This window comes from Barbus barbus (assembly GCF_936440315.1).
Source record: "Barbus barbus genome assembly, chromosome: 21".
In the NCBI taxonomy this organism is placed as follows: Eukaryota; Metazoa; Chordata; class Actinopteri; order Cypriniformes; family Cyprinidae; genus Barbus; species Barbus barbus.
The window spans coordinates 28,630,184-28,755,629 of NC_136749.1; the positions used below are offsets into that span (position 1 = coordinate 28,630,184).

Genomic DNA, 125,446 nt, shown 5'->3' on the forward strand with positions numbered 1-125,446 from the left:
GGCAGGGCAGTGAAAATTGAGACGTTGAAACCGTGAGATTTTTTTTTTAAGGCCGTACAGACAAACGTGGTCGCAACTGTGCCCTTGGTTGACTAAATGAGGTGCGCTTGTTCCGCTTCTGGCCTCCCAACATCATGCATTTCTAGCAGGCACTTGTTAACACAATACAGTCAATCGTCAGGAAACGCTGCTGTACTTTCACCAAACATAAACTATAAAAGTGCCAAACATGCACACCTCCATCTTAAAAAACCAACCGCAATGTCCATCGCGCGCTTTCGGATGCCTCCCCCCCCCCCCCCAATCGCACACAGAGTCTTTGCACAGGAGGTATTCTCATCCTGCTAATGGATTATTGCACTAAACTATGTATGATCTGTCACATAACACGGACTATGCATTATAAATCGAGACAAAGTGCAGGAGGGAAGCAAACAAGACAAATCTGCTAGGAGCTGCGTTTGATCGAGGCAAATAAATATTGGAGGGAATTCGGGTGTTAAAAACAAGAAAAAGCATCAAAACAATCACTTTGCGTTGTAGTACATGAAAGCTAGAGCATAATTTTGCTTAAAAAAAATCCAACGGTCAGCCTTCTGCCCCCCGGCGGGGTACGTCATAAAGGACTTTACGCTCGGCAATGGCACTTCTCTAACAATAAAAGCTTGTTTTTCTGTTTTAAACACTAACGCACAATTGGTTCTTCACGACTGACACTTTAACACGTAGTTAAGTCACCATTGGCTACAAAAATAATTGAGAACGGGAGTAAAGTACATTGCTAGTGTGAGCGCCTCAATCCGCAGGCGCTCCCCAAAACTTCCTTTCTTCCGGACTCAGTCTTTCCATCCGCTTCCATTCCAATCTCATTTTGGGGGAATGGGGGGGGCAAAAGTGCTGTTAGAAAACGTTGAGGTACAAAGTGTGACAGGCAGGGAAAGTAATTAAACGTTACGTCTACAGACAGGAAGAGGAGTGGGGACATAGATGGGCTTCCCTTTTGGTTTGGGTTTTGGAGGGGATATGACAGAACGGCCTCAGTTGGCTGGTTTAATATTGCATAATAGTGCTGAGGTCCACGTGTGGAATTAAAGCAGGCCTTCCTCATCCTGCTGCACAGTGTCGGGGCGGGCCGCGCTTCCATCACCACAGGGATCGACCCACAGGGACGCACAGGCTTTTGGGAGGTGTGGCGGCGTGTGTATGCGGTTGTTGTGTTCGTGACTAGTCGAACGTGGGATGGATGTGAGCTGGCTTAGGCAAAGTACATGGTCCTCAGGGTGTCGTGGTGAATCTGCACAGCTTTGGCCAGAGCCTGGGGATCCCGGCCGTTACTCTGTCCGGAGACGTGGCTTCCCTCGGCACTGAGAGAGACAAGAGCGAGCAGGGTTATTAGAGTTTCCTACAACCATAAAATACATTTCCCTTGCTTAATCAAATTATATAAAAAAAAAAAAAATTATATATATATATATATAATTATTATTTTTTTATTTATTTATTTTTTTTAACTTTTTTTTTGTAAGTTACCAAGGCAACATTTCTCATTTTTATTTAGTTAAACTTGATGAACTATAATAACTGAAATAAAAATTATAGACAAGACATTTTTAAAAACAACTAATAAAAATGACAAAACACACAAAGTTACTAAAACTTTGAAGTAAATTTAAAATCACAATGAGAAATATAAAAATAAAAACTAATTCAAATTTGTGAAAGCTATAATAGTATCTCAATGATTCTAAAATAACACTGCAAGGAGATTGTGTTACAGAAACCTTAATCGATCACAGAACACAACACAAAATCATCAAAATGTTTTTTTTTTTCCCGATCTGGCATAATTTGCAATTTAGGACAAAAACAATTGCAAATTTTATTATACTGAAAAAACGGCTTTTTGATTTTACTAAATGTTTTAAGGCAAGTGGTTACATATAATTAAAGTTATCTTAATTTTAAACTAGGGTTATTAGAATGAACTAAAACTGAAATTAAAATTAAAACCATAAAAAACTATTTCATTACTTGAAGAAAAATCAACATTAACTGAAAATCGTTATTTCAGCTAGTTGACAAGGCATGCAACGTTTCTCATTTTAATTTAGTTTAGCTTGACATACTAAAATGACTAATACTGAAATACAAATTAATAAAAACAATAGACATAAAAACACTAAACTAAACTACTAAAACTTCAAAATTGAAAACAGAAAATATAAAAAAGTAAACATTCAAAATATTATCTCGATTCTAAAATTTCTTTTTAAGAATTTAGTTATTAGATTCTAGTCTTAATAACAAATGTTATTTCATCTCAACTATATTGAGTAGATTCAATTCAATTAACAATGGTAACCACAAAACGTGAACATAACTCTTTTCAAACATAACTGAACATTAAACATTAACAGGTTTTTTTCTTCACCCATAAAATAACACTTAATTTCAACATTTACTCTCCTGATCCAGCCGTATATGCAAGGCATGCTGGGAGTTAACAACTTGTGGTCTAATTCACCTAACAATACATAACTTTTTTTTAGCTATATCCCCAGTAACAGTGCTATTCTAGGACAATGCCCCAGATTTGGGTCTTGGCACACACACCTGTCGTGTTCTTTGTCCACCAAGTGGTATCGCGCACGGAAGGCCACCAGGTGGGCGTAGTAGGCTGGCGCAGGGATGGAGACGGAGCGGGTACAGCGCACATACGTGTGGCACAACTGGTAAGTTAGCAGCTGGAACTCATCAGCAGTGAAGCAGTTGTCGTCCCACAGGACATGGTAGTGGGAAGGTCGGCTAGTGCCCTAGACAAAGAAAGAAGACAAAAAAAAAAAAAAAAAAAAGAGGAAGGGGAGTCAAAAAGGTACGCTTTCAAAAACATCTTGTACAATACTGTAGCTTGATCAGACTGACGGGGCCGTTGCATTAAGATGTTCACAAAAACAAGACATTTATAAAGAAATTATACTTTCATAAAGGTGTTAAATATATATTTTTAATAAAAGACGTAAAAAAGAAATTATATTTATCCAAAAAAAAAAGTTTTTTTTATTTTTGCATTGTAACATTCTCACAATTCTGATTTTTTTTCCTTGCAATTGAGTTTATATCGATTCTAAGAAAACCTGTGAGATATAAACTCATAATTCTGAAAATAAAAATCCCAGCAGTCAGACATTAACTCTCAATTGCGAGAAAAAGAAAGGTAAGTGTCACAGAAAGGTAACTGCGACTTTTTTCCTCAGTTCTGAGAACAATTCTGAGAACAAAGTCTGAAATGTGAAATAAAAATTATGAGAAAAAAAGCTTCCATTCATTTAAACACTTTTTTTTTCTCTCAAGAGTTTTTTGGAGTAATTTTGTGCCATATGTACTCCAGACTGGATGCCTGTACTGGATTACATAACGGTTCATGCTGCTAAATCCAAATCTGCATACAAAATCATTTGTCGAGTGAACAAGGAGGCATTTTACACACAACGCCGGACCAGCAGGCAGCTTAAAAGGCAGGAGGAAGTGACATTTCGGGCCATGAAAATGTGTTTGTCTGTACCTGTATTCCAGCATGACTGCAGAGGTAAAAGTCAAACTCGTAGGGGTGTGTGATATCCGTGTCGACTGTCGTACCAGCAGGAATGTTTCCGCTGCGACCCACCTGTGGAGGAAATAAAAGTCATTTAAAGAATGCAATCAATGCCAAAATGATGTTTTCAAAAAAGGTGCAGTTTTTAATAAACTCTCCTTAATCTGACCTTGGTATTCTGTTTCCTTCAATTTATAACTATTAACTCGGAATGGGCATTTTAGATTGAGTACCTTGAGTACTCGACAGATAAACTGCAACAGGTGTTGATAAAACCACTATCAAAATTAAAGTTTTAAAATTGCTTTTAAAAAGCATTTTCAGACACTACTATATGCTCTTCTACTTATATAAAACAAGTAGTGTTATGATTAACTAATAGTTTTTGTTAACTGAAATAGTGTTGAAATATAACAGAAAATATTACACTGACAACCTAACTGAAATAAAATAAGTAATAAAATGACTAAAATAATAAAGAAAAACACATTTAAAAAATATATAGTTAACTAAAATAAAACCTTAAAAATGTTAACCATACAAATAATAACATTAACAAATAAAATATCAACTTCAGCTTGTTTTATTTGAGCTAATTGGTAATTGAAAATTAAAAAGGAACATGTAAAAAAATTAAAACTGATTCAAAATATTAATAAATACTATAATAGTGTCTCAATGATACTAAAAAAACCTGAAAAAAATAAAATAGTAAAAATGACAAAAGCACACAAAATAACTATGACTAAAGTTAATGAAAACTGAACAAATAAAAATAAATGCTAATTCAAAGTATTAATAAATACTACATAATACTAAAATATCACTGGTAAGTAGAAATCCTGTGTGTCAGCACTTATTGAGGTCCCTTTTTGGCACACTTGTGTATACAGCAGCTGTTAGGGGCTTTAGCATTCAGTGTCACGCATCCTTATTTGTCTTCACGACTGATCCTTCCTGTCACTTCTGTGAACTCAAGTGCACTATGCATCTGAAGTCTCACAATCATAAGCCTTCTTTCATCATAATTTTAGATTAATCTGACTCCCCAGAGGCCCTTGAACAGGCCGCAGGAGCGTCAGGTGGCACACTCACCCTCTCGTTGCGATCGGCACAGAAGAGGCGCGTGTGGTGGCGTTTCTGCACCACTATGTATGTGATGCCGGGCTGGTAATCCTTCTCCAGACTGATACAGGCCTCTCGAATGGCCAGCAGCTCATAATACAACACCTATGAGCAGAAACAGGATCATGTTTTATTTTTAAATTAACCGGAAATTATTCTCTTTGTGATGAGCTAGTTGAAGCACCTGTCTAAACTGTCCCTCAGACACGCCGTCCCTGTAGAAGATGATTCTGGTGGGTTTGTAGCGAGTGGACTTGTAGAACTGAATGAGCAACTCTCGCACCATAGAGGCCAAGTCCTGAATCACTTCCTGTCTGGGCCGCTGGACGCGCACAGTAGCGCAGTACCTGCTGGGATGAGCGTCCATACTGCCCACCACCTATACACACATGCAGGAAGGTACATTTTATAGTCATGATGTTACTTAATGTTATAATATATCTGGCCCGAGCATTTAGCAACTCTTAATTATGGTTTATTCTCATTATGTCTTATTGTTTGCTTTCTTTTTTTTTTTTTTTATCTTGTATCTTAGTTTTATACTCTGTAAAGCACAGTGGTCAATTCCTGTTGTGTTTATTTGTGCTATATAAATAATTTTTTTTTTTAATATTTGATATTTACTAGTGGGTGCAGGACACTATAGTTCATTTATGTAAGTGAGGATAGCAAAATAAAGTAAACTGTGACATATTATACCCAAAAATTCTTCATACAGTGGACTACCAGTAAAATTGATAAAAATTTGGGACCAAAATTATTCAGACACTTTGACCTGACTATGTTTTGCTTAAGTGTTTTTTCTTTAATTGCTAATGCGACCTTTTTGCACCACAGACTGAACAAAATGAAGTATTGCTTGGTAACTGGTTGACCTAAATTGGTATTATCTAATGGTGTACTTAAATTTAACCGCTGACAGCTATTCAACCGAATTCATTACATACCTTTCTATCAAAGTTATCTGACATTATCAAGATCAATTTGTTCTGACACAGTTTATCTCTGAGGTCTTGTCATATTTTATTACCATTTTCTAAACAATAGCTAATAAACTGTGAAAAATGTGAGAAATGTTGAAGGTGTTGAAATTTTGGTTTGACTGTACATAATGTATCTGTTATATCATTCAGCTCTAAGCGACACTGACCGCTGCAATGGAGGGTTTCTTCCCGTCTCCTGCAGGTGGATGCGTCACATCCGCCCCCAGAAAGATGACTGGCTGCTGAAACACTGACGGCCTGAGAAACAGCACACACACACACAAACACACTACATTAGTTAAGAGTTCATGAGCCATATTTAACACCATCACAAACCAGCCATTAGCAATGCTGTATAATACTGCGTTGGATAGTGTCTATGAATTAGCTTTGTCTGTAAATAATAAATAATAAATCAGGGTTTCCCAAAAGAAGGGTTTAGGAGTGAACTGCAAGGGTTTCGGGATTTGATGAAAAGCAAATAATTAATTAAATAGAATGTAAAATTAAACTAGTGCTACACCAAAAATAAAAGCTTGAGATTTTGAATATTTGAAAGTTAACTTGTAGTCTAAAATTTAATTATAATTATCAAATGTTCAACAGTAATAGGCTACATTCTTTATTTTTAAAGAGTTAAACTATACTATAATATACTACTACTACTAATAATAATAATAACCAGTATTCTGTCAAAATAAAAGCTAAATGATTTGTAATGTTAAGATTGAGGGTTTTAGTATTTGAAAGTTAAGCATTTAAGACAAATAGTAGCATTGTAACTTGTCAAAATCATCATCACCAAATAATTGTTATTTTATTTTTAACAGAAACAGCTTACATTCCTTTACAGAGATAAAGCTACAACAATAATGATTCCGCTAAATACATAAATGTATATAAATATATATATAAAAATAGATGATTTAAAATGTTAAAAGCTGAAGTTTTAACATTTCAAAGTTAAGAATTTGTAAGACATAAATACTAGTATTTTAACTTGTATTAAAATACCAATATAGCAAAATAAAATACGATTTTTTTACTTTAGTAGCCTATATTTCTGTCTTTGTTTTTATAATTAAAGATACTATATAACAACAATAACCAGTATTCCACCAAAATAAAAGTTAGAGGATTTGAAAGGTGTAGTCTGAAATATTATGATTATCAAATAATTTTTTTATTTTATAGTAAAAACTGTAATTTCCAACAGTAATCACTTATACTTTTGTCTTAATTTTTATAGTTAAAACTACTATTTAATAATAATAATAATAAACAACTTCTTCTGGCCAAGTCATTCATCCCTATACATAAATAATATTAAAACAGAAACAATCTAAACTTAGTTAAAATGCATTTAATCTGTCATTTAATCATTAACTGACAGAGAGACGTGAACGGTCATGCAAATGTGATAAATTATTGAAATATTTACTTGAAGTCCCACTGAGGTTTTATATCAAAAAAGTTTGAGAATCCATGCAATAAATGATAATGATCATTGTTATCAGCTGCCTGTTTAAAAACGAGCAGATCCGTTTATTCAATCAAAATAAGGCTGAAAAAGCAGTTACAAACCGTTGATGCGGCACCAGGATGTTGTTGATGCCGCCGAGTTTGACGTTGATTTTGAGGCAGAGGTTGGAGAGCGTCTGAGGCGAGGTTTTCACCACGTTCTTCACCTGAACACACTGAGTGGCCATTCCTAGAAGAGTGTCTCCCACACGCTTCACCTCCGCTGCACAGATCAAACGCGTGTTCATTAGTCTCGGGGCGTTTGGCAGGAGGCCGGCTCTGTGTGGGCCGTTCTTACCGTAGACGGGTGTTTTTCCAGGCAGGATGACGATGATGAGCTGCAGTCCGGAGTAGGTGTTCTTCAGGTGTCTGAACATGGGCTCCACGCTGTCGGCTCCCTGTGCGTACTTACAGAAACACGGCTGACCCTGGATCGGCATCCCAGCGTCCTTTGAGATCTTACGCAGCTGGTCCGTGAAACCCCTGTGAGGAGAAATGTAATTAAGAAACATCTAAGTGTTGACTGTACTGCACTGGTGATAAAACCAAAACCACAATACTGCTTAGCGCAATTATCAAATCATAAAGGCTGCGATTTGATTAATAAGTATATGCACCGTGTGTTTTAGAGTGAAAACACCGCCGGTTCCCACCTCCTACATCTACAAACTGTGTTACATTTTTATTATTTTTCTTAAATACTCAACTTATTTATTGCACAGTGAAATATTACAGTAGTAACATTTATTTGTTTTCTATTTAGTAATTTATATAAATATATATTATTATATTATATATATAAATAAAATTCACAATGTCAATAACAAAAAAAAAAAAAAAAAAAAAGATTAGCAAGTAGGGATGTCCATTTCGGTTCATTTTCTCAATCGACAACATGATAAGTAAAATAATATATATTTTACTTAGTATAATTTTAAATACATTTTCATATTGTCTTATATATTATAATAATAATATATTTACAGTATTATTATTATTATATTATAACATTATATTATTATCCTTGTTTTAATTCTTGATTTATTTTACAGTGAAACAGAGTATTACAATAGTAAAATTTCTTATTTTTAGTAATTTCTATTATTTATTCAGTAAATTTTAAAATAATTTTATTATTATTATATTTTCTTAAATAGTAAAATTTTAATTTTACAGTGAATTATTACAATAGTAACATTTCCTATTTTGTTTTAATTTAATTAATTTAGTAATTTTATTACAAAAGTGATGTGTTTTTATTTAGTATTTTCTTTCTTTTTTTATTATTTTGCTATTACTACTACTAATAATAGAATTATTATTTTATAGACATGCTGATATTTATTTATTTATTTTATTAAATTTTGGCCAAATTATGCAGCCCTGCAAACAAACATACAAAGCAAACCTGGATTTTTTAAAATCATATTTCTTCGAAAAATTGCAATCAGATTTCCGCCCCAAATCCTGCAGCACTAATGCTTTTATCCAGGAAGCAAGCCAGTATTGACAGTCAGTATGCTGTGGCGTCTTACTTGAGGATCTCTTCTCTGCACTGTCTCTGTGTGGCGAAGCAGGCGATGGCCCACATCTTGATCTCCACGCCGGTGTGGAACTGTTTCCCTCTCATGTCCCAAACTCCATGGCTGGGTGTGGCTACAGTGCGGTTCTGTAACGACAGCTCACGGTTGATCTGCTGCACAGGACGTGTGAGAGCACAAACACAACAGCATACATCTAAAACTGCCTCTGACACTGAACATGAGAGGAACTCATGAAACTGCCTAGTGATTGAACTCAAAGAACTGTACAAGTACATTTCACAAAATAAGCCTGCATATAGGGAAGATCTGACATAAAAATCATAATCATAAGCTAGCATGATTACAAGATTTCTACATGTTTTTTTTTTAAATCAAATACTTGTGCTCACAATTACGTAAACATCAACATTTTTATATTATATGCACGGCATATTTAGGCAATAAGGGCTGCCCGATGGCCCGGGGCCAGCGTGAAGGACGCTCGGGACAGTAGACGGATTTGTCACTGGCCCGATCGGGCCACTGCTGCATCGACACCGAAGTTTATCTTTTGAATATTTTTTAAGCCTTGTTAATTTAAAAGTTCAAGCGATTAAAAAGCAGTCAGGCACGAAAGACAGCTGCATTCACTCACACTACTGTGTGAACAGCGCACGCACAGACAGCCGCGTGTGTTACACGCACGAGCCGCCTGAATGGGTAAATACATACAAAAGTAGCCTGTGTCAAAATACCCGTTTTGCCAAGCAACTTTGTAGATTTAACAATGATTAATCTATATTTAATTTATACAGTGGAGTACAGATGCTCCGATCCACCGGGCATTTTTGTTTTATTTCAGACATCTGTTCAGTGCTTGCTCACAAATTGCACTGAAATCATTTTCCAAAATGCCATTTGTGTGGAAATATTACATTGTTATTATTATAATTAGTCTGTAAACGGCCACTAACAGAGGTCAGAGACGTTGAAGACAGACGCAAAGTGGAGAAAATAATGTATGCAGAACAAGATCACTGTTCACAATGCGTGAAATATAGGAAGAAAATCCAAATATTTAATTTATATGAATGTGTTTCTGAGGGGAATTGGTTGTTTTCAGAAAAGATTACACCGTTTACTTTTCATCTTTCCTCCTTATAACACATTTAAATGAGTGTTAATAGGAGCAGCGCTGCTGTGTTTAACAGTGGTAACCAAGGAAAAGCTGTATTATTGCTGTTAAGCGCCACCTGCTGTCAGAGAGTGACATTGCGTCTCACTCAGCCCGTCTGCTGTTTGTTTCGTGCAGCATAATTTTCCAAAGCTAAAGTCAGACCATTCTGTTTTTGCTTTAGATTTTGAAATTATACAGTCTAATATAAATCAAAGATTGCACATTTTTGTTTTGATCGATTCATGATTATAATGAAGTGCTTCTGATCTCAAATGGCTATGAAAAATAAAGGTGCAGAGTGAAGAATATGCAAATGTTATTTTGTGATTTTTCCATTTCTGTACCTGAACATCTAAAAGCATAACTTAAAGTGACATTTCATTTCTATCTTTGTGCTATAGGCCTATATTTAATTGTGCCATTACTTGTAATTTGTTCATGCGTTCTTATTTACTGGTGGTTCACTTGTCTTTAATAATGTTTGAACTTTATATTTATTTATAGCTAGTGGTTTTTGCTGTGGTATCAAAATTGAAATTGAGAATTGTAAAATTGAATTTGTATCTAAAATATTGGTGTCATATAAGCTTATTTATTGGAATACAAAATAACAGATCAAAAACAATGATAACAGCAACTATTACATTTTTTTGTGGCAGGGCCAGTGAAAATGTTGGCAGGGCAAGTAGACATTTTAACCACTGGCTCAACCAGCCCAGTAGAAAAAAATCATTAACGTTGAGCAATATTTATAACAATTTTGTGAAGATCACTCAAAGACATATATTGCACCTAAAGATTTGTAGACTGTTACTAAAATATAATAAAATTGTAAATTCTAAAAAATTACATTTGTAGCTCAGGAAAGACAAAATTGCTCTGTTGGCTGTGGAGTCAAGACATTTGCAAATATGATTAAAAGATGAATATTATTGTTATCATTTTCATTTAACATTACTTGATGTACTAAAATAGCCAAAAACTATATAGGCATAAATAAAAAAACAAAAGCACAAAACAAATTAATAAAACTAACTAAAATTAAAAAAAAAAAAAAAAAAAAAAAAAATGTTACAATATATGTTACTATAGATAACTATTATGAGAATATAAATAATATATTTATAAATATAATAACTAAAATAACACTGGTGTCTATAATATAGAATAAATTAATTAGAACAACATACTTTCATATAAAATTGTTCAGTAAAAGATAAATAACAATAAAATAAATTACGTTGTCGTGATATTCGCCTTTATCTGATAGAGTAGTTGGTGCTTGCAACACCAACATCATGGGTTTGATTCCAATGATCTCGGTTTTTATGTGTAAGCAACACAAACCTATAAAATGTATACCTTTGATGCAATACTTTGAATAAAAGTGTATGCTAAACGCATAACTTTAAATATAACATGAAATTGTTACAACTGCCTCTACCCACTGTTACACCATAGCCTCCAATATCCTGTAATTTAAAAGCATGTAAATAATATTTTAAAAAAACTACAATCACACAAAACCACAATTCAATCTCAGACTATATAGAAAGCCTTACTCTAAGAAAATATACATTCATATAAGTAACTAGACAAAAATCGCTGCAAGCTGGTTTATTTAGGGAGTTATTTCACACACAGCAGCGGTTAGGAGCTGTTAGTTCCTCTTGGAGAGGGCCGTTCATTCATTCAGACAGACAGACACAGAGAGATGTGGGTGATTGAAAGGAAGGGTACCATAAAGTGCTCTGTGCTCACCCTGCCCCCGTACTGCAGCATGGGCGCAGGCAACACACGCCCCGTCACGTGGGCCATCTCGTCTCGCACCTTAAACTGGAACTCCTGCACAAACGGGTCTGCTTCATAGTTAGCACTGCGCACCTGCAAACACACACAAACACCTGCTGACAAATTCTGCAAGAACAGGAGACAGTGGTAGAGCTGACTATCAATGAAAATGAGATTTCTCTAGCTAACATGACTTCACTTGCTCTAAATATTTAGTTTTAATACGCAGCTTATTCTTGTTTAATGCGCCTAAATAAAACAAAACAGCATGCAACTTGTTTTGAAATTCATCATTCACTGTTTACAGTAATTAGTTCAAATTCCTAAACCAATTTCTAAAGTAGTAACAACAGTAAAACACATGCTTACCTTTCCAGGTACCAATAAATAGGTTTAGAATTAGTTAAATAGTTAACTAAAACGAATTAAAAATCAACTAATAAAATTGTTTGATTTAAATGAAGCTGATATTTAAAAAAAATATATATAAATATTAGATTAAAAACTTAAAATAAATGTTATCTTGGCAACTAACTAAAACAAAACAAGTTAATGAGTACTAAAATTACTAAAACAAAGAAAAAACTAATTGTAAATACAAATAATAAAATGACAAAAGGACGTACTAAAACTTTCACAATATAGCTAAAGAGCTATATTAGAAAGCTAAAAAGAAACTAAAACATAATAAAAATCACAAAAATCAAACATAATTTTAAATAATCACAAACATAACTAAAATGAAAGCTGAAAATATAAAAATAAAAGCTAATTAAAATTTTATAAATACTATAAGTTGAAGTACTACATATTTGTTTAGCTGGAATTCATTTATTTTATATATATATATACACACACACACACGAAAGACAGTAAAAAATTACAAAAAAACAAACTAAAACTAAAATGAAAACAGAAAAAATAAAAAAGCCTGATTAAAAATATGATATACTATAACATTATCTGGCTTTTATTAGCCAGAATTCAGATGATATGAGACTGAAATGAAGAAGCTCTCCTGAGACTGACTGAAGATGCAGGATATTTGTCAGAAATGTTTCATGCTACGAGCTGAAGATATCCCAGCTCAGATCCTGCTGTACTTCACAGTGTAAAAATACTCTCACCGTGGTATTTTTAGCTCCGTTTCAAAGCGAGACTTTTTCATTTTGGTACATTTCATTGGCCTCGTCAGATGCTTTCCACCCCCACTGCCTCTCCACTTCTGTTTGGAGATTCTACATCTAAATGAAAAACCAGCCACGGCAACACCGATTCAGCACATGATTGGCTGTCATTTTAATAAGGTATAAAGAGCAGCAGGTCTTCAGTCACAAGTTATCAGCTCAGAACTGACGGCTGGAAGAGTGTAAATCTGCAGGGAACGGGGTATAGTGTTCACAAAGTGCCCTCGTGGAGAGATTGCAGCTAATCAGCTCACAATAAAGTCACGGCTGACCTCCATTAACACAGAGAGCAACCTCAACTCATTCAGATGGACAGCAGGAACATGAGAGGAGAGGTTCAAACACATAGATGGTGTGGATATGAATAATTATGCAACTGAATTACGTGCGTACGATTATAGATATGAATCCCACTCACCAGTCTGCTGATCTCCTCCTGTCTGTCTGGTGCTGATCGAGCTGTGGCTTTGATCATGGTGGAGGTTTGATTATCTGTCAGTTTCTTGATGCACCGCTGCCCTGCTACAATATTGCACACCTACGAGAACAGCAGCAAGTATTAAACAAAACAAATAAAAATGATGAATAGAAATACATACAACTAAATTACTAAAACTAAATACTGAAAATATACATACAAAATCTAACATTAACAAAATCTATTGACATTAGCTAAAACTAAGGCCATTAAATTATTATTTGAAATAATTTTTTAAAAATTAATTATTATTTTATTTCAGCTAGTTGCAAGGCAACATTCTCATTTTCATTTAGTTTAACTTGAAGTACTAAAATAACTCAAAGTAATAAAACATACAAATGACAAAAAACAAACAACACTACTAAAACCTTAATTAAAAATAAAAACTAAAATCGAATTCAAAACATTAACAAAAATTACAAAAGTCGTGTAAACGCTTCTTATTTCCATTTACCATAACTTTAAATACTAAAAGAACTAAAAGTAAATAAACTAAAACTAATAAAAAAATAAACCTATAAAAATGACAAACAGAAATACACACGAAAATTACTAAAACATTAACTAAAATTAAAGTAAAAACGGTAAATAAAAAAAAAATGACTTGGAAAAAAATAAACATTAACTGAAATAATGCATAACTTATTTTATTTCAGCTAGTTACAAAGGTAACACTTCTCATTTTGATCATTCAAAATATTAACAAAAACTATAAAAGTATATGAAAGGCACTAAAATAAGTCTGGTCACAACAAGAGAGGATGTGTGGATGGCAGCACTGACCTCCAGGGGCAGGTAGGTGTGTTTCTGCTCCTGGCCCACCTGTAGGCAGGGCAGGTGGGGGTATTTGAGCTGCAGACTGTACTTCTCTCTGAAATACTGAGCTACTGTTCGTTCTACAGTTTGGCCGTTCTCCAACTGCAATGGGAACCTGGAAGGAATCAAGAAACATGACTGAACTACAAACCACCACTAGAGGCCATCAAAGAGCAGACTTAAACTGCTTCCCTCTGTATGGAATGCATACTAGCACACTCCTCTTACTATTTCTGCAGTATGTAGTATGCATAGTACGCAAATATCCTGCATGCAACACAACGAGGTCATGTGATAATGCAACATACTACAGCTACAGTACATAATGCATTGGTTTCACATACTACCTTTTTATAGTAATGATAAAATTATTGTACTACAGTACTAAGCAGCTTTATTTTAAATAATAACAGTAAAAATTTTATTTTTAATAAAACAGATTTAATTTTTATTCAAATAAATAGTATTCTGAATATACCATTCAGAATGTACATAGTATACTATTCAGAACATTGTTTTATAGGTGCATTTTAATTATTAACCCAAACACAAAAATTTCAGGTTAAAGCCATTGCAGAAACACATATTCATAAAACATATATTTATGATAATAGGTCGGTCATGTGAGGAGCAACCTGCTCCATGTAAAATTAAATGGCTTTTATTAGGCCACTAATATGACTAATATTGTCTCACGAGAGCACAAAATCTAAAACATTTGATTTATATATATATATATATATATATATATATATATATATATATATATATATATATATATATATATATATATATATATAAAACTTTTTAATCTGAAAACAAATAGCCGAGTGCACCTTTAAATCAAGCCAAAAATCATATTCAAGCAATGTGACTTTGCCCTTTGCAATTAATATGATGTATCGTCATAGCACGCTTCACTTCCTCTGACGGTTTGACTCACGTTTGGTGGCTGGCGGGGCGGCGGGTCACATTGCAGACCCGGTACTTCCTCCGCATGGTTCCGCAGTGTGTCACCTCCACCTTCAGACCTGCACACAAACCAGAACAGGATGAACATGCATGCATAAACACAGATGAACACAGACGAGCACACAATCACACGTACCTTTGATTTCTTTGGTGAATTTGACTCGGTGGGAGTCTGTGAGGGGGCGAGGCTGCTCATCGATGTTGTGGATGTCCAGTACCTCACACATGAACTGAATAACTGGCTGTGCTTTGTAGAAAGCCGTGGCTGACACTGCAAGCCAGAAGAGATGAAAACTGATTAAAACAGTCAAAATTATCATTGAAAATATACTGACTTTTAAAACCTCCTCTGCAGTAAGAAAAAAAAAACATTTATTAGTGGTGTAGCATCGTGATTTGGCATAGGCAAGAACTACACACATTTTCTTTCAGGATATCTGCAGTTTTTAAAATTTAAGACCTTTTTTAGGACTTCAAAACGGTTTAAATTGCCCAAAAATAGATTTCATTTTATTCAAATAAATAGACCATTCAGAAAGTATTTAGAATTTTTTTAAAGTCAAATGTAAATACTTAAGACATTTTTCAATTGGTTTATGTGCTAATATATCGATATATATAGAAATTAGAGGTTGACCGATATTGGATATTGCTGATATTATGATAATATGTTTAAAGAAAGGCAATGAAAACATTGTGGTGATATTAATAAACTCATTGAACTTTAATACAACGTTAAATCATGTTTTTAGTCTTTCCTTCCGGTGATGGGCAGCCCAGAGAAAAGCTACAAAATTTGATGTTAAATTCAATGCCTGATCCAGTATATTGTGTAACCAAAATACCAAAAACGCCCAGCCACAATTAAATAAAAAATAAAAAAAGAATTTATGCATAAGGACTTTTAATTATAAACAAGCTTAAAATGACTGGGACTCTTTCATTTGAAAGGTCTACGCATCAATAATGCCAAAAAAATCAGGGAGATAAAATTTCTTCAATATATTACAATATAAAAACCATAACGTAAACATTGTCATAATCAGGGCTTGACGTTTTTTCTTCCCCCAAGGAGCACATATGCTCTTACATTTAAAAAGTTGCATAGAAAAACTTTAGGGGCGCAATGAAAACTCATTAAATTATTTTATTAGACTGCAAACAGTATACTAGGTTTTTAAATATTTATGCTTCAAACTGTAATGGTGCGTTCACACCGGACGCGACTTGCGCGAATAAATCGCGCTATTCGCGCGTAGTTGGACGCGTGAACATTTTGGGTTTACTCGCTTCATTCGCGCGTGAAATTCGCTTCATTCACGCGTGAAATTCGCTTCATTCGCGCGTGAAATTCACTGCACAACAGACGCGAATTCGCATCATGGGCGGGGCTTCTGCCAGGCGTACAGGTATGACTGCCACAGAGAGCATATGTATAGAATTTGGCAAATAAAATCACCTTTATGTGCTATGGAAACACTGGACGTGTGTATTTCAGCCGAGAATGTAGTCGTTTAAAACTCAAATCTGCGGTTTATTTATAAAAACAGCCCCTATTTGAAAATGTGCTTCGCCGATTTCGGAGCCGTGAGCTCCAGGCGATCACCGGACGCTCGTGCTCATGTATGCCGAAGAGAGGAGCATAACCTCGGCTAGTCCTTCTGACATTTGCCGCTGGCTCTGATGTCTCTGTAGTGGATAAACATAAGATGTCCTTTATTGTTGTTTTGATTTCTGCCTCCGCTCTTAATCACGTCACTACTAGAGCAAGCTCCTGATTGGTTGGCGCGGCGCGAAATATCCGCCAAAGTTCAGATTTTTCAACTTGCGCGATTCGCGCGAATCTCGCCTCCGAATCTCGCGCGTCAAACGCTCGAAACGCTCAATTCGCGCGAATCGCACCGCAGGATGTCTAATCGCGTCTTTGCATTGACTTAACATGTAAATCACTCGCGCTTAACGCTTCATTCGCGTCTGGTGTGAACGCACCATTAGTAAAAAAATAATGTAATTATAAGCCTAAATTAAACTGTATAAACTACATAGACTTTTTGTTATACCATGTAAAACTTATGACCTTACATTTTACTGAAAATTATATTTCAAGACTTTAAGTACCTGTAATATGAAATGTAAAAATCAACATAAAACAAAGATGCAATGTGGCTTGTATTCCACAGGCGAGTGGATCAACACACGACTGTCCACTCTTACAAGTTATTGTTGCTTGCTGGGTGTAATACAGCTGTAGGTTATATTTATCTTTTACTCCCATTTTCTAATTGAACTTTACAAAACTTTTATCATGCTGAAATATCAGGAGCAATCTAGATGTTGCTCTTTATTAGTCCTGTGAGAAAACATCTACATAAATGTTGACGTGAACTCAAAGCCAATGTGTTCGCGCTCTTCCTGAGCCCCATTCACTCCATTATAAGTGTTACAATGAGCCAGTGAAAGGAGAGACTATTTCAGACGGTTGGACTTTTCCCTGCTCTTTAGTGCGGAGGGGAAGGAGCAGCCGGCGCAACCAATTGAATTGTGGGAGTCTGAGAGAGCGGGAAAACACACAGACAGAGGGACACACAACTGGTGAACTTGGTCAGAGAGAAAGAGACTCATTTAACGCCCCCCTTCAATCAAACAAACCCCCACCCACCACCTTTCAGCCCTTCATCTCCCCAGCAACAGCGTGAGCGGTTCCCACACTCTGTGCTAACACGCATGCTAAACTCAAACAGTGCACACCATCAATGTTGAGCATCATCTTCCACATGGCCGGCCGAACAGACTGGTGGAAGCCGAACCAGACCTCTCTGCCTCCACCCAGAGGATGGTCGTAGCCCTCCGGGGCAGAGAAGAACGAGCGGCCCACGGGTGTGTACCTGGGAGAAACAACACAGACAGCAAAATGGGGTTTAAAATGATGTATTTTACAAGGGATTCAGTATCACCTTCAAGTATCACTCAAGTATGCAGGTTTTTGTTGCAGTGAAGCCGTTTCACTCAGAAATACATTACTTCAAAAGAAAGCTATATTGCTGCCCAAGGCTGCATTTATTTGATCAAAAATACAATGACGTCAAGCAACCACTAAAACAACCAATCGAAAAGCTATTTCTAAGAAAACTCAACAGTTGGCATTAAATCAAAACTGAAAACTAAAATAAAAAATTACTGGAAAAAAACAACAACAAATAAAAATGAAAAGCTAAATCTAAAAGAAAAGAAAAACACTTATTTTCTTTATGCGTGTTACTATGAAAGGATTGCTGGTGCATTTATTTTTTTTCGTAATCTTTAATCAAAATTTGCTCTTCTTGTGATATGTTCACTTGACGTCTATGAAGTATGCAGGTTTTTGCTGTAGTTCAACATTATTAACAGACAGCCATTTCACTCAGAAATACTGTACTTCAAAAGAAGGCTCTTATGCAGCCCAAAACTGCATTTGATCAAAAATACAGTAAAATTGTGAATTATCATCACAGTTTAAAACAACTGTTTTCTATGTGAATATATAGTAAAATGTAATTTATTTCGTGATGCAAAGCTGAATTTTCAGAATCATTACTCTAGTCTTCAGTGTCTCAGAAATATTCTAATATGCTGATTTGCTGCTAAAGAAACATTTCTGGTTACTAACGTTGAAAACAGTTGTGCGGCTTCATAATTTTGTGGAAACTGTGATACATTTCATTTTTTAGGATTCTTTGATGAATAGAAAGTTTATTAAAAGAACAGCATTCATCTGAAGTAGAATCTTTTGTGACATTATAAGTGTCACTACTGACCAATTTTATGCTGAAAATAACTATTAGGCTAATCTCATAAAAAAATAATGCCATTTCCTCCACTTCATGCCGACTTTAAGCATCATTTGTTTCAACAAGCCACTTGCTTGCATATTTTGATTAAATAGTTCTGGGGTCCCTGTATATATATTTATTTAATCCCATGTCAGCAACTTAGGCTATTTTCATGGCAAAAACAATTAAAAAAATACAAGTGTAACAAATACAATAAAACCCAGCAAACAAACAAACAAAAAGTTAGGGGTCCCTGTATAACTATAAAAATATATTATTTGAGCTATAAATGCAGGAGAGTCAGGGTCACCAGCTGATGTTTATCTGGGACTCACTTCATGGAGGGTAGATGGCGTAGCACCACGTCCACAGCGTGAACTGGGTTGGTGCTGATTGGCTTGTCCAGCTCCAGCGGCTCTGGCATACTGCGACCGGTTAGTACCTCGTGCAACAGGTGCCAGCTCACCAGGGACACAAATTTAATACTGACTTTAAAGGGTCGGTCTTTACCCCCCTCCCCTGGCAGCGTAACGTCCAGATCCACCTGTGGACACACAACAAGGAGTAGTGCAACAATACACCATGCTCATTTGCAAAACAGGCCTGATATTACCTAATTTGAGTTCAGTTATATATTATATACATGTCCCAGTTTTAATACCCTTTTAAAACATCAAAGCAGTCAAATATCATATATATATATATATATATAGTGCATACGTCAACATTTGAAGTGGATTTTGGTTTTAGGACAACTTTGATGAACATACTAAATTAACTAAAACTAAATATACTAAAAACTTAAACAATGCAGACATATTAAAAAACCTAATAAAAATTATACTAAAACAACACTATCAATCATTTTAACTAATATATATGCAATTTTGGTGGCAATATACAATTGAGGAACTTTGTGGATATGTTTTATTGTGCAATTTTTCTACAGAATGTGTCACTGGATAACAATTTGCGCACCTACAATGTATCCTAGGTGGGTGTCTCACTATGTTTGAGTTCGCTTACCCCCGCAGGCGCCACAGGCAATGGGTTGGCGGTGTAGAGGCTTTTCTTCCCATCATAAACTGGCCTTCGATCCCCAAAGATGGTGACTTTAAAGTGCTGCACCATGGAGTCCACAACCTCCCTGCAGAGACAGTGCTCATCAGGAGGAGTCTAAAGACTCATCAGCTTTGAGCAATTCTCCCACACAGCCTACCTGTTCACACGGCGTGGACACTTCTCAGGCTTGATGTCCACCTCATACAGGTAGACGTCCATCTTGGGGATCTCCACCTGGAAGCAGTTGGCCAGCAGCTTGATGGGTTTCCCCACGGTGCCATAGCCGGGCCTCCGTGGCACGGAGAACAGGGCCTGGGCCCCAACGGCTCCTGAAAGGGACAGAGCAACAAAATGTTACATACTCTTGCATTTGCACCAAACAGTAACATCACTGGCGAGGCGAGGTTCAAAACAACAACAGCGCAAAATGAAACTAGATGGTTCAAAGCCAAATCACTCCCACTACATAATGAATGAGTGCCTGATGCAACACACATTCAGCTGACGGACATCCCGTTTCTATTTTTGTTGCACTGCTACTTCAACCTGCCTTTTATTTATAAATATCAGTGTGTGTGAATTGACTAATGCTATTTTTTATATTAGATATTTAAATATTAAAATAATTGTATTACATATTTAAAGAAAAATTAATTTAATAATGTAATAATTTAAATAATAATAATTATTATTATTATATAAATGTATATAATATTACATAAATAAATTAAAAATAATTAAGTAATAACTGACTAGGTTTGAAAGGGATTGTGGTTTTTCTTGTAAAACTGATAGTGATTTACTTTTAGTTTTAGTTACTTTTTCTTATTTGTAAGTCACTTTGGATAAAAGCGTCTGCTAAATGACTAAAAGTTAACACTCTGTAAATACTCTATACACACCCATTTAAGAAAATACAGAAATTAAATAAAATTGACAAATGCATACAACAACTACATTTCAATAGTAAACGTATAAAGGAAAAAAATAAATAAAATAAAAATAAAAAGCGATACTTATATCCTTTGCCGGTGTCCTAGCCCGGTGGAGTCGCACGGTAGAGTCGATGGTCTTTACACTCTTTACTTTTTACATTTAAATCGCAATAAAAAAAAATCAGGTTTGATGTTATTGTAAGGCTGCACAATTTGTCCAAAAGTTTGTAATTACATATTATTATTATTATTATTATTATATAATCATAATAATAAGTTGTTTTTATTATTTACTATCAGACAAAATAAGAAATATAACTTGTAATATTTCACTGTAAAATAAAAAAAATGACTGTTTAACTGTTGATTCTCTTTTCATTACAATAATAATAATTTATAACAAATACAATTATTTTAAATTAATATATAAAAAAAATATATATAAAACCACTTTCAAATATAGAAAAATATTTTCAAAACTATGGCATAAAATGGCAAAAAAAAAAAAAAAAAGTCAGTGTCAGTTCTCAAGTCAGTGCCAGCTGGCCAGTTCTGAGATCCAGCAGAAAACAGTAAAGAGATGAGGTCTGAAGAGGCTGTGTGCATATGGCAAAGACGAAGCCATTGCTCTGAACAGACTGCTGGTGCCTACAGAGAGATGCTGAACATTTAATACCAACTTCATGACTAAGTTTGACAGTGATTGCAGTTAATGATTCCCTGACTGTGAGACGCCCAGGGCACACTAGCAGATTCACCGCAGACAACTTGCACTCGTGGGCCTTGTGAGAAGAAAAACATTAGAGTTCAGCAACTTTGGGGAGGAGGACGGGGAAAGAAAACACAATAAACAGAAGTGATGGTGATGCTCAATGAATTAAATGTTGCCTCCCTCAGAAATGGGATTTCTTAACCACGAGTCACTTCAGTTCATGTACAAGAGTTGCATTAAAGTGAACCTCACGTCTCACACAGTTACATCTGGCCACACATGCCACTGTTTTTGTGGACATGTCTAATCTCTCACATTCAGTAATGGGCTGAGGCTCGATTGGCCTGGGATTTCAATATTAAATCAATACCTTGATACAAACAGACTAATGAACATGCATGACATGAATATGCATACATCATTGGTCATGGCATTAAATGTAGCATTCAATCACTTGCTCAGCAATGGATGCTCTGCAGTGAATGGGTGCCGTCACCAAACCACTGATAAAAACATTACAATAATCCACAAGTAATCCACACCTCTCCAGATCTAATTTTAAACCATCACTTCTGGCTAAAATATAGTCCATAACCCACAATATTTCTTTATGATGTCATGCTAAATTTCTCCAAATCTGTTTAGATGAAGAAAGAAACTCATCTACATCTTGGACAGCCTAAATTTTCATTTCTGGGTGAATTATTCCTTTAGTTAGAATGCATTTCCAACTCATTCTCAAAATTACAGAACATAAACATGTATTGTAAAGCAAGAGAATAATGATGATAGATAGGCAGATGGATAGATGGTAGGGTGCAACGCTTCTCGGTAAAAAAAAACAAAAAACGAACCGTACAAGCCTCCACACACGGTTCGGCACACACTAGGACCGCGGTTCAACTTAAACCTGACGACGCATCTGTAATATGGTTTGTTATAAATAACAACACATAAAACAAACAGGGTTCACACAAAAATGTCAAAATGCCCGTCTTGGTAAGTATCCTAGCAGACATAGCTGGCTGAACATACTGTATCAGTGCATTCTCTTAAAATGACAGCACTTTATTAATATTAATCATACAGCAACAAGGAAATCACTCACTGCTCTTGAATGAATAGCTTTTGTAACTTTAATAAAAAAAAGATTGATCTTTAATTTATACATAAAATATGCAATGCTATTTTACATTTGATTACTTTATTCAATTTCTGTACCTAAAAACTAATGTTAGACCTACCTAAAAAAAAAATCACTCTTTATTTTATTTGTATCTTTATTGTATTTATTTGTGCTGTTGCTTGTAGTTAGATAGCTTATTCTTATTTTCTTTATTTTATTTGACAGTATAGTTTTTTACCGTGACTCTAAAACCCTGATACAAACCGAACCGTGAGTAAGTTGAACCGTTCCACCCCTAATAGATGGATAGATAGAAAAGATTCATTAACTGATAGAAAAATAATTCATAAAATTTTACAATTGAAAAAATATACATAAAATGTCAAAAGAAAACTTTGGCTTTATATACACAGAATATTATAAAATAAATAAATATATATATATATATATATATATATATATATATATATATATATATATATATATATATATACATACATACATACATACACACACATATATATACACATATATATACATATGTAATAAAGGCTACAAAATAAAAACAACAATAAAAAGCAATATAATACGCCTCTATTTACACTGTGTTTGCTTAAACGGTCCAACATGTTCTGGTTCAACCACTGGTGTAAGTTTGGAGTAGAACCACCTTTTTGTCCAAACAATGGCAGTTTTTGGTAAATCATCATTCATTTTGCAATTGCATTTAATACTAGCAGAAATGAAATGCTTCGCCTTTAAGATGACAGCCCAATGTGTCAAAACACAAGCTGTCTGGCTCCTGCAGCACCGTCTCGTAACGAGATATCAGAAGTTTACTGAAGGTTCAGTCCAGCGTTACCCAGCAAACGGCCAGAGATCTGTCTGAGCTAAACGAATGTCAGGCTGAGAGTGATTCATCCCGTTTGACTCATAACCGCTGATGAAGAGGCCAGTTTTTCAAAGCCGAAGAGAGCAGAGTCACGGTTAAAAAAAAAAAAAAAGAATCATTCAGAGAACCTGGCGAGGGTCAGACTGAATCATTAGCTGCGGTGTTTAATAGAGCGCAACCGCCGGCTTCCAGGAGTAAAAACCTAGCAGAGAAATTGATTTTTAGCGAAAACGTATAAACCCTTCAAGACAAACCTAACGTGAAGAGGCTGCGCTACAAAATAATCATTATTCATCTGGCTTTATGATCTGTCATTTTTATTCTCATCAAAACTAAATATATATTATACAGAACTGTTTTTTTTTTGGTGTTTGTTTTTTAGAAATTAATGTTTATTCAGCAAGGACATATTATATTGATCAAAAGTGACAGTAAAGACATTTATAACGTTAAAAAATATTATATTATATTAATATTATATATTCTTTTGAACTTTTTATTCTTAAGAAAGAATCCTGAAAAAGCTATCATGGTTTCCACAAAAATACGAAGCAGTAATTATTTACTTAATAAAGAATCAGAATAAAAATGGATTTAAAATGTTAAGAATAAAAGAGGAAGATTGAGTGCAAATTAAATATATTTTAATTTATATATTATGTTTTTTGAGCAGCAAATAAGCATTTTAAAATGATTTCAAGGATCATAAATTAAATGACAAATAATCAAATTACAACCAGAATATATATAATTATAATTAACAAATGCTAAATTATTTTAAATTGTAATAATATTTCACAATATAACTATTTTTAATCAAATAAATCTTGGTGAGAAGTGACTTCTTTAAATGTTACCCCAAAGTTCAATATGCCAACACAATAATTAATAACTAAAAACTGATGTATTCCAAAAACATTTGATTTGAAAAGTCCAAAGTTTTTAAATATACAGTGACATTGTATATGTAATATTTGCAATCAGTTAAAATCATATAGCGAAGGCTTATATTAAATTTCCTAATTGTCTAATAAACCTGAATTGTGCATTACAACTATTGCTGGTTCTTTGATAAATTGCTTTGTTCCTTTTTTGTAAGTTGCTTTGGATCATTCTAAATACTAAAACGTAAATAACTGAAAATGCTTTGATTTAGACTATAGAAAAATACTTCCGGAAGCAAGTCAGCTGCAAAAGTGAGCGCTTGCTGTTGCATGGCTGCTCTGTCAGGAAGTTGAATCTCTTTTTTTACCTGGTGGGCCTCTTACAGCAGACACAGGTCAGTCTGAGAGACCCCAGCCTTTCACACGCAGCCAGACGAACAGGGGGGTCTGAAACCCCAGACGACTGCGTCTTTGTCATGGAAATCTCCCTGCCTCACGCAGACCGATAACGATTGGATTTTACGCCGAACGCAGACCCGCGGATGTCTGCGCACGCTCTGCCGGACACATTTGGATTCAGACCCAGGCTTGAGGGAGTGACGGGGATCTTGGGAAATTTGTGAGCCGCGCACGGAGGGGGGTGGAAGAGGGGGCAGCGAGGCCAGAGGACGCCGCTTTTCATCCTCCGCACATGCAACCACACACTGTACTCTACAAATGAGTCATTACGCCACACTTCCTTGACTCTGGTCTCAGGGCAGAGCTTACTTTCCCACCGCCGCCCACTCGCAAGCATACGTGCAGTGCGCACTCGCTCACTCACTACAGCGTCATCTCTGTTGAGAGGGAAACGTAGCCAAGCGCCAAGGCCACGCAGATAAAGGAGGGAGAGAAAGCAAGAATGAAATGCGCAGAGATCAGAACAGGCCTGTTGTAAGAAATCGTCACTCATATCAGCTTTTGTGCACACTGGACGTCAAACGCAGCAGTATTCTGATACGAAAAACACACCAGTCTAGAATGAGTAGAACCGACTGTTTCTTATGAACTATTAACTTGATAATACTACATTCAAAATATTTTACACTTTTCATAATAACAAAAGATCAATATTTAATGCAATATTTATATTACAAAATAATTTATATGATTATAAAATTCTTAATTTTACAGTGCAAGGGTATTATAGTAGTAATATTTCTTCATGTTAACAACAATAATAAAAATACACTTGTACTGTAAAATAAATTAATTTCATAATTATATAAATTCATTTTAATATTAATGTTATATTAATTCTAATAATTGTTAAATATAATTAGCAACACAGATTTTTAAAATTAATAATAATAATAATAATAATCATCATGAATTTGTTAATAAGACCAGCAATTTGAATAATTAATTCTTTATTTTTGCTATTTTTATTATTGCATTCAAATTGTTTGGCTTGGTCACTGAAATGGGGTTGAAAAAGTGCACTTTTTCTCTGAAAGTGCACCTGATTGATGCATTTAACTTTAAAATGTACAAAATGTTAAACATTTATGTTACATTTATTTTTATTTACAGGTTTACTTGAGCACTTGATACATACTCAGATCTCCAATAACACAATATCAGCCTAACCTATGCATTTACCTACATATCACTAGTCACGGTTAGCGGTCACCATGTTCTGAAAACATCAGTTCATCGGAAATTGCTTTGTAATTTCAACATCCTGTCATCAAAATGCCTGTAAAATTTGGGCAGAGACAGTCTGCTTTTGGCATGCTACGAACCCAAAAAGCTTGATTTATTTGTATGCCTACAAAGAAGACAAAAACACCTGATATAAAAATAAAAAGCCCAAAACATCATAAGTGTGGAGAAAGCTGCCTGGGAGAGGTGGGCCGTGGAGTGATTAGATTACTCCAATCTCTGCTCCTTACTGCTGCCAAAAGCATCGCTGTCCTCAGGTGACCCATAAACAGGGACTAAAGTGGGCAAGAAGCGAGCACGTGGTGACCATGGAGACACTCATTATGGCATCAGATGCAGCCTGTAATTTTAGAAGGACAACGATAAACCAAGATATAAACGAAAAAATATTAATATTCCTAAAAGGTGAGTGTGATTAAGAGCAAGTCATCATTCAGCTGAGCTGCTCTGGTGCAGGCGGTTCCTCTGAATCATTAATGCAAGAGCTCATTCACACTGAGCTGAAAGCTGCAAGCTCCTACAGCAACAGCAGCGTCTGGCTGTTTGCACAGTAACACCGAAAGATCTGTTAACTAAAACTAGGAAAAATTGCTTTTGGGAATTTAAATAAATATATTAAATATAAATTAAATTACAATAAAAATAAAGCTATATAAAAATATTTTAAAAACAAAAAAAAAGTCAAACTAAATTACTAAAACGAAAACCGAAAATATATATAAAAAAAAAATTAATTTGAAAAATGAAGTAAGTTTGAAGTACTAAAATTACTAAAAGCTAAAATAAAGAGTTATATGGTTATATAGTTATACAATACAAAAATCACATAACAAAATTACTAAACTGTAAACATTCAAATGAAAACTGAAAATATTAAAAAGAAAGAAAGAGAGCAACTACCTGAAATAAGTTTAAGTACTAAAAGTAGAAGTGAAATTAAAAATGAACACTGAAAAAAAAACAGCACATAAAATTAGTAAAACTCAAATTAAAATACAAATCTGAAAATATACTTAAACAAATGAAAATTTAAATGTTGCCTATAACTAACTGAACTAAACTAATTTCAGTGCTAAAATTGCTAAAAGTAAAACTATAAAAATACTAAAACACACCCTAAGCATGAGAAATTTTGCTTTGATTAAAAAACAAAAACACACGTTGAAAAGATTGCCAGGAGAAATTCACAACTAACTACACTAACTGCTGACCAGCCAATCTGGTCAGTTTCCAGACATCCAGCGACAAATGCAGTACTGTATTCTGAGCTCTCTACCTCTCTAGCACACTACAGCAAACACACACACACACACACACACACACACAATACAGCTGTTGTGAGTCTAATCCACAGAGGCTTGGGTTGTGGGAACGGGCCGAGGGCTCGGCGGTACGACACAATGGCGTCAGTCATGGCAACGGGTTAAGATGCACTGAGTGACAGAACAGCATGGGAAGTTGGAGCGTGTGTGTCAATGCGTGTGTACAGTTGGCAAACCGGCCGACACAGTAACTCAGGTTGCAGCCATCAAACAGCTCTTGCTAAGGTAAAGATGTAGCCTTTGAAAGATACAGTAATCCGGAGATTACATGGAGATAAGAGCGAAAGCAAAGGCCAGATTTCTGTCTGAACTGCACAGCTGTAGGGTTGGGCACTATAACTAAAAAATATGAAATATTATTCTCATTATCTGCTCTGAAAAGGCTTAAATGTTGATTTATGTGATCAACATTTTGACCAATTCTAGTTCATTCAGATTCTAATCTTCTTTTTAAGATGGAAGATTCTTTTAGTACAGCTGGAAAAAATGCTATTCTTACTGCATTACCAAATAATCAGATCATTTAAGATTTCAACAAACAGATACAACAAAATACAATCCCTCAGATTCAAAAAGACTTTCACTCTCTCTTATAGGTGACATAAAAACATCAAGTTAAATGTGTTATACATTTCAAACAGTTGTATAAAATACCTCCGATTACTCAAAATGTGCATCTTTAACTACACATTGTTATGGATCTATGGTTTCTGTGAGGTAGAAAATGCAGACACAGTCCTGTCATAAAAAATGGATTTTACAGTGAAATGTTACAGAATTTGGCAAATTTTGGAATTAAAAAAAAAAAAAAAAAAAAACTTTTACTAGGTTTTATTTATTGATATTTTCATTTCATCATTACAAAATATTGATTAAACTGGTAAAGTTCTATAAATTCGTTTGATTTCTAGCTCCATCATAACATAAAATACGGAATTCAGAAAAATTACAAAAAAAAAAAAAAAAAAAAAAAAAAAAAAAAAAAAAGGTAAACTGCAACTTTCTCCTCACAATTCTGCCTTTTTTTTTTTTTTTTTTTTACAATTTTGAAAATAAATTCCTCAAATAAACAGATATTAACGTATTTTAGGAGAAAAAAAGAGACAATTTAAAATAAAGATATAAATTGAGATATAAACTCACAATTGCAAGGAAGTAAGTCAGTTCATACATCTCACAATTCTGGCAAAGTCAAGGGGGGAAAAAAAACTAATTGTACCATATAAACTTGCAAGAAAACAAGAATTGTGAGAAAGTGACAATTTATAAACCTTCAAACAAGCTTCAATAAATTGTTTCTTTTTATTATTAAAATTAATTCAATTCCAAATTTAACACTGAGCATCAAGTAATATAAAGCAGTAACAGCAAATCATTTTAAAAACAAATATGATGAAGGCAATAACCTGAAGTTTAGTAAGTCAAATTAATTCAGTAACTGCTTCAACTACTTTAAAATTGTTTTTGATTCACTAAAAATAACTAACTCAATAGAATCAGCAGCTACGATAAGGACACCGTGGACGCTGGCAAAGCAGGGGTGTTGGGGTTCTGCAGGGACAGACGCTGGCCAATATTTGCCAAGGTACATGGCAGAGGAAAACAGCCTGAACACTGACCACACCAAGAGAGTTTCTGATGAATAAGATCCATTCTGGCTAGAGATTCCACCAGAGCGAGGTGAAAGGCACCCTGTGTAGTTAACAGGCTTAGTTTGCTACAAGCACAGCGAGAAACAGACAAATTATCAAGCAGAAAAGAATCAATTAAGCAAAGGTATCTGAAAAGTCATCTGAACCAGATAGGAGACTCAGAGGTCTAGTCTAGGTCAAGCTTCGTCCCTTTCTCTCCTCTTATGGTATAAACTCCCTCCTCAGAGCCTCTTTGCCTTCCCCCAACTAACCTTCGAAGAAAAAAAGGCCCTAAAGGCCATAGAGGGCCCCATGCACACAGAGAGATCGCTACGCCTCCATACGTAACTGCCATGCAAATATTCCCCAGGCCGACAACACACTCCAGAGGGCCCTAAAACCTCTTCTTCATCCATCTTTTTCTACTTAATTTACAGCCTGCACACTTTCAAGCTGCATATCCACCCGTGATGCTGAACACAATGCATTGCAGTGTCTCAGCAGTGAAAATGAAAGGCATCACATTCTTGGGCTATGATGGGTCATAGTGACTGTGCAGTGCACGTGGTGAACAGGCCTGGCCAATATAAAACAATGCACTATCATGAGCATTCAACGATTGCTTTTTAATTGACTATAGGCCTCTTAAAAATTAGAGATGCACGGATTATTATAAGGGCACAATAATATGCAGCAATATTTAAAATCATAAGCAAAACAATACATTTGGTAATTCATCGTTTTATTTATGCTTTTTCACACAATTAAAACAAAATCATTTAGATTAAGATTAACCACAATCTTGACTACATGAAAGTTCAGTTGAAATTGTGGTTAAAAAAAAAAATTATAATAATAAATATATTTTAATAATTAACCAATATCATTAATCAATAAGCTCTGAAGCTTGCTTTACAAAACTATAATAATGCATTTAAAAAAAAAAAAAAAAAAAAAAAAAAAAAAAAAAAGGGGAATATGAATATAAAAGCTGAACTGATAACTAATGTTTAATTTAGGGAAAAACTGTTTAAAAAGCAAATATATTGACATTGACAGACAGCGCTGGCAGCCCCCAAACTATTTCACCATCACACTGGGCCCCCCAAAAAAACCTTCACTATATTGGCTATCCACAATGCCGGTTTAAGGCAAACTGCACTCACCATAGAAACCACACATAGAATGTCATCAGATTATGGGCAACGGGAGGAGATCGAGGGACTTTTGTTGAAACAAAGGATGTAACTCTTCCTCTGCTTTGGCACTGCCATCAAACAAACAGCGGCAATCAAAAGTCAATGCAGCACGCTGTGGCACAACAGCACAACTACTGGGAAAAGCTGGGCACTTTGATCATTAAGTGACTTCATGCTCTCTCGAAAGGTTCGAAAAACAGTTTATACAATCTGCGCTGGAAAAGAACATCATTTTGGCTTGTACCCACCCACCTGTAGTATTACCGTGAAATGAGACACGACGGGGGCTTCCCCTCAACAGGGGCCCTTCTTAGATTGGTGACAGGAAACATCTGGTGTTATTAAACACCTCGAGCCATACCATATTTAACATCAAACCTAATAAAACCGCACAGGTTAGGTCTCTTCGCGGTCACTGGCCACTTCCCACAGCACAGATGTACAGACTCACAGGGACAGAATCACAGAATCCAGTCAGAAAAATGGAATTTACAATATAGCACGGAATGTCATGTAATTTGTCAGATTTTGGATAGATAAATGTCTTAAACTGTCAGAAATAAAAGTTTGGTTTAACTTGATGAGACAGAAATATATTATTGTAGAGTAGGATGTACAAACAGACAAACAAACATGGAATTTGGGAAAAAAATAAATCAGATTTCAAAGGGCCCTAAAAATGCAATTGTTGTTAAACTTTTAATTAATTGTTAAATTGTATAAGTTTCAAGATTTTAATTAGACATGTTTTTTCATCAATAAACTTAAATTAAGCATTAAAACAGAATCCAGATTTTAAGCAGAAGAAAATTGAATCCAGAACAAAATCTAAAATGGAAAAAAATAAATACCACCTTAATAAATTGTTGTTAAATTGTATCATTTTTATGATTTCAATTCATTAGACATGCTTTTTGAGTGATACAATTTTATCTAACCATTAAAACAGAATCCAGAAAAATCCAAATGGGAAAAAAATTAAAAATTAGATTTAATTTTTTCTCTGAATTCATTCAATGGAATTTGTGGAAAAAAAACTAAAACAAATTTCATAGGGCCCTAAAATTAATATTTTGTTACTTTTTAATAAATTATAGTTAAATTGTACACATTTCATGATTTCATTAGACATGCTTTTTGGTGAATACTATTTAATTGATCTATTAAAGTGAATCCAGAAAATAGAAAAACATAATTTGGGAAGAATAAATCAGATTTCATAGGGCCCTTTAGGCTGCCAATTACGTTGAAAACTACTCAGGGGCCAAACCAAACAAACAAAACAACAACAACAACATATCAATCAACCACTGTACCCCAAAGGCACATTATTTTATACAATCTTGAAAAAGCCTTATTACAGCACAGAACCACTGAACATGTTCTAAGGGAAAATCCAATGCGCAAGATAGCCTCTCTTCACAAAGCCCCTTCAGGTGGGGGTATTCCATAGGTGACACACAATGCAGACCCCTGAAATATCACCTTATTAGTCAACACAGAACAAGTATCAGTCAAGAAAACAGCCACAAGCAAAAAGGATTACACAACTTTGGGGAAGTGCACTTAAAAATGGGAAATTTGCCAGTGATGAACTTCTGATCTTGATGTCAGTGAGGTTACGAGGGGTCACTCGTCTGACCTGATCCTAACCCACTTACTGCAAACCACCCCCATCATGTCTGACCAGTGCTTCATCACATCACAAAATGACTCATAGTCAGCCATTAAAAATGCCCACGATGAGGCACAATAAGATAATTGCTCTGATCTAAACCACACTCCAAGACATGTAGGAAGAACAGTACAAACATGAACTCAGTATTTCACAGAAACGCTTGACTATGGTACAGTCAAGCAGTCCTAATGGAAAAGATTGAGAGACACTTAAAAGCAGAAATGGACCCATCCTGGCTTTTCACGACCAACAGGATAATGTTAGTGTCTGATGACCTTCAGTTTTTGACACAATAATGGCTAAATAATCGTTAGGACATAATTGAAACATCTAAACATTTAAATCACAATTAAAACACAAAACATGAATTCTCATTTTATAAAAGGTGAAGTTATTATCCAAATAACACATTAAATACATTTCTGAAAAATAGTTTTAAGTCAAAGGTAAAAATACTGGTCAAACCGATTATTGTTCTAACCGTGGTAAATGGATTTCCACATATTAAACAACAAATACCCATCAAAGTCAAATTCACACTGAATTACTAATGAATCATTCAGACCAATTTGTGGATAGTTTTGACAAAGCAAGAGACACAAAATAGCATAATTAGACCTCACTATGGCTTGCCATCTATACCGAGACATTAAATAATTTAAAGTAATCATAAATAGAAAAAATATTCACAATCACTACAAAAAGTCCAAGATTTGATCCATTTTCATGATATTTCCAGGCCTGTGAAACAGTGTTAAATTTCCCAGATATTTCTAGGCTTTCCATGAGGACTCAATAATACTTCAAACATAAATAATTTTGAAAGGTTTTATATAAACAAGATGTTCACAACGAAGACAAAGTTGTGAGAGTTTGTGGTTGTCATTGCTTATAGATGTCAAATACAGATGCTGGTTTAATAGTTCAATTAAGTTTGCAGCACAAACACCTGCTCAGCAGCATACATACATGTTTTAAAATTATATGTATATAATATTATATACTGTAACATTTAATACATGTCAAGATAGTACAAATGTGGCTCTGAAACACAAAACCAGTCATAAGTACTGTATATTTGTAGCAACAGCCAACAATATATGCAAAAATTATTAAGTGAATATCATGAAGATATTTAGTAAATTTCATACCATAAATATATCAAAACTTAGTTGTTAATTAGTTTATAATTAGCAATACGCATGGCTAAGAACTTCATTTGGACAACTTTAAAGGCAATTTTCTCAATATTTTGCACTCTCAGATTCCAGATTTTCAAATAGTTGTATCTCGATCAAATATTGTCCTATCATAACAAACCATACATCGATTATTTATTCAGCTTTCATATGATGTATAAATCTCAATTTCGAACAAATTGACCCTTATGACTGGTTTTGTGGTCCAGGGTCACAAATATGCATCCATTCAATCCCTCGCCATGACTTTGCAAACAGCCAGATGTGCTCAAAAGACCCAAAACCACACACACCTGTAGTTCCGATTTCCATTCATGAGGTCTCTGTCCGGTTCCGTCCCCGGCTCGCAGTACACGAACTTCAGAAACTCTACGGTTCCGTTAACCCAATGCGAGCGTCTCCTCCCGGTTTCAGGGCTCCTAATCCAGCGTCCCAGCAGCTCGTATATCAGAGGAGAGGGAGGTTCGGTGGCTCCAACTATCCGGTCTGGATTTTCTGGTTCGGTTGACAGATTGACGTGACGGCCAGCTAGCCAGCCAGCTAAGACAAGAAGTTCCCCTGAATACAGTCCCGAATCGTTGTTTCTGTGACGGCGACGCCTTCAGAAACGCGTCTTTGGAAAGACCGAGGCGGTTTATTGAGGTGTTATGACGTTATAGCGAGTAAAAGTCAACTTATGTCGCCTCCGCTCTTCGACACAGCTAGCCTGCTACTGCTAGTGGCCAGGCTAACCAGCTAAGCTACATTCCCATCTCTGAGGGAAAAAATCCGCGAAAGTCCCCGATCCTCCATGAATTCCGTCCTCGGAGCTCGAGGCTTTTCGATGGCGCGTACTCCTTTCGTTTTACGCCGGCGGTGACACGAAATAAGTTGGGAGTTGAACTCTCTCGCAGGGTTTCTCTGACACTCGGAGCCTCTGCGAGACTCGCTTCAGCTAAATATGGAGCGTCTGATCCTCCGCGAGCGCGACGCACTGACCTGCCGCGAGAGCCGCGCGCTGATTGGCTGCGAGAGGAAACTCAAGCACGCGAGGGAAGGGACGGGGTTTGAGGCAGCCTCATGACCATCATCACCATCAACTTATTAGGCCTCATTCATCTTCGTAAAATCATTCTTAACTAAACTGTAGCATTCAATTCAGTGCAATAACTCACGCAAGAATGAATACTGATATGGTATGGTATGAATTATGGTATCCATTTAATAAAACAGAATAGATAAGAGTGATTTTACAAAGGATGCATGAAAACGTCATTGATTAAAGTCAACATGAAATCAAAATTAACCACAATCCTTTTCCTGGTCTAATGAAGCATGCATTAATCGGTGCATGTTATTCCAAAGAAAAACATGGGCATCATTTATCAACATTTAAAAATGTGCTTTTTCAATTGAAATCTGGTTTCTGTTCGAAATGTTGCATTTTGGAAGTAAATGGGTTGTAAATGCATGCTACATCAATAGAATTAGATGTATGAATAACAAATGATGCCCAGGATTCATCCAATGATGGACAAAAGACTGTCACTGCAAAAAGCAGTAAATAATGAAATACAGTTGTATATTTTAACCCCAGACCCCCTCACATCTGAAAACAGGACTCAACACAGTATTTAATAAAAAACAACTTTTATTTTCTTTAAAAAATAATCGTCCCGAACAAAGTCCTCTCACTATTACATACAGAGCCAAAATGACTTGCTTATGTGTTCATTCATTGAATCTACTGGGAAGTGCTATGATACAGACTGTTCTTTATCAGTGGCTTAATATTGCTTAAACATTGAGGTCGGGTGAAGTTCACTCTCCAATTACTCCATCACACACCTCCATCTTCTTCATCACCCATGAGGTGCTGTGGCTTCTGAGAGTCAAGTACTGCATCAGAATATTTAGTCTAGGACAGACCGGATCAATATTGTACAGTGGGCATCAATAAAAATCACCTTGTTGGCTTGGTAAAACCTAATATATAAAGGCATGTCTTTGTATACATTTCATAAATGCGAGTTAAAATAACACATGGTCAACCGTTACATTAAAATCCCTTTGAATTTCAACAAACCGTTTTAGGTGCTTTGAGGAGAGTCTTTCAACAACACCACCTTGTGGAGCCTCTTAGCCACTTTTTATAGCAGTAAAAGGTTTCCTTAAAGGGTAAGTTCACCAAAAAATGAAAACTCTGTCATTATTTATTCACCCTATGAAGTGTTATTTGTATGCAGCTGTGGAAACAAAAAAATCCAGATTCGTAATGACAGCTTTTTCATTTTAAGGCAAACGGGTGAGAAAGTATGGCATCAAATGTTAGTACGGGGGCTCAGTCTTAATATGATTACTAAGAGGCTCCAGTTACAACACCAACTCAGTTTAAACATGCATTTCATACATCGACCATATGACATGACTGCATGGCATAATGCTCCCCTAACCTGCGGAAAAGGCGTTTTCCGGCATGCCCACATGCTCGCTGCACCGACGGGCGTCAGGCGAGGGTAAAAGGTGCAATGATACTGGCAAGTGTTAAATGTGCTTGTTGTTGGGAAGGGAATGTGGCAGTGTTACCAACTGCACGTTTGCAAACAATGCAGAACCACTATGACGTGTGGTGATGCGACCCAACGGCCTTCAGGAGCCTGTGTGGGAGAGAGGACAGGCTCACTATATACAAACAGCTATTCCTGCATTGTTCGAGCTCCCGGCATCTCATTCTCTTCCATCATCTTAAACATGACGTGCGCTTTTCTTAATGACTGCTCTCAGTGACCTTGTATTGCTTCGTGTACTGAGGCCAGTGGAAGAAACAGTTTAAAAGGAAAAGTTCACCCAAAAATGAAATAAAAAAATAATTATATATATATAAATTAAGTGATTATTAACTGATTCTGGTCTCCATTGAAGCTCTCAATCTTATTTATAACACAAAAAGCAAATTTTTTTTTTTTTTTTTTAAGTGAATAACTCAAATTTGGGTCTTTTTCTTACAGAAATCTAAAATATAACTTCCAAATTAATGCGGGCTAGTTTTATGACACTTACATGGAGCTTTACAGTATAAATCACCATCTATTTAGTGCTGCGTTGAAAACAGCTCATTCTGTTTAATGGGAGAAAAAAAAAATCTAGGGTTTGCAAAGACACAAGAGTGAATAAATGATTTTAAAAATCATCATTCTTGGGTGAACTATTCCTGTAAGTTCAGGAAGATTTATGTGCACTGAAAGTTAAAAAAAAAGTGAGCAAAATCACGTTTCACAGATGAGGGCCCTTTTTCAGCGGTTGGTATGGCGTTTGGCTGGTGCATAATGCTGGTTTCGGTGTTATGCTGATGTGAGAGTGCAAATGCAGCGATGCACTCAGTGGTCCATCTATCGTTACGCTAATACGGCCACTCTCTTAACTAACGGCGAGTCTAAAATCGATCCGAGACACCTGCGTCTGCGGCTTCTGCTACAGTCGATCACTGCCTGCGCTTCTTCTGGGCTCGCGGTGCCTTTTGACTAAAACTAAGTGCTAATGTACCATGTCATTCACAAAAATAAAACATTTAAAAAGAAACTTTCACAACAATAAAAATAATGCCAAAGGAAGTACCAACGATTCCTCCACTTCGGGCGTTTGAACTCTGGCGTCAGGTTAAGAGGCAGCTTTGTGGTGGCATACAAAACGACAGGTTCGTCTGCGTTCCTTCCCTCCGTATTGCATACATACGTACATGTGGGAGTGCGAAAGTAGCATACAATAATACACAATTAAATAAAACATTTAAAAAAGAGCATAGTTCAGCCAGATTCAACAAAACTCAAAGTGTGAGACTCCATGTTGGGTACAGTGGGTTTTGTGGGACTGGTAGCACCCGGTGAACTGGCTCGAGGGGTGTGTGGCAAAGGTTTGCTTAGGCAAAGTACATGGTCCTCAGGGTGTCGTGGTGAATCTGCACCGCTTTGGCCAGAGCCTGAGGATCCCGCCCGTTACTCTGTCCGGAGACGTGACTGCCCTCCCCGCTATAAACACAGAGACCAGATAAAGAATGACTTCAAAACTGATATTGCATGCATTAGAGTATCAAAAATGGCAGTAGAGTCACTTATAATGTCAAATATTTCAAATAAATGCTGTTCTTTTGAACTTTCTATTAAAATATATCAAGGTTTCCACAAAAATATTGAGCAGCACAACTGTTTTCAACATTGATAATAATCAGAAATGTTTCTTGAGCAGCAAATCAGCATATCAGACTGATTTCTGAAGGATCATGTGACTGAAATCTGGAGTAATGATGCTGAAAACAGTCATTTTAAATTTTACTGTATTTTTGATCAAATAAATACAAAGCAAAAAAGATCAAGAAAGATTAAAACCTCTGTTCTAAAACCTAATGAGCTGACTACCTAAATAGCATTTTTTGGCGTCCTACTGATTGCATTGTTTCATCTTATTTATGCATTCTTGTCTGCACATAGTTTGGATTAAATCTATTTTCTATTTTTTATTTCTTGCTTATTACTGTTCTTTTTTGTTTTTTACATTCTCATGCATCTTTTACGGTTATTTTTTAAAATAGCTTTCATGTAAAGCTATATTACTATATTAATACATTTGTAAGCATGTACTCTTGCCTTGCTTAGGCTTTGTGGGTGTGTTCTAGATACAAGACATATATTTTTTTTATCTCAATGAAAACTATAAGAATTGCATGTATCCTTTCAGAAAAGGCAATCCCAGAATGCACTGCAAAAAGATCAATAAATAAATAAAATTTCCACAACAAAAGTCCCAATATATCAATATATCTCAATCAGTATTATAATATTAGTATTGCAAATTGCAGTGTAAAATAAAATAATTATTTTACAGGACAATTGTAATTTACAATTTATAAAAATTGAAATTTAAACAACAATAAATAATATTATATATAATAATCATAATAATAAGCCCTATATATGTGCATGCCTATATATAAATAATTAAAAAAATATATAAAATCAGATAAAAATGTATTTGAATAATTTATGTTCATTTGCATGTCATGGACCATTAACCAAAATCAGAGAAGCATAAACATGCAACAGTGTCGTTAAATTATTGAAATATCAACCTACAATTTTAGAGGACACTTCAAATAAATATTTTATGTCTAAAGGGTTTGGCTGACAAAACAAATGTTGGGAACCCCTGATGTAGAGATAGATATGGAGAAGCAGGTCAGTGGAAAGGAACAGCCCTTTAGAATGTAGTTTTCTATGTAGGCAGCAAGGCAACTTGCTAGGTTTTGGAACAGAGCTACAGTATTCTGTTATATAGCTAATGCATTTTAGTCACATTTAAACTACAGATGCTCGTGATCTTGGCCTCACCTGTCATGCTCTTTATCTACCAGATGGTATCGTGCACGGAAAGCCACGAGTCTGGCGTAGTACGCAGGCGCTGGGATGGAGACGGAGCGGGTGCAGCGCACATATGTGTGGCACAGCTGGTAGGTGAGGATCTGCAGCTCGTCAGCCGTAAAGCGATTGTCGTCCCACAGGACGTAGTAGTGTGAGGGTCGGCTGGTGCCCTAAGACGAGGACCACAGAACGTCACATCACAATCACAGGCACACGGCCATTAATGAATGTTGCTGAGTCTGAGCTCACCTGAATACCTGCGTGACTGCACAGGTAGAAATCAAACTCGAACGGATGCGTGATGCTGGTGTCGACCGTAGTTCCTGCGGGAATGTTCCCACTCTTCCCGATCTGAGCAAAACCACACGGATTAGAATCAAGATTGCTAAATTAACCTAAACATATACATATATATATATATATATATATATATATACAGTATATAAACTCTTTACTTGAAATAAAAAAAAACCTTAACTGAAAATAAATATATAAGTTTTATTTCAGCTAATTGCCAAGGCAATATTTCTCATTTTCATTTAAAGATGAAGTACTAAAATAACTCTAAATGAACAAAAACTAAAACCCTGAGATAAAATAAATTAACTAAAATAAAATTAAATTTATAAAAAAAACATGAAAAAATCCCCAGATAATTGAATTGGACATTTATTTCAGCTATTGAATTACATGTACATTTTTTGTTAAAATAATTTTTATTTAAAATATTAATTTAAACTATTTTTACTTTTTAATTTATTTTAAATTGAGCATTTATTTAAGCTATTTTAACTAAAAATTTCTCATTTTGTTTACAATAAGCTGAAGTACTAAAATACCTCAAAACTAAATAAACTAAAACCATAAAAAACATTATAAAATAAAATATAATAAACAAACTAAAAGTAGTTTATTTCTATTTTAGTTAGTTGTAGAGGCAACAATTCTCATCTTTGTTTAGTTTAAGTTGAAAACTTTAAAACTTAATAAATACTATGTAGACATACAAAAGGAATAAAATGGCAAAACACAACAAAAATACTAAAACTAAAATTCAAATAAAAACAAACCTAAAATTAAATTCAATATATTAACAAAATATAGTGCTGTCAAATGATTAATCGCATCCAAAATAAAAGTTTTTGTTTACATACTATATGTATGGGTACTGTATTTATTTATTATGTATATATAACACACACACACATACTGTATATATTTAGAAAATATTTACATGTATATAAATTTATATTATTATATTTTATATTATATATAAATATATTTAATATATAAACAGCATATTTTTCTTAAATATATACATGTATGTTTTTGTATTTATCTATACGTAATAAATATACACAGTACAAAAACATTACGTAAACACAAATGTATTTTGTGATTAATCGTTTGACAGCACATAATAATATATCAATGATACTAAAATAACTACAAAAAGTGAAAAAACACTTCTAATGTCAGCTTTAAAATGCTGTTTTGTGGAAACTCACTCTTTCAGATTTATCAGCGCAGAAAAGGCGGGTGTGATGGCGCTTCTGCACTACTACGTAGGTGATGCCCGGCTGGTAGTCCTTCTCCAGCTTGATGCAGGCGTCTCTGATGGCCAACAGCTCGTAGTGCAGGATCTACACAAGGACGCCACATTTATGATGCTACAAAAGATTTCTATTTCAAATAAATGCTGTCCTTTTCAACTTTATATTCATCAAAGAATCATGAAAAGTCCAATTTGATATGAAGCAGCACAAGTGTTTTCAACACTGATAATAATCATAAATGCTTCTTGAGCAGCAAATCAGAATATTGCAATGATTTCTGAAAAATCATGTAACACTGAAGACTGGAGTAATGATGCTGAAAATACAGCTTTGATCACAGAAATAAATTACATTTTAACAGATATTCAAACAGAAAAAAGGTTATTTTAAATTGCAATAATATTTCACAATTTTACAGTATTTTTGATCAAATAAATACAGCCTTGGTGAGCAGAAGAGACTTCTGAATGAACCATAATAGTGCTTACTTGTGGTAACTGTCCTTCTGGTACGCCGTCCCTGTAGAAGATGATTCTGGTGGGTTTGAAGCGGGTTGACTTGTAGAACTGGATGAGTAACTCTCGCACCATGTACGACAGGTCTTCAATAATCTCCTGTCTGGGTCGCTGTACTCGTACTGTAGCGCAGTACCTGCTGGGATGAGCGTCCATACTGCCCACCACCTGCACAGATGAGTCATGTCAGAGCACGTTACATCACTGCATTAAAAATGAGTTTCAATGAAAATCAAGAAAAATCCAAATTAATTAAAAAATTAGATGCTGATCAGATATAATGCTACACCATTCAAATGGGGTGATTTTTGAATTTTTGAAAAAGTCTTAAGCATTATTTGATCAAAAATACAGTAAAATTGTGAAATATTATTACAATTTAAAATAAGTGTTCTGTATTGTAATATATTGTAAAATGTAATTTATTCCTGTGATCAAAGCTGTATTTTCAGCATCATTACTCCAGTCTTCAGTGTCACATGATCCTTCAGAAATCATACTAATATACTGATTTACTGCTCAAGAAACATTTCTGATTATTATACATGTTGAAAACAGTTAAGCTACTTCATGTTTTTGTGGAAACTGTGATACATTTTATTTTTCATGATTCTTTGATGAATAGAATGTTCAAAAGAACAGTATTTATTTGAAATAGAAATATTTTGTAACATTATAAATGTCAAGTTAATGCATTTTTGCTGAATAAAAATAGTAATTAATCAAAATCTTACTGACCCCAAATTTTTGAATGGCAGTGTATGTATCAGACTAAAAATGTAAATGTCAATTATAAATCAAGAAATTTAAGTGGACACCAAAAAAAGTGTTTTTGCTGTTCACACACAAGCAACAAGATCCAACCCATGAGAAAAACAAACAAAGGGTTGCCAAATGTGGACTTTTGGGATGGATTTTTACCTAGCAACCAACCAGAATACTTAAAATGACAAAAAATAAGCTACAAAACAATAACAAGGAAGAACATGACACAGCTGTTTTGAATGTAAACTAAGTAAAAACATCAGGGCCATGCATGTTAGAATCAGTGAAAAATCCAAACAATGCAAAACAAATGTGAACGGCTGCAGAGAAGGTACAGAAATCTGCTGCCCCCTAGTTGCAGAAAAGAGAACAATCATCATCCGGCTGTCGTCAGCAGTTCACCTCGCGTTCCCTACAGAAATCAGCATCACCCAGCCTCTGTAAATGTTCTCGACGTCCGCCTGCGTGACTCAGCCCTTTGTCACCATCGCTTGGCAACCGGCAAAAGAGTACAAGCTTACAAGTGGTTGCATGTGCAGGGCGGGAGGTGACATCATTTCCTTTGCATCTGTGAGTCACCGGCGAGCCATTTTCCCTTTTCATAGCTCCCATCCTGTCCTGCCCACCTCCGGCTCGTCCTCCCTTTCACTCCGCCCGTGCTCCGAGCCACTTCTGGAGCCGTCAGCGGTGTTAAGCACAGCAAACTGGGTGGCCCTCGGCCACAAAGAGCAGCAGGCTGGTAATTACAGCCTTCGGTTTGAGACTCAAATGAAGTGGCTTTCGGCTCAGGTTGGGTTTACAGAGAGCTGAGTTACATTTATATAACTTCATTATGTCCTGGCTCAATAATAGCTGCTCTTGTTATATAACACATCTGATGACTGGTCCATTCAAGAAAGCTGCTTGAGTACATTATCATTCAGTTTTGTTTAGATTTTGTACGTCTAGCTTTAAAAAGAATGTAATTTGAATTAAGCAGTGTATAATCATAAATATGCCATGAATCAAAATTAAGTATGTAAAAATAGACACGTTGCTTTTAAAGGAACAACTTAAGTGCCATCAACAACAGCTACAGCAGGCGGTCGACAAGGAGACACCTTTTGACTAATGCATTTCCATAATGTTTCTAATTGTTTGAAATGTATGATTATTATTAAAAAAAAAATCTTTTATAGAGTTTGCACCCACAAAAAGTTATTTCTAGCTGATAAAATAAATAAAATAGAAAATGCAAAAAACTAAAAAAATAATATATTTAAATTAAATAAAATATTTGACATTTTCCAGCCTTTTCCAGGTCTTTAAGATTTTTTTCTTTAAATGTTTTTGAAAGAAGTCTCTTCTGCTCACCAAGGCTGCATTTATTTGATCAAAAATACAGTAAATAGTGTGAAATATTATTACAATTTTAAATAAATGTTTTATATTTGAATATATTTTAAAATGCAATTTATTCTTGAGATGCAAAGCTGTATTTTCAGCATCATTACTCTACATCATGATCCTTCAGAAATCATTCTAATATACTGATTTGCAGCTCAATAAACATTTATGATTATTATCAATGTTGAAAACAGTCGTGCTGCTGAATATTTTTGTGGAAACTGTGATACATTTTAGTTTTCAGGATACTTTAATTCATAGAAAGTTCAAAAGAACAGCATTTATTTGAAATTGAAATCTTCTGTAAAATTATAAATGTCTTTACTGTCATCCTTGCCAAATAAAAGTATTAATTTCTTTTAATAAATCTTACTGACCACAAAATTTGAACAGTGGTGTTTTTTTTCTACATTTATTTGCTATTATCTGCATTCTCTCTTTTTGATGCCAGACTATTATTGTTGTAAAAAATGATATTTTTTTAATAATTTATCTCTGTAAAATTAAAACTGTAAAGTTATGTAATGTAAAGTATGATACTATACTATATTATAAATATGAAAGTATATAAAAAATACTAAAATAACACTGAAGTGATTTTACATATCAAATATATTTTTTTTTATTTATTTATTTTATCTATCTATCTATATATATATATTTATTTATTTTTTAAATCCATATAAAACTGAACAAATTGTGTGATATTGAGAACTGAATTTAGATTTCAACTACCGGATTTCTGCCTCTAAACAGCACTTAAAAATAGCACAAACTGTTTGGTTGCCTTCCAGCCTCCTGTCTACATGACTATGGTTTCAAGACAGTGCAATAGTGGCTTATAATGCGCCAGTTATTCATGTGCGGTCCACTGATTTTAGGGTAAACAGCTTCTCAGCCCAACTTGAATTTAAAAATGTCACTCAAAATGCACACGTGAGTTCATGAGAACAGCTGAAAGTGTTAAAATGCAGAGTGTGTGTGTGTGACGTGCTCACAGCAGTAATAGATGGCTTCTTCCCATCACCAGCCGGCGGGTGAGTGACATCTGCTCCGAGGAAGATCACCGGCTGCTGGAACACTGCCGACCTGCGAAGAGGTTCAAATAAAGCGTTAACGCTCAAGCTACACTATCAGTCAAAAGCTTTTGAACAGTAAGATTTTTAATGTCTTTAAAGAATTCTCTTCTGCTCACAAAGACTGCATTTATTTGATCCAAAATTCAGCAAAAGCAGTAATTTTGGGAAATATTTTTACTATTTAAAATAACTGCTTTCTATTTGAATAGATTTTAAAATATATTTTATTTCTGTGATCAAAGCTGAATTTTCATCATCAGTCTTCAGTGTCACATGATGCTTGAGAAATCATTCTAAAATGTGATTTGCTGCTCAAGAAACATTTCTGATTATTATTATTATCAATATTTAAAACAGTTGAGTACATTTTTGTCAGGATTCTTTGATGAATAGAAATATCCAAAGATCAGCATTTATCTGAAATAACAACATTATACACTATACCATTCAAAAGCTTGGAGTCAGTATCATTTTATTTGGGGGGGGGGGGGGGGGGGGGGTTAAAGAAATTAATACATTTATTTAACAAATTGATCAAAAGTAATGATAAAGACATTTATAATGTTACAAAAGATTTCTATTTCAGATAAATGCTGTTCTTCTGAACTTTCCATTCATCAAAGAAACTATAAAAAAAAAATCTACTCAGCTGTTTTCTAAACAACAATAATAATAATAATAGTAAATATTTTTTGAGCGGCAAATCAGAATATTAGAATGATTTCTGAACAATCATGTGACTGGAGTAATGATGCTAAAAATTCAGCAATTCAAATATAAAAGAGTTATTTTAAAATGGTACTGTTTTTGCTGTACTTTGGATCAAATAAATGCATGCTTAGTGAGCAAAAGAGAACTTTAAAAAAAAAAATAAACTTAAAAATCTTACTGTTCAAACACTTTTGACTGGTAGTGAAAATCTAAACACATTCAGGGAGACTTCAGTCACGCTCTCACCGTTGATGCGGCACCAGGATGTTGTTGATGCCGCCGAGTTTGACGTTGATTTTGAGGCAGAGGTTGGAGAGCGTCTGCGGCGAGGTTTTCACCACGTTCTTCACCTGAACACACTGAGTGGCCATTCCTAGAAGAGTGTCTCCCACACGCTTCACCTCCGCTGCACAGATCAAACGCGTGTTCATTAGTCTCGGGGCGTTTGGCAGGAGGCCGGCTCTGTGTGGGCCGTTCTTACCGTACACGGGTGTTTTTCCAGGCAGGATGACGATGATGAGCTGCAGTCCGGTGTAGGTGTTCTTCAGGTGTCTGAACATGGGCTCCACGCTGTCGGCTCCCTGTGCGTACTTACAGAAACACGGCTGACCCTGGATCGGCATCCCAGCGTCCTTTGAGATCTTACGCAGCTGGTCCGTGAAGTTCCTGAGGAAGAGATCAACACATTAACACCAAAGTATTCGTAGCTGATTTATTTGCATGAAATATTTCTAATAATAAACAAGGTTGAAAACAGTTGTGATGCTTAATAGTTTTTTTTTTACGTTTTTTTTATGTATTTTTTTTATATTTCTTTTGAACAGAAATTTCAAAAGAACAGCTTTTGAATTTATTAGAAGATTTATCTTCAGAGTTTGTTTTTTTTCCCCCAGAGTTTCAAAAAAATCTCATTCCACTTGAATTTTCACAGGTCACATTCCCATGATTTTGACCGATTCAATATTACAATAAAATGATAATTGCCATGATTTATTGTGATTATTGATTACTGTATTGAGATTATGGTCATATTGTGAAATGCAAATATCGAACAAAATAATAAACAGGGTTATGATAGTTCACTAAAACTGAAACTGAATTCATAAAAAGTATTTTGTTGCTTAAAATAAAATAAACATTAACTGAAATAAAGCAACCTTTTACTTCAGCTAGTTGCCAAAATTTCAGATTTTAATTTAGTCATGCTTTAAAAACTTAATTTTTTTTTAAACTACAGACATACAGTATATATATATATATATATATATATATATATATATATATATATATATATATAAAAAACTACAGAAACAAACTTAAATTAAAATGAAAATAGAACATAAAAATAAAACTGATTCAAAATTATTATTATAAAAATTATTAATTAAGAAAAACTATAACAGTATCTCAATGATAGATATTAAAATAACACTAAAAAGAAACTGATGGTAAGTATACTGTAAAATAAATACTTAGAAAAATCAAGTAATAAAAATAATTAGAATTTACTGTAAAATATCAATATAAGTATTTATGTCTAAATTTCATCATTTGTAAACAGTAATCCATTGAGCTTTTATTTTGATAAAAAATATGCTCTGCAAGTTTCAGAGTGAAGGTCCTTGCACACTGAGTCCGAAATTTTTGTATGCGTTCTTCCGGTTTTTTTCGTATTCGTCATCCTTTCCTATCAAAATGCTTGCTACAGATGCGAAAACGCAGAAAATCGAACCTGATCCGAGTTTTTTTATGACGGATGAAAGGTTCGGAGGCAGTGTGTAAATGTGATTGACACAACATGAGGTCGTATTTATTTTTTAACGTGCAAAAATTTTGGACTCTGTGTGCAATGACCTTGAGTCTATGCAGCTACACATATCTATCATGAACTACGCATGTGTCGATGCTTCTCTTGAAACCAGTAAAGTATTTACTTAGTTAAATATAATTAAAATGTTAAAAATCTTTCTGACCCCAAACCTTTGAATGGTAGAGTATGTAGTAGATTAAAAACTGTTTTTCAAAGTGGCATAAATCAAACGCCAAATAAGTATTTTTGCCATTTATACACGTGCAACAAGCTCCGATATATGGGGAAAAAATTGGCGAAAAATCCAAATGTGGACTTTTAGGATGGCTTTTGTCATCCATCACCTAACAACCAACCAGAATGCTAAAAATGACAAAAGAAAATCTATCAAACAATAGCAAGGAACATAAACAGTAGTTTTGAATGAAAACAAAGTGAAAACACTAGAACAATGCAAGTCAGCATCAGTGAAAAAATGCATATAATGCAAAACAGATGCGAGTGCCTGCAGGGAAAGTACAGAAATCAGTTTTATTGTGTACTATACGTGGGTTTCCTTACTTGAGCACCTCTTCCCGACACTGTTTCTGCGGGGCGAAGCAAGCGATGGCCCAGACTTTGATCTCAATGCCGTTGTAGAACTGCTTTCCCCTCATATCCCACACACCTTGGTTGGGAGTCGCAATGGCACGATTCTGTTCAGCGGCAGAAAGAGAGAGGATTTAGAAATCTCACACTGGAGGGGATGATGATGAGGCACTGCATGTGTCAAAGCGGCACGTCAACATTTATGCATTTGCCTGACACTTTTATCTAAAGTGACTTATACACAATATTACTATATTTTTGATTAAATAAATGCAGCCTTTGTGAGCAGAAGAGACTTCTTTTAAAAATATTTTTAAATATTCCAAACTTTTGACCAGTAGTGCATTCCCTGGGAATTGAACCCATTACCTTGGTGTTACAATAGGGCTGAACGATAAATCGAATGCGATTATCATGCTCATCTCGTCAGTAAAGCCAGTTCTGTGATTAGTCGTAAATCTCCATCACGTGCTTTCAGATGGAGCAGCATTTACTACACAGAGCATTCGATTTATCATGCAGCCCTACGTTACAAGAATTATGATCTACTTTTTGAGCAACAAGAACAGGAAGTAGAGCAGGACCTGTTCGAGCTTCAGATTCAGTAAAACAGATCTTACCCGACCGCCGTACTGCAGGATGGGAGCGGGAAGGACTCTCCCAGTCACCTCGGCCATGTCGTCCTTCACCTTGATTCCAAACTCTTGAATGTAGGGATCCAGATTAAAGTCAGCGTTCTTCATCTGAACAGAGAGAAAAATGCACAAGATAGTGAAGATTATGAAAATGCCCCTCAAACATGAAACTGCATTCACAACCCATTTTACTTCCATAATCTGCGTCTTTACTGATTGATAGTTGAGAATAAGGGAAACAAAATCTTCATTTTATAGGAACTGATTTGAAAATTGGGCATTATATATCAGAACGGTTGAGAAGTAAGATGGCATGATTATGTTTGAAAAGGAAAGTAATGTCAGGGGGAGAGTCATTTATTGGATTTTCAGAAAAGATTACAAAAACTGTTTTATTTGGAATTACCTACGCTGATGAACTGTACAAAGCAAGACCAAAAATGTGCAATAAAAAGTAAACGATTTCTTAATTTACTTGCTACGTTTGAAAGTATATCTTGCAATATATCATAAAATACAAAGTAAATGATTTTCAATGGTCAATGCTGACAGTATGTAGAGAGCTGATATAATGCAAATATACAATACAATGTTTGAAATTAAATCAGATTTTAACCGTTTGAGGGGGTTTTTGACTTGTGCGTAAAAAGGCTAATGCAAATAATGGCAGATGGAAATGCATTTTGCGAATAATTTCCTCCAAGTGCATCAAAGAAGTCATGTGACTTTGCGGTATGGGATGGCAAATCCTGACTAACCAGCAGATGGATCTTGTTCCACAGCATCTGAAATGTTGTTATGGCCATTCGGAAATGCCCAAGCAAAGTCTGTTATCAAAGTATTTCTGTATAATTGCCTCCCTTACACGACTGCTCTCCCAAACAGCAGGAATCCACCTCCGAAAGCAATGACTGCATTCATTGTGTTTCGTCTGCTCATTTTGAGGTGCAAGTAATTTATTATATAAGAAAATGATTATATTCAGTAGCTTCTCCTATTTTTCTTAGTGATGCATAGTGGCAGTTTATCAGGAAGTGACGATTTTGTTCTGTTTGACTCGTTGGATGGAAACGGTGCTTGTTCGCAAATGTTTTATGCAATATTCCGTTAAATTCGCAGCTTTGGATGGAAACCCGGCTAATGAGTAACATTCATTTATCGTATTCTGCGAGGAAATTGTTCAGAAACACAGTGTAAAACATGACAAATGAATCAGCGTCACAACAACTTGGTGGTCTCAAGGTGACTCCAGACAACTCTACTGATGATCACAGATCACATGATGATCAAAATGGGCACAAACCTTTATATTAGGATGATTCTGGATTTAATGCAAGTTATCGCAGAAAATGACATGTATAAACAAACCAAAAATGTGGAAAAGTGTCATGTTTTTGTCAATGTATAAATGAGCAAGCACTGACTCTCATCAAAAGTGCATTTCTGTCAGCAGGGGTTTTATTTTATATTTACTAGAGATGAGAAACAGAAGGAATTTAGTGCATTTGATTCTGGTTTGATTCTTTTAACGCTTCATTTAGGAATTCGGGAGAACGAAATGGTTTTAAGAAGTGAAATCATTCGGAATAAGAAACAGTTTTCAAATCCCAGGTCTAGTTTTTACTGAGGTACAGATCAAATTAATATCTGTGATAGGAATTGGACAGCCTGCCACAGATGCTGAGCTGCACTTATTAGATTGAAGTAATTTACTATATATTAACACCATTTCAGTTCATGATTTTTTACGGCAAAATTCTGGCAACTCTTTCACCGCCAGCGTTTTTGAAAAAAGTTGCAAGCCACCACCAGCATTTTTGCTGATTTTCACTAAAATTTCATGGCCCCCAGAATATTTTGTTATGAATATCTGAACATGCAATACATCAAAATAAAGATCAGACCCTCTAAAATCCTATCTTATTTATTCTAGCTTCAAACATTGTTTTTTAATCAACACTTGAATGTAGGCAGGTTTCATAAAAAAAGCTAAATTTTGAGCAAAAACCTGAGCAAATCACTCTGTAACATTAGCCAGTTAGTGTTGATGATCGCATTATTTTTCATATGCATATGCTTACATATGAGATTGCTCGTTTCTGTGTCTTCCTCGTCTGTGTTTTTGATCGCCACTTTCTAGACTCATTCAGGAGATGCGTAATAGCATAGAGTTAACCATAAAGCTTACTGAATCATTCTGAGTGCAAACAGCAATAAAAGTATAAATATATATATATATATATATAGATATGTGTATATATAAAAGTATTATAGAATTTGTTAGTGCATTTAAGATACAGATAAATTAATCCAGAATATTCTTTTAAAAGATGCAGTTTTATATCATTTACAAATACTGTGATTTTTCAAATGCTACCATATTTTCAAATGTTGTGAATATGTATCTTGTTGATCTTATTTAGTTATAATTATGGTTCCTTTGAAAAATTTAATAGCAAGCCATTTAATAGCAAATGCTGATGTTTTTTGAATACATGCATAAATATTGAGAAGTTTTTGCTAGATTTTCCAGAATATTCTTTTAAAGGATGCTGTTTTCTGTACTTTAGAAATGTTGTGATTTTTCAAATGTAACAAATCACTAATACTGTGAATATATATGTTGTTGATCTATTCAGAATCAGACTCAGAATGAGCTTTATTTGCCAGGTATGTTTACACATACAAGGAATTTGTTTTAATGACAGGAGCTCCAAAGTGCAACAAAGACAGCAACAGGACAGGACACGGATAATAAAATAATAATACACAAATATCCAAATAGGCAATGTACAAAACAGCAAAAACACAATATATAATATAGACAACTATGTATGTACAGGTCAAGTATGTGCAAATTAGAAATGAGAAAATAAAAATAAAATAAGTGAGTGTGGTGAATGGATAATGTATTAGAGTTGTGTGTTCCACGTTTATTGTTGAGTGTTCATGAGATGGATTGCCTGAGGGAAGAAACTGTTCCTGTGTCTGGTCGTTCTGGTTCTCAGAGCTCTGTAATGTCGACCAGATGGTAACAGTTCAAAGAGGGAGTATGCTGGATGTGAAAGGTCCAGAGTGATTTTACCAGCCCTTTTGCTCACTCTGCATAAGTACAGCTCTTGGAGGGTGGGAAGGGTTGTACCAATGATTCGCTCAGCAGTCCGGACTACTCTCTACTCTTCTGAGGTCAGATTTGGTAGCTGAGCTGAACCAGACAGTTATTGAAGTGCAGATGATGGATTCAATGATGGCAGAGTAGAACTGTTTCAGCAGCTCCTGTGGCAGGTTGAACTTCCTCAGCTGGCGAAGAAAGTACAACCTCTGCTGGGCCTTTCTGACAATGGAGTCTATGTGAATATCCCACTTCAGGTCCTGGGAGATGGTGGTGCCCAGGAATCTGAATGACTCCATTGCAGTCACAGTGCTGTTCATGATGGTGAGTTGGGGGAGAGCAGGGGGGTTTCTCCTGAAGTCCATGATCATCTCCACAGTTTTGAGCGTGTTAAGCTCCAGGTTGTTAAGACTGCACCAGACAGCCAGCTCCTTAACCTCCTGTCTGTAAGCAGACTCGTCACCGTCCTGGATGAGGCCGATCAGTGTGGTGTCGTCTGCAAACTTCAGGAGCTTGACAGAGGGGTCTTTAGATGTGCAGTCATTGGTGTAGAAGGAGAAGAGCAGTGGGGAGAGAACGCAGCCCTGAGGAGCTCCAGTGCTGATGGTACGAGTGCTGGATGTGAATTTACCAAGCTTTACTAACTGCTGTCTGTCTGTCAGGAAGCTATTGATCCACTGACAGACGGAGGTGGGGACGGAGAGCTGGGTTAGTTTATTCTGAAGGGTTTCCGTGATGATGGTGTTAAAAGCAGAGCTGAAGTCCACAAACAGGATCCTCACATAAGTCACTGGTCTGTCCAGATGCTGCAGGGTGAAGTGCAGTCCCATGTTGACTGCATCATCCACAAACCTGTTTGCTCTGTAGGCAAACTGCAGGGGGTCCAGTAAGGGACCAGTGATGTCCTTCAGATAAGCCAAAACCAGTCTTTCAAATGATTTCATGGCTACAGACGTTAGGGCCACAGGTCTGTATTCATTAAGTCCAGTAATTTTGGGTTTCTTTGGGACGGGGATGATGGTGGAGCGTTTGAAGCATGAGGGGACTTCACAGCTCCAGTGATCAGTTGAAGATCTGTTGAAGATGGGGGCCAGCTGGACAGCACAGGTTTTTAGGCAGGCTGGTGACACACCGTCTGGGCCAGGTGCTTTCCTTCTTTTGTTCTTTCTGAAGACCTGGCACACATCATCTTCGCTGATTTGAATTGTAGGTGTGGGGGAGAGGGGGGTTGCTGGAGGTGTTAATGGTTGTGTGGAGAGGTGTTCAGGGCGGGTGTGGGGTGATTTTTCAAACCAACAATAAAACTCGTTCAAGTCGTCTGTCAGGTGTTGATTCTCCAGAGTGCTGGGGGATGGTGTTTTGTAACTGGTGATATCCTTCATTCCACACTGAAGCAGGATCACTGGAAGAGAATTTGTTCATTAGCTTGTCAGAATAATTCCTCTTTGCCACTCTGATCTCCTTTTCCAGTGTGTATTTGGCCTGTTTGTACAAGACTTTATCCCCCTTTCTGTAAGCATCTTCTTTGGCCTGACGGAGCTGTATGAGTTTTGCAGTGAACCATGGTTTGTCATTGTTGTAGATTAGATTCACATATCCTCACAGAAACTGATATATGATGTTACAATCTCTGTGAGCTCGTCCAGATCGGTGGCAGCAGCTTCAAAAACAGACCAATCAGTGAGAGAGAAACAGGCTTGTAGATCCCGCTTTGTTTCATTAGTCCATCTTTTAACAGATCTTAATACAGGTTTTGCAGATTTAAGTTTCTGCCTGTAGGTCGGAATAAGATGAACCAAACAGTGATCAGAGAGTCCTAAAGCTGCTCGTGGAACTGTGTGATATGCGTCCTTTATTGTTGTGTAACAGTGATCCAATATATTACTGTCTCTGGTGGGACATGTGATGTGCTGTCTGTATTTTGGCAGTTCACGGGAGAGATTTGCTTTATTAAAGTCCCCGAGAATGATTAAAACTGTGTCTGTGATCAGATCAGCGAGTTTCTGTAAAGCTGTGCTCACGTGCGCTTGCGGTGGAATGTAGACACTCACGATAATGAACAAGCAGAACTCCCGCGGCGAGTAGAACGGCTTGCAGTTAATGAAGAGCGTTTCTAGATCTAAACAGCACATCTTCTTTAACAGTTACATCTGTACACCACCTCTCATTGATGTAAAAGCACGTCCCGTCGCCGCGCGATTTCCCCGTTGATTCCGCGTCGCGATCTGCTCTGATCAGCTAGTAATTAGGCAGATGAATCGCGCTGTCCGGTATGTTGCCATTTAGCCAGGTTTCCGTGAAACACAGGGCAGCAGAGATAGAAAAATCCTTGTTTGTCCGAGAGAGCCGAAAGAGTTTGTCCGTTTTGTTGGGTAGAGAGCGGAGATTCGCCAGATGGATGCTAGGCAATGCCGTTCGAAATCCACGCTGACGAAGCTTCACGAGCACTCCGGCTCTCTTCCCCCGCCTCGCCTCCTGTAGCGTTTGACCAGAGCTACGGCTCCGCCAACTATAATGTCCAGCAAAACGTCCAAAAAATCAAAATCCGGTAAAAGATTTTGTGGTGTGTTCTGCCGAATGTTCAGCAGGTCATCCCTGGTAAAACTGATCGTATTTGAAAAACAAAAAAACAGGAAAAACAAACAAAAACAGTACAAACACTGGAGAACAACGCACAATAGCTGCCATCAGCGGCGCCATCTTGGTTATCAGTATTTGGCATCAATTATTAAAATAAGGTTTTCTTTGATTGCGAAACTTTATGCGTAACTGTTAAGATGCATCATCAAAAGGCTGAAAAACATGCATTTCTTTCTTTTTGCTGTATTTGTTTCAGCTCTATATTATCCTATGGGTAAAAAATTGCCATTGTAACCATGGCAACAATGCACTAGCCAGTGCCCACTGTATGTAAAGCTGGCGCGTTTCCCGCGTGCACACTAGAGGTCAGCACTCACCAGTCTGCTGATCTCCTCCTGTCTGTCTGGTGCTGATCGCGCTGTGGCTTTAATCATGGTGGAGGTTTGATTATCTGTCAGTTTCTTGATGCACCGCTGCCCTGCTACAATATTGCACACCTATGAGAACAGCAAACCACATCAGAACAGAGAAGGTCGTTTATGGCCGTTCTAACTATACGGATGACAGCACTGACCTCCAGGGGCAGGTAGGTGTGTTTCTGCTCCTGGCCCACCTGTAGGCAGGGCAGGTGGGGGTATTTGAGCTGCAGGTTGTACTTCTGTTTGAAGTATTGAGCCACGGTACACTCCACCGTCTGTCCGCTCTCAAGCTGCAGGGGAAACCTGGAGACACGAGTGACAGGATCTTCATTCGCTGATCGCATTTCAAGATTTAAATCACAGTTTAGACAGATTAGCAATTATTAGACTATTTGACTGCAGAAAACAAAGATGCATTTCACACAGACACAGAAGTAACTGTTAAGTAACAGGGTTAACTAAAACTAAAATCACAAAAAAAACAAAATCATTTTTGTTACCCGAATTAAAATAAATGTTAACTGAAAAAACTAAAAAAATTATACATATATATACACATTAAAAAAAAGTAATAGTTTTAACTCAAATTAACATGAAAGCAGTTTTTATAAAGTTTTTAAAAATGTATTAATTTTATATATTATATAATTTATTATATAATGATATCATTATTTTACTATTTGAATTCGTAGTTGAAATATAAACATTTAAATGGTGCCTGTAATAATAATGCTTTCCTGAGAGATTTATTAATTAATGAAGACAACACAATAAGTAAAAATATAATGAATATGTAAAATGGATACATTTAGCAAATCGTTTATTTGCACCAAAAGTCACCATCGTAGAAGTGCTAATTAAATGTCATCGTTTTCAATCCTCCAAAACAGTTTCAGACGAAACTGAAAATTCATTGAATATTTTCAGCTGCTGAAATTCTCACTATTAAATTTAAATCAGAATTTGATGACTCCGGATTAATTACTAACTCAAAGCATGACCATTATGAAAAATGGAATAAGTGTGTAATCCCACATGAAAATGGTAGTAGAAAGTTTCGAAGCACAATACTCACGTTTGGTGACTAGCAGGGCGACGTGTGACGTTACAGACGCGGTACTTTCTTTTCATTTGACCACAGTGCGTAACCTCCACCTTCAGACCTGACCAACAAAACACGCAAAAACAACGAGTTAAGCAGCGTTATGAATGCTTGTTTTCAAAACAACAATTCAAACCACAAAAAAATAAAAAAATTGAATGCATTATAAATTAACTGTATATATTTCCAGTGTCCCGTTTAATTGACAGACAATACATCTGTGAAATGTTTTTTTCATGCAGGCACTTTAATTATCAGTTTTCTGCAACAGATCCCACACCATTTCAGCAGCGTTAAGTAAATAAACTAAGCGCCACTTCCAGCCACAGCAGTAATTACAGTCTTCAGCGTAAGAATAAAATGAACGGCCGGATTCACAATAATTCCTCTTGGAATGCATGAAGATGGTTAGAGGATTGCATCATTAGATTTATAAATCGATGTCTGTGTAAAAGCATGGTATCAAAATGACTCATCCAATCCACTTCAACAAATAAATGACAAGACAAAGCCATGCCAGGACGCTGAGATCATCCACTGACTTCACCTGATACCTCATCTCAAACTATTAGGGGTGTAATGGAACACATATTCCTAATGAAATTGTCAGTACAGGTCTTTCTGTTCGCTACGCATGTGTAGTGAGCGAATGCAGTGTTGTTTTAACCACTGCATGTGTGTGGAAAGTAATATGAAATGTACACATCCAAATAGGGCTGGGTGATATCAGCAAAAATATGATCACGATATCCCATATCACACTATATCGATATTAATCACAATTTTCATGCATTGATTGTGACGTGATTTATACATGTCTTGTAGAATGAATGTAAACATGACTTAACTGCTCACAATTAAAAAGTTGCTATAAAACCCCACAAAACTCGTTTTATTTTCCCCCTAAATTCTGTTTTGTGTTTTTTTTTTTTTTCTGGATTCAATTTTTATGATTTAATAGACATTTATCAACAAAAATGGTGTCTAATGAATTAATAAAACTTGAATTTTTATTATTTTATTATTTAAATCAATCTTAAAATGTATTCCAGTTTAAAAATAACAATAAATCTACAACAAAACTTCGCATTTTTTTTTTTTTGTCAAATAAGATGCTGCACAACAGAACTATAAAAAAATGACAACATAAATGAAAAAATATTATAAATATATATTTTGACTAAAATATTTGGTATCCAAAGGTGGCAGAATTTCAAATCTATTCCCCATTTACAACAGAACCATAAACTAATAAGTAAAATAAGTGTACTGCAGCCGGTAGAAACAATATTGACAGACTTTATTTAAAGTCAGAATCGCAGTTTGTCCAGTAAACCACTATTCAATAAAAAAGAAGCAATTTTATGTCTTGTTTTTCTCTGCTGTGCCGAAATCATATCAAAGCATGACTGCAAAACTTGGTTTGAAAACACTAAAACACTTTACACTTTCTAATGGTTGTCAGGCTGTTACTATGCAATTCCTAAAAGTGGTTGCCAGGGTATTTTGTTTTGATTGTTAGAATGTTGCTAAGGCATTCAGAAACCCACCTTTGATCTCCTTGGTGAAACGGACCCTTTGCGAGTCGGTAAGCGTCTTCGGCTGCTCGTCGATGTTGCGGATGTCCAGAACTTCACACATGAACTCAATGACAGGCTGAGCTTTATAAAAGGCTGTTGCAGATACTGAGAACAGCGGAAATGGAGAGTTTCAATGTACACAGCATGCATTTAAGCACAATGAGCAATTAAGAGATAAAAGACATCTGTCGTACCATCAATGTTGAGCATCATCTTCCACATGGCCGGCCGGACAGACTGATGGAAGCCGAACCACACCTCTCTGCCTCCACCCAGAGGATGATAGTAGCCTTCAGGAGGGGAAAAGAAGGAACGTCCCACTGGGGTGTACCTGCAGACGGGACGGTCACAATAGTTAAGACAGTAAAGCATAAAACCAGGGAAAAAAAGAGAGCATTTTTAGACAAAATTCCAATTTGACTGAGTCCTGTAAACCAATGCATGCTTAAAAGGAGTTGAATTTGTTCAGCTTCAGCAACAATTTTGAGAAGCACCCGGCTGCAGCCTGCAGATTGAGGCGGGGCTGCACCTGGGGCGGGGCTGCACGTGTCGCCCCGCCCACAATGCTTCTCATTGGTTAGTGGCAAAGTAATGACGTAGATCGAGGCGGAGCTGCAACTGGGGCGGGGCTGCACATCTCGTCCCACCTACAAGGGTTCTCATTGGTTAGTGGCGTCAAGTCATTACGTCGATTCTAGCGGTTTTTCATTTACGTTCTTCTTGGCTGCATGGTGAGTACAGGCGAGCTACGTCTCTTGTCTAATTTGTTTAATTACAATTTTTAATTCTGAAGTGCCGTTTAGTGTGTTGTTAAAAGGAAATGTAAAGTAGTTTCAAAATAAAATCGCATAACTTTACTCACTCAGCCATGTCACGCAAGGTATAAAGGTCTGCTTTTAAATAACCAGGTCTGCGTTTCCCAAAAGCATGGCATAATGCTGCCTTCACGTTCTATCGGAAATTTTATAATTCTCACTATTGAAGTTGTAATTACGAGCTCATCCCATTAAGGTTTTGGAATGGGAGGGCGTTCATGTGCAATATTTACGAGAGCACTTGAAGGCAGCATTAGAAAGTTAGTGTGTGGTTTTAGTGGGATTATGAATTTGATATAGTGTTCCCAAAATAAGCCCCTTAAAAATAAATACAGTGGCAAAACTGAACCAGCAGAAGTAATATAGGACAAGTTCAAATTAACAATGGCTATACAAATTTATTGTTTTTCTGTGAATAAAATGATTAAATGTTAATTATTTAGATATTATTATAATAATATCTAAATAATATCTAATACTGATTCTCTGTATTTCCTTCTGTTTGCAGATCCTTGTCATTGTCATCCCCACCCCTCCATCTCTCCTCTTTTTTTGTTGTTCCTCAATTTATAACCCAAAGGCTCTTTTAAGATCCATTACCCCTTGCAAAAATGCACAAAACGGTGTTAAGCAAGGGGGAATGTGAGCAGTATTTAAAAAGCTGCACTAGTGAGTGCCCATTCTGCAGTTACTCCAGTATGCCAGAACTGATGTATTATCACATCAAAAATCACTTTCAGTGGGCAGTTCAACATCATGGTGAGTTTAACTGTCTTTTGCTTATCTCACTTTATTTAAAGTATAATATGGTGCTGAACCAGCCAGCAATGCACTGTGCATGCTTCGGATTTAATTGCTTGTGAATTTGTAGAAGAATATTTAATTTTAAGGTTCAGGTAAACTTAATTTTCTGCATTGCGCGCATTGACCATGGGTCTTTGTTGCTGAAATCACAAATAAATGTGCTTGCACATGGATGGTGCTGATGAAAATTCTGTCTTGCGACTGTCCACTGTCCAGAGCAAAATGCAAACAAGTGAAGGTTAAATTTAGGCAATTTTCAACAAACTTATTTTCTTTTGTTTGCCCTTTCAGATTTCACCATTTTAAAATGTCGGGCAAAGTCCCACTTTCACTGCTGCTATTGTTCAGCGACTGTAATAACTCGGGCAAATTTGCTGAAGCACATTGCCACCCATGCTTCACCACCAACCCAGCCTCGGTCTTCCTCGGCCCAGCAGACGCCGCCTCAGTCCTCCTCGGTCCAGCAGACGCAGCCTCAGTCCTCCTCGGTCCAGCAGATGCCGCAGACGCAGCCTCAGTCCTCCTCGGTCCAGCAGAGGCCGCCTCAGTCCTCCTCGGTCCAGCAGAGGCCGCCTCAGTCCTCCTCGGTCCAGCAGATGCCGCAGACGCAGCCTCAGTCTTCCTCGGTCCAGCAGACGCAGCCCCAGTCTTCCTCGGTCCAGCAGACGCAGCCCCAGTCTTCCTCGGTCCATAAGGCCTCATGAGTATAAGGTTGACTTTAAGTAATCTTGCTTCTTGCTTTTTCTAAAGCACTGGCATGGCTAACATAATCTTAGATGTGCATATGAAAGAGTTCTGTTTTGTGTGTGTTTTTGGATACAGGTGTTGTGAACTGGGGAAAATGGAGTGAAACATCAAAGGCTGAATTGCGGGTGCCTTTTGAAAATAAAGAGTGTAACACCTGTAAAACCTTGTTCAAATCCTGCTCAGGTTTTAAAGGTAATGGGAAGCGTGGTTACCTGAGAGGATGCTACGACAGCATAGAGGACCCAGACTGCTGTTTCATGTGCCAGTAAAGTGTATAAAGAAGGAAGGTTTAATGATTAAAGGAGATTAAGTAATAAAGGAAGAAAGTGTGTAAAGGATGTTCATGTTTAACCAGACATTTATATGTACAAAAAGATGTGTTATATACAAATGTACAAATTTCACCTTTCTTTATCAGAATTAAACCGTTTCATACCTAAATAAATAATTGTCTTGGCATGTTATTCATATACAAACAATGCTGATATTTTTACCATAAGATTTTCATTATCAAGTAAATCCATAAATTATTAATTTGGTAACAATATGGTTCATTAGTTAACATGAACTAATAATGAACTGCACTTATACAGTTAACTAACATGAACAAACAATAAACAACAGTATTTTCAATAACTAATGTAAACAAAGATTAGTAAATACAATAACAATTGTATTGCTCATGGTTGTAGTTCATGTTAGTTAATACATTACTGTTTAATGAACCTTTTTGTAAAGTGTTACCATTAATTTTAATAACATCTTAAGGCATGACACTTGCTGAGAATATTTAACTTTTATTTAAATGTTAATAATACATGTAACAGTAAAGCATATACTGAAATTAAAATAAAAAACGACCATAAATAACTTGTAAGTGGTAAATGACCAATACACATGAATAGAAATAACTTAAACTTAAGTTGTAAATAAACTATATTTGTTGGCATTGCGACTGCAATGAAGTCAAAAGCAGTAATTGGATTCTTGCTTGGAAATGTACATAAAATAAAATGTTTTCCAAAGATTAACAAATTTACAATGTATTGTTTAATACTATATAAATTTACCAGGTATAAGTAATTAACGGGTTCACAGGTTTGTTTTATATAATTATGTATTGCTACCAATTATGTTTCAACCGCATTTCCTGTTTACCGCGGCGTCGACGTCATTACTTTGCCACTAACCAATGAGAAGCATTGTGGGCGGGGCGACACGTGCAGCCCCGCCCCAGGTGCAGCCCCGCCTCGATCTGCAGGCTGCAGCCGGGTGTACTTGACAATTTTTGCAAATTGTAAAAATACACATGCTCAGTTTGCAATTATGTTGTTGTGTATATTTAAGTGCATTTGTATGATTATGTGAATGGTTCTCCTAATGTGTCTTAGGTTATAAAAGACCTTATTGCACCAAAGAACTAAAGTTAACATATTAAATGTTTAAAGTAAGCTTTAAATACAGGCTACTTGGAATATAACAAAGAGTGCAATGTGCCAATAAAAAAAAAAAACATATACATATATATATATATATATAAATATATTTTTTTAATGTTTTATTTATTTCCGAGTTTTCTTGGTCTACAAATAACAATAATAAAATTCAGGTTTTCCATGACTGTTAATTTAATGCATTTATAGTATTTATTTAAAAAAATGAATTATACTTTTCCAACTTATGATCATTATGATGTAAAATATTTTCTTGACAGAAACAAATAATTCACATTATGGTCAACAAAAACGAAAACCTTTAAAAATAATAATTTTGATATTTGAAATAAAATATAATTTTTTTTATTACTTTTTTTACTTCGGTTAGCCAGGCAACATTACTCATTTTCATTTAGTTTAACTTATACTGAAATAAACTAAAACTAAAAAAAGGTATTAGTAGTTTTATTTTTTATTACTCGTAAAACTAATAAAAAAAATGTTTTTTTTAAATGACAAATACAAATAATTTACAGTCTCTCAACTATACTAAAATTACACTAAAATTACATACATTACATTACATCACATACTACAATTCAAGATTGACACAAACCGTATGCATCGACAGAATTGCTGGCACTGAGTAAACGAGTGAATCGATAAAGCCCTAATGTTTGTCTGTGACCTGTCAGTCCGTGACCGGCGTACCTCATGGAGGCCAGGTGTCTCATGGCCACGTCGAGGGCTTGGACAGAGTCCAGCGGGACCTGCAGACGTCCGCTGACCAGCGTCTCCTGCAGCAGCCGCCACGACACCTTGGCCAGCCAGCGAATGGACACTTTAAAGATGCGATCCTTCCCCTCGCCGGGGATGGTCACCTCGAAATCAACCTACATCAGACGAGAGGCCCAGAATGAGAACAGCATCAAAGTAGATTAATTACATTCCATAAACTACAATCAAGGCTAGGGATGGAAATTATGGAAAAATAATAATAAATCATGTTGCTCTGAAACGAATGATTAAATCAGAGTTTTAGAACTGAATCACTGAAACAGACAGATTGAACTGATTCACAAAAATCAATCAAAACTAACTGAAATGGAACCTTAAACGACAGGAACGTGTAGGAAACTTAATAGCCAAACAATCTCACATAATATAATCAAGATTTTCACAATGCTTAACCCTGTAAAACCTAACATATAAAATAAAAGTCCAAAAAATCTTAGTGTATTGAATCTTTAGACAAAATCTAAAACAAAGTTTGCATGCATGTTTGTTGTTGAGCATCATATTTCATACACACATCAGGCTATTATGGCTCATATAATCTGATATAGTCTGACTGTGGAGGAAAAAAAGAGCTCAATTTTATTCAGAGGCCCAAACTGAGTAAATATTTACAATTTGTTGCAGATGCTAATATTTATATGAACAAAACGTGATGAAATTCTGATGCTTACAATGTAAATGAATGAGATCTTTATAACAGCAGAGCAGATACATACATTAATTGATATAAATATCAGTCGTCACTCTTTATCTCCAATAATACAGTATGTCTTAGTAAGATGATATTTAAATGATCCAAACATATAATGCAATACAATCCAATGATTGAGAGACTAACAAATATTAGATTTTTTTCAAGACTCACTGATTTTTCAAAAAAAAAAAAATGATGTGGGGATAATCAAGTAAACTTAAGCTGCTTCAGTCCAGCTTTATATGGTTAAAATTGTCCCGATGAATATATTGGCAAACCAATATCTTATCAAGCAGCTCTTTTACGTACCTTTTCGCTGCCTATAGGTAACGCTAAAACAGTGTAGATATTCTTCTTCCCATCATACACTGGCTTTCGGTCACCAAAGAGCTGTGGTTTGAAATGTTGGACCATGTACTCCACAACCTCCCTGTGAAGAGTCACATTTAGGAGACGACAGTGACTGACATATTCAGCAAACCTCATCTGATTCTGAACATTATTTTGTGACACTGTATGACCTGACTATACATCATTCCACACCAAGGTTGCAATTTTGTAATGAAAAATACAGTAAAAACAGAAATATTGGGAGATATTATTACAATTTAAAATAACTCTTTACTATTTTAATATATACTTTATTCCTGTGATGCAACGCTGAATTTTCAGCATCATTGATCCTTCAGAAATCATTCTAATATGCTGATTTCAAAAGAACAGCATTTATTTGAGAGCGATATCTTTTGTAAATTATTATAAATGTATTTACTGTCACTTTTGAACAATTTAATGTGTCAATCCTAAATAAAAGTATTAATAAAAAAAAATCTATAAATGAATTAATAAAAATCTACCTGACTGCAAAATTTTGACTGGTTATGTAAAATACTGATTTGAATAATAATAATAATAATAATAATAATAATAATAATGCATTATATAGTTTTAAAAATTACTTTAATAATTGTATTTTTTTCTTATGAATTTGTTAAACCTACACTGTAAAAAATGATCGTGATTTTAACGGTAAAAAACTGTGAAAATGCTACGGTAAAAACCTGTTACATGGTTAACGGAAAGTTCCTGTAAAATTTACAGGGAAAAAACGTAAACTTACGTTCCCAGAATTCCCTGCGTTCCATTTCAAATTCTGTTTGAATTTGATGTTTTTTCTTTGAAATAACTATGTTTCTTCTTAGTTTTTTCTTATCAGTTATGTTTATTAGGGTTGTATGTTACATCTAATGTTGTTAAATTAATGTTTATAGCATATTTCAGTTTAATGAGTCTCACCATGATGGTGTTTAGTGCTTGTGTAAATGACACTGTGCACCTTCTATATATATGCAATTGTTTAAAATTTTCTTGTGATGGACTTTGGCTCATCATGTGATTTTCTCATCATCACCTGCATTTGGTGGATATCAGTGTATTTCAAAGGAACAAAGCAGATTTCAGTACTTTAATAGGTTGGTATATTAAGATTATATCAGTTAAAGAAATTACGGTATTTAACTGTAAATTTAAGTTAAAACCGTAAAACCTAAAACGTTGCTACCGTATTTTTACGGTAGAATTCTGGCAACCACAGCTGCCAGTTTTTTACCGTAAATTTTACGATTTTTTTTTTACAGTGTACATTTTACACCTGCATTTAATTACTGGTGAAAGAAAATATGTGAACAAAAGTCAATGAAAAAAAGTGTATGTACTTCCATACACCGAATATATACTGTACTTATTTGTATATATAAGAACAGCTGATGAGCTGTAACGGATAACTTCACTAAGTAAAAAAAGACTGTGCTTTTTACATTATTAGCATCCTTTTCTGCCTCAGAAAGTGTTTGATATTTAAGGGTCTGATGGGATTGTGGTGCACAGAATTTGGCTCAAACGTGCCCATGATGTCACTTTCACACTCATCCTCACGCTTGTGCAGACTCGTCGAGAATAAACCAGGCTTAAGTTGTATTTAACTCAGAAGGCAGACAGCTTAGTTGAACTGAAAATACAGTTAGAGGATGAACAGAATTCAAGCGTTGCCTGTGCACGTCTACAGGAACATTTTCTCCTAAAACCTTTTCAGGGAAGAACAGCATGAGGAGGTTTCTTTCTAGGTCATGCTTTATGTAATTGAGGTAACTGAAATATTTTGGCCTTTGTCACCGACCCATGCAAATCTGCAGCGTTTGATTCTACGGACCCCAGTGATTTCAGAGAAATAGCTAATAGGGGAAACTTTATCTCAATTCATACTGAGCAAAGACTAATCCAAGGACTAAGCCTGTCAAGATTATTACATAATCAAAAGCTAAACCTGATGTTTATTCATCTTCTGTAAATATTTTTATGGCAAAAAAAATAACTTGCCAAATTCAGTCTGAATTTCAAGTTACTCAATATTAATATTTTGTTTTATTGATAGTGTGAATGCAAAGTAGACTAACAGTAAAGTGGAACAAACATAATATTTTTCATGTCAATCTACCTCTGATTCCAAATTCAGTGCGATAACATGTGACCCTGGAGCACAAAAGCAGTCTTAAGTCGCTGGGGTATATTTATAGCAATAGCCAAAAATACATTGTATGGGACAAAATTATCCATTTTTCTTTTATGCCAAAAATCATTAGGATATTAAGATCATGTTCCATGAAGATATTTTGTAAATTTCCTACTGTAAATATATCAAAACTTCATTTTTGATTAGTAATATGCATTGCTCAGAACTTCATTTGAACAACTTTAAAGGAGATTTTCTCAATATTTAGATTTTTTTTGCACCCTCAGATTCCAGATTTTCAAATAGTTGTATCTCAGCCTAATATTGTCCTATCATAACATCAAAGGAGAGCTCATTTATTCAGCTCTCAGATGGTGTATTAATCTCAATTTCGAAAAAAAAAAAAGACCCTTATGACTGGTTTTGTGGTCCAGGGGTTTTCATTTTAATTCGAGTAATTTTGCTTTAGCTTTAATTTATATTATTTTCAGTTTTAGTAATTTTAGTACATCAAATTTTTTTTTGATTTCATTTAGTTACTAAAGTATTATTTCTAAATTGTGTTTTAAACATACATTTTGTATTTTCATGTATTTTTTCACCTTCGTTTCGATAAACAAAAACAAGACAGACAGACAATTATAACAGAATACTAAATAAATATTATTATGTAATTCTACCTCTGATTCCAAATAGAATGTGGGGAAAAATGAATTAGCTTTTTATATTTTCGTATTTTAAAAATGTTTTAAGTTTTAGTAGTTTTGTAATGTGCTTTTGTCATTTTTTTATATTTTTATTTAGCTTATTTGTTTGTATATCTTATTTTTATATTTATATTTATTTCAGTTAGTAGTTTTAGCTTAGTACTTCAACATGTTTATTTCACTTAACATTTCTAATTTTAATTAAATATTTTATTTCAGTAAACAAAATCTTTATTCTATCCCAATCTGATAAGAAGAGACAGACAATTATAACTAAGTCTATAGACTAAAGTGGAACAAGAAAATCATTTTACATGTGATTCTACCTCTGATTCCAAATTCAATGTGGAAAAATAACTTTATGTGACAAATAATTTGTATGACAATTAATTTAAGCATTTATTAGAACATATATACACACACACACACACACGTTGGTTTTTGAGGTTTATGGGGACTCTCCATAGGCGTAATGGTTTTTATACTGAACAAACTGTGTGTGCTATTGCCCTACACCAACCCTACACCTAAACTTAGCCCTCACAGGAGACTTTGTGCATTTTTAGATTTTCAAAAAAACACCATTTAGTATGTTTTTTAAGCCTTTTGAATTACGGGGACATAGGCAGTGTCCTCATAAACCACCTTCATATTGTAATACCTCTGTCATACCCATGTCATTATACAAATTTGTGTCCTCATAAACCACATAAACATGCACACACACACACACACACGTATTTGTGCGTGTCATATAAATAGGTGACAGCCCTAGGAATGATGTTTGAGATGAAGGGGCATTTACCTGTTGACCCGTCGAGGACACTTATCAGGTTTGATGTCCACTTCATAGTGGTACACATCCATTTTTGGGATTTCCACCTCAAAGTAGTTGGCAAGCAGCTTTATGGGTTTGCCGACGGTGCCCAAGCCCGGCCTGCGGGGCGCCTGGAACACCTGCTGCAGGGGTGGGGGGTACGGCCCGACGGGCACTGTGGACGAGAGACAGACAGACAGACAGACAGAGAGAGAGAGAAAGGTCATTAAGCAGATAGGAGGTTATAAGAGCGAGACACAGTGAAAGGAGGAGTTCAGGGGGAGTTTGGGGGATTATGGGACTAGAGATATGGTGACAGGAGTGTGTATGGAAACAGGACAAAAGCAGGGGAAAGGAACAAAGAGGATGGCGACTAAAACGGGAAGGGGGTGGGAAGGCAAAAAACTGAAAAAGAAAGAGGTATCAGGGTAAAAGTATACTTAAGAGTGAACTCAAATCTAGTGTGCAATCGACAGCCATTCTGACCATCATTCAATAATCAGAGCAAGTAGCTCAGTTGATTTCCAACACTTTTCCAGCGTTTTTGTGATGTGGAAGATGCTGACTTGTACAATATATTTCAAATATAAATAAATAAACAAACAAACAGACAAAAATGAAATATAATATAGTAATAATGTGCTTTGATATATCAGAATTTGGTCAGTTTTAAAATATTACATTGGTTTTTGTGGTTTCACAGCGTTTCAAATTTAAGGCTATAAAGCAAATGTAAACATATGCATAAGCTATGACCACAATCTGTTTGCATGAGTGATTTTATATCATAATATAATTATGCTGTGAGTTGAATAATAATACACGCATATAATAATCACCTGATCTATATGGATTCGAACCAAAAGATTGAACCATTGAAAACAAATAAATGATGACATCCTCCAAACCGTCAACCTGATGTTTTAAAACAGACTCCTAAGTTCTGACTGGATGACATTGATGAACTTCAGATTAATACTATATTAATGTAGTAAGTTGTTATTGGCAACCATAACCTCTTAATAAAAAGCTTCTGCTTTAGTTTCAAGCCCCAAAGTTCTGCATTGTCTTGCATTGTTTGGGACACGTCCTGCTCTGTGTGTCTTTGACTCCCTCCAGCAGTGATGTTGAGTAATAAACAATAACATACAAATAACCATATAATCATTTACAGATAGGATATTAACATAAACAGACTTATCAACATTTAAAATGGAGGTGAAAACACCTTCCATATGTGTTGCTGTTGAAGTTAAAGGTCATGCGTCCAATCAAACTCTACTTTGTTTTGCCGGAAATTCATTTGCCACTTTGCTAGTCAAATTAGACAGATGTCAACAGCTGTGTGACAGGCCCTCCCCCTCAAAACCATCTACTAATACACAGAAATACACTAGCAATGAAGCAAAACATGGTTCGCGCAGACAGTGATTCACTGGCTGCAAGAAATTAGAAACAATTATAAAGCCTGTATCATGGTAGTAATTTAATATTCTTGTGTCCAGTGTAAGTATATGATATTGAATCATACTCAAATATTACACTATTTATTACTTTTTATTCATTTTTGTTTTGTTAGCTTTTTTCTCATTTATTTGTATTTCAGTTTCAATTATAGTTAGCTAAAACCATAAACTTTCGTTACTTTAAATAGAATCAACTTTAAGTTAAATAATATTTTTAAAAAAGCTTAAATCATCTCATTTTCATTTAGTTTAGGTAGATGTACTAGAAAAGTAAAAATTAATAAAAACAGACATTTCAAAAACAAAAACTAATAACAAAAGCACAACAAAATTACTTCAACCAACTAATTCAAATAAAACATTTAAAACATTAATAAATCTATAATATCTCAATGATACGACACTGTTCTGTTTTAGTTTGTAATTTTAGTGCTCCATTTGACTTATATTGCAAAGGTAAAAATTTTTTCCCATGTTTATATTTTATTTCAGCTTTATTTCAATAAACAACAATTATTTGAATAGCTTTAGTTTACAATAACAATACTTGAGTCTGGGCAGATCGTGGTCATTTGAATGCATTTCAGTGTTTGATTTTGAAATTGATGTTGGTCATTTTTCATGTTCAAATATTTCATTTTATTCCAAGTTGATACATAGAGAGAGACAGACATTTATTACTAAGACTATAGACTAAAGTGGAACAAAACATTATTTCATGTCATTCTACGATTCCAAATTCAAAGTGCAAAAATGATATAGCTTTTATTTTTATATTCTTTAGTTTAGTTTAAGTTTATGCAATTTTGTTACGTGCATTTTCATTCTTTTTTTTTTGTTTTTTTTTACTGAATATTTCTATTTAGTTTAAATTTATATTTGTTATAGTTTTAGTTTGACTAATTTTAGTATTTCAACAAACTATTTTTTTCATTTTCGTTTAAGTTTTTTTCATCTAGGCCTAATTGTTTTTTTTGTTTTTTTTCAGCTTTACTTTCATAAACAAAACTATTTGAATAGCTTTAGTTTACAATAAGAACACTATAGTTGGGTCTGTGTAGATAATGGTACCTTCAACACTTTTCCGTGCTCTTTTTTTAATTGATATAGGATAACCCCCCCCCCCCATGTTACTTTATTCTATCCCAATAGATCTATCCCAACAGATAGTTATAAGTAAATCACTCTTAAGTTGACACAGTTTCAAACCAGATTTGTTTGAGTATATCAACCAGCCCAACACAACAACATTCCACCAATGGGAGACGTGTTTGAAAACAGAAATCACACACGCCAACATTTTAATAACCAGTTTTGTTGCTCAAAGTAAAATCTGCATCCCGAACCAAAACTAGTTGTGAAGGAAGCACTAGTCTAAAGTATTGACGCCTTTAACCTCTCTGCCCATGAAGAACACTCCCTCCATCATAACAAAGACCCCAGCTGCCCTCCTTCCCGAACAGGGGGAGCCAGATCAGAGGAGCCCCCCTCGCCTCCACATCAGCACACACAAATACAGGGGCCCCAAAACATTCCCAGCCTCTCCATAGCAACCGCACAGCAACACACATTGTCATGGAGATCAGGAGACCAGGGATACGTGGGGGTTTTGGGAAAGCTGGACCTTGGCCTTATTCATCGTATAGTGTCAACGAGTACCTCGACATTACGCCGAGACAAGGTCATCAATCTTATCCTACACGGCCCGCTTTACAGCTCGCCTATGATTTAAGAGAAGTGCTTCGGAGAACTCTTGTACGCTTTTTTCTGCAGGATATATACTCTGCTAAGTCTTGATCAATGGCAAACTCTATGTTCCTACAGCAGAGCGAATGCAGGCAGTGGCAGATGGCTAGAAATGGAGCCAGATCTCAAGAAACCAGTAAACAATGGCGGCTCTCTGTTAGGGCTGGCTGATAGATATACATACATATAGATCGATAGCTATTTATAGATGTGTACATAACATATTTGCCCATTACATTTACTAAAGGCTGTAGTCCAGCTCTATATCTGATTCTTCTGCCAAATAAATTCAACATTTACAATATATGTGCAATTATTTTGATAGGGATATCAAGTTATTGTAAAACTCACAACTATTTTAATGCAATTTAAACTTGTTAGAACTTGATTTATTTCTTTGCATTAGTTCATACTGTTCATTTCAATGAATCAATTCAAAACTCTGACTTTTGCATTAATGCTCAAAGATTTAAATGGATGTTTCTACATGGAATTTCACATTTATTCGTTTAAAAATCTGTAGCACTTTACAATAATGTGTCATTTGTTAACATAAGCTAACTACATTAGTCAACATTGAACTAAAAAAATATCTCTACAGCATTTATTAATCTAGTTAATCTTAGTAACATTTTTAAGATCAAAGTTATATCAGTTAACATTCATAATGTGAACTAACAAACATTTTTATACTTATTTTGTATATTACATATATAATATATTAACATTTAACAAAGTTAATAAATGCTGTAAAATATATTGATTGTTGTTAGTTAATGCATTAACTAATAAGACCTTATTGTAAACTGCTACTGAAAAAATTTACAACATGTGGACAGATTTATTATTTAATATCAAATGATGCAATATCTACTGTCAAGCAGAGGAAACATTGATTTTTAACAAAATTCCAATTCTTCTCGCCTCTCTTTAAGCCATTTCAGAACAAATGCATAAATATAAGGATATATTAAATGTCATCAAAAGGCTGCAAAACCCATTTTGTTATATATCAGCCCTGCTGTCCATAAGGAAAGCAGGAGTGGGCAGAACTGTGACAGAGGAACAGAACCAATATTTTGGTCTGGAGTCCCAGATGTCCTGCTATTGAGGGCTCAAGAGCATAACGCACTGAAGTGTGCAAGATCCACAGAGACGCCACCTGGCCGGTGCACAGCCCCCGTGACCCTTCCCTTGCCACTCATTAATAAAGGCCACCCTCAGAGTCACACAAACAACTACATCAACACGTTTTGCTCGAGCAATGTGGGCTTTTCATGGCCAGGGTGTCTGAGATACATACTGTACGCAACCAAAACTACTGACAGTAAGTAACTAAAAGAGAGCTATCAAAATGACAAAAGTGCCTCAGAAAACATTTGTTTGTAAAAAAGCGAAAGTCTGCAAAAATAATAATGGTTTCAAACAGGTTTCTCAAACAATCTTGCCCATCCGCCATTGGTCAGAGCAACAGATAGTCCCGCCCCAAACTCACAGCACTGGTTGAGTCAATGCTTCAGTGTTGTGATGCTCAAACAAACAATTCAATGTAAAAAAAAAAGTTAATTTGTAAATGTTGTCGAGCTCAGATTTACATCTGAAGGTCTGATCTACAAGTAAACACTTTAACATCAAAAATTGTGAAATGGAACAAAAACAATGAGCATGATTATTTTTTTTTACAAGACTTTTACATGTTTTCTTATTTTCCATGATCAGAAATTATTTTAACCATGCAACTTTAGGTCAAACTGACACTTTTCTTTATCTGCTTTATAGGCATCCTTTGAAACAGTTCATAATTTATCCACTAAATGTTTGTAAAATTAAATCAAATCATATTCCCAAAACCCACAGCAGCAGGCAGGCAGCTTTTATCTCTCCTAATATAAATCATTTATCTGGTCGTATGCCGCAGTCTCGTGCATTTATACTGTTAATGGAAGTGAAATTGGTAACATTGGACTGAACCCCATTTTAACAGGATCAATAAAGACCCCTGGGGGTCACTTTCCCCTGCTGCATCTGCTGAAGGGGGGCTTCAACCTCATGTCTTCCCACGACCCCTGACCTGGGACAATCTCCCTGATTCCCTGCATTATTTTCCCCTTAAGCACATATAAACTATCGTACACCTTTACATTAACTTCCAGGTCTCACCTAGTAGTGAACATTCTAAAAGACTGTTACAATGGTTCTTGTGGAATGTTACAATGTATCCTTATGAAATGATACAATGTGTAGCAATAACATCCCGCGGAAACATTCGAACATTCGAAACAACTTATAAGATCCCGAACCCACCAGCGCCAGATGGTCCCGGCTCCATCCCATCCACTGAGCCCCAAAGGGTTCACCAAATTCCGGATGCTCAATCGCCACGGCGCCCGGCCCTGCAGGCTGGAAGCGTCCCCGACTTCCAGCCTCCTTCCCTGGGCGAGCGGGATCGTCTCCGCCGCCGCTGCTGGAGCCCCCAAACCCGCAGGAGCTGAGAGAGAAACAAAAGCGCCTTAGTTCCGATCCGTAACGACCCGCTCCTCCAGGCTCTTTCCGAGTCGGGCTGCTCTGGTTTGGGTTGTTGTGCCTCCTGCTCACCGTTTAAGCAGGATCCACCAGCGGAACAAAAACGCTCGACCCCTCCGTCACCCCCCACAGACCGAGAACCCTTCTTCTTCTTCTTCTCCTCCTCCTCCTCCCACTGCTGAGATTCTTGACTGTAGCTCGTCTGTTTTGTGCTCGCCCTCTAGTGTGCGCTTGAAAATCCCAATTCATTCATTTAGACTACAAGCATACTGCATACTACGCGCTATATACTAGGCTACATGCTGGACTCCTTTTTATTTCAGTCTAGCGGCGCGTGCGAAACTGAACTTATTTAATGCACTACATGGATTGCGTGAGATATATCAGAATTAGTATTGGCTTGAATATGATTTATACTTTTAATTTTTGCGAACATATTAAATGTATAGTTATTATATGCGTAATTATAAATACAATTTTAGATTTAAAACAAACTGTTTATTCTGTGCAATTAAAATGTGTAATGCTCATATATTTAGTATGGAGGGCCAACTTACTCAAAATTAAATCATTAAATAAATGTTGAAATATGTAAATAAAATTTTAAATACATAATTGTATCATTAAATACACATTTAAATAATTATATACATAAATGCATAAAAAAATCAATAATTAATTAATTCATTTATTTCCTTCACATTTCATTTTCAGGATTACGGTTGTCGGCACATAACCCTGAAAATAAAATTAAATGAAAATAAATTATTTAAACAAACAAACAAATGATTGAAAGAAAGAAAGAATTAATGAATATTTATTTATTTATGTATTTAGTCATTTAATTATGTATTTAACGATTTATTTATATATTTCAGCATTTATTTAATTTTGAGTAATTTGGCCCTCCATAATATTTAGACTTCAGTACAGACAAGTAAAATACTAAGACTTATAACATGTATTTATTTATTGGACGATTTAGTTCAAAATGCATTCAGAAAGAAAAAAAAAAAAAAAAAAACGTTAACCAGCCACTATTTATAATAATATAAACATTAAAAAGTTAATTTCCCATCTTTTTTGTAACCTTGGTCTTGCAACAAATCACACGATTGTATGCTAAATAGAATAAAAGAACTATAGTAAATTGTTACCATATCTATTGTTAAAATATCTCAAATGTAAACACACTAAGACAACATTGTATGATCATTTTAAAAAAAATCTAGTTGAATTGTCCCTACTAAATTATTTTAAACAAACAAACGTGTTTTCATATACAAATGTACATTTCTTTATGTTTAGCCCTTTTTTGTTTATATGAATTTTTTATCAAAAAAAAAAAAAGCAAAGCACACCCCTCACAGTTTTTTGCATTTAAAAATAAAAATAAAATAACACAACATATTTTTTATTCATATTACTAGTTTAAACACGGTTTAAATTTCAGGGAGGTTTTGCATTGGTCGAATAACTATTTTATTTTGGCGTTTGCCGTCGCGTGTCGTCATTTCCTGTCAGAGGAAGAAGAAGGCGTCATCCTACAGAGAGGCAGTGAGTTGGAGCTTTATTATGATTTATTAAAAAGCAGCGTATTAACGCTTTAAATCAAACTTTGAATGAAAGCCTCCTTTTAATGAATGACATTACAGTGACAGTCTATTTTAAGATCGTAATGATGTGATATTTAGGATAGTATGCGCGCTCTCGTGCCTCCTTCCAATCATGTCTTTATTAAAATATTCAGATTTAATATGTTTATTTACTGATGTGGTTACAGCTGGCTGTGTGTTTAGGTCGGTAAGGTTTAATATAATAATATTAATATATTTTTTCCTATTCATGTTATCAAAAGAGATTGAGATTTATGATATTTTAATACATAATTAATCTCATGAGGACAATTTCAGGTAAACTGTCATTATACATTTTGTTTCTGTCAGTTATTAAAAATCTATCAACTTGCATTGAAGCAGACTTCAATTTGACCTGGGTAATTTAAATTGAGGAAATAAATATGTATATATTTGTAAGTGTTCATTTAGATCCAGCAATTCTACTTTTATTTAACTTTATTATATACATTTTTAATTAGCTGTCTACCACCCTGCTCTATAGACATCGTTTAATCATTACTGTAATTCTATTCATCTCTTCCATCTCTAACTCTAGTACTCTCTATTCTAGTTTTATCTTCTTTTTATTAAAAAAAACAACAACAACACACATTTGACCCTCTATCAATTGCATATTTATTCTCTAACTGCTAGCTTTTCTTGTAAAACTAACACTAGCTTTCTTTTTTTCTATTTTATCTACTTGTTTGTTATAAAACACACACACACTATATAGGTGTCTTTTTTCTATATTCTATCGTTTTCTGCGTTAGGCTAACCCAGACTTGTCATATCGTTGCTCTTTTGTTGGTTTTGATCGCTTCTAAGTCGCTTTGGATAAATCTGCTAAATGACTAAATAATATAAATAGTTGAAGATTACTACAATTGCAATGAATAAATAATTGATTAAAATAAGTGCCTCTTTATGGTTCAAGATGTGTTTTAACCATTTCTCAAAAATCCTTGCCATTACTATGCATTTTGTAGCAGTAACTCTTTTTTTTTTCTTCACAGAAAGTCATGTCGTGGATTCGAGAGCGCCAACTATCCTTTTTAGAAAGGCTCTCTGCCAACATCCTAAAGGTGCTTTTCAGAGGATCTGTAAATTGAACTGAAACAATGATCTAACACCTTAATGACTTTCTTAAACTCTTTTCTTTTTCTATCCCAGGCAGGGCCTATGCCCAAACATGTGGCCTTTATCATGGATGGTAACAGGCGTTTCGCCCAAAAGGCACATGTGGAGAGGCAGGAGGGTCACTCGCAGGGTTTTGAGAAACTGGCAGAGGTGAGTATGCAGATAATAACAGACTGATATACCAGCCAGATGGATTAATTGAACAATATTTTACCAATTTGACTGCTTGACTGATCAACAGAAGTGTTAAGTGTTCCCTTTTCTGTCAGTTATATCAATGGATAAACTGTTTTCAAATATTTTAATGAATTTTGTGTTTTCTCATTGGTCTTTAAATTGTATTGCATTACTATTCAAAAGTTTGGGGTCTGTAAAATGTTTGTAATGTTTTTGAAAGAAGTCTCTTTTGCTCACCAAGGCTGTGTTTATTTGATCAAAAATACAGTTAAAAACAGTAATATTGTGAAAAAAATATTGCAATTTTAAAAAATAATTTTCTGTGTGAATATATTGCAAAATGTAATTTATTCCTGTGATCTGCAGCTGTATTTTCAGCATCATTACTCCAGTCTTCAGTGTCACATGATCTTCAGAAATAATTCTAATATGCTGATTTGCTGCTCAAGAAACATTTCTGATTATTATCAGAACAGTTGTGCTGCTTCATATTTTTATGGAAACCATGATATATTTTATTTTTCAGGATTCTTTGATGAATAGAAAGTTCAAAAGAACAGCTTTCATTTGGAAAATAAATCTTTTGTAACAATATAAATGTCTGGACTGACACTTTTGATCAAATTAATGCATCCTTGCTGAATAAAACTAGTAATTTTTTCCCTCCAAAAAAAACGTACAGACCTCAAACTTTTGAACAGTGTATATGTACGCTCAATCTATTAATATACAATGTTTAAACTCACATAGACGCTCCGTTGGTGCCTAAACCTGGGCATTCACGAGGTGACTGTATATGCATTCAGCATTGAGAACTTCAAGCGCTCCAAGGAGGAAGTGGATGGCCTGATGGAGCTGGCCAAACAGAAGTTCAGCCGCCTCCTGACAGAGCAGTAAGCCGCTCCTGCACAAGATCTGTTTACCTATTTGATGGCTAAATATCTATACAATCTATATGTGAAGTTGTCCTGATTCCTAGGGAGAATCTGGAGAAGCATGGTGTGTGTATTCGTGTGCTGGGAGACCTGACTCTACTGCCTACAGAACTGCAGCAGCTTATTGCCAAATCTGTGGTGGCAACTAAAGCACACAACAAGTAAGCACTGCATGATGCTATTTTATTAGTTTGACCTTCTTCTATCTAGAAATTCCAAATTAATATAATTTTTGGTAATATTGCCTAGCCCTACTCTATAAACAAGTACACTTTGCACTCTATTCTTTACAACACTGTTCAAAAGTTTGAGGTCTGCAAGATTTTTTTCAAAGAAGTTTTTGAAATAAGTCTCTTCTGCTCACCAAGGCTGCATTTATTTGATCAAAAATACAGTAAAAACAGTAATAATGGGATATATTATTACAATTAAAAATTTCTTTTTTAGATTTGAATATATTGTAAAATGTAATTTATTTCTGGGGTGCAAAGCTGAATTTTCAGCATCATTACTCCTGTCTGCAGTCACATGATCCTTCAGAAAAGAACAGCATTTATTTGAAGTAAAAAAACGTTGGTAACATTATAAATGTCTTCACTGTTACTTTTGGTCAATTTAATGCATCCTTATGAATTTCTTTCAAAAAAAAAAAAAAAAAAAAGACTGATCCCAAATGTTTGAAGTGCAGTTTATAATAAAAAAAAACATTCTTTCTGTTTTAGAGAATGATGTATATCTGATGCATTTGCTGAAGTTCATCCTTCTCTTATGTTGTTGGCCGGTTCTCTTGTTTGATTATGCAGGTGTTTTCTGAATGTGTGCTTTGCATATACCTCAAGATATGAAATTGCAAATGCAGTGAAGGAAATGGCATGGGGAGTAGAGCAGGGCCTGATAAAATCCAGGTAAACTGTGCTTTTCACATAGTGTGAGAAACATTTTATTGGATTGTCCAGCTTTTAATGCATGTAGAAAACTCTTTAATGAAGTGAACTCACTTCAAAATTGAATTTTTATCATGTAAAAATCTTGTGTAATATAACTTGTTTGTTTGCTGGTTTTTATTGTATTTGTTATACTTTTTATTTTTTTGCCATGAAAATGACATGGCATTAAATAAAAACATACTACTACTACACATAGTGTGAGAAAACAAAGGATTTGCTCCTAATTACAGCTGTTTTATTATCTGTAATGTATTATTCTCTGTGTGATGTGTCAGTGATGTGTCTGAAGTGCTCCTCGGTGAGTGTCTCTATAGCAGTAATTCTCCAAACCCCGATCTGCTCATCCGTACGTCTGGAGAAGTGCGTCTTAGTGATTTCCTACTGTGGCAGGTAATGGAGACTTTCTTAAGTCAATATCTTGCCATACAAATACAGCACTTACACAAGCATACAGAATTTTAGTTTAGATGGCATTCATAGTTTGATTCACTGTGGAACAATGTGTAATTGCATGTAATTACAATTAGTCTTTCTTGACGAATATGATAAAGTCAGACCAATAAATGAATGGTTCACCCAAAAGTGAAAATTGCTGAAAATGTACTCCTTCTCAGGCCATCCAAGATGTAGATGAGTTTGTTTGTTTCTTCATCAGATTTGGAGAAATGTAGCATTGCATCACTTGCTCAGCAATGGATGCTCTGCAGTGAATGGGTGCCGTCAGAATGAGAGTCCAAACAGCTGATAAAAACATCACACTAATCCACACCACTCCAGTCCATCAGTTAACATCATTTGAAGAGAAAAACTGCATATCTGTAATAAACAATTCCATCAAGACGTTTTTAACTTTAAGCTTCCAGTATCCAGCTATTATACGATTCTTCCATAATATTGCTTCCTCCAGAGAAAAAGTCATTTAGTCTGAATCAGGAGAGAAATCTGCACTGATCAAGCATCGTTTACAAGCCAAAACAGCTCTAAACAAACATTTGTGTGGATTTTGATGTGAGAGACAACGGGAGATAGACTTTTTTTTACTGGAGGAAGCGTAATTATGTCTTATGGACGCATAGTTTGGCTAGAAACAATGGTTTAAACACCTTAACGAGGGATTTGTTTCTTATAAACACGTAGCTTCCCAGGATGTTGACTGATGGACTGGAGTGGTGTGGATTACTTGTGGATTGTGATGTTTTTAGCAGCTGTTTGAACTCTCATTCTGACGGCACCCATTCACTGCAGTGGATTCATTGATGAACAAGTGAAGGAATGCTACATTTCTCCAAATCGAACTCATCTACATCTTGGATGGCCTGAGGGTGAGTACATTTTTCAGCAAATTTTCATTTTTGGGTGAACTATTGCTTTAAGAGCTGTAATAATTCCCATCACTGCCTTTTTCAATGAGATTTCCCATCAAATCAACACTAGCGGCGAGCTGAAAATCTGGCAGCAGTCCTATGGATATATATCTGCCTTGTCCATTGTGCATTAAGCTCACATTGCTCTTAATATTTACGTTCCCCTGCAGCTTTGAGATGAATGTTTTTCATATTCCTTCATTATCTTATACTCCACAGACCTCATATTCCTGTCTAGTGTTCCAGTCGGTCCTGTGGCCGGAATATTCATTCTGGAATCTATGTGAAGCGGTTTTGCAGTACCAGCTGAGTTATCGATCTCTCCAGGTATGCCATAACTCTTTTGTCATCCTGTTTTATGGTGATTTACAACTTATTTAGGTAACTGCTGCATTGTTACCTGGAAACACTGGGTCTAAACTAAACTAAATCATACAAAAATGTTTTTGCTTATTTAGGGTCTGCATTTATTTAATCAAAGATACAGTAAATTAGTAACACAGTGAAATATTATCATTTAAAAAAAAAAATTTCTATGTGAATATATTTTAAAATGAATTAAAATGACAATTTGAAATAACTGTTTTAATATATTGTAAAATATAATTTATTCCTGTCATGCAAAGCTGTATTTTCAGCATCATTACTCCAGACTTCAGTGTCACATCATGATCCTTCAGAAATCATTCTAATATACTGATTTACTGCTCAAGAAACATTTCTTATTATCAATTTTAAAAACACTGATAATCATTTACAATATGGCAAATTTATTAACATTAAAACAAATTGCAGACTTGGATTTATTTTTTCGTCATGAGAAGTTCTTCTGTTCATATCAATACGAAATATACCATGCAATTATAAGTGAATGAGACCCATTGACGTTGTAATATTTTTTGGACCATTCATGGTCATATATGCTTCTTAGATTAGTATGACCTTATTATAAAAAAAAAATGCAACATGCTAATTCAGAACATTTCAACACGAACACACAGGATATTGGATTACAGCATGTACCGTTGTTGCTTAATGCACGTTTTTGTAAATGTTACTACTATTGTTTCCTTAAATGATTTCCTGAAAACAATTTTTAGGAAGTTCCAAACTTTATTTAAAGTTTAGTAAAGATGCAAAAGCACAAACATGAATTTTATTCCGTTCACAAGTGCCGTTTCATTCATATTTCCATGAGCGCACATGTTGTGTGTTGCAGAAAGCTCAAGATCTGCACAGAGAAGGCCAAGCGCTCCAGCAGATGGAAGCGGATCGCACCTCTGTGGCTGAGCTCCTGCAGTATCGTGGGAATGGAAAGCCCATGGATGCCCAGAGTCGACAGAAAGAACTGCTGAACTACACCGCCAGCCGAGAGGAGAGGGTTCGCTGCTTTCTCAACGCCCTTCAGCACAAGAGAGACACTTTCTTCAGTGATTTAAGCAGCCAGGCTGTTATGGCTTAGCATTGAACTTTTTTATTTACTGATCTGTAAATACTTTAAATCTGGAAGGATGTTTACCCCGTTTTATGGGGCAGTGGATATGTATGCTTGATATTGAAATAGAAATGATCTTAAATCTTCAAATAAATTCAGTTTGATTGATTGACCCCATGGGTTCTTTTCTAGATGCTGCGAAATACAATAGGTTGAATCTGATTGATCTCATTTGAATTTCAGTCATTTTATTTTTCTGGTTAAAAATAAAATAATTAAAAACTCAGATTTGTGGACTGGTTTGACCAATTCATTGAAGCCTCAAAAACAATTACTTTACTTACTTTTAGTCATTTAGCTGATGCTTTTATCCAAAGCGACTATATAAATGTATAAATCTCAATTTCGAAAAATGGGCCTTTATGACTGGTTTTGTGGTCCAGGGTCACACACACACACATATATATATGCATATACGATATATACATACAGGGTTTCTGTGGTTCTTAAAAGGGTATTAATTCAGCCTTTCACAAACTAAGGCCTAAAAATGTCTTAAATCAGAGCATAAAGTCTTAAATTCATAAACACACACACACAAATAAATAAAACAATCTTCCTCTGTGTGTTTGCTTTTTCCCCTATAAAATATCTAAACATTCTTAAATTAAGATGCATTTACTTGGAGGCAAAATAAAGATATTAAGTCTTTTCTGAGAAATTGAACAAAAGTTAATTTATGCTTAAAAAAGACAAATATCTGTCAATGAAGAATGAAAATGTGTCTTCCTGTTTGCAGATAAACACTTCATTTTGATCTATTCCTCATAAAACAAGACTTACCTAATGTCATTTTCTTCTCAAGTAAATTCAATCATCTTTAGACATTTGCACTAGAAGACTTTTTCTGCAGTGTGCTCACAGGGTGCAGTAAATGCGTTTCCATATTATAGTGTTTGGGAGCAGCAATGCATTAACCTGTAAATTAATTAACCAGTAATGGAGATCTGTTTAAAGTTGTATTTTCACACTTTGAAGCATTGAGATATTTGCATTTGGAGACGCTATTGTGTTCTATTCAATTTATTCTGTAATGTACTTTAGGCTACTTGTTTTTTTAAAGGTGTACACACACACACCTGTAAAGCTATGTAAATAATGCGTATGTGTGTCTTAACCGATGTCTACCACGTTTTGTCTGTAATCGTTTTTTATTAGTATTAAATTACCGGTGTGACTGCACTGTGTCCAGCAGAGGCGCCGTTCTTACCAAGACAAGCAGCAGCTATCACTACATGGGCTTCTGTCTGAGCTCTGAAAGCTGAGCGGGGAATTCGGTCACTGTTGCTTTAAGAGATAAGCGACGCCCAGCGATACGTCACCACTCTCGCAGCCAATCGCTGCACGGAATATGCTAAATCTGGTTTAAACCGGTTTCTATCTTAAATTTCAATATAAAAACTTATTAAAACATATACAGCCGTTATTGTATTTTACGCGAGACGCTGTGAGGCGTGCAGGTTGTCGTTGCTCAGGAGCACAATATTTACACAAATATTCCGATTTTTTGACATTTTTCGGGTTTTTCTGCAGTCAAGATGCCCAAAAGAAAGGTAAGGATGCACTGCGATTTTTTATATTTCTGAAATTAATCATTTATTTAGGTATCTGCACATATGTGTTTGTATTTTTGACATGTTTCGTTGCTGTGGTCGTCTGGTTGTTTTATATAATGGCGGACAGTCGATTTTTACACATTCACCGCGCTGTGACGGAAACAGCAGCCAAAAACACGACTTTTAACCGAAAATAAAATCACACTGGCGTTTTAAAAGCGACAAATACTGTAAGCTATAAATGTGCATTAATATTTCCATAATTACTCGCGCAAAACACATCCTGTAAGACCCTCTGAACACTAGATAATGTAAAAGGAGGGAACTTACGATGCGAGTTTAGCTCCTGCGGTTAACTATCGCTAATATAAACATAAGCCTTCAAATCTAATGAGATGTGATCATTTAACACCGCGGATGAGAAGCTCGCTGTTAATCATTTAGCTTGATATGCGTGTGTATTATCGGTTTGATGAAGTATAATTTGTGTTATATTGTTTTAGCTGCTCTTGTTGACGTGCGTTACTCCACACTGCCATCTTTACAGCACCTGTGTCTTATAAAGACGGTGCTTTCCTACTTATTCGCGGTTGGACTGTGTGTAAATGTTATTTTTTACATCTTGTTTCACCGCTCAAACGTGCTTTTGTGCGATTTACAGTGGTTTCGTGGGGAAAACAAAGGAAGTATACACTGAGAATCGCCCCTTAGTCGTTTAAAAGGCGCGTAGTGTGATGCTGGCAAACAAAAGGAAGCCGTCTTGCCCGCGCGCACTGACAGCCCGGATTTGAATTTGAATATGCGCGGGAAGACTGCAGAAATAAAGTCATCCGTTATGAAAACTGCGGCTTGTCGTCTATGACGTAACGCGCGCAAATGTTACAGAGAACGTTCTATTTTTTATTTTCGACGAATGTGTTATGTTTGCTTTACATATATATAACTATATATATATTTCGATTTCTAACGCATACTTGTTTTGATTTGATTTGTTTTTTTACAGATTGATGGTGAGAAGGCCGCCAAAGGCAAGGAGGAGGTTTGTCCATTTGTGTATTTTTTATATTTATATTATTGTATTTATATATTTTTATTGTCTTGTATAGCATTTGTTGGCTTATATCAGGCTGCAAGCCTTATGAAACTAAAGCAGAACATATTTCTGTGTAAATCACTTCTTTATAAGTTAAATTGACACATTAATTTTCCCTGCTTGTGCTTGATTAATAATGACCTGACCTTTTTTATGCTTACATTAATTTACATCAGCCATTCACTATAATTTTTCTTTTTAACTATCACTTTTTTTTCAGTGAAATATAATAATATAAATTTTATATTGGTTACTCAGTCTTGATTATTTGGGTACATCATATTATTATTATTGTTTGCAGCCAACAAGACGCTCCGCAAGGTTGTCTGCTGTAAGTATCATCTTTAGGATCCATTTAATAAATAAATAATTTATGCTAAAGTTGTCTTTGTCTAACTCATCTCTGAATTGATTTACAGAAACCAGCTCCTCCTAAAGCAGAACCAAAGGCCAAAAAAGCCGCCCCCAAGGTAAAGATGTACTTATAATAGTAATTTAGTTCCACTGATGACCGATGCCTTGTTAAGCATCAAACCGCTAAGGTTGGTGTCTGTTATTATTTCTGCAATCATATTTATTGTCGTTGGCTACACAGAAGCCAGCCAAGGGGAAGAAGGGCAGCAACCCTGCTGAAAACGGAGATGCCAAGGCAGACCAGGTCGGTCTGAAAAGCGCTTAAAAGAGATATAAGTAAACAAATAAATAAATATACACTTCTGCTTTTTGTTGACTATATCTGTTCTAGCCCAGCAACTAATTAGTGATGCGTGTAAAGCTTGATAATCACTTTGGAACTGACTTTTCATTTCTTTTTAATCTCTTTCTTCTAGGCACAGAAGGTTGATGCTACTGGCGATGCCAAATGAGAAGCTAATGAGTGTCTGATCCTTCTATGTACTTGGTGACTGTACAGTTTGAAATAACTATTTTTTACCAAGTTTTATATTAAGAATTACATTTATAGTTGACTTGCTTTTTATGTACCGATTGATTTGACAGGAGTTACTATATTTCATTCATATCCATTTGTATCCCATTTTTTAATCAAGCCGTCTATATCTTGCCAAAACAGTAAATCTGTTGGCGAAAAGCAAGAATCTTGTCCTAAACCGTTATTTTGCTTTATCTTTCTTTCTTGGTTTATCTTTGGATTTTAAGCACCAAACATTCTCAAAAGGCAGCTTAAGAGTGTTTGTAAAATGTTTCAGAAGGGTTTTCACCATGTTCTTAGCATTTAAACATACAAATACTGTGTTTTTATTATTTTTTTTTAAAACGAAGTTACAATGAAATTGTCACTAGGAAAAAAAAAAAAAGTAAATAAGGCAAAAATGTTGAATAAATTTACAATGTGAACCTTCGATTTCTTTAGAGCTGTGTTCTGAGCTTGTCTTGTTTTTTAAGTTATGTTCTGCAATCTTGGAAGGATATTCATTTGCTCTTAAAATGCTTTGATTTAAATGGTTTTGAATAAAAAAAAAATAAACAGTCCAGAAAAAAATATTAATCTTTGTTGTTTGTGTGTATATATGTATAGTATTAATAATATATTCACTCTATTTTAACATGTCATCTCATAGCAATTTACAGATGCCCTCTAATATAAGCAAATTGCTCTTCCGTAGCAATTACCATTATAGTAAATAAAAATGTATTAATAGTGTTTAAAAGCTAAGCATGCAGGTTGTTGTAGTTACATTTGTTTCTCGCTAGATGTCGCTGCAGTGTAAGAATCGAGCGAAATTGATTCAAGCTGTAATTCACTGTTTGTCCAGCAGGTGGCTCTAACTAAAACGGCCGCGTGGTTTTTCAGCAACAGCAAATCAAATAAACATTTCAATCTCAGCAACACCTGAATTCGGTCTAAATCTCGTTTTATATCCTTTGTGATGATATTTTTCACGAGAGTGGTAAAACGCCTTAGCAGTGCATTACTAGAAAGGCCTACAGATTCCCTGAGCTCATTAAAAAAATGTTTAATAAATGTTCAGGTGATAAGGTGCCATTTCAGTTATGCATGTATATGGTGCAACACAAAACTAACCTAAAAGTAGCATTTGCAAACGCCGGTAAGAACTGGGCTCGGATTTTTTGTATAAATAGAGATGACCCTTCTAAATATAATCCTTAAAAGTTGCAAGACAAGTATTTCTTGTTAAGACTAGAAAGCACAAAGACCCTGAAGTGAATAACACAGCGATCCTACCTATTTGTATCCTTGATATTGTAAGAGGCAAACATCGTTTATGAATGGGGTTTTCAACAGAACATACATTTCTCATCTTAAACTGTTTTGAAACATTGTAGCTGTTTCCGACTGACTCGCCAATTTGTTACAAATAATAAGAGTTGGCGGGAATGACCAACATATATAGCTAGCCTGTAACTGGTTGCTTAATTTATACCTGAAATGATAAAAATGGGTAATTCCATTGTTTATGGACTAAAAAATCTAGATTAGATCTGTAAAAAGAGGTACATCGATTATTTTACACCATAAACACTGAAGCGAAATCGTCTTTGCTGAGAAGAACCAGTGCAATGATAAAAACAAACAATCTAGAAACTAAATTTGCACGTAAATGCCAAGTATTTTTGACAGTTTATTGACAAAACCATGATCTTTTCCAACATAGCTGTTAATTATTGAAAGAAAATCAAACTGGACCGGTCAACAATGTCCCAAAATAAATAAATAATAAAAAACACAACTCTTGAGACGAGGGAAACGTGCAGGTTGTGTTCTAATAAACACAAAATCATCACTCAACAGTGAAGGTCTGCACATGGTGTTCAGCCTGAGCCCCACCCCCTGCTCAATCTACATATATAACACAGAGGAACAGCGTGTGCTTTCAGGTTTCTGGCACTTTCACCTCACACCGGCCCGAGTCCTCAGGTGAGTAACACAGACATAAACACAAGAAGAAGAGGGTTTCATGATTGCCATGACTGCATCACCGCAAACTGGGATTTATATAGCTACAAAACTACTTCTGATTCAATCACTAAATCTTCAATATACGGTGCTACTGGTTATAAATGCAACAATAAAGTAGGTGAGTGAATACACTGATGCACTGAATTCATTTGATACATGTGTCAAATCAAATTTCAGATCATCTTACAACCTGCTTTAAAAGTCTGTTTATTATACATCGCCTAGTATTGTTTGTTTATTCTTAAAATAGTTTCATGCACTTATGGATCTTCATTCAATACTGTTATAGTCCCAATTCCTTCAGGTTTTGCCTAAATCAGAAATCTTAATTAACAGTGTGCGTCTGAGTAATTACAAATGCCAATTAAAAATGAAAAAGGAAAATTGATTGATATGAAGACCTTGTATTGAATGTAGAAAAAGTGATTACTGTAATATTTCTTGTTTGTTTACTATTGTAAAGCTACATAATATTGTTGGAAATTAAGTTTTGATGGACTTTAAGCATATTTTTAATTAGGTCTTTGTTTCTAGACAAAATAAGTGGAGATGTCTTGAATTGAAAGATGTTTTGGATTAGTGTTGCCATATGAAACTGACTTCCAACATTTGTATGAACACGTTTTCCCTTTCTCGTCGATCTGAACGTGGATTTTGTGTTTCAGTTGCTTATGCAGAAATTCTTGCATGACATGAGCCACTGATTGGATTAATGCAACTATTACTTTATGAATGCAGGTCAGTGGCACAAACTAGGGCCATTTCAATAGATCGAGTGTCAGCTTATAGATCAGACGTCTCCTGTATATTTAATTGTATCTTCGTTCCTCTCTTGTCATTAATGTAGATGTGTGAATGTTAGCAGTTTGGTCAAGACTATTGATATTCATGTGCGGGAGGCTGAATATTCACACTCTTCCATGTGTTTTGAGTGATCTGATCACAGTTGGTCCGCAAACCATCTTTACACCTTGTATTTAAATAAATGCTGGATGTAAATGTCTCTTTTCACAACTTATGATGTCTAGTAGAGCATTTCTGATTTAATAATTGCAAGTTAATATTTTGACATTTTGCTGCATGTTGATAAAGTGCAAAAGAACTAAATTTTCTGTGATAAATGTAATGATTCAAGCTAAATGCTCAGTTATTTTCGTCGGGTTTAACTAAAAGGATGTGCTTCACATGATCTTGTCTGTTCATATCATGCACATCAAAGATGTTCATGTGTATGTTTTCTGCTTTCATGCGGTTATATTTGCGTTTTGTCATGTTAAATGCCTTTGCACAGTGGATGATTGATGGGTAAACTCTTGAATCTGTATGTGTATCAAGATCATGAGCATGTTAGGTGATGCAAAATCACTGCCGAGAGCTGCTGCAGCCATGTGCATTGTTAAAGAAACTAGAAACCGTGCACATGCCACAAACATGAGTGGTTGGGATGTAGGCGGAGCTTAAGCTTCAGGAGGAGTCATCTGATTGGGCCTTGATTGAATTGATGTTCAGCATCCCTGATACTCAAGTCTGTGTTGGTGCCATTGTTTGAGAATAGAGGGAAGCCCCCAGACTCCTTTCAGATGTGAGGGCGGAGTTAAAGATGGGGGGGGGGGGGGGTTCCAACGAGGAGCTTTGTTGAAAACTGAAAGAGGGGGCTACGATTGCTCTCCAAAATCAAGGTCAATCCAGGAATCCAATGGGTTTTACTCGGAGATTCATAGCTCTGGATTTGTAATAGTCATGTATCACTTTGTAGTCATTATATTTTGTGGAGGATTTGTCTTTTTCTGATCCGCTTATCACCGAGCAGATCTGGCTCACAAAAAGCGTGATGAGTTTTCATTCACTCTGTTTTTACATATAGGCCAACATTAAAAATAAATGATTAAATAAATAACCCATTTTAGGAATTCAAAAAGAAAATGAGCCCTATGTTACGTCCAAGGACGTGTTTTGTTTCTCTCTCTCTCCCCCTTCGTGTGTGTGATTTTTGTGATATTTTCTCTTCGTACCTAACCTTTGAAGGTTGAAAACATTTTCTTTTGTTATTGTTGTTTATGAAGTTTCTTCATTTATGGGGAATATGTTAGTAGAGAGGTGGGTGTCATTTTCTTTATATCTTGATTTTGTCCTGTTTATGTTAGTTAGGGTAGTTAGTGTATTATTTTTGTTTCCTTTTCTTTGTTTTAGCTTTGTTTCTCCCTAAAAGTTAGAGGTTTTATGTTTGTTATTTTGGCCTTGCCCCCTCTTGAAGCTTCAACATCCTCCCATAACTTTAAAATAAAAGAACTGGTTTCTTGATATTGAGTTGATTGTTGCATTTGTAAAAGCACCGGGGCTGGGAATTGAACCTTGCTGCCTCCACACATCACCTTTTTATTGTTACTTGTTCCCCTAACCCTAGACTAACTGGGAACGTAACCCCTATTTTAGGGTTCATGGCATACCCTTTTTTTTTTTGCATTGGTCATAAATTTTTTTTTTTTTTTTTTTACAATTAAGAATTCCATCTAAATACTCATTCTGAATGTTTTAGTTTTGTGGTTGAAAGTTCTTTTTTTTTTTTTTTTTTTTTTTTTTTTTTTTTATTATTCGTATTTTCAATGATTTCTTAATACTCTCATAATATACATAATTCATGAAAATATCTTGGTGCAAAATCTTATTGGCCCTAAAATATGATTCCTTGTTTTTTCTCTTTGGGTTTTTTAATGAAATGTTCTGGATGAGATTTACCCCCCTCAAGATAGTACTCAAGATCAAAAGTTAAAAGATCTCGTTCTAGATAGGAGTTAAGAGCACTGTTTTACCATGCATTTTATAGGTTCTAATGTTTTTTTTACAGGTGTTTTTCTCTTTTTGCTGTAGGTAGATGTAGGTATGGCTGGATTTTAATGGCAAGTGTCAACAAGACCGGCCTCAGGGATTCAGATCATTTTAACTGTGCACTTATAAACTGGATTTAAAATCCCTTGGAAAAATAATCTGGGAAAACGTTCAAGTATGACTCTAAAAAGGCTAAAGTGAAGTGATGGTAATTGATGTTCCTTGTGGTTATTAAAACGGTCTTTATGGTCAAGTTTTGAGGTCTTTTCAGATTTTCAAGTGAGTTTTAATGTTTTGCGACGCTTTTCACATTTTTAATCCTAACAATGACAAACATTTGTTCCCTTCACCAAACCATGCTCCAAAAAAAAAAAAAAAGGCAATTACAGAAACCATGAATCAGGTCAGTGATTCTCAACTTTGTAACTGCAAGGCCCCCCTACACAGGCTTTGGTATTTCCTATTTCCGCTGACTGAAATCTTGAAAGTTCTTATTTTTAATTGTGAGAAACTAGGGCTCTCAAGTTTTACATGCATTGTTACTTTGTTACCTATTTTATCTTTCCCTAACACTGTTTTCTTGGCTCTTTTTTCAAATGAGCACAATTGGACATTTACTGAAGACACGTACCAAATTAGGTCATCCCTACGTAATGCAATGACATTTGTTACATCACTCTTTGGAAAATCTGCAGTGATTCATTTGGTAATTCAGACCAGTGAAGTGGAATAGCCTTACGTAACGAAAACATGGTGCACGGCCGTGTGGTTTGACATGAAGTATAATGCTGGGTGGATGCGGTCACTCCATCCTAATTTGGAAGCAGGATCATTGGAGAACAAGCTTGAAAACATGTTGCATCTTTTTGGAAGTATGTTTTTATAAAATGCAAATTGTATGCTTATTTTCACATGCACACTCACTTCATTCTTGTTTCTCCAGATTTGTGTGGTTAAGTGAGAATTTTATCTGACAAGTTCATAGTGTTTCAATACCATAATATTGTGGTGGTTGGCCAAGTGGGTATGTGTGCAAGCTAGTGAGTGCATGATGCATTCTGACAGCTCTGCATGGTAAAGAGAGGGAGAGAGAGCAAGACAATCCGCCAATCTGATCGCGAGAGGTTAGGTTGTATAAAAGGGCGGAGCTCCAGAGAAAACTTCCTCTTCGAGCTGCTTCTTCATTCGCTGAGCGCTCATTCTGTTTGCAGTCTGGCTGGCAGTCAGTACTCTGCGTTTAAAGACCAACTTTGGCTGCTAGAAATGCGACATTTTCTCTTCATACCTAACCTTTGAAGGTCCCGCTGGTTTTTCCTTTCCAGCTGTTTTTGTGCTTTGCCTTGGAGCAACTTTGACGGCGTCGTCTTTCCTTTTTACGAACAAGTGTGCAATTTGCAACAAGGTTGGTAGATGCATCCCAAACATGTGTCTACCATTTGCCTTCTTACTGCTTCCCAAATTCCAAGTGGTTAGGGTAGATTTTGTTTCTTTTATCTTATCAATCCTACTTGTAAATGACCAAATTTGCAGTTCGGACTCTTCAACAAACTACAGCATCATTAGAATTGTTAAAGAGTCCGATGAGTTTGGATCATTGTTTAATGGATCTTTTCTAAATAATGGTGCCTTGCAGGCTTTGGATCATTTCATGTTTCGTATTTGGGGCTGAGTAGGTCCGGTTTAAACTAGCACAGTATGTGTTTTCAGACAACAGATTACCGTGACACAGACGTGACTCCCTGAAACCAAAGGCAAATGGACTTGCATTTGTTTAGGATTGTGCCTACGGCTAGAAGTGTTCCCTTTCTCTTGCATCAGCCATATTTTGGTCCGTGGCAAAACAAACTGTTATTGTGTTTTCTTTTAACCCTCCTTTTGAACATTGCGGCGGCTATTTCAAGGTGAAGTGGTATCATTCATCTAATGCACAATTTTAAGTCAGAATGACAGAATAAGTCATTCCTCGGTGCACTGATTATGTTCACAATCTGCATTCTGGATGGTTATTTAATGGACTCTTCCTCTCTGGTCTACAGGTTTACTCTTTGGCATTTCACAACCCTTGGGAAGTTCATTTCAGCCTCGTCGTGCACAAAGACAGCAGCGATGATCATCAGGCTCGGCAGACTGACTCCTGGATACTTCCGTCTCCTGCAGGTGTGTATTTGTTCAAACTTGGTTCAGTCTGTGAAAAGTTTTCAGATTGCTTATTTAAATGGGTCATATCATGAGGAACCGAAATTTCCTCAGTCTTTTGTGATAAAAGACTTTATTGTGCTATGGATACTGTAGCTTTCAAAACTCCACTTTCTTTCAAGTGGAAAACGCCATTTGTTCGGCGTCACCTATTCGGTATCAAAATAAAATGATAAAGCATGATATGACTCCCTTAAAATGCATGCATTGTGACACTTGCATAATGGCTTTCGCTAGGAGAAAGTAATGTTAGTTTGGGACGTGTAAATCTGTCCATTGGAAAGATCAGACTGGTGCCGGTCTGGCTTTTACCCAAAGCCAGATCTCGGCTGCCCACTGCATTCCTCCTGGCTAAAAGCAACTGAACTCTAATTATATGAACAATGACCGTGAAGGGCTGAATGAAGGCTGTGTACACATGAGAAATACCAGTTTAGATTCATCCCTCAGGAGCTGGATGTAATTCTCAAGACTTGGAATATAAAAATAGCATGAAAGCAGCAGGGGGGAATGGTTGTAAACAAGCAAGTGTCTTGATTGATTTGTTCTGACTGACATTTGTTTCAAAGTTTTAACATTTAAAACATCCAAAATCGTCTGCCTTGAATCACAGATTTAGTACTTGTACATTGGGGTGCATCAACACTACTGTAAAAATGTGTAAATAAAGCGAGCATGTTTTACAAGAAATGCTTTTCAGTCCTCAATTTCACATTTATTTCAATGTGTTACTTTGTAATTTCTTTGTGAAACTTACTAGCAATTTGAGTTTTACTTTTAAAATTTTTCGGTGTATTATACACAATTTTTATAGCATCACAACTCAAAGTACTGCATTATTTTATCAGTATCAGGCTGCATTTTCCAAGTATCTACATCATTCTTTGTGTAGAACATTGCAAATCATTCTTGCAGTTTCAACAAATCGTGAATAACCTTTGCTTGGTTTCCAAATCGAAGACGATTTTCATAGAAATCTAAATCTTTAAGTTTGTACTGTGTAAAAATGTGTACATTTCTGTGAACAGGTCCCAAAAAAAACATCAGGAATCCTTCTTGTTAAGCCCTGCCTAATGATTGCATACTTAATCGTTTTAATCTTAAGAAGATTTATCATCTTACTATTCTTAGACCCGTCTAAACCTACTTGCTTTAATTGCAGAGTGACTTGTTAAACCGTCTTAATGTCACCTTTTTGAGATTGGCTTAAACCTGTGTGTGGCGTCACTCTATTGACCGTTTCATCTACCTATCCTAACAAATGCGGTCATAATCTGGTTCTGATTTAAAAAAAAAAAAAAAAAGTCATGGTATAATTGACTCCCTTTTTGCTTTTGTATGCTTTTGATTACAAACAGTTCCTCTCCTGCTGTCTGAACGTGACGTTATTGGCAGTAAATATTTCATGATTTCATTCCACCCTCGTGACTGAGCAGAACATTGGTCCTCATGAGGAAGTCCGATGAGCGCACAAAATTTCAGTGCATGTGCAAGAGGCTGGCCTTGTTAACCATAATGTTTTCCATTATTTTTGCAGAGGCAGGTTGCAGGTGAGGTTCAGGCCCCGACGCACGATCGCTCTGTCAACCAGATCGCCATGATGCTGGCCATCATGGGCCTCAGCCTGTCGTATTACAGTGCCAAACAGATGACAGAGAAGGTTCGCCACGAACCCGCCCCGTGAAGATATGCAAATTTGTGTGGCGTCCGGAAAAGACTAAGCCAAACTGAAGATGTTCAAGATGTTGAAGATTCAGACTCTACCCTTTTATAACCTCTAAGGATCACTCACCATGGGACTTCCGCTAAGGGGTTCTCTAGCTTTAGTTTATCTCTCAATGGATCTGGAAGGGGTTGTGGCCTGAGTTTTAATAGTTGACTTGATACATGCATCAGAGAGTCAGTTCTGCTGTAGGTTCAAAACCTGAGCTCCACTCAGAGCCATAATGTGTCTTAAAAATGGAAGGACCTCTGTGTTTGAGATGTACCAAGCAACTATTGAAAGCAGGTCCAATGCACAAGAGTGAAATGCTCAGATTTTTCCCCAAAAGATGCTATTGAAGAACATCAGAGCCTTGAGGACGTATAGTGGAGGTTAGGGTTAGGCTAACACATTTTTAAACGTCAAACCCTAACTTGGTGTTCGACACTTTAGGAAATGTACTACACAGAGTGTTTGAGGACCTTATGTTAAAGTGTCTTGTTCTTTTCATTATAACTTAAGAAAATATCTTCTCATTCAGCACTCGTTAATGCCGACTCTGTGTGCAATTGAAGCAGTTTTTTTTAGTGAAACCAATCTGTAATGTTGTTTCTAATACTTTTTTTATGATATTGTGATTGATTGAATGTACTGTGTTATATTTTTAAGACACAACAATCAAATAAAGCTGTGAATATTTTGAACACGATCAAGTAATGGAAAGCAAGTCGTGACTCAAGAAGATTTAGAAGAATGTTATGAAATTTGCACAACTCATCGCTGTTGATCAAATGTCATTCCTGCTGAGTCGAGTTTTACACGAAACCATATGAAAGGTTTTCCTGTCGGCAGAAGCATGCCGTTGAACAGGAAGTGGGCACAGCCTCAGGCAGCAGCTTCCTCTATCTGCACGCAATATTTGTCTACCAGTGTGCTGCAGCTGGCTTGATGTTTGACCCACTTACCAAATTCAATAGACATCAATTAAACATTTGCACACCTAGTAACTTGAGGTGTGTCTGCTGTGTCGCTCCCCTGATATGCTAAGCAATTTAGGTAAGTTTACTCTTACAAGTACAAGAATGCAAATGCTTCAAGCTTTTTTTTTTTTTTTTTTTGTATGTCATTGTGCTTTAAATTGTGATTGAGTGCAATTTATATCGCATTGCGTTCTCAGCATTTCCAAAAGGGTGCTATGGGGGTGTTAATATTTCCTTTTTGAAGAGAAAGTTGCTAAATAAGTTAAATTAACCCTCTTGTTGCATTCTGGCCATTTTAACCTGGAGAAGTTGTTCTTTTTCCTGAAAATGTTAGGTAATGTTATCGCACTGGACTAAAATTGACTGACTTCCCAAAACAACTTTTTTTTTTCTGCCATCTCGTTACACTTGTGGTACTTTCCAGTTAAAAATAACCATCCTGCAAAAAACGCATACACATTTCTTGTTATGCTCTATTATTACCAAATTTTGGATTCAATATTTTTATTTATTTGCTTTTTTTCCAATTAGCACTTTTTTTTTTTTTTTACTGATTGCTCGTAGGCCTCAATGGTCTGAGCTCATGCCCCTCAGTTTTTGAGCGAAAATGGACAAACTGTTACACAATGATTTTTATTTTATTTTTTTTCACTTAAAAACTGTGAGGCCTATGATCTTTTTGACCGGGTTTTCAGCACAGGGGTTAATGTGGTTGTTTAATGACACAGACGTTTAAAAAAATTTCACTGCATGAGTCTTGAGTTTCATTACCACCACAGTGATGCAAAAATGGGACGGTGTGCTAAAAATGTGTTAGCCAAGCATTTGTGTACTTGCAAAAAGTATGTTTCCGGCCTTTCATTCCACTAATAATCTGCATATTATCATTGTGAGCTATCATTTTTATCAGACAGACTTGGCAGCAGTGCAGCGTGTTGATGCACATGTTAACATGGTGTTCTGTGAATCAAAACCTTATTATAGTCTTCCTTAAACTCAGAATTGTTTCAGAAACTCAAATCTTGAGCGTGTGAAGGACATGAGGAAGTTGGAAGTGTCAGGCAGTTTGCTTGCTTGCATGCTGGTTACTGCTGATTAGTTTAGGAAGATGTTGATTACCTTTTTGACAGTCAAAGACTGAACGAAGCGTGCAGTTGTTTTGTTAAAATACTTTTGTTGTATCTCAGCTAAACAGTTTTCTTCCACAAACCTTTCAAAATATTGCTCTGTTTGAGCATGCAGAGCGGTCTGACACTACAACTTTGACTCAGCCAACCTGTTTGGAAACATTTGCATTTCCGTTGCAACTTCACTTCAACTTGCCTGCTTTATTTGAGTTAAAACCCAATGGTGAAATGCATTTTAACGGCCACCAAACGAGTCTGTATTGTCTTTGTTTCCTTCGACTGCTATGATTTTCCCTTTACAAAGCAGTTAATGTGGCATTGCAGTCTGTATGTGTTCACAAGTGTTCGCATGGATGCTCGGGGCAGATGTGATGTCCTGTGACAGGCCGAGGCCGCATTGCGTGACATGTGTTATTCTGCACCTTTAGCTCCTCCCTTTCCCGCTCTGCTGTCTGATCACTGGGCAAATTTTCCCCAAAAATACTGCTGGGAGAGTTTTAACATGCTAGTTTAAGACATGAGCCGCAACACGCTCGTCCCATTGGCTGTCTGGGGATGCATCATGGTGTCGTTGCAGTTGCAAGCTGCAGAAACAAAGCGAGGGGATCACGTTGGCGACAGAGTATTGCATATGGTTGCTTTATAAAAACAGAGAAGGGATGACTAAAGAGAAGAAATAGACCTTAATATGTGGTCTTTTCTGTTTGTTTTGATGGTGGTTCATGGATGTAAAATTGGAAGGAACACTTTTGAATAATGTGTGACTGATATTGTACGTATATATGAATGTTTTGTATTAACAATTGAGATTCTAAAATATGAAGGACTGAAATGTTTTGTCGCTTATCTAATGTTTCATCAAATTTCAATCATACGTCTCATTTCCATTGTTGTTTTCATTACCTCACACATTTGTCCTAAATAACTGGTTCTCAACTGGGTCAGTTGGTTTTTAAAGAAATTAATACTTTTATTCAGTAATGATGCATTAAATTGCTTGAAAATGACTGTAAAAAGATTTATAATATTGCAAAAGCAAGAAATCAAATATATCGCAGTTTACACAAAAAGATTCGGCAACACAACTGTTTTCAACATTATTAATAATCAGAAATGTTTCTTGAGCAGCAAATCAGCATATTAGAATGATTTCTGATTATGTGATCATGTGACACTGAAGAAATTCAGATTTGATCACAGAAATAAATTATATTTTACAATATTTAAATTAAAAAAAGGTTATTTAAAATTGTAATAATATTGCATAGTTTTCATGCATCTAATCAGTATTTGTACAGGTCCAGACAGCATTGAAGGCAGGTTCAGTAGCTGTGGAATAAATACTGTTGGTGCCGAATTGTTAATTTAATATCCTGAAGCTAAACCAGCTGAGGACCAGTGATTCTTAAAACATGGTCTTAAACTGTGTATATCTAGACAGAAATGAACGTTTACCTCTGATTTTATTTCACAAGCACACACACACACATTCAGAGGGGTTTCATATGAAGCGGAGTCATCTATGTGCTTGATTCATGTGCCGGTCTGCCACGTGCCAGTCGCTGATGCCCGCGGGCGGCAGTGTAATGACTGCAATCTGATGCTCTGTCTGGACCGTCATAAAGCTCGCTGTGTGTCCGCAGCATCCCTGCGCTCTCAGGATCTGCCCTGTCAGCCGCTCAGTGCAAGTAGGCCATCATGTTCCTCTCTAATCTGCTATCCATGTGTTTCTCCTTCTCTCTTATTCATCAGGGTTTGTAGGTGCTTTATCACTGCAGCAAGGCTGTAGATTTCTGCCTATAAAACTTGGTCACTTCCTATGACCTTGATTTGACATATTTGACAAAAAAGTAGAAGACTGAAAACTTAATTCACAATGCACATTAATAGAAGCATAAGACTAGGGGCATATCCACAACATAAATAAAAAATCATGCTATAGCAAAACCTGAATTATGAGATAAAAAAAAAATCACAATCATGACATACTAAGTTGTAACTTTCACAATTGACTTTATATCTATGACTTAATATCTCAATTTCAACTTCTTATCTCAAGAAGAGATATTATTATGACTTAGTATGTTAGTAGACTTTTATCTCATAATTGTTTCTTGTCCATTTAGTCCATTTTGATTTGGTATATCATAATTTTGAGTTTTCATCTCATAATTATGCCTTTTAGACAAAAGTCCAAATAATATACTGTAGAAAAAGTCAAATGAAAAAAAAATACCAAATCATAATTATGAGATAAGAAATGTCAAAATTATAACATACTAAGTCATAAGTATGAAATAAAAAGTCAGAATTAGGTTAAACATTTTGACTTTTAATGCGTAATTGACTTTTTATCTCATAATTTTAGTTTTTGTCTTAATTGAGTTTTCCCTCTGTTTCACATACAGGGATTGAGCCGCATGTAAAAATGTAAGTTTTAGCTGTTTCAACTGAAATAAACTTGCACTGATCTTAAAATATATCAGTGCCTTTGTTTTGTCTCAAGATGCACACCAGTAATGTTTTTTTTCTTCTAAGCATGTTTATAAAAATGATTTAAATGTCCTAATTGAACTATGGCCTAAGTCTAAGCCCTATCTGTGAGACCAGGCCTATATGTCATAAATTCGATTTATCTCATAATTATGAGTATGTATTTTGACTTTTTATGTTAAGTTTGACCCTTTTCTGATAATTTTTACCTTTTATTCTCATAATTTTGATTTATGCCATAAATCAACATATTGACTTTGACTTTTTATTAATAACAACTTTTGGTAAAAATAGTCTTTCAGTGTTATATGAGGAAATTAAAAATGAAACTGTAGTCTTGGTTCTAAGATGTTTCTCCACAGATGAGATTCGATGTTATCAGATTTGTCAATCCGGACTCAAAAGTTAAACACATTTCAAGAACATTTCTCATTCATTTTTTTAACTCTGCTCTCTGAATTCTTTGAAGTTCATGCTTAATTAAAACAGTGAATCACGTGTGTATGAATGAACGTTGGTGTGTTTGGTGCAGTAAAAGCGTCCCTCTCTGTGTGTTTGCAGTAGTTGCTATGGTAAAACATCATCCCCTGGTTTCACAGACCAGGCTTAAGCTAGTCCCAGACTAAAATGCATGTTTGAGCGGTCTCAGCTGAAAATACCTTGCTCTGACATATCTTAAAATGTGTCAGAGTCATTGTTCTGTCAAGACGGTCGGGTGGTGATGGCGCAGTGGATAAGACACATGCCTTTGGTGTGAGAGACCCGGGTTCGAATCCACTGTGAGACACCAATGTGTCCCTGAGCAAGACACTTAACCCCTAGTTGCTCCAGAGGCGTGCGACCTCTGACATATGTAGCAATTGTAAGTCGCTTTGGATAAAAGCGTCAGCTAAATAAATAAATGTAAAATGTAAATGTAAGACGCACACCTTAATGTTTGTAAAAGTTGCTTAAATATCTTAATTTAACTAAGGCCTAGTCCTGTCTTAAGCGAAGCCCCATTTGTGAAACCGGACCCATGTATTTCAGTCAAAAGTCTTTCCTGTCTGATGTGTGGCCAGACTGCAGATTTCTGCAGAAAAAAAGAAAAACATTCTTAGACGTGGCCATTTTGGGGAATGCAGCTTTGTAAAGATTATGTAGGCTATAGCATTAGAGAAGTTAAAATGATGAGTCAGGAAAATAAGAATGAAGACCATCACATAATCATCTTATCATTATGGATTCATTATCTTCATCTTAATTTAATCTGAAGATAATTGTAAATTACACTCTGCCATCTGTTAGCACATTTTGTTGTGCTCTGCGAACATGCTGATTGGATTTTAACCTAATGCAATGAGAAGGAAATGAAAATATTAAATATCTGATTTGAGAAATCTTCAATAAAATAAAATTGCATTGTTTTCCCCCCTCAAAAATAATACATTAGGTCCACACTATAGTATATATGACGTAAAGTATGCCTTTTAAGTGACATTTAAGTGCACTTTTTACACATTTTTTTTTTCAAGAGCTTGATTAATTTTTAAATGAGAGCATCTTTGCCCTGGAGCAACATGAGATCAGCGTGTGTTTAACCACACAAAGCATGTTTGAGCAAAAGACTGAAAGCTTCATTCAGTGCAAATTCATAAACACCCAAGACTACGGAAGGACTAAGTATGTCATCATTTCTGATTCTGGTTAAATGTGTCATAAGTAAGACTTTTTAATGTCATAATTATTACACAGCATGTAGTTGTTTATACTTTTTTATCTCATAATTGTGACTTATTTTGACTTTATATCGAATAATAATGATATAAAAAGTTTTTGATATAAAAAGTCAGAATTATTTTAAATATTTTAACATGAAATATATATATAACATGAATATTAAATTCGACTTATCTCATAATTATGACTTTATATGTTAAGTTTGACCTTTGAATTTTTTATTCTCATACTTTTTTATTCTCACAATTGATTGACTTTGACGTTTTATTAATAACAACTTTTTTCTGAAATTTTATATAACTTTATTATTATTTACCAATACATTTTTTTATTATTATTATTATTTTTGTATGTTTTATTATTATTATTTACCAAAGCATCATGATTTGTTTCTTATTTGGTGGAAATGGGCTTCCATATGGTCCTGAGTGTTATATGAGGAAATTAAGATAAAAAGCTAATTAAGTGTGAACATATTTTTCATTACTATCATGATCTAGAAATAGTATATAACATTTTATTACATTGTTTAGAAGATTTGATTCTGAATGTGGCATTACGCAGCCAGATATTTTTATGATGCTAAACTGTATAATTGATTGAAGATTTTCTTTGTCTTTTATATCATACTTTCTTTCTTCTCACATAATAAAATTATTCCAGCTCAGTGGAAACAATTGTGCTCAAGTTTGAAAGCTCAAGAAGAGCATCCAGATCCCTGCACTGAACCTTGAATGCAGTTGTTTTGCTCAAAGGCAATTGCTGACAGCCTCATAATTATTGCAACGATCAAACTATTGCGCTATTGAAAGACATGCAAAGATCATCCCATCAAAACACTGACTGACGTGAGCGCTGGATCATTTCAGGGAACAGGTGCTGGGAGACATTCGAGTTGTTCAGGTGGAAACATACAGGCCTGGCATGTGGAGAGACAGCCAGAGTGTGTTTGACACGGGAGGACGGCCAAATCTCACACAGATTCCCAAAAACGACCTCTCTGCAGTCAGCTGCATTTTGCCCTGTTGGTCAGCAGATGTGTCCGTCACAAATGCTGCTCTCAATAGGATGGGAAGAGGATTTTGTGTGAGATTCATCATAGAGACAACAGTTGAATGTGGCAAGGGCCGTGTGATGAGTTACGTAAAATGGACATGAATCTGTCCTACATTCTGATGTAAACAAACTTCTTCTCTCATTATTTTCATCCAAAACTACTTACAATGCATTTATATGGTTTACATTCATAAAAAATTTATAAAAATCCAAGACAAAAAGCACCACCACTAAAAATAAAAATAATACTAAAATTAAAATTATTATAAATATCAGTTTTTAAAACAATATCACAAATTGTATTAACACATTTTAGTGTGTTTTAGTATTTTATTGTTTTTTATTAAAATTAATATCAGTATTATAATAAATTTAAAATGTCACAACTTTTACTAAAACGTTTTAGTGTGTTTATTATGAAAAGTTTCTAAATTAATTCCAGATGACACAAATAATACTAAAATTAATATAAATATCGGTATTCATATAATATCAATATTATAATAAAATGAACATTTCTAAACTATTATTAAAAATATTTTAGCATACTGACTTTGAAAAGTTGCTAAAATCATCTCTGCCACCACAATAAATAATAATAATAATAATAAAAAATAAATAAAATTAATATCAATATTAATATGAATTTCAACATCAATTAAAATTTTACTTTAAAATTAATGTTTAATTTGCTAAATTCATCCTATTGCTGCCACAAAAATACTACAATGAAAATGTATATTAATATCAACATCAATATTATTCTAAAATTAAAATGACTATTAGCTAAATTCATCCCTGCCGCCACCAATAAATAAATAAAAGGTAAATTTATAGCAATATCAGTATTCATATTAATATCAATATTTGATTAGAAAAAAGTGTAGTGTGTTAACTTTGAGAAGTCGCTACATTCATCCCTGCCATCAGGAAAAAATAAACTAAAAATGAATATTTAATTTGTATAGCAAGACACTTGATTCTTCATTAAAAAAGTTTCAGTGTGTTGACTTGAGCATGTTGTCTCTTTTTGTTTGTTTTATTGGCTGTTGGCAAAGACCTCAGTAAATGCTTTCTTTTACATTTATTTTCTCTCAGCCATTGTTTCTGTGTAGGAAAGGGAACATTTTAGCATGTTGTCTTATGTCACAGGATCTGTTATGTAATGTGTGTGTGTGGTGTCACATTCTTCCAACACAACTCTATGAAACTAAAGGGGCCAGTTTAGTTGCAGTTCGGTGCCACATGATATTTTGGTAACTTATTCTGTGCACATGTGTCCCAGGGTCCCGTTTCAACAGGATACAGCTATAGTTGTGCCAGATATGTAAGAATGAATATGTGTGTGTGTTCCGCAGGACACATGGAGCTGCCAGCTCATCTCACTGGAGGCCTTCGAGTAAGAAGTGAGCTCAAACACGCAGGAAAACCTGCCGAGTTACTGCGCTGCAGCCAGTTTGAACCAGTTACCATGAGCGGCACAGACGGGTGGAGGGAATGCAAACAGAAACACCTCTCAAACGGAGAAACTCAACGCTGGAAGTTCAGAAATGTTTCTTCGGGAAGGTTTAACAGCAGTACTCAGTGTCAAAATGAGTCGAGCTCATGTGCTTTACTTCACCTTTAAGAAAAGTGGTTTCCCAGTGTGCTGTGCTGTTGAGCTCAGGTTAAGAATGTGATGTTCTATGATAAGAAGCAAGCAGTAAAGAGAGATGCTTGTACTTCACACAGTTGTTAGTCTGAAGTTATTACAGTGCTAACAACTGTAAGGTCATGGGGTTGATGGCCAGGTAATAAAATATACACATCAAATGCATTCCTTGAATGTACCGTGGATAAATATATATGCCCACAATGTAAGTGGAAAATGCACTAAAGAATTTTTTTCTTCAGCAAGGATGCATTAAATTGTTTAAAAATGAGAGTAAATACATTTATTATGTTACAAAAGATTCTGTTTCAAATACATTTTTTATTCATCAAAGAATCCTGAAAAATGCAATGCATCACAGTTTCCATTAAAATATTGGGCAGCACACCTGTTTTCAACATTACAATAATCAGAAATATTTCTTGAGGTGCAAATTTGCATATTAGAATGATTTCTGAAGGATCATGTGACACTGAAGACTGGAGTTGTTGGAAATTCAGCTTTGATCACAGCAATCAATGACATTTTACATGTATTAAAATAGAAAGCAGTTATTTCACATGGTAAACATATTTCAGAATTTGACTTGTACAGTATTTTTATTCACATAAATGCAGGTTTGGTGAGCAGAAGAGACAAAATAAGAACCAAAATAAGTCGAACTAAAATACAGGTCCTTTTCAAAAAATTAGCATATTGTGATAAAGTTCATTATTTTCTGTAATGTACTGATAAACATTAGACTTTCATATATTTTAGATTCATTACAACACAACTGAAGTAGTTCAAGCCTTTTATTGTTTTAATATTGATGATTTTGGCATGCAGCTCAAAAAATTAGCATATTTCATCCGACCAATAAAAGAAAAGTGTTTTTAATACAAAAAAAGTCAACCTTCAAATAATTATGTTCAGTTATGCACTCAATTCTTGGTCGGGAATCCTTTTGCAGAAATGACTGCTTCAATGCGGCGTGGCATGGAGGCAATCAGCCTGTGGCACTGCTGAGGTGTTATGGAGGCCCAGGATGCTTCGATAGCGGCCTTAAGCTCATCCAGAGTGTTGGGTCTTGCGTCTCTCAACTTTCTCTTCACAATATCCCACAGATTCTCTATGGGGTTCAGGTCAGGAGAGTTGGCAGGCCAATTGACCACAGTAATACCATGGTCAGTAAACCATTTACCAGTGGTTTTGGCACTGTGAGCAGGTGCCAGGTCGTGCTGAAAAATGAAATCTTCATCTCCATAAAGCTTCTCAGCAGATGGAAGCATGAAGTGCTCCAAAATCTCCTGATAGCTAGCTGCATTGACCCTGCCCTTGATAAAACACAGTGGACCAACACCAGCATCACTGACTGTGGGTACTTGACACTGGACTTCAGGCATTTTGGCATTTCCCTCTCCCCAGTCTTCCTCCAGACTCTGGCACCTTGATTTCCGAATGACATGCAAAATTTGCTTTCATCCGAAAAAAGTACTTTGGACCACTGAGGAACAGTCCAGTGCTGCTTCTCTGTAGCCCAGGTCAGGCGCTTCTGCCGCTGTTTCTGGTTCAAAAGTGGCTTGACCTGGGGAATGCGGCACCTGTAGCCAATTTCCTGCACACGCCTGTACACGGTGGCTCTGGATGTTTCTACTCCAGACTCAGTCCACTGCTTCCGCAGGTCCCCCAAGGTCTGGAATCGGTCCTTCTCCACAATCTTCCTGAGGGTCCGGTCACCTCTTCTTGTTGTGCTGCGTTTTCTGCCACACTTTTTCCTTCCCACAGACTTCCCACTGAGGTGGCTTGATACAGCACTCTGGGAACAGCCTATTCGTTCAGAAATTTCTTTCTGTGTCTTACCCTCTTGCTTGAGGGTGTCAATGATGGCCTTCTGGACAGCAGTCAGGTCGGCAGTCTTACCCATGATTGCGGTTTTGAGTAATGAACCAGGCTGGGAGTTTATAAAAGCCTCAGGAATCTTTTGCAGGTGTTTAGAGTTAATTAGTTGATTCAGATGATTAGGTTAATAGCTCGTTTAGAGAACCTTTTCATGATATGCTAATTTTTTGAGATAGGAATTTTGGGTTTTCATGAGCTGTATGCCAAAATCATCAATATTAAAACAATAAAAGGCTTGAACTACTTCAGTTGTGTTGTAATGAATCTAAAATATATGAAAGTCTAATGTTTATCAGTACATTACAGAAAATAATGAACTTTATCACAATATGCTAATTCTTTGAAAAGGACCTGTATATACAGTGTATACCTGGCAGTGCATTCAGGATATAATATACATATCATTGTATATTATAAGTTGCACACAGTCAAAGTATATTTTACCACTTGCATTGTTCTTCACTGTCATTGCTCTGAAAATACATTAATCTCGCTTAAAGAAAAGTAAGATTTTCTTAAAGTTGTGTAAAATTCCTGTTTTTTTTCGGTTTCACCGCACGTGCTTTTATACCAGCTCGTCATTACGTCACCTCGCACGTGATGTCCCTCCCATCCTTTGGACAGATTTCATTGGTATTCAGAGCCGGTTACGCTGTAGGCATTCCCCAAAGCGTCTCCTGACGCAGTGTCTCGTTCCTCGAGGAACTGGGGTTACATACGTAACCTAAGACGTTCTCCACTGACAGCCATTCAAAAGATATGGAAGCTTGTTTCCACCACAGGATAAAAAATAGTGATGGTAATTGTGAATTTTTATAAGTGTAAGTTTTATAAGTTCTTATAAATGTGACATGTTCTATAAATGCAAGATATAATAAATTCAAAATTCTGATGAATTGTGATACATAAATGCGGAATTATGACTTAAAATTCAGAATTCTTAGTTTTCATCATATAATTATGACAGAATTATAGGAAAAAGATTTAACTGGGAGATCTATCTATCTATCTATCTGTCTGTCTGTCTGTCTGTCTGTCTGTCTGTCTGTCTGTCCGTCCGTCCGTCCGTCCGTCCGTCCGTCCATCCATCCATCCATCCATCCATCTATCTATCTAATGGGCTTCCATAAAAAGAAGACAGGCACAATAGATTTTTTTTCTGAATCCATGAACAGCAGCAGAAATATGATTCATCAGACACTGCACACACAGCCTTTGACATCAACAACAAAAGAGTGTTTTCTCCTCCCTTTTTAAAAATCGACACACCTATTTTTTCCTTTCCCAAAAATTAAATGCTTATTACGTAAGCATAGATTTTTCCCTGCTGCCAGAACACAGACATATTTGCCAGTTGACCACTCTGTTAAAAATGATGTATTTTTAACAGTAAAAACTGTAAGAATGCTATGGTAAGTTGACTTAATACGGTGAATAACTGTAATAGATCTAATGTGACATTTCATGTAAAATACTGTTAAAAACTACTTGTGATGAACTTGATCATGTGACTTTGTATTTATCACCTGTGTTTTCATAGTTATTGTCAGTATATTCTAAATGTAAGAAACTAATTTTAGTGAACTGCTGTGTTAGCATTACAGTTAATGAAATACACACTTTTTACTGTAAATATAAGGTCATTCTGTAAAACTTTAAATGTTGCTACCATATTTTTATGTCATAAGGTTCTGGCAACCACAGCATTACAGAGCAGCTGCCAGCTGGACACTTTTGGATGGAGGTGAGAGAGCCTGAGGTTAAAGGTCACAGTTGCGGTACATGTATGCTGGTGTGTGTCATGCTCATGTCTATACACACACACACACACACACACGCTTATGTGGCTTAATAACTCACAGATCTGCATGTGTCATCTGTGTTTGACAACAAACTGCAGAAGACTTTTCTTTCCAGCTGCCGAGTTACAATGTTAATGAACAGACATCCTGGTGTGAAGTCAATCTGGGACAGTGATGTCATGATGGGTGGAACACAAAGTAGAAGCAAATATATGTTCTTCATGTAATTATAATTGAAAAAAACATCACATTTAAAAAAAATTCAGTTACAGCCTAATCTTTACTCTTATTTAGGCATGCAAACATTTTCAACTCAGTTATATGCAAATGTGATGGGCTACGAATAAAACTAAAAACAATCTGGTTCTGGTTATATGTGAGATTTTAATGATACCTGATGCCTTAAAGGAATCGTTCACCCAAAAATGAAAATGTGCTGAAAATGTACACACCATCCAAGATGTAGATGAGTTGTGTCTTCATCAGATGTTAATTGATGGACTCATCTACATCTGGGATGACCTGAGGGTGAAGGCATTTTCAGTAAATTTTAATTTTTTGTCTTGTGGGTCTTTCTGCAAATTCTTTTAATGTAACTGAAATTTATTTATACATTTAAATTGATATACAATCTAATTAATAATTATTTTTAAATTTTTAAAATATGAATGTCATCGCTCTGTAATGCAACTCAGAAAATACAAATTGCAGTTGTCGCTCATAATGTCAGTTGTGTTTGAACAACATAAAAATACTAAAGGGACTTTTATGACAAAGAAGTTCTTCTTCGGGTTAAAGTTCATGCAGAGAGTTACCACCGAACAGTGAGTTTTTACATTTACATTCATGCAACTTATTGCATTCAAAGTGTATGTTCATATCGTACATTTGCTGGGAATTGAACCCACATGCTTGTTGGTACTTTTATTCATTTTTTTTTTTAAATTGACACACCAATGTTTTTGTTATTTGTTTGTTTTTGCATGCGTGATTGCATGCTATGTTGCATTGAATTACTTGCTGTATGCTCTTGTGTTTAAGTTTGAGTTCAGCTGTAGTTTGTCTATTAACTGCTTTTGTGAAAAATATCAGAATTACTGAAGGCATTTTTTTAATTAGTTATGATGGATTGTTTATCTTTGAAACTTTTGAAAATGCTGAAATCAAGTCATATTTAGTAATATTAAGATCAATGGAAGCATTTTGCAATACTTTTTATCTTGAAAATCAACCATGCAGTTCATCAGCCGTGTTATTCACTCACATTTACTTGTGCTGTGCTTGACATCTTTTACCTATTTTGCTGTTATGGTCTTTTAAAAAATTGTTTGTAAATCTCTCATTATGCCATATCATCACCAAATATTGGATTTAATAGTTTTCTTAACTTGTTTTCTTTCAGTTAGCACAGGTTCTGTATTTTATTTAGGAACAGATTGTCATAGGCCTCATTGATTTGAGCAAAAGTGAAAAAATTGTGTGAATAATTTTGGAAATGTTCACCCAAAAACTGATTATTAAATTATTTTAAAGGGAAATACATTTAATTGTGTAATTTTGAGGGTCAAAGATAAGTTTTAAGGGATAAAATTAGTGACTACAGGGTGACTAACTTTTTTTTTTTTTGAGAAATATCAGACTTTTTGAAGGTATTTTTATCAAGTCAAATTAATTGATATTAAAATCACTGGAAGCATGTTGCTTTTACAATGCCATTTATCGTGAAAATGATCTATCTCTATGATTTTAATGCAGGATTGATGAGTTTCATTGCTGAATATTGTTCAGATATGAATGCCGCTGCATTTATAGAGATGCATGTATGGCCGTTCAATCAGATTCATTTAATTTCAGGGAGGGTCAGAGTGTTTGAATTCTCTTAGAGTCATATTGTTCTTGCTATTTTGAGTGGGAACATGCTGTACCGCTGACACACTGATGCACATGACATGTGTATACGTATATACATATATATATATCAAGCTCATGAACCCTACACCAGTTCAGTGCTGGGTGCTCGGCCTTATCACAGCGGGATGCATGCGGTGTCAGATAGACATTAGGGATGGATAGAGAGGATGGGTCTGTTAAATATATCAGCAGAGCAGAGATATATGACATAACACTCAGCACATACATTATAGGCCATGAGAAACGATATTATATTATATATATTAGACCATAAAAATTCATAAACAACATCTGTTGCAAACACTGCGCTTTCTGCTAAATGCATTGTGGGTGAGCATCTGTGTTGCCGATCAAGATGCTTAATTTTTTTGCATTTTTTTTTATTTAATTTTTTTAGCTCAGCTAGTTATGAAAGCATAATTTCCCACTTTTAATTAGGCTAAGTACTAAAAATCTATAGACAAAAGCAAAATGCATGGGAAATAGTAATGAAACTGTATCTATAGCTTACACTATGTGCGTCTCTGGCTCTGTAGTGTTTACACATTACACAAGACAGGAGTTCTTGTTGTACAACTGCATATAGGGTGTGTAGCCTATACACTAACAGGATTGCATTAGCCGTGCTTTAATAATTAATAACCCTTCATCAATGATCTCTTGTCCTACTGTCTGTCACCCATCACTGCTGGATATTAAAGCCCAGCAGAATCAGAATGGCTCTTTCTCAACAGAGATACTAAAACGCACATACATGCAGACAAAGGCTCATTATGTGGCACGTGGGTCCTTCACAAGAACACTGTGTTCTGTACATTATGTTCTACATGTCACGTTGCGAGAAGCGCGGACCGCGGCGGACGTGCGCGTTCACGAAGCGCTCTGACGCCATCTGGCGCTGAAGACGCGTCATTGAACGCAACACCATATTAATGTTATTAATGTTCTGAACATCAGTCTATAACTTCAGCTAGGAAGTATACGGCACATTTGGAATATAACGCACACGTGTGGTGAGGAATCATTGTTCATTTTATGGTGAGCTGTTAGCCAATCATAACAACCTTAAAGAACTCGCCCCTTAAAACTGATCATTTATAGACAGAGGTTCAGAATGAGGGTTGAAAATAATAATTTACACACATACACACACACACTCACACACACACACTCATGTTGGGTTTCCATGTTTTATGGGGACATCCCATAGGCGTAATGGTTTTTATACTGTACAATCTGTATGTGCTATTGCCCTACACCAACCCTACACCTAAACTTAGCCCTCACAGGAAACATGCTGCATTTTTAGATTTTCAAAAAACTTTATGCTGTATGATTTATAAGCTTGTTTCCTCATGGGGACCAAAAAATGTCCCCACAAGATTAAGATTTACTGGTATTACTATCCTTGTGGGGACATTTGGTCCCCAGGACGTGATGAATACCAGGTGCACACACACACACACACACACACACACACACACACACTCACAGGGGATACATACAACAGAAATATTGTTTAAAAGAACAATGTGACTCAGGCTGATGCAAATAAATAAAATACACACATAACCATAATACAAAGCACAGTAAATACCTAAATAATAAATAAAAAGATATATAAACAGAAAAACAAGTAGATTAAAACTTAACATCTAAAAGAAAATTAACTAAAATAAATAATTACACATGAAAATGTCAACTTCAAAGAATATAATATAATCAGGAGGTAACCCTTACATCGAAGTCATTATTATTTTTTTTTCATCAAAACAGTTGTTTTAGCAGCTTTCTTATTAAGTGATGAGCAGTGAGATTTATAAAATAGTTTCAGATCAATAAAAAATTGGGAATCAGTATCTTTACATTTGTGAAGATGATGATTCTTAGTTCTATCACACTATAAATAAAGCTATAAAAAAGCTGTTAAGTTGTTCTTATATACTTTTCACATATTGAATATTGTTTTATAAATTGGTCATTAACTAGCACAACTATTCTTAAAAGTATTGAATCTTTATTTAAGAAAGCCATAAAAACTTTTGATAAAAAGCCATTGTCATTCCATCATTGTGATATCTTAGAGAGACATAATTTTTAAGCTTTGACAATTTCAAACGTCTCAAGTATGCTTGTTTGGTATATAAAGTGTTACATAATCTTGCTCCCCCTCCGCTGCATGGCTTTTTCCAAAGACTTGAAAGCAGAGGTAGTACACGGGCCTCTGTAAATGGAGACTGTGTGATACCATTTAGACGTACCACTTTTGGACAAAACGTATTGTCGATAATAGGTGGTAAACTCTCCCAATAAGAGAGTGTCCTACTCCCAACACCTTTAAAACTCACTTAAAACAGTGGCTTCTAGAAAATCAGAGATGTATTCATTTTTAACTGTCACACATTTATATACACTTTCACTGTTAAATTGAATGCAGTATAGAGGTGGATGAATAATGTCTTTTCCATTATGTATTTTTGTTTTGCTTGTTGTTAATGTATATGCTATCATTATGTGTATTTTTTCATTTATAATGAATGAATGTTGTATTATTGTTGGCTGTTTTTATGTTACCTGCCTAGGGACTGCAGATGTTACTAATTCTGGCATATTTACATGGTGTATTTTTATACAACAATGTTCATGAATATTCATGGTCCCTATTAAATAAACGAAAAAAAAAATAAAAAAAAAAATAAAACATACTTCAAACAATCAAATGAAAGAAAAAGAGAAGTGAAATAAAAGCGTTACCTAGAGTATTCAGCAGAAGTGTCCCGGGTGTCAATGAATTCTCTTCTGTGTCCTTTTAATAATGTCCTTTTTTTCTTATCTCTTTTAATTGGCTAAGAAATCAAATACTCTGCTAGACAATAACTAATAATTTGTATTCTATAATATTTTTTCCTGTATTTTCCTAATGACAATTTCATGATTGTTTATATGCTACAAACACTTTTCTAAATATATTTTATAGTTTCTATAAGCTAAAGTCTCTGCAAGTGTTGTTATTGACTGCATTAAGTTAAATGTGAGAACATGAAATAGTACAAATGTAACAAATAACATTAACTTTAGCCAATAAAAAGTATACTTGATCAATTGTGTATATGTATATGTACATGTACAGTGCCCTCTGAAACTTAACATAAACATCTAAAAGAAAATTAACTAAAATAATTATTTTCTCATTGATGTGAGCATAAGTATTGGGACAGTTGAACATAAGGCAGATATAAAAGATTAAAAGCTATTATTTAGTTGCAGATCCCTTGCACACAATCACAGCAGTGAGTCTGTGACCCATAGACATCACCAGACTCTTGCTCTCATCCTTTGAAATGCTTTTCCCAGCCTTTAATGCAGCCAATTCTAATTGTTGCTTGTTTTGGGGAGTTTCTGCCTTTACTCTCCTCTTCAGCTGGTGAAATTCATGTTCAATCAGATTTAAATCTGGAGACTTGGGCAATCTAAGACTTTCCATTTCTTTGCTCTTATAAATTCCTTGACTGAACTGCAGGGTGTTTTGGGTCATTGTCCTGATGCAATATGAAGCACTTCCCAATGAATCTGGTGGCATTTTCTTGAATATTGGTAGGCAAGATGGTTTTGTACCCTTCCAAATTCATTCTGCTACTGTCATCATACATTAAGTCATCAGTAAAGTTGAGAGGGCCTGTTCCAGAGACAGCCATGCATGCCCATGCCATGACACCACCTCCACCATGATTTACAGATGAGGCTGTATGCTTGGGATCATTGCAGTTCCCTTTTTTTCTCCACATTTTTGCTTTCCCATCACTTAGATAAAGGTTCATCTTTGTCTCATCGGTCCATAAACACAGTTCCAAAACTCTTCTGGCTCACCTTTGTGCTTTTTTGCAAACTCTAATCTTGCCTTTCTATTTTTGGTGCAGGTCAGAGGTTTGCATCTTGCTGTGTAGCATCTGTAATTCTGTGTCAAAGTCTCCTGAGGACAGTAGATTGTCAGAGCATCACCCCAGCTTTCTGGAAGTTGTTGGTGATTTTACAGACACGTCTTTTAGGGTTCATTTTCACAGCTTTTATGATTTGTCTGTCATCAACTACTGTTGTTTTCTCAGCCGATCAGGTCGTTGTTGGTTGCTGGTGTCGCTGGTGGTTTCCAAACTCTTGATTTCTCATGCCCTTTGTTTTTGCTAGAGCTCTAACTGACTTCCTCTTTTCTTTTAGCATCCAAATTGTTTGCTTTTCTCTCAAAATCAGCTCCCTCATCTTCATCCTGGTTTGTGTGCGTCATCATCGAATGCAGAAGTAATGGATATAACTGATACGACACATTCCCTGCTTTTAATATCTGAAGAATTAATGCAACAGGACACAGCTGATCACTTAGAAAGACCTGTGAGGCATCTGTTCCAATACTTATGCTCACATCAGATAGAGGGATCAAACTCTAAAAGTGCTGAACTTCTTAGCTGCTAAAACATCTATGTGTTGAATCACCCAATAATAAAATGTGACATTCTGTAGTTTTGTCTCATATTCATCTTTTAATCATATTTGTAAATGTCTTGACTCCACAGCCAACAGAGACATTTTGTCTTTACTGTTCCAATACTTTTGGAGGGCACTGTATTTATATATATATATATATATATATATATATATATATATTAGTGCTGTCAAATGATTAATCGCATCCAAAATAAAAGTTCTCTCTCTCTCTCTCTCTCTCTCTCTATATATATATATATATATATTTATATATTATTTTTATCTTGTGTGTGCTCTCTATGGAACATTTTCCTGTTAGATTGTGTCATAAAGTTTAGTTCATATTTGTTCATATTCATTTACAGTAAGGCTGACGCTGTTGTGAAATCACTTACCTGCTTTAAACTAAAAGGTAAAGTAACTCAGAATTGTGAGTAGTCTGCAGTGACGGTATGAGGTTTGTGAATACATGATCTCACCCTCAAGCGCTGGTGAAATCAGACTGCTGCAATACCAAATATTGTTTTAAATTGAAGCCAACTTGTTCTGGTAAAATATTTCAGATTCTGTTTCCAACACAGTTGACTAATGAATTTACAGTTGTTTTGCAATTGTCTGTGGTTATCCGTTAAAAAAAAACACTGTACCCACATGTAGGCAATTGAATACACTGCCTGGTCAGAAAAGTCGCTGATTTAAATAAGCAAATACTTAAGAAAGGATTGAAATGCAAGGTCGAGATGCAGTGTCACAGCATTTATTTTCATCAAGAGTTGCATTAATTAAGAAAAGAAAGGTTTAGAGACAGATTTTTGTTCATATATGTGAAATTTAGCTAGAAGGAAACAAATTAATTTAGTTATATTGACCTATATACTTTTTTGAGTAGTCAAACAATCCAAAGAGTCACTTACAGAATGAGATCGAATGAACATTAAAAAATGTGACCTGTGCAAACCAATTATCATCAATAGGCGAGACCAGGACAACTGTAATGCATTTAATATCTTCAATTATAAATACATCAAGAGTCATAACATTTATGATGTTCATTGTGAAGTCTTCAAGTCAAGCTGAGAAAAATGTCTGTACTTAGAATGTAAATCTTTTGTTTAACTATTAACTATTAAAATTTCGATTAGTAGTAGTTGTCCAGAGTCTCCTCTACTCATTCTAACCAGATCACCAACTAGCTGTAAGGGTCTCAAAGAACAGGATTCGCTCACGGAGAACAGAAGCGTCCGTAAAACAGAATGCTCTTGGTTGGATTGTGTCGGATGAAGAAGAGGAAAGGATGGTCTGCGTTAAAGACCTTCGGGATAATCAGACACATTGGCCTCGCGACCAAACCGGTGGCTGCAGCTGCTTCGGTTCCTTCCTCGTTTACTTCAACAAAGGCTTTATGAATCCCCTTCGAAACCACCAGATCGTTGTTGGGTGACATGCCTGAAAGATTCACCTTCTCCTCATCAAACACATCCTCCATTCCCATGCTGATCAGAAGACTCTTCATGTCATAGGTTTCCTCCATCTTAAATTTGGGCAGAGATACTTGAACTTCTTGTTGGCGCATCATTCTGGGTTTGGTCCACTTCATGAGCTTCTCGTAGCTCAGTGCCTTCTCAAGCTGGATAAGAAAGTCATGTTAATGTTTCTTTTTTTTTTTAAACCATATGAAACCAACATATATACTAAAAACTTGGCACATGTATTTGCCATTAAGAATTAATGAAACAACAATCCATATATAATGAAGGTTCTTTATTGGCATCTATGTTTGAAGAACCTTTAACATCCATGGAACCTTTCCATTCTACAAAAGGTTCTTTACTGCGGAAAAATGGTTATTTAGGTGTTCTTTACATTAGAAAAAAATGGTTCTTTTAAGAACTGTTCACTGAAAGGTTATTTGGGAAACCAAAAATAGTTCTTCTAAGGCTTCACTGCAAAAACCCCCTTTTGGGACTTTCATTTTTAATAAAGTCAATATATGCTGAATGTAGTATAATTGCTACTGTCTCACCTTCTGAAGGCCAGTGGTTTCGTCTTGAATCTCGTTAGGAAGGATGATCAACATACTGAGATTCTTCCCGACATACGGCAGCTCCAGAACCTGACTGTCCATCTCCGGGATGGAGGCCAGAGGAAACCCTGCCTTTTTATTCATCATCTTCACTGGTTTAGTTTGATTCTGCCAAGCATCAATGGAAAGATGTCAAAACTCCTCCGATTTCATTTCAAATATTTGAATTCAACAAGATCAAGAAATCTCACCTTGTTCAGCTTAAACTGTTCATCTTTGGTGGCTTCCTTTGGGAATTTCTTCTCCCAGTTCCCCTTGAAGTAGATGGCGTTCACCAAGACCAGTCTCGTCCTCAAATCGATGGATCCCCGTGGAAGCAAGTCCTTGATCTTTCCTGAAAAGGAAATACTATAATAGCATCTCAAAGATTCTCAAAAAAAAAAAAAAACACTGTTCCAAACAACCCAGAAGGGCTTCACATTTCTGAATTTGACAAAAAGTCATAAATAAACTCAAGATCTACGTAAAAAAAAATTGCAAAATCTAATGCAAATAAATGTATGAAAAATCTTAGTTTTTAACAGTGTAGAGTCACGTTAAATTATAATAAGTTGCTGGTTTTCACCTTGAGTGTTTTTCTCCACCCATTTGTTGATGTCGACACGAGCAGCCTCTGATTTCATCTTGAAGTCCACCTCCTCCAGTCCGGCTTCATAGTATATTTTTGCATCATTAAGGAATTTCTGTAACATAATTGTGGTGAATGTTTCCAGAACCTTATTCTTAAATACCATGAGCAAACCTTGAATTATTTGCTTTGAGTCTTACCTCAACAAACTGGTAGGATTGCTCTCCGTAGAGGCGGTTGGCGAGACTCAGCACATACGGGGCTCCTGGTTTCTTCAGTTCACTCATGAGCTCGTTGAAGCTGGAATGAATTTGGTCCTCAGTTGTTTGTCCTGGTGCCGGCTGAGCAGGATTGTTAAAACCCAGGACCTAAACAACATTATTATGGTAGAATTAAATCCTTTTAGAGTTTGCAGTCAGAAATGACTTGCTTTGTAGAATTTCTTGTAAATCTCTCATTATGCTGTATTATCAACAAACCTTTGACTCAATCTTTTTATCGACTTTTTTTCTTTCAATTAGAACAGGGTTTTTACTTCTTTTTGAAGCTAATTGTTTATAGGCCTCACTGATCTGAGCTCATGCACCTCAGTTTCTGAGTGGGGAAAAAATTTATCTGAATAATTTTGACATGTTCTCTCAAAAACTGAGGTACATAAAACAAGCTGATAAAAAGGTTGAATCCAAGCTTTGGTAATAATATAGCATAATGAGAAATATAAAACCAATTTTTGTAGGTCAGTCATTTTTGACTGGGAAGCGTAGCAAAGAGGGGGAAAAAGTGCAAAAATTATCAGAACATTTTTGATAAGTTATTACATCCTGTGACAGCAAAGTCAGTAAGTTTTAGTCTGATGTGACAACATTAGCATTTTTGGGAAAAAGAAATCCTCTCTGGGTCTGAATGACTGTGGGGGTTAATAAATATATTCTCGTTTTTTGCTAACTTCAACACCTATTGTGAATCCATTTGTTAAATACCCTTTATTTTACATTTAAAGGAACAGATGATGTCAAATAAATTCTTTGTTGATTTGCATCCTCAGGCCATTGATTAGGTAAATATCTGGCATCTTTTCTGGTTATGCAATGCCTGGAACTCAAATGACACAGATCGAGTTACAAGCAAAATCAATCTCCTGTTTGTGAAACCACTTACATATATAATGCAGTTATTAATGTTCTGAACATCAGTCTATAACCGCAGCTAGGAAGTATAGAGCACATTTGGAATATAATGCACACGTGTGGTGAGGAATCATTGTTCATTTTGGTAACACATTATTTCGAGTCCACTTTAGTCATTCTACTAACAGTAAGTAACTTTGCAACTACATGTCAACTAGCAGTCATTAGAGTATTAGTACACGGTCTGCTTAATATCTTCTAACACTTTATTTTGATGGGTCCACAACATACAACATACTGACTATCAGAAACTTTACAAGTATATATCAACGTATTCTACTAAACCTACCCTACTCAGAGTTAGTAGACATGTAGTTGCAAATGAATGAGAATTAGTTGACATGTAGTCGACATGTAGTTACAAAGTTATTTCTAGTTAGTAGAATGTCTAAAGTGGACTATCGAAATAAAGTGTAACCCTCATTTTATGGTGAGCTGTTAGCTAATCATAACAACCTTAAAGAACTCACCCCTTAAAACTGATAATTTATAGACAGAGGTTCAGAATGAGGGTTGAAAATAATAATTCACACACACACACACACACACACACACACACACACACACACACACACACACACAGGGGATACATACAACAGAAATATTCTTTAAAAGAACAATGTGACTCAGGCTGATGCAAATAAATAAAATACACACACAACCATAATACAAAACACACTAAATACCTAAATAATAAATAAAAAGATATATAAACAGAAAAACAAGTAGATTAAAACTTAACATCTAAAAGAAAATTAACTAAAATAAATAATTACACATGAAAATGTCAACTTCCTGATTCCCAAATCAAAAATAGTACATTATTTCAGAACCCCACTCTTATTCTCCCTCTTCACTTTCCCATCAGTCCACAGTCATAATAGCATTATGTCATGAAAGTGTGCGGCAGGGTGTGATTTGGGAGGGGACCAGAAAGTAGATGCACTTCAGATTGTGTGAGATCACCTTAAACATCTGCTCCGCTGTGTTTCCTTTTGCTCCGAGCGACACCATGGCCAGAGCCGAGGAGATGCTGATCGGAGAGTAGAACACATTTCCTGATGCATCTCCTTCACTGATCTTCTTGAACAAGTTTACACAGAACTGTGTGTTTACTGCAGACAAAGGCTCCATTTTCACAAGCTGAGCAAGAAAGACTAAAAGACATGTATTATCAGCTAAACAGAGTGAAAATAATTCCAAAGAAATCCCAATCACAGCATTGTTCATTTGTCATTTCCAATGAAAACAACATCATGTTTGTCAAAGAAACATGGAAACATGGATGAACTTACTTCTTAGTTCTATCACACTATAAATGAAATCAAAAATACTTCAAACAATCAAACAAAAGAAAAAGAGAAGTGAAATAAAAGCGTTACCTAGAGTATTCAGCAGAAGTGTCCCGTGTGTCAGTGAATTCTCTTATGTGTCCTTTTAATAAATGGCCAGCCTCTAAAACAAATCCAGGCTTCCTGTCAAACTAAAGGCTTGTTAGAGCTGAATGTAGTGGAGGGGAGGGGAGGAAAAGTGCTGTCTAAGTGGATGATTCAGCATCTCACAGTAGATCAGTGATGGACAAACATTAGCTTTCCTTCTCAGCTAACAGGGATTGTTCTCAGAACATTTTACAAAGGTTCTTTCACATAAATAGTGTTCTTTCAAAGCTATTTGTTCTTTAATAACTTTCTCAAAAACATTTTTTATGTCATTTATGGAACTTTTGTTTTCTGAAATGTTTTAGTTGGGTGTTTGTGTAACATTTTTAAATGTTACTAGTTGTTTCAGAATGTTTGGAGATCACTCAGAAGTAACATTCCCATAACGTTTGCAAAATAAATATATGATTTATGAAGATAAAGTGGAAGGTTTTCTTACTGTTTGCATAACAAGGAACATTTTTTTTGGGGACATTCAAAGAACATTCTGAAATATCGTTTTCATAACTTAATGGCAACATTAGCAAAACATTCTTAGAATGTAAATTTGTTAGTTGGGTTGTTCCGTTCATTTCAAGTTCTGTAAAAATCACATATTTTATACAGATATTGCTCTTGTTACGGGGTTGACGAGACGTGAGACGTGCGGATCCATTTGCAAGGCTTTATTAGCAAACATGGTCGTAATACAGGCAGGGTCAATGGGAGCTAGGGGTGTGCAGCGGAGCCATTATTTGTATCTGTGACAATCTCAGAATTATTTGTATCTGTATTCGGATGGATCCGGAAGTGGGCGTGGGTTAAACCGGAAGTACGTCAAATTACATGGAAATACCATTTTAAAAGCAAATCGGTTTGATTCGTAGTTTTCATTTAACACATATGCATTGTATAGGCTAACTAAAGAAAGTATTATTTTTTATTATAATTATGACTTTGTAAATATGTTCTATTTAAAACTACAGAAAATGTTGATCAAAAGAGAACAATAACTTTATTATTGTTATTATAAATAAATTGTTCATTATAAATGTATTATTGCTCTTTTCTTCTTGTTTTCCAGTGAAACTTTGTGTACAATTTACGAGCATTTTATCAACAGAGCACAACAAATTATTTGGACCCTCCAAAAGCCTTAACCAAACATCGCTTTTCTTCGTCTTGTATAATTAAATGTTAGGACCGTTTTTAGGATATTTTTTGTCAAGTTAGTTGATATAACTCCAGACAAAGCTCTCATTTCTGAGAGACGTGCATAGACCCCAACGCGGCTTGCGCTCATTTCATTCATATAGGCTAGCTTACACTCATTCACTTCACACATCCAGGCCCATAGCCAGCTCCGGAAATGTTTCATGTTCAAAAGTAAAATTTGAACTTATATTTAGTTTCGTTTTTTTATTAAGTTAATTTAGAAAAACGTTTGGAGCATTTTGTGTTCGTTAATTTATTTTTTTTATAATTAGTATTTTATTGAGTTTTTGAACATCACTGATACATTGTAGTCAACATTATAGTCAACTTTACAATTGAGATCTTAAAAGGTATCCCATAGTAATGTCTAATAAAATAAAATAGTCAACAATAGTCAAAAGCAAAAAAAAAAAAAAAAAAAAAAAAATACATTTTATTAATCAAATGTACATTTTTCAACAAGCACCATGCTCTCATCTAATAGCAATATATTGCACATATTTTCCCCATTTAGCCACACATTTTTCCACCCTGTCATTAATGTTGAAAGAGATTTTTTCATATGATGCCACTTTTGCCAATTCCATACTCCACTCTTGAAAAGAGGGCTCATCTGGGTTCTTCCAATTTCTCATTATTATTTGTTTTCCTACCATTATACTGGTCTGGATAAAGTCAGCTGCTCCACAGTTCGATGTAATTTGTGGATCATTTAAAACATACAGCCTCGGACAGAACTCCAAACTAGACCGGGTAATATTTTCAATGCAGTCATGAATCTTTAACCAATAGTTCTGAATCATGGGACATTCCCAAAGCAGATGAAAAATGGTCCCTACCGAGCTGCAGCATAATTTATCAGCCCGATAAGGGAAAAACTGGACGTGGGGATATCGCAGCTGATGACATCTTTGTCCAACCCAAACCGAAAACACACACCGAGCGAGGCGTCAATCCAGCTCACCTCGTTGGAAAGCTCAAGAAACTCCTCAACATACTCTACCAACTCCCGACCATCCTGCCGCAGACACCAAAGCCTGTCTTCAGCCATAGTGTTGTTGTAGGGTCCGGTCTTCTGTCACGTTCCCTCTCGGGACACAAGGAGCGAGGAGACGTAGGAGTTCCAATAATCACATTTATTGAACAAACACTGAGACGAGGAGCTTGGGGAGAGACGAACATCACTGACGATTAGACCGGACACAGGGGCTAGGAAACACAGGGCTTATAAACACAGGGAAATAAGGAACAGGTGTGGACTAATCAAAACACAGGGCTAGGGACTAATTAAACTAATGAAGACAAACGAGGACAGGAACAGGAAGGCCAAATATGGGCACGGGAGGAGGGGAAACACAAGACAAGGACTGACACTATCTATATCTATTGAAATATTATTAAAGAGTGGGTCCAAATTATTTTATCAATTTGGTGAGGAAAATGGATACCAAGATATGTTATGCCTTCAGTAGGCCTTTGAAACTGCCCCGCCTGAAATAACGTTTTTGGGCAGTATAAAGTCAATGGAAGGGCCTCTGACTTGGACCAGTTGACTTTACCCTGATATCTTAGAGAACGATTCAATAACGTCCAATAATGCTGGAACAGATCTAGCTGGATCCGAAGCAAGCCACAAAATATCATCCGCATAAAGCAGAAGCTTGTTATTACCTCTTAACGAAATCAAATTGAAAACAAAAACCCTTTCATTATAATCGGTTAAGATGCATTTCTCTCTAAAGGCACATCTAATGAGGAGATGGCGAGTCAGGATCATCATCATCTTTGCGACACTGACACAGAAAACACTTGTTTATTAGTAGATTATAATATCTTCTTACTATTCCGCCCGGACACATTGATGGTAATTACTTTTGCTGGGGCTTTACGGAAAGCTTTATTGCGTGTATTTGAAGCAGAACTCTTCAGCTGCTGACGGCTCTCTGCTGCTGTGGGACTCTAAACTCCGTCGAGCCGCTCTCAGTCGCGGCATGCTCTCGTGTTGTTTCCAGCGCGGCAATTTTTTCATCATTAATTGATGGATGTCTAAAATGTAAAAATAAGGAGAAGCCTAAAACAGGCCCGAGGCCCGGCCTGCATCTGAACTATGATGGGAAAATTGGCCAAAGCCCTTAGAATCGTCCTAACCCCCCAATGTGAATATGTTTTTATGTTATTCGGATAAATTCGTTATTCGTTTTGAAGCCATTATCCGTGCCTTTCCGAATAAGGTATTCGGCTTCGGGCACACCCCTAATGGGAGCAAACCGGTATGGCATAGGCGAGACACAAGAGCAATCCTAGAGCAAGCGTGGGTCGATGATCGGCAAACAGTATCCAAACAGGGTAAGGCAGAGAGAATAATCCAGAAACAAGGCGGGAATCAAAACACAGGAACTCAAACAAGAAATAAAGGAATGCTTTGTAAGGTAGCTGGGCTAAACAATACTCGGCAGAGAGCAAGAGAATGTCCCAAGCTTATGTAGGGTGTGATTGGGTGATGGTGATTGTGAGATGGTTCTCAGGTGCAAGTGTGATCAGTGTAATCAGCTGTGTGTGTGTGTGTGTGTGTTTGTGTGTCGTCAGTGCAATGGATGGTGGGAAATGGAGTCCAATGTGCTGTGTAGTGTGAAAGTCCATGTGGTGAGCGGGTGACCTCTGGTGGTGAACAAATGGAAGTTCATGGCCAGGATTCGTGACAGCTCTCTCATAGTGTAGGAATGTTCATGCATAATTAAAACATTTTACATGTATTTATTTATTTTTAAATAATTACAAGTACAGATGAGGTATATTAGGATAACAAGAAAAATAAGAAAGAACGAAGATAAAAATACAAGTAAAAATACAAATACAAAATATTTTCTTATCTTTCTAACATAAAATTGTTTTTAGGTATTGTTGAACTTGTTTCTTTAAAAATAAAGTCTTATTTCCCCTATATTTACATTTACTGACAATTTATACACAATGCTCAACACCACTGGATGCTGTCAATTGCACAGCTCAAACAGGAGAAGAGTACGGTGACCCAGTAGTGCACAACACAATGCAATTAAAAAAGCAAACATAAGCTCACAACAAAACGACATTAAGACACAACACAACGGAAATGCTCCCGACCACTGGGGCAGTGTTGACCCCGATATTTCCTCGAGAAATTCTCAATGTAAGTGATTGATCTTAATATGTGTAATCAATTTTTAAATGAACAACGTGTTTTCACTGAATGTTTTGATATCCTGGTTATATTAATGTATCGATTCATGAATCGAGCAGAAAATAAATCAATATTATTTTCGATTTGGACAGTTTGGACTCTATGCACGGTCACTTCTGCGTTTTTCCTTAGGGGGCTTACTTAAATCCGGTGCTGTGCCGGAAGCCATGGTTCCTTAATACATAGAGCTTTCAAAATGACGAGGAGAAGATGATTTTTCAGCTTACAAGAACTTCCCCGGATTTCTGTAAATGAATTTCATCGCACGGATTAGGGCATTAAACGTTTTAAGTTACATCAACAACTTTAAGGTGAGTATTGTTTTATCATCTTCTAGCAAATCTCGCTATTAAGGCTGAATAACGTTGCTGCACTGATTTGATAGAGTTAGAGTTTAGTTTTAAACTTCGTCCACCTCAGGTTTTTATAACTCCTAAGAGATAGTAGAAATAACAGCAGAGCTCCCGGTAATCCTTGATATAAAGTATTTTAAATACTGTTCCCATTTTTAGATTGCCATGTATCGTAATAAACCTTAAGTCTGACAGTTTCTGGCAGTTATTGTTATTTTATTATCTGTAACCTGAAGCTTGAATTGTTTACATTTAATATAGAAGTTTTCCAGGGATCCCTAATACAAACATGAAGCTGTTCAGTAAAAAGCAAACAAGATCAGAAATGGTTAAGAGGGATAGGGACATCCTTAGAAATATTACTGAACTCTTTACAGTCTATTGGCATGTTTGTAACATTATATAAATTTTTCATAATTTTAAAAATATATATATTTTAATTTACAATGTAACACTTTAAAATGCAACTGAAAGTAATTCAAAATGTATCTGAAATAAATTCAGTATGTAACCCAATGTAATTATTTTCACAGATGGTTTTAAAGGACTCCCATCCACACTGTTGTAGCACTGTACCAGACAACACACTATTCAGAACTGAGAATCAACGCAGTTCCTCCTGTACAGAGCTGCACTGAAAGGGAGCAGACCTGGCACAAACCTAGAACAATGGTAAGTGGTAAGATAATTATCAAATTCTTTAATGAGTGACATAATTAATAAACTTTGATTAATAATATTAACATGCCCCATTGGTATGCCTAGAGAGTCAAGCCAGGTCTTGTCAGTGGGACGGTGGTCCTGTTTGCAAGAGAGTGGTTAAGGTAGGAGTAGACTGTTTAATATTGTTACATCTTTTGATATCTTGCTATATTCATAATGTATAACATGCCTATATGATTAGCCCTAGCAGAAAAAAAAACAAACACAATCATATTGAATATGGCTCCATTCATAATGTATGCAACATGTAATGACGGTGGAAGATTTACATTTTTTTAATGGTCGATTTACACTATATCTCTGTTTTTCATCTCAGGAGAACGCTGTACAGTGGTGTCACCAGCGATCTGCCTGACCTCCTGACCTATCAGTCCTCCAAGTGGCAGAAGTAAAAAAAATGAATAAATACCATGACACTATCACAGTTATTAGTATTTTACATAACTATTACACTGTATCAAAATATCTAAAACTTGTTTATATTTACATGTTTAGATTACACTAGTGAGCAAGAAACCGTATTAAAGTTACATATATTTGTATTTGCATTATATTTAATGTGCATTTTATATTCTAGTCTGAACAAATAAAACCAAATTAATCCATCCCAAGTGTTTTGTGTAAGGCCAGATCGCTCTGTGGAAGACCGACTGAAAGGTGGACCATGAAGAGGAGGAACTCATTGAAGGGCTGCAGAGACTGACACTGTCAAAATGCATTTTAAATAATTATGATACATGCATGTAACGTTTGCATCAAAAAAATTTAAATATATAGAACATTTTCTTTCTCTGTCACAAACAATATAATATCAATACTTACCATTGCATTGCTTGTTACTCCAACTTCACTCTTCGTTGTAGCTGTCTTTGCTCTGGTCACACGTACCATGCTGTGGGATGCAGGTTCAAAAACTCTCCAAAAGGCCATTAAATGGTTCTACATCTCAAATCTAGATTGGAAGAGACATGTTTTCCGAAAATACACACCACACAATGTAATAACAATGCCAGTTAGTTTGTCTACACTGAACCTGAAGGTTACTTTAAAAATTGACATGCAAGTACTCTTATGAAAAAAATGATTTTAGCTGGGGTTTTAGCTTATTCTCCCTCATGTCATTCTAAACCATTATTAATTTCTGCTGTGGGAAAAAAAAAAAATATAAATAGCTGACTGACACGAACATTATTTACAACATTTCTGTATGCCAATGAAGAAAGCAAGCCTTATGGTTTTACAACGACATAAAGGAGAGTATATGATGACAGCTTTATTTTTATTTTTGGGTGAATCAATTGTTAACTCATTAACACGTGTTGTCCAGACCAACAGAAGAGGTTTTTAAACAAACAGGCAACTACAGCGACACACACACACAAAAATCACAATAGGCCTGCACTGTGCTCGGTAATATAGTAAAGCATATGAGGGTTTAGATCTTACCTGGTGTAGAACTGCATGCTGTCATCTTTCTTGAAGTATTAGAAGTGATGTTAAAATCCTTACATCTACTAAGTTACTCTGAATCCACTTATTGTGAGTTTCTTCATCCAGGGGAGAAGTGTGAAAAACCTTTGAGAAGCCTCACAAAATGGGACATGGAACTCTTCATTAAATAATTATATTACTGTGGTATACTTAATTTGTTATATTATAACAATAAAATGTATAAATATTATATTAATCGTTCACTGACAAAAGATTGCGGCATCAGAACCTTTTATGAGCCCTGAGATCATACCGGAAATACGTCCATTGCCCGTTTCTGCAGGCCAACTGCACCCTAGTGGTCGGGAGCGTTTCCGTTGTGTTGTGGCTTAATGTTTTTGTGTTGTGGCTTAATGTTTTTGTGTTGTGTCTTAATTTTTTTGTGCTGTTGCTTAATGTTTTTGTGCTGTGGCTTAATGTTTTTGTGCTGTGGCTTAATGTTATTGTGTTGTGGCTTAATGTTATTGTGCTGTGGCTTAATGTTTTTGTATACTGTGCCTTAATGTTATTGTGCTGTTGCTTAATGTTATTGTGCCGTTGCTTAATGTTTTTGTGCTGTGGCTTAATGTTATTGTGCTGTGGCTTAATGTTTTTGTGTTGTGGCTTAATGTTATTGTGCTGTGGCTTAATGTTATTGTGCTGTGGCTTAATGTAATGTCTATAATGTAATGTTGCTTAATGTTTTTGTGCTGTGGCTTAATGTTATTGTGCTGTGGCTTAATGTTATTGTGCTGTTGCTTAATGTTATTGTGCTGTGGCTTAATGTTTTTCTGCTGTGGCTTAATGTTTTTGTGCTGTGGCTTAATGTTTTTGTGCTGTGGCTTAATGTTTTTCTGCTGTGGCTTAATGTTATTGTGCTGTGGCTTAATGTTTTTGTGCTGTGGCTTAATGTTTTTGTGCTGTGGCTTAATGTTTTTGTGCTGTGGCTTAATGTTTTTGTGTTGTGGCTTAATGTTATTGTGCTGTGGCTTAATGTTTTTGTGTTGTGTCTTAATTTTTTTGTGCTGTGGCTTAATTTTTTTTGTGTTGTGGCTTAATTTTTTTTGTGTTGTGGCTTAATGTTTTTGTGTTGTGGCTTAATGTTTTTGCGTTGTGGCTTAATGTTTTTGTGCTGTGGCTTAATGTATTTGTGCTGTGGCTTAATGTTTTTGTGCTGTGGCTTAATGTTATTGTGCTGTGGCTTAATGTTTTTGTGTTGTGGCGTAATGTTTTTGTGCTGTGGCTTAATGTTTTTGCATTGTGGCTTAATGTTTTTGTGCTGTGGCTTAATGTTATTGTGCTGTGGCTTAATGTTATTGTGCTGTGGCTTAATGTTTTTGCGTTGTGGCTTAATGTTATTGTGCTGTTGCTTAATGTTTTTGTGCTGTGGCTTAATGTTTTTGTGTTGTGGCTTAATGTTTTTGTGCTGTGGCTTAATGTTTTTGTGCTGTGGCTTAATGTTGTTGTGTTGTGGCTTAATGTTTTTGTGCTGTGGCTTAATGTTTTTGTGCTGTGGCTTAATGTTGTTGTGTTGTGGCTTAATGTTTTTGTGCTGTGGCTTAATGTTGTTGTGTTGTGGCTTAATGTTTTTGTGTTGTGGCTTAATGTTTTTGTGTTGTGGCTTAATGTCGTTGTGTTGTGGCTTAATGTGTTGTGGCTTTATTTTTTTGTGCTGTGGCTTAATGTTTTTGCGTTGTGGCTTAATGTTTTTGTGCTGTGGCTTAATGTTTTTGTGCTGTGGCTTAATGTTTTTGTGCTGTGGCTTAATGTTTTTGTGCTGTGGCTTAATGTTTTCGTGTTGTGGCTTAATGTTTTTGTGCTGTGGCTTAATGTTTTTGTGCTGTGGCTTAATGTTGTTGTGTTGTGGCTTAATGTTTTTGTGTTGTGGCTTAATGTTTTTGTGTTGTGGCTTAATGTCGTTGTGTTGTGGCTTAATGTGTTGTGGCTTTATTTTTTTGTGCTGTGGCTTAATGTTTTTGTGCTGTTGCTTAATGTTTTTGTGCTGTGGCTTAATGTTTTTGTGCTGTGGCTTAATGTTTTTGTGCTGTTGCTTAATGTTGTTGTGCTGTGGCTTAATGTTTTTGTGCTGTGGCTTAATGTTTTTGTGCTGTGGCTTAATGTTTTTGTGCTGTTGCTTAATGTTGTTGTGTTGTGGCTTAATGTTTTTGTGTTGTGGCTTAATGTTGTTGTGTTGTGGCTTAATGTTTTTGTGCTGTGGCTTAATGTTGTTGTGTTGTGGCTTAATGTTTTTGTGTTGTGGCTTAATGTTTTTGTGTTGTGGCTTAATGTCGTTGTGTTGTGGCTTAATGTGTTGTGGCTTTATTTTTTTGTGCTGTGGCTTAATGTTTTTGTGCTGTTGCTTAATGTTATTGTGCTGTTGCTTAATGTTATTGTGCTGTGGATTAATGTTACTGTGCTGTGGCTTAATGTTTTTCTGCTGTGGCTTAATGTTTTTGTGCTGTGGCTTTATTTTTTTGTGCTGTGGCTTAATGTTTTTGTGCTGTTGCTTAA

General features: G+C 35.5%; 7 protein-coding genes across 11 annotated transcripts; 4 read left to right on the forward strand and 3 right to left on the reverse strand.

The window, feature by feature from the left end:
- Positions 1 to 483: 483 nt before the first annotated feature.
- On the reverse strand, positions 484 to 34,272 carry ago3a (argonaute RISC catalytic component 3a). 2 transcript variants are annotated; one of them, XM_079445662.1, is made up of 19 exons: positions 33,615 to 34,272; positions 20,197 to 20,368; positions 20,004 to 20,124; positions 19,313 to 19,521; positions 17,917 to 18,053; positions 15,305 to 15,439; positions 15,140 to 15,227; positions 14,164 to 14,311; positions 13,318 to 13,437; positions 11,683 to 11,805; positions 8,757 to 8,890; positions 7,520 to 7,704; positions 7,285 to 7,444; positions 5,868 to 5,958; positions 4,902 to 5,096; positions 4,688 to 4,822; positions 3,563 to 3,664; positions 2,614 to 2,813; positions 484 to 1,364 (listed from the first exon to the last, which is right to left on the reverse strand). In XM_079445662.1, exons 1-19 carry the CDS (start codon positions 33,631 to 33,633, stop codon positions 1,256 to 1,258), a joined length of 2,583 nt encoding a protein of 860 aa, XP_079301788.1. In that variant the 5' UTR covers positions 33,634 to 34,272; the 3' UTR covers positions 484 to 1,255. The 2 variants fall into 2 exon arrangements, with proteins under 2 accessions (XP_079301788.1, XP_079301787.1); XM_079445661.1 differs by having other exon boundaries at positions 11,662 to 11,805.
- A 2,000-nt stretch (positions 34,273 to 36,272) lies between these two features.
- ago1 (argonaute RISC component 1) lies at positions 36,273 to 71,815 on the reverse strand. Its single transcript, XM_079445663.1, has 20 exons — positions 71,684 to 71,815; positions 71,393 to 71,576; positions 65,865 to 66,051; positions 62,153 to 62,273; positions 61,063 to 61,244; positions 56,744 to 56,880; positions 56,520 to 56,654; positions 54,943 to 55,030; positions 54,023 to 54,170; positions 53,826 to 53,945; positions 47,742 to 47,864; positions 47,095 to 47,228; positions 45,205 to 45,389; positions 44,970 to 45,129; positions 43,932 to 44,022; positions 40,756 to 40,950; positions 40,220 to 40,354; positions 38,961 to 39,062; positions 38,682 to 38,881; positions 36,273 to 37,325 (listed from the first exon to the last, which is right to left on the reverse strand). Exons 2-20 carry the CDS (start codon positions 71,415 to 71,417, stop codon positions 37,217 to 37,219), a joined length of 2,577 nt encoding a protein of 858 aa, XP_079301789.1. The 5' UTR covers positions 71,418 to 71,576; positions 71,684 to 71,815; the 3' UTR covers positions 36,273 to 37,216.
- Positions 57,151 to 59,357, forward strand: LOC306887708 (uncharacterized protein). 3 transcript variants are annotated; one of them, XM_079445674.1, is made up of 4 exons: positions 57,151 to 57,280; positions 57,873 to 58,123; positions 58,460 to 58,879; positions 58,991 to 59,353. In XM_079445674.1, exons 2-3 carry the CDS (start codon positions 57,976 to 57,978, stop codon positions 58,870 to 58,872), a joined length of 561 nt encoding a protein of 186 aa, XP_079301800.1. In that variant the 5' UTR covers positions 57,151 to 57,280; positions 57,873 to 57,975; the 3' UTR covers positions 58,873 to 58,879; positions 58,991 to 59,353. The 3 variants fall into 3 exon arrangements, with proteins under 3 accessions (XP_079301800.1, XP_079301799.1, XP_079301801.1); XM_079445673.1 differs by having other exon boundaries at positions 58,460 to 59,357; XM_079445675.1 differs by lacking the exon at positions 57,151 to 57,280 and having other exon boundaries at positions 57,830 to 58,123.
- A 1,324-nt stretch (positions 71,816 to 73,139) lies between the features above and the next one.
- On the forward strand, positions 73,140 to 79,515 carry LOC306886943 (dehydrodolichyl diphosphate synthase complex subunit DHDDS-like). 2 transcript variants are annotated; one of them, XM_079444335.1, is made up of 9 exons: positions 73,140 to 73,168; positions 74,247 to 74,315; positions 74,404 to 74,520; positions 75,298 to 75,440; positions 75,527 to 75,643; positions 76,286 to 76,387; positions 76,705 to 76,819; positions 78,013 to 78,120; positions 79,013 to 79,515. In XM_079444335.1, the coding sequence occupies exons 2-9, from the start codon at positions 74,253 to 74,255 to the stop codon at positions 79,253 to 79,255; spliced, it is 1,008 nt and encodes a 335-aa protein (XP_079300461.1). In that variant the 5' UTR covers positions 73,140 to 73,168; positions 74,247 to 74,252; the 3' UTR covers positions 79,256 to 79,515. The 2 variants fall into 2 exon arrangements, with proteins under 2 accessions (XP_079300461.1, XP_079300462.1); XM_079444336.1 differs by having other exon boundaries at positions 73,161 to 73,410.
- Positions 79,516 to 80,481: 966 nt separating this feature from the next.
- hmgn2 (high mobility group nucleosomal binding domain 2) lies at positions 80,482 to 83,444 on the forward strand. Its single transcript, XM_079445595.1, has 6 exons — positions 80,482 to 80,841; positions 81,848 to 81,883; positions 82,239 to 82,268; positions 82,357 to 82,407; positions 82,533 to 82,595; positions 82,768 to 83,444. The coding sequence occupies exons 1-6, from the start codon at positions 80,827 to 80,829 to the stop codon at positions 82,801 to 82,803; spliced, it is 231 nt and encodes a 76-aa protein (XP_079301721.1). The 5' UTR covers positions 80,482 to 80,826; the 3' UTR covers positions 82,804 to 83,444.
- A 5,646-nt stretch (positions 83,445 to 89,090) lies between these two features.
- LOC306886959 (putative transmembrane protein ZNF593OS) lies at positions 89,091 to 91,660 on the forward strand. Its single transcript, XM_079444356.1, has 3 exons — positions 89,091 to 89,106; positions 89,741 to 89,861; positions 91,438 to 91,660. Exons 2-3 carry the CDS (start codon positions 89,811 to 89,813, stop codon positions 91,582 to 91,584), a joined length of 198 nt encoding a protein of 65 aa, XP_079300482.1. The 5' UTR covers positions 89,091 to 89,106; positions 89,741 to 89,810; the 3' UTR covers positions 91,585 to 91,660.
- A 20,260-nt stretch (positions 91,661 to 111,920) lies between these two features.
- LOC306887704 (leukocyte elastase inhibitor-like) lies at positions 111,921 to 115,670 on the reverse strand (the record flags this gene model as incomplete). Its single annotated transcript, XM_079445669.1, has 6 exons — positions 111,921 to 112,325; positions 112,722 to 112,889; positions 112,973 to 113,115; positions 113,347 to 113,464; positions 113,550 to 113,717; positions 115,503 to 115,670. The coding sequence occupies 6 exons, from the start codon at positions 115,668 to 115,670 to the stop codon at positions 111,921 to 111,923; spliced, it is 1,170 nt and encodes a 389-aa protein (XP_079301795.1).
- Between the last annotated feature and the right edge of the window lie 9,776 nt (positions 115,671 to 125,446).

Coding starts and splice junctions, on each gene's coding strand:
- ago3a (XM_079445661.1), bottom strand. Junction 19,522..20,003: donor TGCCTGTGGCGCCTGCGGGG/GTAAGCGAACTC, acceptor GTGTGTCCACAG/GTGGATCTGGACGTTACGCT. Junction 5,097..5,867: donor AGAAACCCTCCATTGCAGCG/GTCAGTGTCGCT, acceptor ATGTGTGTATAG/GTGGTGGGCAGTATGGACGC.
- LOC306887708 (XM_079445673.1), top strand. CDS start 57,976: ATGCACAAAACGGTGTTAAGCAAGGGGGAATGTGAGCAGTATTTAAAA. Junction 58,124..58,459: donor GTGGGCAGTTCAACATCATG/GTGAGTTTAACT, acceptor TTGCCCTTTCAG/ATTTCACCATTTTAAAATGT.
- ago1 (XM_079445663.1), bottom strand. CDS start 71,417: ATGGAGCCGGGACCATCTGGCGCTG. Junction 62,274..65,864: donor TGTCCTCGACGGGTCAACAG/GTAAATGCCCCT, acceptor GACTCTTCACAG/GGAGGTTGTGGAGTACATGG. Junction 54,171..54,942: donor CGCCCTGCTAGTCACCAAAC/GTGAGTATTGTG, acceptor TCGTGTCTCCAG/GTTTCCCCTGCAGCTTGAGA.
- LOC306886943 (XM_079444335.1), top strand. CDS start 74,253: ATGTCGTGGATTCGAGAGCGCCAACTATCCTTTTTAGAAAGGCTCTCT. Junction 76,388..76,704: donor CAGGGCCTGATAAAATCCAG/GTAAACTGTGCT, acceptor GTGATGTGTCAG/TGATGTGTCTGAAGTGCTCC. Junction 78,121..79,012: donor TGAGTTATCGATCTCTCCAG/GTATGCCATAAC, acceptor TGTGTGTTGCAG/AAAGCTCAAGATCTGCACAG.
- hmgn2 (XM_079445595.1), top strand. Junction 82,269..82,356: donor GCTCCGCAAGGTTGTCTGCT/GTAAGTATCATC, acceptor ATTGATTTACAG/AAACCAGCTCCTCCTAAAGC. Junction 82,408..82,532: donor CCAAAAAAGCCGCCCCCAAG/GTAAAGATGTAC, acceptor TTGGCTACACAG/AAGCCAGCCAAGGGGAAGAA.
- LOC306886959 (XM_079444356.1), top strand. CDS start 89,811: ATGATCATCAGGCTCGGCAGACTGACTCCTGGATACTTCCGTCTCCTG. Junction 89,862..91,437: donor GATACTTCCGTCTCCTGCAG/GTGTGTATTTGT, acceptor TTATTTTTGCAG/AGGCAGGTTGCAGGTGAGGT.